We start from the raw sequence: 144179 nt of genomic DNA, 5'->3' as shown, positions 1-144179 counted from the left end.
CACATGTGAGCCCAGAAGAGCAGACACAGGTCCCACGGCTGCCTTATACCAACACACCAACACATCAGCGACAATGCACGTGAGCTACAAATGGCTGCCACTTGGCTCCCACCCTCAAAATCTCCCAGGAGATACCCTCTTATGGCCCATCCTGACTGGAACCACATAGGGAAGAGATTCTGACACATTGCAAACCACCTCACTATGGCTGTGTAATAAATTACCCTAAAACTCAGTGTTGTAAAACAACCATTTGTTATCCTCATGTATTCAGAGGGTCAGGAATTGGATGGGGCATAGCGGCCACAGCTCACCTCTGCTCCATAATGTCTGGGGTCTTGAAAGCTAGGGGTTGGAATGATCTGAAGACTGTTTACCCACAGGTCTAGTGGGTGATGCTGGCTGAAGCTGGGTTCCCAGCTCCTCTCCACGGAGGATTCTCCATGTTTGGCCTTCCTCAAAGAATGGGGACTGGGTTCCCAGGGCAAACATCTGACAGAGCGCCAAGTGGAAGCCACATCGTTTTTATGACCTAGTCTTGGCAGTAACATAGTATCACCTTCCCCACTTTGCCTTGGTTGGAGCAGTCCCAAGCCTCACTCAGGTTCACTGGGAGGAAACACAGACCCCACCCCTGAGTGGGCAGATAGACACTTGCATTTTAATAAGAGACTGTGGGGTGACATATGTGTATACATGCAAGTGTTGTTGGAAACACAAGATGCCATTCTACATGTGCCAATGTGATCATCCCACATTATAGGGAAAACCATCCCAGTGTCATTTTCTTTGATCCAGGGAGTGAGAATTCTGACTTACCCTGTATCTCCTGTCCCGGCTTGGCTCCCTAATTTTCAGTAAGGCTTCTATCCCAAAAGAGAAGTCTGCACTGACCTTAGGACTTCTAATGCCTGATAAAGAAGAGCATTTTTCCTGATCATGCTGGCAAGTTCCTGGGGAACACTCTGATTGGTCTAGCTTGGGTCATGTGCTCATCGCTGAACAAATCACAGTGACCAGGGAAATGGAGAACTCTTATTGGTGCTTCCTGGGGCAGGCTGGTGTCATAGTCAGATTCATCCCCACACACCGACAGAGCAGGGATTTTACTGAGGTTCAGGAATGTCTCCAAGATGAGGAGATGTGGAGCAGACCAAAATTATTTCACTTCACCACCGAAAGGAGAAAGATGTAATCATGCTAATATTTCAGTCATCAATAGCTAATCACTTATATTTTCTGATTAAATTTTTATGTGGATATCCAGATGATTCACTGTAAAATAAAAGAGCCAATCAGTTTAACTCCAAACGAACTCAAGGGAAAAGACTCCTTAAGTAAATGTATGGAATACTATTAAGTATCACGAGGGAAATTTTACACTAACATTAGATGTAACCTAGTCAGTGCAGAAACATCACACCTCACAACCCCAGGCATCAGCTCAAAAACTTGGCCTGGGTATTACTCTGCATCAACAGAGTACCATAGACCGGGCAGCTTAAACAACAGACTTATTGTCTCACAGTTCTGGAGGCCAGAAGTCTGAGATCAAGGTGTCAGCAGGGTTAGTTCCTTCGGAGGCTGTGAGGGAGAATCTGACCACGCCTTGCTCCTGGCTTCTGGTGGTTTACTGGGAATCTTTGGTGTCCCTTGGCTTGTAGAAGCATCACCTCGATCTCCGCCTTCATCTTCACATGGCCTTCTCCCTGTATGTGTCTCTGTTTCCTAAGTTCCTCTTATTATAAGGACACCAGTTATAATTTATTAGGGTCCATCCTAATGACCTCATTTTCACTTGATTATCTCTGTAAAGTCCCAATTTCCAAAAAAGTCCATATTCTAAAGTACTGGGGCTTAGGACTTCAGCATATCATTTTTTTTGATGCAATATTATATATTACATATAATATATATGTATATATGTATATGTATGTATATATGTATATATACATTATACATACATACATATACATTATACATACATATATACATATATATTACATATAATATATATGTATGTGTGTATATATACATATATGTATGTATATATGTATATGTATGTATATATGTGGGGGACATACTTCAACCCATATAAGCCTGGTTTCATGTCAAATATTTTAAGTACACTTAAAATCTACTTGCTACTCCCTAAAATTCCCATCTTACGGAATCATCTTAGCAAAGACCATTATTTCCTTTTGGAACACTTCTGCACTATCATTAATAGTCATCTTTCCATGAAAGCAAAAGCTAATACTTCCTCAAATATTAACACAATATGATTATTGAATATTTCTTGCTTATTTGGGTATTCTTGTATAAGATATTATATAACATTTTCCTCTATCCACAAGAACTGGGAATGGCCGAACACAGTTCCATACCTGAAACCGAAGAAGCAAACATTACCTCTGTCAGAGACAAGCTAATATTAATCATTATTGCCAAAGTAAGAAGAAATGTCCTGTCATTCAGAGCAAACTGGTCAGGCAACTTAGTCAAGTATAATCAAATATTTGGAGGAAATTCTAGAGTGTTAGAAAACTATATCAACATGAAAAGTCTTGGAGTACTCATTGGCTTGGAGGAAATAAGTATGAGGCAAAATTTATATGTCATTTTTTTATGATTGTTTAAAGTTACATTTTTCTGTAGTCAGCAAAAAATAGTGATTTATTTCATAAGTGGAAAAAGAAAGCTATAATCTGTCACTAGCTCACCTTTGTAATTGGATCCTTAGCTGGTGCATAGTCTCGAAAATGGAGGTTGAAGTCCCCTCTATTAACTGTCTGGACTTGTGTATGGTTTCTTGTTCATTAAACTGGTAAATCCCTTGGTTAGAGGCTGCATCTGTGAATTATTGATTAGCCTTAAGTTTACCTGGACTTTTTTGGGGAAAAAACAGAGTTCTAATCCATAGAGGACAAAACTATTTGTAACTTTCAGCCTTAATTTTTCCAGTCATTCCATGGGCATGCCCATATTTACCTTATTAAGAGAGTGAATTCCAATTTTCAAAGTATTAACAAATAGTCTTTCTCCCCATCAAAGTATCAAACACTTTCCAAGTAAGAAGAAAGGCTACAATATTTAGGGACAATACAGAATACTAGGTTGCTGGAATTCAAATTCAAAAGGCTTTCCTCTATTGTCCTTTTATTGGTCAAACAGGGATGGAGAGAAAAGACAAGGCATATTCAATATGATTGTTAATTTTCTGGGGTGTGATAACAGTATGGTGGTTATATAAGAGATTGCCCTTATTTTAAGGAAGTGCATGCTGTAGTACTTAGGGATGAAATGTCAAGACATTGGCAACTAACTTTCAAAAGATTCAGTAAAAACCATAATATATATTTACATATATTAAAATTTGCAATTGTTGAGCTTAGAATTTAGATCCTATTATGCTATTTTCCCACTTTCTGTATATTTGGCAATTTTTATAACAAAATGTTGTGAAGGAAAAGAGATGGTGACAATGGGAAAAGTTTTCTTCTTCTGGTAAATATGTTGATTAACACTCATCCTATATCCACACATCCAAGGTTCAACTCATCACATCCCCTCAACACCCCAAAAGAACATAGTAAGGCTTAAAGCCCTTGGAACTATTGTTGGGAAGTGAAAACATTTCCGTTTATATTTTCAAATTATTGCTTACTTGATGGAGTGTTTTGAGGTTTAAATGAACTATTTTGAGTAAGGTGCTTAGGACAATACTTGGCACAAAGTAAGTACCCAATGCAAGATGGCTGCTGTAAACTGTAATTGCCTACAAATACAATGCATGCTGGTGGCCTCGTGCTAGCAGTTAAGTGCCACAAGTGCAGTTCTACTAGGAAATTAAAGGCATTGGTAGGAAGAAAAGACCCCTACTGGCTCTGGTGAATGGAGAAGGTGAGACAGAGCTGGCAGGACGGGGGCTTCCACCAGCAGGGAGGTTAGAATTCAGAGATGCGGAAGGGATACACATGCTCTCTCACTCTCAGTAATTCGAGAAATAAAATAAATCTTCTATTAAAATGTGAATCTTTAACTGACCCTACCCTGACCCCAGCCCAAAATGGCATGAAGTGCAATTACTGTGATGAACACTTGTCAGAGTTAAGCAAGGACACTTTTTTTTTTTTTTACAGTTCACGGGCCTCTCACTGTTGTGGCCTCTCCCGCTGCGGAGCCAGGCTCCGGACACGCAGGCTCAGCGGCCATGGCTCACGGGCCCAGCCGCTCCGCGGCATGTGGGATCTTCCCGGACTGGGGCACGAACCCGTGTCCCCTGCATCGGCAGGCAGACTCTCAACCACTGAGCCACCAGGGAAGACCAAGCAAGGACACTTTGAATCAGAAAAACTACTCCTTTAAAATGTTTGTTGACTTATTTCATTAAAAAATGTCTACCTTTCTTTACATAGGAAACTTCAATTTTTCTTTGCAGAACTTGAAGAAAAGTTGTGATGTAAGCCATATCATACCGATCGGCTAAGACTCTGCTAAACAAAATAGGACTACATTTTTACAATGAATATACACGGAACATTCCAAGGGAGAAATACTCTCCATGTATTATCTCCTTTGAGCCTCCAGAACTCCTGGTGGCAGTCAGGGTGTGAGCCTAGCTTGTCTCTTGCTACACCCCACACTTTCTTGTGGAGAATTTTGAAGGGAAAGTCAGCACGTGCATTTCTGGAGCCTCACTCTTGAAACCGCCAGCTGGAACATCTGGAGCACGATTATAATCCAGCCAGGAGATTCCATCTGGGAGCTATATTAGCTGAAGAACCTTGTGTGAAACTTTCAACATTTCAGAACCTCAATTTTCTTATCCTTATTTACCACCCAGATTATTACGTTGATCAAAGAAGGTGTATGAAGGCACTTGGTGAATTTTAATACACTATATGAATGTTATTGGTATTGCTCTAAATGACCAATTCTCTAAAGAACTTACAGAGGAAAACTTAATAAAGAGCAGTGAATAGTTTCACTCTCCAACTTGACATCTAATACAGACCACCACTTACTAAGTGCTAGCTATGGGCCAAACTCTGGGCCCAGCTTCTTCATGCATTATCTTGATCTAACCTTCAGAACAATGCTACAAAGTGGGCATGATTGCTATTCCCATTTTACAGATGAAGTGTACAAATACCCCACCCAATACCACGCATCTTGGATGTGGGAGTCAGGCTTTTTTCCCTCAGGTGTGTGCGTCCAGAGCCAGCCGTCTCCCCCGCTGTGCTTCCTGCAGGGTTTGCAGTCCCTGGCTGTGCACATGGGTTTGTAAGAATATGGTTAACTTTACTAAATCACATCTCACAGAATTGTCTCTCCAACCACCTCAGACGCACAGGCAACAAACACGAGGTGCTGTGCACCACTGTGGTTGTGTGGTTACTTGGTGCACAGCATCACTGGGGCAAGAGATAACTGCTATACCAGGGCGTTCCAACATGCAGCCAATGGGGAGAATCATTACCTGGTTCATCTCAAGTGTCCTAAACACAGCTCCTTCTTCCCCCAGCACACTGGCTAATTCATACCCCACCACGTCCCTATACATACCCACCGTTCAGGTTCTTGGTCTAAAGGTCATGCCATCTGGAAACATCTTCCCTGGTGCCCTCCCCTCCCAAGTCCCCTCCAGTTCCCCCTCAGAGCAGCTTTAATGCTCCTCTCCTGTCCTCCCAGGGCCCCAGATACTTTTCCCAATAAGCACATCTCCCAATTCATGTTTAGCAGATGGAGAAAAGCTTTATTCTTAGGAGGTGGTGGGAGTATTGAGAGCTTGGCTTACTCTGAAAAGGATTCTGCTAAGTCAAGAGGATGGATAATAAAGAAAGGCAAAAACCAGAAGAGGGTTTTAGTGAGAATGGTTAGAAATGACCCAACTCCGTGTTTGTTACTCTGCAGAAGAAGCATTTAGGAAAGAAGGAGGTGGAGGGAGGGGAGAGGACCTGAATATAACCATCACTAATAACGATCTCAGGCAGAATGCTTTACAGTTTGCACCATGACTTCTAGGCACAAACTCTCAATGAATATTTAAACATGATTAGAACTACCTTATTACCTGTGTCCTTCTTGATTAATTGGGGGAACGGTTCTACATGCCGATAAGTGTTCTGCACTTATATGTGCACTAGAGCCATTCATCTAGGACAGTGCCACATCTAAATCCAATAATTTGAAATGACAGAATGTAGTATTACTTGTAAAAGAAATTGTCTGTTATATTAAAGTATCACCAACTCAGACCTACCAACAAAGCTTATTATTGCAAAATACATTTCCTGGGATACCTTGTTTTCATCTATAGATAAGATCCACTTGCAATTACCTTATGAGTTATACATGTAAATGTAGTGCCTAAAATGTTTGGTGACTGGATCTTGAATTTGAAATTGGCCCCTTGTATTGAAATATTGACATTAGCTTTAAAGAATGTGTTTGCTAAATGAAAGAAATATCACTTGAGTTCCAGTCTAAATGATTACAAATTTTAAACTGATGAAGCCTAAATGAATGAGGTATGTTTGCTATCAGAGGTCTTGACTTTCCATAAGTTATGATTTAGGTTATCAGCATAAAATATATAAATGGAAAATTATACTCTTTATATATTTTATCTTCTGCCAGTGGAAGAATATAAAAAAAATCATCCAAAAATTAGATCATATTTCCCCCCCCAAACTGTGTACCTATATGCATCATAAAAGCTGTTCTAGAATGTCCACAGAGGGCCTATTAGTAATAGTCCCAAACTGGAAACCACCCAAATGCCCGTCAACTGTAGAATAGATAAATAGAGCTATTCCAGAATATTTGCCTATTCTATTAGTTGTCTAGTCTATTACAATATATTATTTTATATATAATAACATTGTAATAAGGTATGCTCTATTAAATATAGTATTTTATATATAATCATAACAGTATTATAATAAGATAACAAATTCCACACAGTGGAATATTGTGCAGCACTGAAAATGAACACCCTACTACTGCATTCTACAACATGGATGAGCCGCCCAAACATATTTTTGAGCAAATGAACACAAGAGACTTCATGTATAAGAAGCATGAAAACAGGCAAGGCCCATGTATGCCGTTAGAAGTCAGCCCAGGAATTACCCTTGGAGGGAGTGGTGACTGAAAGGGGACATGAGGGGTTTCTGGAGTGTTGGAAACTTTGTTTCTTGCTCAGAACACTGAATATATGGATGTGTTTCATTGTTGAACATTTACCGGGTGGAATTTTTCTGTACCATGGTATACATCAAGAGAAGTGTTTTCTTTTTTAAATTGGACTGAAAAAATAATACCCAGATCAGAAGAGTACAGAGCCTGCCACAGAAGAAGGTGTTTACAGTCCACTGTCATTGAAATTGCATTAGAATTCTGTCTGATAAAGAACAAATTCAAAATAAAACACTACAAACAGATGCTAGAACTGCCAGAGGATCCAACACACTTTAAAACGTTGTGTGTGTGAGTGTGTGTGTGTGTGTGTGTGGTGGCAGGTAAATTAGGAGTTTGGGATTAACATACACACACTACTATATATAAAATAGGTAACCAACAAGGACCTACTATATAGCACAGGGAACTCTACTCAATATCTTGTAATAACCTATAATGGAAAAGATATACCTGTATAACTGAATCACTGTGCTGTACACCTTAAACTAATGCAACATTGTAAATCAACTATACTTCAGTAAAATAAAAAAAATACCAAAACAGCAACAACAACAAAAACCACTGCAGAATGAAGAGACTGCTCATCTGGCTTTGCCAGGCATTATGGAGTTAAAAATACAGACACACCTGAAGGAGCTGAGTGTGGAGGACAATAGAAATCGCTCTGGACATGGTGATGTGCTTGAGGTCCAGGGGAAAATTCTGCATTTGCAAGTTGCACGACCCCAGGCAAATCATAATTTCTCAATTCCCTCACCTGTCAAATGAGGCTAAGAATACCTACCATACAAGCTTGTTTAAAGGATCAAATGAGAGAAAGTGTGGGAAACATTTGTTGACTGCAAGGTACTATACACATGGAAGTTACCAGGTTAGAGTGGTGTTTTTTCAGCATCCTGTACAAAGCAGGCACAAAATGCTGTCACTCCTGGCCACAGTGAGGATACAGTCTGAACATAGGGGTGTGTTTTTATCCTTAAAGTCAAAATGATGCATCCAGAGCAACCCAATACCAGAAATTGGAATGCTGTTTCACTGTTCATTTATTAAACTTTTATCTAAAACACAAGATCTAATCATTCAAAACAACACCATTTTATTTAGTTTTTATTTAAAATAAATTTTTTGTTTTTGGCTGAGTCGCATGGCTTGCAGGATTGCAGTTCCCTGACCAGGGATTGAACCCGGGGCCCCGGCATTGAAAGCGCTGAGTCCTAACCACTGAACCACCAGGGAACTCCCAAAACAACACCATTTTAATTCAGAATTACCTCTCATAATCCTTCAAAGAAATAAAAGATTGCTTCATTATCCAGTGTTCTAAGACCAATATTATCACTTTGTGATCAGCTATGGCTTGCACTTTTCATCTTTATGAGCCCTTCCTTCCAGTGTATGTGCACCTAACTCTAATTTGGTCTAATTCGGGATCCACAAATATAAACTTCACATAGCATTTCACTTATCTCCGAATTAAAGTTATTGCTCTAGTTCTAAATTCCTTCCTCCAAAACATTATTGTTTGTTGAATTATTGATCTTATTTGGAAACTTAGAATATTAGCTTTCAATTCCTTTACATTAAAATGCCATTTGTTCATTTGCATTAAATAGCTGGCATTATGGGCCCACTGAGAATTAACTTTGCTTCTAGCTGTTACTAATTATTAACATATTTTTATCCTTGGCCTTCAAGTATTTGTTTTGATACCCTACTTTCCTAGCTGTTCCAAGTCATAAGTCATCAGGGAGCAAGCAATTAAACTACCAGATTGCCCTAATGGCATTCATCCTGAGAGATCATTCATATTATGAATTAGAGTTTGTGTTTTAACAACTGGTAAAGACCAATCTGTTTAAATATTGAGAATTAAAATACAGAGACTTCCTGATTTTATGTATGAATATCCAGAGTCTTCTGCTTGACGTTGGATTTCTGGCATTGGAGAGACCTGGGGACGTCCATTTCTTCCTCAAAAGCAGAGAAACCCTGGGTAAATATTACAAAATGTTTTAAAAGTACATAGTCAAGTTCAAACGTAAGGGAAATTTTCTGGTGCTGCAAGAAACTGTTAGGGCACTTACACAAAGAAATGCAGGTTTGGACAAGGGCCCTACCAGCTGAGGGCCAGAGTTTTAATGCCCATGTGGGGAGACACTGGTGGGGTCTTAGACCCTGGGGAGCTAGAAGTAGCTGAAATTGCTAGCCCTACATAAACCCAACACCTTTGTAGACCTTCTGTCTCCATCATAAAGTCATTCTGTTATTCGAAATGGAGTAAGATTAGTTATATATGGCTGTGTAACTAATTACCCCAAAGCCTCTCAGCTTAAAACAACAAACATTTATTATCTCACAGTTTCTGTAGGTCAGGAAACTGAATGTGGCTTAGCAGGGCCCTCAGACTCAGGGTCTGAAAGACCAGGCTGAAATCAGGGTGTCAACCAGGGGTGGGTTTGCTTCCAAGCTCACTCATGTGGCTGTTGGGAATATTTCATTCCTCACAAGCTGTTGGCCTGAAGGCCTCAGTTCATTGCTGAATACTGGTCAGAGGTCTCTCTCAGATCCTCGCCACTGAGTCTCCCTATAGGGCAGCTCGCAACATGGCAACAAGCTCCCATCAGACCAAGCAAACAAAACAGTGAGAGAGGGTAGGCATAATGAAAGCCAGAACCTTTTGTAACCAACCTCAGAAGAGGCATCCCATCATTTTTGCTACATTCTGTCTGTTTATTAGGTTCAGGTCATGCTCAAGGGGTGGGATTTACACAAGGCTATGAAGACCAGGAGACAGAGATGGTTGGGAACCATCTTAGAAGCTGTTTAACACATGGTTATTGATCTGGACCCATATGTTCTTGTCCAGGAGTGAGTTATTAGAATGTAGAACTTTGGAGGAGAGATCGTGCAGACCTAAGATTCAGAGCTCTAAGGTGTGCAACCCAGCTGGTATTGGTGTTTCTTGGGGTAATGCTGACACTGGTGGTGTGAGAAGAAGCTAGAAGCTAGAACCACTGCCATCACTGGGATGATGAACCATTGCCAAGGTGATGCTTCAGGAGTAGTGAGCAAACAGGAAGTCTATTCTCTCTCCTTCTGCCTCCCACTCTCACTCTGAGCCCCTTATTGGCAAAAGCTGAAAGAGAGGAAGATGGCAGAAGGGAAATATGATTTGCAGAATCCCAGCCCTGGCATCAGAAAATATAGTGTAGAAGGAGCAGGGCGAAGGCTGAGATCCCGCAGCTGAATAACCAGCACAAACAGCAAAAAGGACTATCTTCCTACTGGCCCAAGAAGGTGGAAGAGACTTCTCTCTGCCTGGGGATCTGTATGGAAAACAATATTAACGTCTCCTATGAGATATCAAAACAGTAATTTTGTACACAACATAGATGTGGAGTATGAATTTATGCTATCCACATAATACAGGGATCTCAACAAATAACAACAAAAAATCCCAGGTAAGTGAACCCCTGTGGTTCCCAGCAGAAGCAGATGCAAAAACCCTCTGTAGAGACGTTTATATAACTCAGGGCATATGGGCTTCCTACAGAAAGAAAGAAATCTCCACTAAAGATGAGCTCATTATCAAAATTAAAAAACCGAAGAGGAAATGGTTCACCATAATGGGATTCAATGATCACCAAAACAGAAGAAAGAAAAGAAAGAAAACAGAAGTAGCCCAGTCAAGGGCTTGAGAGGTTAGAAGAATCTTTAAGAGATTTTAAGTTCATCTGTTAAAAAGAATAACAAAGATCAAAAAATAATCATAATGAAAGAACAAGAAAACATGAGGAAAAAGAGGCAGATTTTTCTAACAGTTAAAATAGGACATCTAGAGGAGAAAAACATGTCAATTAAAACTTAAAACTCAGTGGTCAGGTAAAATAGCAGATTAGACAAAACTGAAGCAGATTAGACAAAACAGATTAGCCAACTGAAAGCTCTAGATCTAAACAAATTATCCAGAATGTAGCACAGAGAGAGACAAAGAGTTATTCCTTAAAGGGGGTTCCTAGTTAAACATGGCACCTTCAATATAAACATTTATCACCCTCCTTCATGAAATTTCCCCTAAAGTGGTGGTGGTAAAAAGAATGCAGAGGAACTTCCGTGGCGGTTCAGTGGTTAAGACTCAGCACTTCCACTGGAGGGGACATGGGTTTGATCCCTGATCAAGGAGTTAAGATCCCACATGCCACAAGGTGCAGCCAAAAAAAAAAAAAAAAAAGAAAGCGGAAACTCAAAGCACAGACAGAATGGGAGAGCAGTGCGGTAATAAAATGTTAGTAGTTAACATTTAGCCCAGAAAAAGCTAAAACCTAAACTGGCAAACCTAAAATGGCAAGGCTGGAAAGCAGGCTGATTCATGCTGCAAAGATCTGGTACCTCTGAGGGCAGGGGTGCATGTAGAACTCCAAACAGAACTGGCTGAAAGACTGAATGAGAAAAGGTTGGGACCAGTTCCCCTCTCATTCCGTAGCAGAAAACTCTGAGGAGAAGTTGAGCTAGACAGACTCTGGACTCAGCAAAATTCACCTCTATCATAGACAAGGACCACGCTAAAAACTGACGAGTCAGCAAAATTCTGCAAATTGCAAGATGAGCCCTGGACACTTTCTGCATTTGAGTTTGAGAACATCGGCAGCCACTGTCTACCCCTCAGACAGTCAAGTGCAGGACATCCCCTTTGGGAGACCGAACAGCTCCAAAGAAAACATCTATTTTTAATATAAAATACTTTCCTCCAATGCCTGGTAATTTTTTAGCTAGCTTCATATTAAGAGTGAGGATTAATAAGTTGATTGGGGGACTTTCCTAGTGGTCCAGTGGTCTAGTGGTCTGTCTTCCAATGCAGGGGACGTGGGTGCAATCCCTGGTTGGGGAACTAAGATCCCACATGCTACAGGGCAACTAAGCCCACTGGCCACAATTACTGAACTCGTGTACCTCAATGAGAGAGCCCGCAGGCTGCAAACTACAGAGCCCATGAGCTCTGGAACCCGTGCACCACAACTAGAGAGAGAAGCCTGAGTGCCACCACTAGAGAGAAGCCTGCGCACCACAATGAAGAGTCCGCACCACATCGATAGATCCTGAGTACCACAACTAAGACCTGACGCAGCCAAAAATAAAAAAAAAATAAAGTTCACTGGAAGCTCTATGTACTGAAAAGAAAAAGAAAAGAAAGAAGTGAAAAGAAAAGTAAGGAGGCTCTGAGGAAACATAGGCAATACTTAGAAGAAACAGAAAAAAGAAGCAAAAAAAAAGTATAATATCTTCAGAGTTATAAGAGAAGACAGCACATACATTAAACAAAAACAGGAGACAATTTAAAAAGGAACAACTGAAGAACAAAAATAATCTCTTGGAAAATAAAAATATGATGGTAAAAAGAAAATTTTCCATGATGAGGTTGAAAGATAATGGAAGAAAGGGGAGTGATGACAAAGAAGGTGTAAATGAGAGCTAATTCCTCATCTTCTGTAGTAAAAAATCAGTAGATGATATCCAAATCTGAAAAATCAATAATAACATCAGCATGTTGTAGTAATACAGAGGTGAATGTCAGAAGAAGCAAACAAAAGAGTTGAAAACAGTTGTGTCTGGGAGTTGGAATCCAGTGTGAGCCAGGGACTATTCTATCTGGTCATAAGTCTTTTAGAACCATTTGACTTTTAAGCATTACATATGTATTACTTCAACAAAAATAAAGTTAAAACTATATATGTAGAAGACGCCGGAAGAGTAAGATGCAGAGATCACCTTCCTCCCCATGGATACATCAGAAATACATCTACATGTGGAACATCTCCTACAGAACACCTACTGAATGCTGGCAGAAGACCTCAGACCTCCCAAAAAGCAAGAAACTCCTCACGTACCTTGGTAGGGCAAAAGAAGAAAAGAAAAAACAAAGACAAAAGAATAGGGATGGGACCTGCACCAGTGGGAGGGAGCTGGGAAGGAGGAAAGGTTTCCACATACTAGGAGCCCCTCCACTGGCAGAGACTGCGGGTGGCAGAGAGGGGGAGCTTCGGAGCCGTGGAGGAGAGCATAGCAACAGGGGTGCAGAGGGCAAAGCGAAGAGATTCCCGCACAGAGGATCGGTGCCAACCGGCACTCACCAGCCCGAGAGGCTTGTCTGCTCACCCGCCAGGGCAGGCGGGGCTGGGAGCTGAGGCTCGGGCTTCCGTCGGAGCGCAGGGAGAGGACTGGGGTTGGCAGCGTGAACACAGCCTTAAGGGGTTAGTGCACCACGGCTAGCCGTGAGGGAGTCCGGGAAAAGGTCTGGAGCTGCCGAAGAGGCAAGAGACTTTTTCTTCCCTCTTTGTTTCCTGGTGCACAAGGAGAGGGGATTAAGAGCGCTGCTTAAAGGAGCTCCAGAGACGGGCGTGAGCCGCGGCTAAAAGCATGGACCACAGAGACGGGCAGGAGACGCTAAGGCTGCTGCTGCCGCCACCAAGAAGCCTGTGTGTGAGCACAGGTCACCATCCACACCCCCCTTCCTGGGAGCCTGTGCAGCCCGCCACTGCCAGGTTCCCGGGATCCAGGGACAACTCCCCCGGGAGAACGCATGGCACGCCTCAGGCTGGTGCAACGTCACGCCAGCCTCTGCCACTGCAGGTTCACCCCGCACTCCGTGCCCCTCCCTCCCCCTGGCCTGAGTGAGCCAGAGCCCCCAAATCAGCGGCTCCTTTAACCCCGTCCTGTCTGAGCAAAGAACAGATGCCCTCCGGCGACCTACACACAGAGGCGGGGCCAAATCCAAAGCTGAGCCCCTGGGAGTTGTGAGAACAAAGAAGAGAAAGGGAAATCTCTCCCAGCAGCCTCAGGAGCAGCGGATTAAATCTCCACAATCAACTTGATGTACTCTGCATCTGTGGAATACATGAATAGACAACGAATCACCCCAAATTGAGGAGGTGGACTTTAAGAGCAAGATTTATTTTTTCCCCTTTTCCTCTTTTTGTGAGTGTGTATGTGTATGCTTCTGTGTGAGATTTTGTCTGTATAGCTTTGCTTTCTCCATTTGTCCTAGGATTCTATCCATCTGTTTTTTGTTTTTAATTTTTTTAAAAAGTTTTTTTCTCAATAATTATTTTTTTATTTTAATAACTTTATTTTATTTTGCCTTACTTTATTTTATTTTCTTTTATCCCCTTTCTTTCTTTCTTTCTTTCCTTCTTTCTACTTTTCCCCCCTTTGATTCTGAGCTCTGTGGATGAAAGGCTCTTGGTGCTACAGCCAGCACTCAGTGCTGTGCCTCTGAGCTGGGAGAGCCAACTTCAGGACACTGGTCCACAAGAGACCTCCCAGCTCCACGTAATATCAAATGGCAAAAACCTCCCAGAGATCTCCCTCTCAACACCAACACCCAGCTTCACTCAACAACCAGCAATCTACAGTGCTGGACACCCTATGCCAAACAACTAGCAAGACAAGAACACAACCCCACCCATTAGCAGAGAGGCTGCCTAAAATCATAATAAGGCCACAGACACCCCAAAACACACCACCAGACGTGAACCTGCCCACGAGAAACACAAGATCCAGCCTCATCCATCCGAACACAGGCACTAGTCCACTCCACCAGAAGCCTACACAACCCACTGAACCAACTTTGGCCACTAGGGACTGACACCAAAAACAATGGGAACTACGAACCTGCAGCTTGCAAAAAGGAAACCCTAAACACAGTAAGATAAGCAAAATGAGAAGACAGAAAAACACATAGCAGATGAAGGAGCAAGATAAAAACCCACCAGACCTAACAAGTGAAGAGGAAATAGGCAGTCTACCTGAAAAAGAATTCAGAATAATGATAGTAAAGATGATCCAAAATCTTGGAAATAGAATAAAGAAAATGCAAGAAACATTTAACAAGGACCTAGAAGAACTAAAGATGAAACAAGCAATGATGAACAACACAATAAATGAAATTAAAAATACTCTGGAAGGGATGAATAGCAGAATAACTGAGGCAGAAGAACGGATAAGTGACCTGGAAGATAAAATAGTGGAAATAACTACTGCAGAGCAGAATAAAGAAAAAAGAATGAAAAGAACGGAGGACAGTCTTAGAGACCTCTGGGACAACATTAAACACACCAATATTCGAATAATAGGGGTTCCAGAAGAAGAAGAAGAGAAAAAGAAAGGGACTGAGAAAATATTTGAAGAGATTATAGTTGAAAACTTCCCTAATATGGGAAAGGAAATAGTTAATCAAGTCCAGGAAGCACAGAGAATCCCATACAGGATAAATCCAAGGAGAAACATGCCAAGACACATATTAATCAAACTGTCAAATATTAAATACAAAGGAAACATGTTAAAAGAAGCAAGGGAAAAACAACAAATAACACACAAGGGAATCCCCATAAGGTTAACAGCTGATCTTTAAGCAGAAACTCTGCAAGCCAGAAGGGACTTGCAGGACATATTTAAAGTGATGAAGGAGAAAAACCTACAACCAAGATTACTCTACGCAGCAAGGATCTCATTCAGATTTGATGGAGAAATTAAAACCTTTACAGATAAGAAAAAGCTGAGAGAGTTCAGCACCACCAAACCAGCTTTACAACAAATGTTAAATGATCTTCTCTAGGCAAGAAACACAAGAGAAGGAAAAGACCTATAATAACAAACCCAAAACAATTATGAAAATGGTAATAGGAACATACATATCGATAATTACCTTAAATGTAAATGGATTAAATGCTCCCACCAAAAGACACAAACTGGCTGAATGGATACAAAAACAAGACCCATAAATATGCTGTCTACAAGAGACCCACTTCAGACCTAGAGACACATACAGACTGAAAGTGAGGGGATGGATAAAGATATTCCATGCAAATGGAAACCAAAAGAAAGCTGGAGTAGCAATTCTCATATCAGACAAAATAGACTTTAAAATAAAGATTATTAGAAGAGACAAAGAAGGACACTACATAATGATCAAGGGATCGATCCAAGAAGAAGATATAACAATTATAAATATTTATGCACCCAACATAGGAGCACCTCAATACAGAAGGCAAATACTAACAGCCATAAAAAGGGAAATCGACAGTAACACATTCATAGTAGGGGACTTTAACACCCCACTTTCACCAATGGACAGATCATCCAAAATGAAAATAAATAAGGAAACACAAGCTTTAAATGATACATTAAACAAGATGGACTTAATTGATATTTATAGGACATTCCATCCAAAAACAACAGAATACACATTTTTCTCAAGTGCTCATGGAATGTTCTCCAGGATAGATCATATCTTGGGTCACAAATCAAGCCTTGGTAAATTTAAGAAAATTGAAATTGTATCAAGTATCTTTTCCAACTACAATGCTATGAGACTAGATATCAATTACAGGAAGAGATCTGTAAAAAATACAAACAAATGGAGGCTAAACAATACACTACTTAATAACGAAGTGATCACTGAGGAAATCAAAGAGTAAATAAAAAAATACCTAGAAACAAATGACAATGGAGACACGATGAGCCAAAACCTATGGGATGCAGCAAAAACAGTCCTAAGAGGGAAGTTTACAGCAATACAATCCTACCTTAAGAAACAGGAAACATCTTGAATAAACAACCTAACCTTGCACCTAAAGCAATTAGAGAAAGAAGAACAAAAAATCCTAAAGTCAGCAGAAGGAAGAAATCATAAAGATCAGATCAGAAATAAATGAAAAAGAAATGAAGGAAATGATAGCAAAGATCAATAAAATCAAAATCTGGTTCTTTGAAAAGATAAACAAAATTGATAAACCATTAGCCAGACTCATCAAGAAAAAAAGGGAGAAGACTCAAATCAATAGAATTAGAAATGAAAAAGGAGAAGTAACAACTGACACTGAAGAAATACAAAAGATCATGAGAGATTACCACAAGCAACTCTATGCCAATAAAATGGACAACCTGGAAGAAATGGACAAATTCTTAGAAATGCACAACGTGCCAAGGCTGAATCAGGAAGAAATAGAAAATATGAACAAACCAATCACAAGCACTGAAAGTGAAACTGTGATTAAAAATCTTCCAACAAACAAAAGCCCAAGACCAGATGGCTTCACAGGCAAATTCTATCACACATTTAGAGAAGAGTTAACACCTATCCTTCTCAAACTCTTCCAAAATATAGCAGAGGGAGGAACACTCCCAAACTCATTCTATGAGGCCACCATCACCCTGATACCAAAACCAGGCAAGGATGTCACAAAGAAAGAAAACTACAGGGCAATATCACTGATGAACATAGATGCAAAAATCCTCAACATAATACTAGCAAACAGAATCCAACAGCACATTAAAAGGATTATACTCCATGATCAAGTGGGGTTGATCCCAGGAATGCAAGGATTCTTCAATATGCACAAATCAATCATTGTGATACACCATATTAAAAATTGAAGAAGAAAAACCATATGGTCATCTCAATTGATGCAGAGAAAGCTTTCGACAAAATTCAGCACCCTTTATGATAAAAACCCTCCAGAAAGTGGGCATAGAGGGAACTTTCCTCAACATAACAAAGGCCATATATGACAAACCCACAGCAAACATCGTCCTCAATGGTGAAAAACTGAAACCATTTCCACTAAGATCAGGAACAAGACAAGGTTGTCCACTCTCACCACTCTTATACAACATAGTTTTGGAAGTTTTAGCCACAGCAATCAGAGAAGAAAAGGAAATAAAAGGAATCCAAATCAGAAAAGAAGAAATAAAGCTGTCACTGTTTGCAGATGACATGATACTATACATAGAGAATCCTAAAGATGCTACCAGAAAACTACTAGAGCTAATCAATGAATTTGGTAAAGTAGCAGGATACAAAATTAATGCACAGAAATCTCTGGCATTCCTAACACTAATGATGAAAAATCTGAAAGTGAAATCAAGAAAACACTCCCATTTACCATTGCAACAAAAAGAATAAAATATATAGGAATAAACCTACCTAAGGAGACAAAAGACCTGTATGCAGAAAATTATAAGACACTGATGAAAGAAATTAAAGATGATACAAATAGATGGAGAGATATACCATGTTATTGGATTGGAAGAATCAACATTGTGAAAATGACTCTACTACCCAAAGCAATCTACAGATTCAATGCAATCCCTATCAAACTACCACTGGCATTTTTCACAGAACTAGAACAAAAAATTTCACAATTTGTATGGAAACAGAAAAGACCCCGAATAGCCAAAGCAATCTTGAGAATGAAAAATGGAGCTGGAGGAATCAGGCTCCCTGACTTGAGACTATACTACAAAGCTACAGTAATCAAGACAGTATGGTACTGGCACAAAAACAGAAAGATAGATCAATGGAACAGGGTAGAAAGCCCAGAGATAAACCCATGCACATATGGTCACCTTATCTTTGATAAAGGAGGCAGGAATGTACAGTGGAGAAAGGACAGCCTCTTCAATAAGTGGTGCTGGGAAAACTGGACAGGTACATTTATGAGTATGAGATTAGAACACTCCCTAACACCATACACAAAAATAAGCTCAAAATGGATTAATGACCTCAATGTAAGGCCAGAAACTATCAAACTCTTAGAGGAAAGCATAGACAGAACACTCTATGACATAAATCACAGCAAGATCCTTTTTGACCCACTTCCTAGAGAAATGGAAATAAAAACAAAAATAAACAAATGGAACCTAATGAAACTTCAAAGCTTTTGCACAGCAAAGAAAACTATAAACAAGACCAAAAGACAACCCTCAGAATGGGAGAAAATATTTGCAAATGAAGAAACTGACAAAGGATTAATCTCCAACATTTACAAGCAGCTCATGCAGCTCAATAACAAGAAACAAACAACCCAATCCAAAAATGGGCAGAAGACCTAAATAGACATTTGTCCAAAGAAGATATACAGACCGCCAACAGACACATGAAGAAATGCTTTTCATCATTAATCATTAGAGAAATGCAAATCAAAACTACAATGAGATATCATCTCACACCAGTCAGAATGGCCATCATCAAAAAATCTACAAACAATAAACGCTGGAGAGAGTGTGGAGAAAAGTGAACACTCTTGCATTGCTGGTGGGAATGTGAATTGGTACAGCCACTATGGAGCACAGTATGGAGGTTCCTTAAAAAACTACAAAGAGAACTACCATATGACCCAGCAATCCCACTACTGGGCATATACCCTGAGAAAACCGTAATTCAAAAAGAGTCATGTACCAAAATGTTCGTTGCAGCTCTATTTACAATAGCCAGGAGAAGGAAACAACCTAAGTGTCCATCATCAGATGAATGGATAAAGAAGGTGTGGTACATATATACAATGGAATATTACTCAACCATAAAAAGAAACGAAATTGAGTTATTTATAGTGAGGTGGATGGACCCAGAGACTGTCATACAGAGTAAAGTAAGTCAGAAAGAGAAAAACAAATACTGTATGCTAACACATATATATGGAATCTAAAAAAACAAACAAACAAAAATGGTTCTGAAGAGCCTAGGGGCAGGACAGGAATAAAGACACAGACCTACTAGAGAATGGACTTGAGGATATGGGGAGGGGGAAGTGTAAGCTATGACAAAGTGAGAGAGTGGCATGGACATATATACACTACCAAACGTAAAATAGATAGTGAGAAGCAGCCACATAGCACAGGCAGATCAGTTCGGTTCTTTGTGACCACGTAGAAGGGTGGGATAGGGAGGGTGGGAGAGGGGGAGATGCAAGAGGGAAGAGATATGGGAACATATGTATATGTATAACTGATTCACTTTGTTTTAAAGCAGAAACTAACACACCATTGTAAAGCAATTATACTCCAATTAAGATGTAAAACAAAACAAAACAAAAAAAACTATATATGTATACATATACCTGTGTGTGCATGCATAGGAATCACATAGCATAAAATGAGAAGATCCAACATATGTCTAAAATATCGTTTCAGAAGGAGAAATAGGGAAAATGGGAGGGATACAATATTTTTAAAGATATTGGCTAAGAACTTTGCATTTTTAAAGAAATACATGCTGTTCGGATTAAGGAAGCTCTTTAAGTCTCAAGCTGTGCCTGCTTGATGAAACTGTTATGTAGGTTAACTGAGCTAATACCTATGATGGGATTAGAAGAAGCCCTGTCACAGAATAAGCTCTCAGTATATGTCAGTATCACTATTTCTTAATATGCAATTGAGACAACATTCCAGGATCCTTAGGGTCCTGGAGGAAGAACTGAGGGGTCCATGTGCCCTACCAAACTGTAATGCCTTAAAGGGCACCACAAAAGCCTTACTAGATTTTACTCATATGCATGTAGTTATCTAAGTCTGACAATTTAGTTTTGCAGGTGTAATAACATCAGTAGGTACCATTTATTGAGCGCCAACTGTGTGTGACTCCCTGTATTTTACATGCAGCATCTTATTTAACCCTCGTGACAATCCTATGCAATGGGCACTATCAGGATGCCCATTTTACAGATGAGGAACCCAAGGCACAGGGAGGTTGATTAACCTCCCCCGAAAGATAGAGAATAGCAGATCCAGGGTTTGAATCCAAGTATTCCCAGCTCCAAAGTTAACTTCTCTAGAAAAGGGTTTCTCAACCTCAGCACTACTGGCACTCTGAGCTGGATAATGCTTTGTTGTGGGGCTGTCCGGTGCATTGTAGGATGTTGAGCAGCATCCCTGGCCCTGAATCACTAACTCCCCCATCCAATCATGACAAATAAAATGTCTTCAGACGTTACCAGATATCCGCTGAAGGTGAACAATCCCCTGGTTAAGAGCCACTGCTCTGGATCATCTTCCTGTATCCCCAGACTAGAGGCTACAACCATCTCCTTAAATCAGCAGAACAGAGCTCAGGAAATGGGCTCAGGTGTCAGGACAACAGGCTCTGTCGTCTACATGGGGCTCTGAGTCTCTCCACACCTCAGTCTTCCCCACTTTAAAATGAAAGTGGATTGGATGTGAGCTGAGGATTCTATCACCTCTGAAATCACATGATCCCCATACAACCTGGAAATGTTTTTGAGTGTGGTGATCCAAAAGTGGTATGTTTTTACCAGTCAGAATGGCCATCATCAAAACGTCTACAAATAATAAATGCTGGAGAGGGTGTGGAGAAAAGGGAACCCTCCTACACTATTGGTGGGAATGTAAATTGGTACAGCCACTATGGAGAACAGTGTGGAGGTTCCTTAAAAACTAAAAATAGAACTACCATATGATCCAGCAATCCCACTCCTCCTCATATATCCAGAAAAGAAAAACACTCTAATTCAAAAAGATACATGCACCACCATGTTCATAGCAGCACTATTTATAATGTCCAGGACATGGAAGCAACCTAAGTGTCCATCAACAGATGAATGGATAAAGAAGATGTGGTATATATGTACAATGAAATATTACTCAGCCATAAAAAATAATGAAATAATGCCATTTGCAGCAACATGGATGGACCTAGAGATTACCATACTAAGTGAAGTAAGTCAGGCAAAGACAAATACCATATGATATCACTTATATTTGCAATCTTAAAAAGATATATTAATGAACTTATTTACAAAACAGAATCAGACTCACAGATATAGAAAACAAATTTATGGTTACAGAAGGGGAAAGATAGGAGGGAGAGACAAATTAGGAGTTTTGGATTAACAGATATACACCACTGTATATAAATAGATAAATAACAAGGACCTACTGTATACCACAGGGGACTATATTCAAAATCTTGTAAAGAACTATAATGGAAAAGAATCTGAAAAAGAATATAAATATAACTGAATCACTTTGCTGTACACCTGAAACTAACACAATGTTGTAAATCAACTGTACTTCGATTTAAAAATAGTGGTATGTTTCTGAGGCACAAATTGCAGCTGCCTACTCTACCGTGTCCCCTGGTTTGAGCGACTCATTAAAATGGCCCCATAATGGGAGCTCCCGGAAGGAATGGCCAGTGAAGACTGAGAGCAGCTTGTTTATCCTCTCATTTGTAGTCCAGCCAATCGGCCATGTATCTATTCCATGACACTCTACCAATTTACTCGATACGCTGCGGCATCCAGAGGGACACGGAGCAATACCCAGTACTGCAACACGTGATTCTTTTCTGAGGGAGCACAGGATTACTAGAGAATTCTAAAAAAGAACCATTCTCCTCTGCCTGAAATGAGTAGATATCTCATTTTTAAAGAACATGAGTTCTTTTGAAAAAATTAACTTGTTTTCTAAAATAAAATATAAATTTACCTGTTTTTCAGCAGAACTTTGAGATTCTCAAAGAATGAAAATGCAGGGTCCAGTTACACAGTATCTAATATCTGTACAGCACTTTTAAACCTATGACCATGTTTTAGTACCTACTTTTTATTTTCACAACACTGTGAGTTCAATATCAAATTTGCAGCTATTACCATTCTTAGATGAAGAGACTTAGGCACAGACCGCTAATTGCCACAGATGACATGACAGAATACTGCTGAGGTCCTTCCATATCGGGGTTCTCACTTCAGCGGTGTCCATTACCCAACAAAGAACACATGTTGACCTGAAAGGGCAACTTCTCCACACTTTCCATGGCAGTCTGGTCCCCGTTCATTTTATGTCAAGTTTTGAGGCTCTGCAACTCAACAGAGATAGGGGAGGATAAAAGGCTTGGGAAAAGTTCAAAAACAATGGACGCCATCTGAATTTGAAAAATGGAACCTAACAGAGGAAACTTGGAAAAAAGAGGAACGGGGAAGACAAGGCAGAATACAATTGTTCATACAAAATCAGAATTTTTTTAAAATCCAACTAGAATTAATCAAGTTTAGACCTGAATTAAAGCAATGAAAACTTGAAAGTTTGCAAATAAGGTCCCATTAAGCCCCCTGCGGAGTTGCAGATGCAGGATCCTGGGTAGGATTCACAGGGCAAGGTAGAAGTAGGAGACAGCTGATGACAGATGATGATCTCCAATCCTTGTTTAAAGCTTCCCAAATCATTACCCTCCACCCTCTCATCTCTGCTAAGTTACTCTCTGTACGGAGCTTTGGCAGGGAAACTGGCCCACAGTTTTCATTGTCCTTGTGGACATTGGAAATAACCTGTTGCAATTTAAAAAAAGTCAGGATTGGAAATCAGGAGACCTAGTCCTAGACTCGCTTCCACTATGGACCAGCCTGATGACCCTTGACAAGGCGTTAAACCCCTGGGGGCAGCGATTCTCCCTTGTGGAATGACTGTATTGAACTAGCGGAACTTTAATGTCACTTTTTGCCTTGAACTTCAATAAGCCAGTCCAGATGAAGAGAAAATAGTTAAATCCCTGAAGTTTAACTGAGATCCCTAGAATCTCTAGCTTGTCTTTTCTCCCCGTTTCTGTCCAAGCAGTGTCTTCAGTTCTCATTTCCCCATTAAAATAGAGTAGAGCTGATTCCAGCATTTGTACTTTGTCAGAAAGCCTTTTATACCAACCTGTTGTCTCCCGTTATATTTATATAACAAGTCTCTGAGTCTACAGTAGCCCAGATGAATGGAGTTGCAGCCAAAGCCGAGAGGAGAGATTGAACGTGTAACAAGAATGTCCTTTCAGCTCTTGCTAAGCCTTGCCCTGTGGATAACCTGGCTAGAGTCATTTCAGAAAGTCTGGGAGGTTGGGTCAAAAGAGGGAATGTGGGGGCTTGCCTCCTCCACCGTGCACCCACCCAACCTCCGCCTTTCCCTTCTCTTCATCCCATCTCTTCCCAGAGGGAGGCCCAGGAGGATAGCACGTGTGGGCAGAGGTCTGGGGGTCTTCTTGCCATTGGACCCTGAGCCTGCAAAGTACATCTTCCCTGGGGTCCACACGTTTGGGAGACTCTGCACACCTCTCAACACACGCAGGAGCCAATCGTGTGTAGAATGTTCCATTGCAGACAAGTAAAACCTGTGACAAGGTAGATCTGACAGACTATATCTAAGAGTTATTGGGGCTTCATGATAATTAGGAATAAACAATAAGAAGTCCATTGGTCTGGTTTGTGAATGAAATCTATTGCCTGCTATATCAGTAAGCAAAGGAGGTTGCAGCCATCAAGCCATCACATGACAGCCTTCCCGATGGTGAGCCCCGAGGGAACTCAGGATGAAATCAGGCTGCCCAGCATCTAAAGCAGTCAGCCGCTGCAGCCACCCCCAGTAGTGCCCCCTGAGGAGACTTAGGATGGGAAAGCACAGGATACTGGCCCCAGATAGCTGAGGTGCATGTCACAGGAATGACTTCAGTGAGCCCAGACTCTTGCATCTTCCCATACACAGAAAAGCGCTAAATTCCTTAACTTGAGATGTCTGTTCTTCCTTAATTAGCAGTAACCTTTTGATGTTCCGACTACCTGGTCTTTGTTATAGAAACTCCTGTGTATCCTGGCTCCCTCTCTTAACTCTTTGGAGCAGTCCCTCAGAGTGATCTGAGATACTGCGTCCCAGGCTTAAGTCCTCAGTTTTGTCTGCCAAATAAAACACAATTCTCAACTTTTAGGTTCTGCTTTTTTTTTTCCAAGTCGACACAGTTGTGTCTGGGGGCTTTTCACTTTGCTGGCCCCTGGTTTCTCCGGGTGACAGTCTTCCCTGCTCTTTTGTACTATTGAATTCTAGTACCTTGCTCGCACTCACTCTCACACCCCCAAACACACTCAGGGGATTTAACTCTGTGCAACAAGGGTTTCATTCTCTTGGAAATCTGTGTCTTCTGCTCCATGAGATTTCCTGGGTTCTGTCCCAGACGCCCAGTTTCACCCTTCACATGCCCAGATTCCCAGAACTCTGCCTTCACGTCCTTCCTCTTCATCCTTTTACCTGTAGCATCCCTAATCGCCCCCTTGGGTAAGGTCTCCACCACCAGCACAGTGAGTGTGGGCTTTGACTAGTAGATAAATGAAAAGGAAATAAGGAAGCTCAAGAAAGGGAGAGAAACAAAGTCTCCAAACATCCAGAGATGCAGAGGACTTATCTTCTCTGATCTTCTCAAGGCCACTCCACTTTGACATCTCTTATTTTTCTTCTGAATACAGTGGCTAGAAGTAAACTGAGAAAATATGTAAAATAAGAACACATGAATAAGTACCAAGAACATGAAACTGGGACTCCAACTCTAGAATCTGATGATTCCTTGGAAAACTGTTTCTAACAGACGTGTGTGTCTGACCTTTGAGATCCAGGTCAGACACACCATGACATTTAAAGCACCTCTCGCTGTGTATGAAATGTTCATCCCCATAGGGAGGGGAGGAGAGGATGGAAGTTACAGCCCAGATCAAGGTGGATTGATCTGCAGGAAAACCAGGAAGCCGGAAAAAAAGAGAAGGGAGCTGAAATTTCAGGAAGGGGCTTTCTTCACTAAAAAGTCAAGTAATCGGGCTTCCCTGGTGGCGCAGTGGTTGGGAGTCCGCCTGCCGATGCAGGGGACACGGGTTCGTGACCCAGTCCGGGAAGATCCCACATGCCGCGGAGCAGCTGGGCCCGTGAGCCATGGCCACTGAGCCTGCGCGTCCGGAGCCTGTGCTCCGCAATGGGAGAGGCCACAACAGTGAGAGGCCCGCGTACTGCAAAAAAAAAAAAAAAAGTTAAAAAAAAAAAAGTCAAGTAATCAAATCCAGCTTAACAACACAGATGCTACAGGCTGTGATCAGAACATTTTAAATAACCAGCAAACAAGACTTCCTTCAAACATGGGTTTCTTCCTCCTGCTAGAAATAGAATAGTCAGTGCATCTACTCTTACAGCAGGAGAGGAGGGGGGAAAATAAAGGAAGAAAAAGTGAATATCCAGAAAAACATCCACTTGCTGTGATGCCTTAAAAAAAGCAAAAATATTGACTCTGTGTATTAATCAAGGAGGAACAGCCACACGCAGCTTCCCAAAGAAGAAGTAGGTATGGTTACTGCACTTTGGAAAGCAGGAGTGGAGGGAAGTGTCACTTTAAATAACTGCAATTTAAGCAAAACAACAGCTTAATAAAGTGTCAGCAGCTCCCTCACAGTTTAAAAACAGATGGGCTTTGCTACTCAGGAAGAAAGAATTTTTCGACGTGCTGAGATTTGGAGAGTCTGTCATCGCCCTTTACTGAACCATTAAAACTCTGAAAAGCAGAAATAATGATACAATTTCCATTTCACTTCAGAAACTTTGGTGCTGTATGTTTCATGTGGTCAACAGTACAAAACCATCATCGTTTTCACATTATTATACAGAGAACAGACAGTTATATATTTGCAAAGTTTGAATAAGATTTTAGCTGAAGTATTTTTTTACAATCTTTTCATCTTTTTTTTTTTTTTAAAAAAAAACATAATCTCAAGACTTTATTGTCTTTGGAATGAAACAGGATACGAAGCTGAGAACTGGATCACTTGGTCCTTTCTCTTCTTATCTTTTCCCAGTTCAGGATGTTTGCATCTCTTAAGAGCCAGCTTTCTCCTAGACCTGCAGTTGGGCTCAATGCATTCAAACCTCAGCACAATCTTCTTGGTAATTTTAGGCTTTTTCTGGAAAATCCGTTTAGTCTGCCCACCGTAGCCACTCTGCTTTTTGTTATAATGCTGCTTTCCCTGGGCACACAGAGTCCTTGCCCTTCCTGTTCTGAGGGATTGGTGCCTGCCATACTTCTTACAGAAAGTCTGACGGGTTTTAGGAACGTTCACCATGTTTACGTGAAAACCGTTGTCATGGAAAAAAAGCTTTTTATTTTTTCCTGATCGAATATTCAGGATGCTAACAAAATAGCTGATATTTCAACGTCAGACCTATGAATACTGTATGTGTGTGCACGCACAAACGTGCGCCCACATGTGTATGCATGAGTGTGTGTGTGTGTGTGTGTGTGTATTTCAGCTATGCAAGGTATAGCTTTCCTTCCTGCCACAGAGAGGGTGGGCATCTCCTTCCAGGATGTCCAGAATTATTCTAGTTTTAGCCATGGAAAGTTCCAGTTTCCTGGGAAATTCCTCTATCCTAAGCAAACCAGGACTGTATTTACGCTAGTCACAGGAGACTTTACCTCAGTGCTGTCAGATGCTACTATAAATTGCTGTAGAGTCTTTTGCCTTTCTTTTTCAAGTTTATTGACATATAATTGATACATAATATGGTGTAAGTTTAAAGTGTACACCATGTTGATTTGATACATTTATACACTGCAATGTGATCACCACCAGGGTTTTAGCTAATACATACCTCTATCACATCACATAATTGCTATTTCTTTTTTTTTTTTTTCCTGTGATGAGAACACTTAAGATCGACTCTCTTAGTAACTTTCAAGTATGTGGTACAGTATTGCTATCTACAATCACAAAGCTGTGCATGAGATCCCCAGAACTTATTCATATTCTAAAGGGAAGTTTGCACTTTTTGACCAACATCTCCCCGTTTCTGCCATCCCCTAGCCTCTGGTAACCACCATTCAGTTCCGTTTCTATGAGTTTGGCTTTTTTATATTCCACATACAAACAAAATCGTACAGTATTTGTCTTTCTCTGTCTGATTTATTTCACTCAGCATAATGTCCTCTAGGACCATCCGTACTGCCCTCAAAATATTAAAACTGGAGCTGCATATGATCCAGCAATCCCACTTCCGGGTACATATCCAAAGGAAATGAAAACAGGATGTCTGAGGTCCCTGCACTCCCCTGTTTACCTTTTGTGATAACCATAGCAAAGAGCCTTTTTCTTGATGCAAGGGCCTGGTGCCTTAAGGAAGCTGTGAGAACCCATTTAAACCCTGATCCTAATGTAAGAAGCTTGGCATCTGCCTTAGTTTCCATTTGGAGCTGGAAACCAAATCATTGGAGAAGGAATAGGTAGTTTGTAAAACCTGTCCTGCAAACAAACCTAGGAGTTACCAAGACTTCCAAGGGTTCTTTCATCACAAGCCCTGCAGGATATTTAAGAGGAGGGACTATAACATTCCCTCAAAAAGGTAGAAGCAGCCCTGGCCAGTTGAGGAGACCTAGGTTCTTAACCTGGTGCTGTTCTGACTAGCTGTGTAAACTTGAGTAAGTCTCTTCGCCTACATGGTTGGCTAACCAACTGCTTGACCAGTCAGCTGGCAGGTTGGGCTGGGAGTCCTCTTCCCAGATATCTGACTCTCATTGTTACCCCTTGCCAGTTACATGATATTAACCCTGCCCCTCTCTAATAATCTCCATATGCTTGTGTGTCCCAGTGATCGGGCAACTTGAGGCAAAGATATAGACCTTCAATAGGACATGTTTCTTCAGGCTACCAATAAGTTTCCGTAGGGATGATAAGGTTAGGGAACAACAGTTTTCTAGAACATTTACTCCTCTAATAATCAGGATTAACATTTCTCCCCAAATTCTGAAACCAATTAGAATTTCTACCACATGGAAGCTAGTTACTAAACGACATTACACCTTTGTGTTTAATTACTAATGAAAAGAGAACAATATGACATCATCTAACTGAAACCAAAGAAAGGACAGCTTTAAGCGATAGAAGAACTATGCTGGGGTTTTAACCTTAAAATAGAGAGATCACATATAGCTTTATCATAATGTTGTATACTTCTTCCCATTACAATTTGATTCTCATTTTGGGGTTATTAACCCCATAATGGCATTTTATTTAAAAAGTAAGCTCTTATCACACCAACATAGAAATAAGAAGACAACACTGTTTTCATTGCAGCTCAGTGTCAATGTTGCAGATCCCAAGGCAACAAAGCTTTGTCCCAGAACAAATCTGTCTCCCTCACTTTTGCTTTGTGACATTGGAAGGAACCATCAACAAGCCCAATACTTTCTATGTTCACACTTTTTGTGTTAAAGGAGGAGTAGGTCAGTAAAAATTAATTAAAAGACCTACTTAAGCAGAAAAGAGAAATTTGCTGAGCAATCGCCCACTTCTTGGTGAAAACCTCATCCCAGGCACTAGTTTCTCCTGAGCAAGTGGCTTTATTTCTGATTTAACAGTGGGGTATTTCTTAGCTTCCACATACCATCTGCATCCATTTTCACAATGACTGAACAAATGCAATTAGCTTGCAGTGAGCCAAGTAATGGTTTTCTTAAAGGATTGGGAACACTTTCTTAGACTCTGATATGCATGGACATCTGCCCCAGGTTCTTTCAGCCACGCTCCCATTCGTACCAACCACATGTCTTTTCCTAGTGCAGCAAGGCAAAAGCTTTGTTGCAAGAAAACAATACCAGGGGATTGAAGAGCCAGCTGAGGGTGTGGATGGGGAGCAGCAGGGCCTTACTGCCATTTCTAGCTGGTAAAATCTACACAGAAAGAAAGAAAACTAACACTCATGCACGCCTACTGAATGCTGGGCATTGCACTTACGCTTTTACAAGCATTATGCCAGTGGTCTAGAACGTCGGTTCCATCAGACCAGAGACCTCATCTGCCTTGCCCACTACTGTATCCCCAGTACATATGAGAGGCACTCAAAGAATATTTGAAGACCCCTAGGAGTCATCTCCACCCTCATATTGGGTAGAATCCAATGTAAATATCTTCTCACTGTCGGTGGTCCGGGAAACCAGCTGGCTTCTCAGCAGTCATCACACCTAGGAATCCTCTGAAAGCTTGAAGGTAGTAACTCCAAGACTTTCAGAGTTAAAAGAACTTGGAAACATTTTCATGGATACCTTTGATTCACTGTTCAATGCAGAGGCCATAGTGAATAGTGTCTGAATGACCACGTGTGGATAAAAATATTTGAATGAGACAATCTAATCTTGAAAGGGGCCTTCCACCTTCACTGATTAAATTAGCTAACACTGTTCTCTAAAGTTACTGGTCATCCGGTATTCTTCATCTGTATTTCTTCAATATTTGTCTTCAATAATAAATACTTGAGAGTCTGCTATGTGAATGTTACACACTCTACCAGGGACGGTGGGTTTTACAAACTGAAACAGACGTGGCCGCAGTTGACCAACTGGTCCCCATTAAGACTCCTGCATGCCAGCCCACTGGTAACTATATTTCATCAAATCTAAGATATGTTAAATGTACGAAACATCTTGATTTCAGAGATGGTATAAAGTGAAAAATGGTATTTTTACCTCTACCTGCATTTAGTTCTGCTCTGTTCTTTCTTCTATCGCTGTTGTGTTACCACTGACCCACACATAGGAATGAAGAAATCTGAAAGTGCATGATGGTTTAGGGTGGAAATGGGGCTCTTCTCATGGTAACAGTTGTTGTAGTAAATAGACTACCCATTGAACTCTATTCCAAGCCTCAATGTCCTTCTATTACCACAATCTACTATATCACTTTCATCTGAATACACATTTTGCAAACACACAGAATTTAATCTAAATGGGAATTGACAGTAAAAATACATGTTTAGTGGCAAAGTAAGGTGATATAAGAATTGAAAAAAACTAGATTCTTATGCTTGTATACTCTTTGGTTGATCCATATTTAAATTCAACTGACACTGATAAAAAAAGAATTCTAATGTTTTCATAATTAGTGTAAAATGATTTGGCAGGCTAAAATCTGCACGCTTCAAGTACTTTATTCTCGGTAGAAATTTTCAATGAGTTCATATAACAGGCATATCCTGAGTCTCATTCCAGAAACTCACACCAATATCTTATGTTTTTGTAGCCCAGAGGAACTTGCCCAAACAACTTACTTTTTAAAAAAAGAAATTAACAGTAATTTTCCTTAAAATCATTTCTCTTTCCAGTTCCTTTGGTGGAGAGGGTGAGTTTTCCATTACTAAGTAGAGTTTTCCATACAAATAAATCAAGACTTCCTAATCATCATGATTTCTAATGCTGAATCTTGAAGAATTTTTAGTATACAGAAACCTGATCAGCAAAGTAACCATAGTTCCCTGGAAATGTTCCCTTCTGTAAATTTATCACAGCAAACACACTCAAACAGAAAAGCAAGCGGCATAAATATGAAGTCTCTGAACCAACAGCCTCCCAAAGGGAAAGGATGGGTGCTGGGTTTCATAGCACCTGGCATATAATAGGCTTTTAATAAAGATTTAGTTTTTGAATGAATGGACGGATAGAAGTATGGATGAATGGATGGATGAATGGCTTGCATCACCACGTAAGAAGAAGCTATAATAAGCAAAGGATAATAGTTCCGGGACTATAGAGCATTAAAGAATAGCTACAAGAAACCAGTGAGGGGATCCACTGGCTTAACAGGATGCATTATCTGAGATCAAGTTAGCTAAGATGGAGGTTGTTCTTTATTCCCAGAGTGAGTCATGGATTTATTCTATCCCGTAAGGCTAGAGAGATTCTGCATGTTCACACAGAGCAGGGAGGCAAAGTCCAGCAGAATATGGACAGGCTTTCTAAAGTGGGATATTTTAAGAGCTTCAGAGCCCAGTTACTGCTCTGTTGGCTTCCCACTGTGGACTCTGCGAGACTCAAATAAAGTTCATACGGGTTATTTAGAAAATTAGATGGTTTCGTGTATCATTTCTTGGAGATTGCACAGTCCGTAGATGAATTGCAACAGAGGTAGATACCAAATCCTTGAGTTCTCAGTCTGCACCCAGAGCTGGCTCTTCTAAAACATAATGCTTTCCTGAGTCTCTAGCAAGAAGGCCAACGGTTTCACAGATGGACTCTTCTTGAGTCCTGAACATAACTGATATGGTGGCCAAAGGTAAACAGAACAGTCATTTGACTCCATACTTGCCATCTAGCCTTGTCACGTGTCCTAATCAAAGCCAGAGGGCAAAGTCCGATGGTGAACATTTCTGCCATCTGCTGCAGAACCCCTCTCCCGTCCCCCAGTGAGGGGTGGGAGGAGAATGCAGCCAGGAGCCACCTTGCTTTGACTAATTCTAAACCACAGCAGCTCAGTGGCAGCAGACCTGCTGAGCTGGGTTTTACTTCGCCTCAGGTGTCACTGGCAACACTGTCAGTTGAGCGGGGATCGCTGCTGAACCTTTATTTCTGGCAATGAGGCAAGAAATAGCAAAGGCACAGCTGGATCTTATGATCACAGGTCGGGTTTGCAAGGCTTAGGGTTGGGGAGGGAGAGAGTCATCTTTTAATTCACTACCTGAACAGTCAGGCTGGAAGTCAAAATCTATAAAATCGAAGAGGGAATCCCATATTTTGCCTGCTTCCTGTTCTCAGATGGGGCTGTTCTTTCAAAAGAAAGAGCGGTGTTCTTTTAGGTGAGTTAAATGAAACAAGTAACCCCGCCTGCCCTGAAAAGAAGTAAAAGTCATTGGATTTAAATAATTTAAATACAAATCCTGTCTTCTCTTAATAGCTTGTCTATAAACTTCTTGAGAGTAGGGACCTTGTCTTCCCCCTCTTTTATGTCCCACAGTACAATTTATGGTGCCACGCACAAGGCAGGGAGTGAATAAATCTTTTTGGAATGAATGAAAGAATACAGACTCAACAGAGCTTAAATCTCCATCAGGCAGAAATGTGTAGGCCTGAAAGGAGACATAAAAAACACACACACAGAATAAAAACTTCCGCAACTAGTATATTTGGAAGGAAATACTCCTAGTAGCTAAAGCAAGGACTTAAGGGTAAGAGCACCCGGGGCAAATCCTGGCTCCACCACCTTCTGTGTGACCATCAGGAAATTATCCCACTTCTTCTTCAAACTTCTTTATTGTTTGCTTTTAAAGAAGTTGAAGTATAGTTGATTTACAATAATTCGGGTGTACAGCAAAGTGATTCAACTATACGTACAGAAATTATCTTATTTCTTGAGCCTGAATTACTGACTTTGCAGGGTTGTCATGATCCTGTGAAGACATAAGTCAGATTATATCACCTCTCTGCCCCAAGACCTCCCTCCAGTGGCTTCCCATCTCATGCCAGGTAAAAGCCAAAGTCCTGACAAGGACATTCTCCCTACTCTGGCCTCAACCTCGACTTTCTGTGGGAGAAGAACTAAGACAGATCCTATATATTTTGTTGATTTCTTTCATTTATTTCCTGTTTTCCTCCTAGAATGTAAGCTCAGTGAGGGCTGAGAATTCATAGACTTTATCCACAACACTTTGAATGGTACCTGGAACTCAATAAACATGTATTGGATGAATGGATGAGTTTCTAGTATAGTATCTGGCACATAGGAGCACTAAATGGAGATTTTCACCATGAGTCGGCCCTCTTGCTGACTGTTAAATCTGCAGATGCGAAACCCGAGCATACGGAGAACCAACTGTATTCTTTGCACTGGACCATTTTACACAAGGGACTAGAGCATCTGGAGATTCTGGTATTCTCAGGGCTCCTGGAACCAACCCCCCGCACAGTTACCGAGGAACAACTGTATCCTTATTTTCTAGGATCTCAGGAGGAAATAAAGCTATGTACTGTGTGCTTTACATTAGACACAAAAATCAGTCTTCTAAGAACAAAACCATAAACATATACAGTGAAATGTTTTTATATAATATTTTTAAGATCCCCCCCCCCAAAAACCCCAATAAAACAAATAGGAGACACAGACCACAGAGTAAAGAGCAGCTGCAAGAAGAACCTTAAAAGGCAGGGCTTCTCTGGTAGCACAGTGGTTGGGAGTCCGCCTGCCGATGCAGGGGACGCGGGTTCGTGCCCCGGTCCGGGAGGATCCCACATGCCGCGGAGCGTCTGGGCCCGTGAGGCTTGGCCGCTGAGCCTGCGCGTCCAGAGCCTGTGCTCCTCAACGGGAGAGGCCACAACAGTGAGAGGCCCGCGTACCGCAAAAAAACAAAAAAAAAAACAGTAGAAAGAGGTAAGGATCTGCAGTGGGAAGAGTTAATATACAAGAAAATGGAGTAAAGAAGCCAGAGAAGGAAGAGGCTCAGAGAAAGGAGAGAGAGACAGAGACTATTAATTACACATTTTTCCAACGCTGTCTCCACCTTTATAACTTTGAGATGCCAGTTTGAGGATTTAAAAAGCTCTATTTTCTTTCCTTGAAGGGATTTTCGCCAGCACATTGCCAGCGTGGCAACTGCATTGATTCCATTCAGTGGTTCCGAAGAGGCATACTTTCTCAGGGATTCAGATTTCAAACATTTTTTCAGAGTTGCTAACATAAAAAAACTTCTCTTTATGATTACACATCTGGAAAACCCAAATGAATCACAGGAAGATCTACTATGATAATAAAAGGATTTAGTAAGGTAGCAATTTTTTAACAAAGAAAAATAAATACCTGTTATATATAATAAACAAAAAACTAGTGAGATATAAAAAGAGATCACATTTATGATAGTGAAAAAGAGAAGACATACATCTTTCAGGCGTCAATCTTACAAAGGAATGTCTGAAACCCATATGAAGAAAACTGTAAAACACTCCTGAAAAGACACAAAAGTAGACAAACAAATGGGAGGACTTTCTGGGGCTGGAAGACTTAAGATCAACAAGGTATCAGTTCTCGCTAAGCCAATGTATGAATTTAATGTGATCTAAATTTTAAAATTTATCAGTTTTTTTTTCCCTCTGGGCCAGAGAGGTTGATTATAGAGCTCATTTGGAATAACAAGCAAGAAAGCATAACACCCTGGAAAATAAAAGGAATGAGAGAGAAGGGAGGGTGGGTAGACCTATCAGATATTAAAACACACTATAAAGCTTCTATAATTTAAGAGGTTTTGTATTGGTACTTGAATAGACAAACATGATACAGGATTTTTAAAAATCCAGAAACAAACTCACATGAATATGAAAATTGCATATATAGTAAAAACTACATCTTAAGTCAGTAGGGAAAAGATGAACTTTTTCATAGGTGGTATTGGGATAACTGCATAACCATATGGAAAATTAAAACGTAAATCTTTACTCATGCTGTACACCAGGATACATTGTAAATGTGTATGTTTAAATGTTTAAAAAATATAAGATACTAGAAGAAAATATGGGTGAACACTTTTTTAACCTTAGAGTGAGTAAAACTTTCCTAATTATGACTTGAAATCTAAAAGCATAAGCAAAATGATTAATTTGATTATAAGAAAAACACTTTTTATGGGCAAAAAAAAAAGCATAAGCAAAGTAAAAAGACAAATGACACTAAGGGAAAAATTCATGCATCAGACAGTCAATAAACCTAATTTATAAAGAGGTTCTACAAATAAAGAAGAAAAAACTCCACCAAAAAGTAATCTAGAAATATGAATAGATAGTTTATGGGAAAATAAATGGACTCACTCTTAAACAAATGAAAAGATGCTCAAGATTACTTTCAGTAAGGGAAATACAAATTAAAATCATGCTGAGACAGAGAAAGACAAATATCATATGATATCACTTATATGTGGAATCTAAAAAATGATAAAAATGAACTTATTTATAAAACAGACTCACAGACATAGAGAATAGACTTATGTTTACCAAAGGGGAAAGGGCGGGGAGGGATAAATTAGGAGTTTAGGATTAACAGATACAAACTACTATATATAAAAAATAGATAAACAACAAGGTCCTACTGTATAGCACAGAGAACTATATTCAATTCAATATAAACTAAAATGGAAAAGGATCTGAAAAAGGATCTGAAAAAGATCTGAAAAGGTATCTATCTACCTATATATATAGGTAGATAGATACATCTGAATCACTTTGCTGTACACCAGAAATTAATACAACATTGTAAATCAACTTGACTTCAATTAAAAAAATTATTCTGCCATGCCATCAAATTGAAACACCTCAAATATGATGAAATCCCTATGTTCATAATGATGTATATTAAAAAAATGTTTTCATTCTTCCCTCTGGAAGATGTCTGTGAACAAATTCATTAATGTGAAAATTAGTAAACAAAGAGAAAGGATCAAGCATTTATCCTGCCTTCCTTAAGTGATTGTCCTTCAGTCTAGTCAAACAGGTGATAAAGGGAACTTTTGCTTAACAGAACCATTCCAGCTAAGGAATGAGGAATTATGGAAATTATATTTCACCATTTTGCAACCCCTAATGAATTAATGGATTGGCAAAAACCTAAAATTTGACACATGTGCTTCTCATTTACCCTATCTATCCCACTTCCGGATCTAACCCAATGATACACTGGCAAAGATTTGAAAACCCATATTCAAAAGGCTATTCTTCACAGCACTATTTTTTGTTTAATTTATTTTTGGGTGCGTTGGGTCTTCACTGTTGCGTGCGGGCTTTCTCTAGTTGCGGTGAGCAGGGGCTACTCTTTGTCGCGGTGCGCGGGCTTCTCATTGCGGTGGCTTCTCGTTATGGAGCACGGGCCCTGGGTGTGCAGGCTCAGTAGTTGTGGTGCACGGGCTTAGTTGCTCCGCGGCATGTGGGGTCCTCCAAGACCAGGGATCGAACCCAGCACCCAAGTAGCAGCCTTGCCAAATAAACCAAATCTGAATCTGATCATGCATCTACCTATCACTTCATAAGAAAGACAGCAGACAGAGGGACAGGTTAAATGTCACAAGCGGGAAAAATCAGCAAAATCTAGACTGCTGGAAACCCTACGGGATAAACACCCAGTCACGTACGCAAGCCAGTGCAGGGAAAACAAAGGATGAAGACAGACATAAGAGAGTTGTCATCCAATGCCCTGCCGGGCCCACGTTTGCATCGTGATTCAAACAAACAGATGGAGCAAAACCATAGAAATGTACAAGACAACCAGAAAAAGGGAAGCCCCACCTGGGTATTTAACAAAATGAAGGCATTCCTATTACTTTTGTTTGGATGTGATGATACATAATATATAACACACACATACACTTTATTTTAAATAAAGTTGCTCTAAAACCAGCTGTGTAGCAATCTACCCAATACACTACATTATTCTTTTTCCGTTCAACTCTAGCTTGCCTCCTGGCACCTGAGTCCACGTCCCTCCATCCTTTTCACGAAATAGGAACAGAGAAAGGTGCCTCCCACGGGTGTCTTTACCAACCAAGCCCAAGACTAAAGCGCCTTCAGTCAGAAAGAGATGCTGCTTCCTTTTATTCTTCACGAAAAGGAAAGCAGTTTCTCCCCCATCAACATCAAACAGGGAGGTTGGGAAACCCATTTGCCTCCCAAGAACCTCCCTCAGAACCTCAGAAATGCCTGCAGTTCTGGGGGGTCCCACTTTTACAAACTGTCCCCTGTGCAAAGCCTTCCAGAAAGTGTGCTGGTCCTTAAGTGGGGATGGAAAGGACCTCTGCAGTGACCTTCAGTCCTGCCCTTGGGGTCTGAGATTGCTGGACACAGGACGGTGGCCCGAGAGGAAAGGGGGAGGCCTCTGCAGTGGGGACAGCTGGAGGTGGGGAGGCCGCCCCAATCCTGTCCCCTCCCCCATGACACGGAGAAGTTGCTGTTTGTGATCCAGACTCCTGTGCAGTCATACTTCCCATTTCCACTTCTAATGCTGATCCTACATTGTCCTCCTTCACCTTTCCGTTCCCCCAAGGACACTGCTTCTCCCTAATCAGAGACTCTCCTGTCCCCATCCCATCAGAGGAGGGGCGCATCTCTGTCCAGGGCCGCTCCCCTGACCACGCTCCCTTCCTGCCGGCCCGGCCTGAGGCCCTAGGGATTCCAGAAAATCTTTTCCCCTTCCCCCCGGCTTTCGCCTTCTCCCCAGCTTTTCCACTCTTCTCAGTGGCACAGTGTTATTGTGGAGAAAAGTGCTTTTCCAAAACGAATCTGTGCTAGGATATTAGCGTTTAACAGCCTTTAGCGCTTTTTGAGAATTGTCCACCCCAGAGGCTGTTTCATCTGAGAAGGTGCCAGAAGAAACCAGTGGTGACGCCTAAGATGACCCAACATGGGCACTTGCTTTTCTGTTCTACACGGCGGGGAGGCTGGTGGTGCCCGGCTTGGGTCCTCTTTACCATCGGGTAGGTGCCTCCACCTCCGGGCTGCTGAAAAATGTTGACTGGGGTTAAGGATTGAGTTGTGCCACCCCCAAAATTCCTGTGTTGAAGTTCTAGCCCCCAGCACCTTCTGCTGTGACTTTATTCAAAATAGGGTCTGTGCTAATGAAGTCATGGGAGGGGCAGTTAAACCAATATGACTGGTGTCCTTATGCAAAAGTCCCCTTTTATTTGGACCCTTACAGGGGGAAGACAACACGAGGAGATACATGGAGAATATTCTTTTTCAAATTCTTTTCCATTATAGGTTGTTACAAGATATCGAATAGAGTTCCTGTGCTACACAGTAGGTCCTTGTTGTTTACCTATTTTACATATAGTAGCTTGTATCTGTTAATCCCAAACTCCTAATTTATCCCTGCCCTATCACCTTTCCCCTTTGGTAACCATAAGTTTGATTTCTATACCTGTGAGTCTCTTTCTGTTTTGTAAATAAGTTCATTCGAATCATTTTTATAATTTTTTATTATTTTTTAATTTTTTTCACTTTTTATTTTATATTGGAGTATAGTTGATTAACAATGTTGTGTTAGTTTCAGGTGTACAACAAAGTGATTCAGTCGTACATATACAGATATCTATTCTTTTTCAAATTCTTTTCCCAACTAGGTTATTACAGAATACTGAGCAGAGTTCCCTGTGCTATATAGTAGGTCCTTGTTAGTTATCCATTTTAAATATAGCAGTGTGAATAATTTTTTTAGATTCCACAATAAGTGACATCATATAATATTTGTCTTTCTCTTTCTGACTTATTTCACTTAGTATGATTATCTCTAGGTCCATCCGTGTTGCTGCAAATGCATTGTTTCACCCTTTTTTATGGCTGAGTAATATTCCATTGTATATATGTACCACATCTTCTTTTATTTATTTATTTATTTTTTGCAGTATGCGGGCCTCTCACTGTTGCGGCCTCTCCCATTGTGGAGCACAGGCTCCGGACGCGCAGGCTCAGCGGCCACGGCTCACGGGCCCAGCTGCTCCGCGGCATGTGGGATCTTCCTGGACCAAGGCACGAACCCATGTCCCCTGCATCGGCAGGTGGACTCTCAACCACTGCACCACCAGGGAAGCCCCTGTACCACATCTTCTTTATCCATTCGTCCATCAATGGACATTTAGTTTGCTTCCATGTCTTGGCTATTGTAAATAGTGCTGCGGTGAACATTAAGGATCTTGATTTTGGACTTCTGGCCTCCAGACTGTGAGTCAATAAATTTCTGTTGTTTAGGCTCCCCCCAACCCCATCTGTAATACTTTGTCCCTGCAGCCTGCGTGGACTAATACAGCTGGTAACGCACTACTGGCCCCAACTCCTGAGCATTCTCCTTGTCCTAGCGGAAGTTGCTGCACCTCACCCCATGGCCAGTGACCAGTGACGAAACGTGATATCAAGGGCCAGCCTTCTTGCCTCTAAAGGGACCAGCTGTGTGGTACGATTCCTGCTCCAGAGCTCCCCGTGGGATCTGGTCTCCAGTGGAGCCCACATTCTCACCTGCTTCTCCCCCAAAACACATCTCCCCTACCCGTCCTCTCCTGACCCCTCCTGCCCTTGTCCTGAGAGCACTTCCTCAATGAACCCCCTGCATAATGTCCCTGCTTCTGGGAGCTTGATGTAAGACACTCAGCATCTAAGTAAGAGAGTATCTGGGTAGGTGGTATCCACCACCCCTTCTCAGCACAGAGGCAGGTCCTACCCCATCTCCATGTCTCCAGCTTGATATCCTTCCTCCCTGAAACCTCATGGCTCTGATAGCTAGGACCCTGGGGCACCCCAGAAATCCAACTCCATCAGGGAGACTCCAGGGACACCAAGTCCCCCTCCCCTCCACTGAGCAGCATCGCAGAGCCCCAGGGAGACCAGCACATTTTATTCCTCTGTTTCCATGGCTCCTTCCCCACATACATGGCTTCTCAATGCATTTAATGTGCCACCGTGTAGGGATGCCTGTGGCTCATTACAGAGCCTATTCAAGTCCTTGTCAGCAGGCCTCCCAATGTGACAGACAGACGAGGGGAAAAGAAAAAGAAAGGGAGGGAAATCTTACTGTTTTAAGATTCACTAAGGGAAAAAAATCCACCTGTTTTCCCACTAGATTTCACGTCGCTAATGGTTTCATCTCTCAGTTTTCTCTTGCAGTAATGAAAAGAAAATATTTTTCTCCTCATTTTGCAGGCATTTTGGAGGAGAGGTAATATTTTTGGTTTTGTATTTTGTGTGTGTGTGTTTTTTTACCTCTAATTGGGTTCCTCAGTCTAATGACGGCCCAAAAAGCAAATAGGAAGGGACAGATTATGTAAATCACTTTCCCTTTGATCATGTTTCAGCGCGTCCAAGCCAACCCACACTTACACATGGTTTCCATGTGCACGCAGAGCAGATGGTGTTAAGGGTGTAGGTTTGCACTCAGAAGCCTGCTTGCTACTGAAAACTGCTGCTCCCACAGCTACAAAGCATCTCAAAGGCAAGGTAATTCCAGAGGAAAAAGAATTCAGAGTCCCCCCGCACCTTCCGGCCAGCTTTCCGATGCAAATCTTCTGTAAAGTTGTCTCCAGAGATCAAATGTTTTTCTTTAAGAAAAAATTCCACAATATTCAGGCAAAATTCTACCCTAAGTAAGTAGCCTATATTTTAAAATATAGCTGCAATAGCAGGTGAAGTAGTTAAGTCTTTCTTCTATTCAGGGTTTCTCCCACCTAGAGTTTCACATCTTCCTCTGGGTCATTCCAGAAGTGACACAATTCAAATTCGCGTTTCCTATTTCTTATTTTTTTAATGGGCATTGTTTTAAATTTTTGCTCCTAATTTAAAAACAGGATCAAAATATAGAGCAACAAAATTTAAAACAATGTTATTTTATCCCACTCATCTTTGTGAAAATATGCTATTTGCCTACTCATCCTGGATTGAAGATGGAAAGATAAGCGAGATGCAGAAGCTGTGCTCAAGAATTTTACAGTCAAATATTAAGGCAAGAGACTTTCCTGGTGGCACAGTGGTTAAGAATCCGCCTGCCAATGCCAGGGACGCGGGTTCGAGCCCTGGTCTGAGAAGATTCCACATGCCACGGAGCAACTAAGCCTGTGCACCACAACTACTGAGCCTGCGTGCCACAACTACTGAAGCCCACGTGCCTAGAGCCCGAGCTCCACAGCAAGAGAAGCCACCACAATGAAAAGCCTGCACGCTGCAATGAAGAGTAGCCCCCGCTCGCCACAACTAGAGAAAGCTCAGCCCGCGCGCAGCAACGAAGACCCAATGTGGCCAAAGATAAATAAAATAAATAAATACATTTATTAAAAAACTATATTAAGGCAATAAAAAATACTCAAGTTGATCACAGGGCAGAGTACAGTGCCTGTCATGAGGATTTTACACAGTGGTGCGGGGAAGGGAAAGCGTGATCCCACTGAGTTGTGGGTTTGGGAGAGCACACGGCTTAATAAATGTGATTTCAACAGCTAGAGATGGGAGGGGCATGGCATGGAAATGCAAAACTATTGTCCATAAAAGGGACAACCTGTGTGTGACAAGGCACAGAGGCAGGAAATGTCAGGCCCTGTTCACTGCATGGAAACCAGCCCAGTGTGAGTAGATAAGCAGTGAAGATAGTAAAGGCAGATCAGCTCCAGATTGTAAGGTCCCGCAAAGGCCTTGGGGGAGGAAGTCTGCTTAATGCTGAGAAACTAGAATCCATTATAAAGTTTTTGAACAAATGAGTGACTTGATCATAAGTGGTCTGTGTTCATTTCCTAGGGCTTCTGTAGCAAAGTACCACAGACTGGATGGATGGCTTAAACAAAAGAAATCTATCTTCTCACATTTCTGGAGGCTGGAAGTCCAAGATCAAGGTGGCAGCAGGGTTGGCTTCTCCCCTGGGCCTCTCTCTAGCCCCAGATGGTCATCTTCTCTTAGGTTTCTTCACATGATCTCCCCTGTGTGCACATCTCTGTGCCCTAATCTCCTCTTCCTACAAGGACACCATTCATACTGGATTAGGGCCCACCTTAATGACCTCATCTTAACTTAATCACCTCTTTAAAGGCCCTGCCTCCAAATACAGTCACATTCAGAGGTACTAGGGGTCAGGACTTCACCATATGAATGGGGGGTGGGGGGACACAATTCAGCCCATAATGTAGTGTATGTAAAAAATACCCTTAAAGAGGATGGAGGCAGAAAGAGCAAGTAGTCAGTGGAGTCTGGGAGGCCACTGGAGGCTGGCGCTATGGGTCCAGGGAGAAACAATGAATGGACAGGAATGAGGAGGTTTTGTGAAGATGGTTGCTTAGGACTTGGCACTGATGGATGTTGGAAATGTTGGGAGGGAAGGAATCAAAGATAGCGTCATGAAACTCCATGGGCCGGCTTGACATTGGCATGGACCTTTGCGTAAAATAGCTCATCAGTAAACAGGAAGGAAGGGACGGAATAGCGGGAGAGAAGATTTGGGCAGGGACTAGTGTGGGAGGCATATTTGTGTTTTTTTTTCTGTAATTTTTTTTTTTTTTTTTTTTTTTTTTTTTGCGGTACGCGGGCCTCTCACTCTCGTGGCCTCTCCCGTTGCGGAGCACAGGCTCCGGACATGCAGGTTCAGCAGCCATGGCTCACGGGCCCAGCCGCTCCGCGGCATGTGGGATCTTCCCGGACCGGGGCACGAACCCGCGTCCCCTGCATCGGCAGGCAGACTCTCAACCACTGCGCCACTGGGGAAGCCCTTTCTGTAATTTTTAAAATTTATTTTATTGACATATAGTTGCTTTACGATGTTGTGTTAATTTCTGCTATACAGCAAAGTGATTCAGTTATACATATATATAGACATTCTTTATCATATTCTTTTCCATTACGGTTTATCACAGGATATTGAATATAGTTCCCTGTGCTCTACAGTAGGACCTTGTTGTTTATCAAATTTGCTTTTAACAGTACTTTTGTATTGATTGGTTTTTTAAAAAAAACATACGTGCCAATTCAAAAAATCAAACACAAAAATAAATAACTGTGTAATTTCAAAGCCCTTCTGGGCTTGCTTTTTATATCACTGGACTCTCCCCCTGACTCCTGGGCATGTATGTTGAGGACATCATCCAAGAAAACAACCCAGGGAAAAAATTATAGTAGTCAAAGGTGAGGTCAGCTGCTAGAAAGAGAAGACAAAATTCACCAGAAACACAACAAAACAGTTATTTAGAGAAAGCAATTTGATGTAAGAAGGATTAACCTTGGACTCTTCCAAGGAGATTCAGTTACTCAAGTTCCACCCGTCTTCCTCCAAAAGTCTCATTACAAGGGGGCTTCAGGCTGTTGACATGATTGAAAGAGATGACACCTATGAAGTGCTGAGCACACCACCTGGTGCAGAGTAATTACCCAATATGTTAGCTATTATCAAGGCACTGATAATATCCTATCTGTTATGTATCCCATTTTGAAGAGCATAGTCTATGAGTCACGTGGACCAGATGCAGTGGTTCTTGGTTGATGCCTGACCATCTCCTTCCTTGCAGCTTCCCTCCTTGCCTGCCATCAGAATCCCAACTGTGTTCAGGGACTGGAAGGCCTTGTGCTTCTGTGGACCAGGCTCTCTATAGTTCCAGTGAGAATCTTGATTGGTCTAAGCCAGTCACTGCCATTTTATTCTCCTTGCGGGTGATGGATTTAGGTTTGGAAAAGGGATGCAGTCATGGTCAAGTGCAATGGAAGGAGGAATCTGCTGGGAAATACCTGCGAAAGTATTTCCTGCTCTTACAAAGGGGTAGAGATGGTGTCATCTGTGTGGTGTGATGGGAATTGCAGCAGCTATCTTTGGACTATGAGGGAAGCCAGCCTAAAAGGACAAACCAAGCCACTGAGGGTAACAGAGAGAGAAGGGGGAGTAAACTGAGTCCTAGATGGTTTTGTTGAGCTGCTGACTTAACCAGTCCTGGCACTGGCTCATCTCAGAACTTCTTTTAAAAGGGTAATGAATGACCTTAACCTTGTTATCTGTCTGTTACTTGCAGCCAAAAGTACCCTAATTAGTATAACTCCCTTTGGTCCACGTGGAAAAGTTCGACTCCTTTTCCTCTGGTGCATGTCTGTCTTCTTTGCCCAGACTAGGGGTGGAGTTTGGGCGTCCCTGTGTGGGGCTCTATACACCAGCATCCGCTACACCAGCAAGGCACACATCCCTGAAACAGCCACCTCTTGGAAGAACCTGGGAAAACAAGTGCAATTTCCTGGTAACCAAAGCTCACACATTTCACTCCGACTCCCCCCCAGGTTGGACCTTCTGTTCTGAAGTGACTCACATTGCTTTTCCCTGGGCTCCTTCCAATGCTTTCAGCATCCTAAACCCCAATGCAGAATTCCAACTGTGGGCTCGTCTGCTTTCTCCAGACTATTTCCTTTGTGTTTGCCAGGCTTCTTTTCTGATATGAGTCACAATGCTTTGCCTACGTTATCTGCTGATAAAGAAACAAGTCAGCCTCCCCGCCCCGCCACCCTGGGCTGTCTGCCATTTTCCCCAGATCCAATCTCCCCTGCTGGACCTGAAATAGTAACAACCACAACAATGCCTTACATTGCACTAGAGTTCTCAACAGTTTACAAAGCATTTCCAACATGCCACCTAATTTCATCCTTGCAATGATGTATGAGGTAAGTGGAGCAGACACAATTATTCCTGTTTTGCAGAAGAAGAACCACATGTAGAGACGATGACTTCTTGGACTGAGGTCAAATGGCAGATAGCTGGCACTAGTAGAAATCGGACCCAGAATTAGACAGTTTCTCTCCATCTAATTCAATTCCGTTCCATGTGTATTTACTCTGTCTTCCCTGTGTGCTCAGCATTTGGGGGCTTGCCTGGGACAACTGTGAGAAGAGGACTGGCATTCCTGCTTAGAAGAGATAGAGGGAGGTCAAACTGATACCAAAGAGCAGTGCCTAGGATCAAGTCGCCTCTCATTTTGTAACTTTTGTGTCAATTGAATGTGGTTCCAGGAATTTAATATACTCTGCTCTTTCTCCCACTAGGAAGAAGCCCTTTGGTTTGTTTTTTTCTCTTGAACGCTACATTGGGAAATGAAATGCAGGGAGTGGAGGATGTCCATTATCTACAAAGCTGACCGAAGCACGTACTTAGCACAGTGAGCAGAGGCAAACGGGGACTGGAAAGGAGAGCCCCACAGGAAGGGGGCTCACAATGGTGGAGCCAGGACTTATTTGATGAGCTGGATAATAACCTAAAAATATTAGTTATGTTTACAAACACTTATTGTGCTCCAGGTGTATCAATTCATTATTGACGAGTAACAAAAAGCCCCCCAAACCATGTGCCTTAAAACTACAGCCATGTATCATTTCTGAATTGGCTGGACTGGGCTTGGGTGTCCTTGGCTGCCATGTACGTGAGTCTGCGATTAGTGGGCAGGGTGGCTGGGGACGGGCTGGTCTACGATGGCCTTGGGCTGGGACGACTTGGCTTTACCGCACATGGTCTTTCATCCTCAAACAGGCTAGCCTGGCCACGTTCTTATAGCAAAACAGAGATGCACGAGAGAGAGAGACCAGAAGTGCACAGGGTCTCTGGAGGCCCAGGCTCAGACCTGCCCCACGGCAAGGTCACATCCACTGCATTCTTTGAGCCAATGCAAGGCACAAGGTCAGCCCACGTGCAGAGTTGGGGAAATAGATGTCACCTCTTGATAAGGAGAGATGCAAAGTCACCTGATAAGAGGTTTGGAAAGAGGGAGGGGTGCCGAATAGAGGCCCATTATATGTGTTGAATTTTGAGGGCTGAGAGAAATCTGTAAGATTGACCGTGCTTCAACGTGGAAAATAATTACAGGTCAATCCTAAGACCTGTTAATGTATGCTGTGTAGGATCACTTAGAAAAGCATAAGCTGAGGCTTCTTTGATGATTACAAGGTCAAGGGAATATATATATATATATATATATATATATATATATATATATATTTTTTTTTTTGCAGTACGCAGGCCTCTCACTGTTGTGGCCTCTCCGGTTGCGGAGCACAGGCTCTGGACGCGCAGGCCCAGCAGTCATGGCTCACGGGCCCAGCCACTCCGCCGCATGTGGGATCTTCCCGGACCGGGGCACGAACCTGTGTCCCCTGCATAGGCAGGCGGACTCTCAACCACTGCGCCACCAGGGAAGCCCTCAAGGGAATATTTTTGCATGAGAGAGAGTAGCAGTCCCTGCACCTAAAAGACGAAAGAGCAGACCAAGAACGGCATCTTTGGTCAAGGTCAGGGATATTAGCACCTCCTGGGGCAGTGCCATTGGGGGAGTTTGGAACGCTCACCACATCCAGATGTGGCTCGTGCTCGCCAGTGCGAAGAGGGCTTTACGCACATCGTTATGTGTCAGCCCCACGGCAGCTAAAAGTAAGGAATATTCTGAGAGTTGTTATTGAGTTTTATTCAGCACACTTTCGAGAACCCCGAGGCAGACAGCAGATGTTAGTTTCATCTCAGCTGTAGTGGACAAGAACACCTCTTTGACGGAAGCAAAGGAAAAAAAGAATCTGTCGTCTACAATTTGTGTTACACAAAAGCAACATCCTTATTTCCTACCAGGCCCCTCGGAGCTATAGTATACTTTAAGGCTTGAATTCTTCTATTTGAAACTAAAATCAACTGTTAGGAAAATACAACATCTGAGATACGTTTTTGTAATTATCTATATATCAGTAGTCAAATTTTTAACGGCCTGCTGGAGATCAGACTTGATCTAATACCTACCAACAGTAAACAGGTGGGACAAAAGCATATCTCTCCATGAACCCAGACATGTCAGTGCCCTTGTTCTATTATAAAGAGTGTTTGAAAAATAAGAACTGCTACCTTTAGAACAACTGTGGACATGTTCTAAAGGACATGTGGAATCAGTCTGGAGACCCTGCTAAAAATCGAAAATATATGAAATTAATAAACTTGTAAAATTCGAGCATATTCCCTTTCACAGGTAGGCAGCAAAATGACCGCTGTGCTCAGACAAACAAGTGATTCCAGTTAAGGAACGGACTATAACCGAGGCTTTGTTTGATCATGGCTGAGTTTAAACTCGTTAGAAGAAGCATGATCTGGAAAAGAAGCCAAAGAAGACAGCCAAGCAGGTGAACCGTCAACACCGCCGCTGTTTACTCCCCTTTGCTTTATTCATCAACTGCCGGACGTTTTGAGCACCTGCTTTTGGGAGGGCATCACCTCAGAGGTAAAAATCTCCGTCTAGCCCTGCAATGGTTCTGAGAGGTTTGAGGGATGGAGGGCAGGGGGACAAAAGGCCTGGCCCCAGCAGCCATGCGCTTTTGGGTCACTTCACCAACGCCCACACTTACGTGGCCTTACATGGTCCAACCAGGCACCTGGGACATTTTTGTGTCTCTTCTGAGATGGGCCCTGTCCTTCTGCAGCTCTTCCCGGTGTCCGAGGGCAGTGGTCTCCCGCCACCATCCAAGGGTTCTCAGGCACCCCACCCCCAGCCCCAGCAGAGCCCAGGGGACACCCTCAGGTGCAGGGAAGCACCCAGGACGGGCCTGAGCTGGCCTGGTTGAGCGTGAATTCCACACCCTGCCTCAGGCGAATCTCTACTCCCTGGGCTCTAACTCCCCCCCAGAGCAGAGCCAGGGGCTGGGTCCAGGCATGGACCCCCCTCCTCGGGCCTTGCCTGCTGAGTCTGAACAGGGGCTGTCTCCTGGGTGCAGCAAAGTCAGGGCGTGGCACGCAGCGAGAGTTAAAGGCCCCTATAGAAATGGATTCCTCGCCCGGCCTGGGAAGGCAGCATTGCTATGGTTACATTTGAGACAGAAAATTGGTGGAGGAGAGAGTCTCAGAAACTGGCAACTAAACTCAACAGCTGCCTTTGGCCCTTGAGAGACTGAATGGAGATGAGGGGCTGGAACTTCGGCCTCCAGTTCTGCTTCTGACACTTGCTGGCTGTGAGATCTTGGACAAGTTACTTCATGTCTTGGAATCTGTCTCCCCACCAGTGAAATGGGAAAAGGAGTTACCGGCCCCAGTGGATCCCTGTGAGGTCTAAGGCTTCTATGATGCATAAAGATTGTAGAGCAATGCAGGCAAACTGTAAGCCCATATAACGGCCAGAGCAGCCCAGCCTCAGGGCACAAGGTGGAGGCCAGGGCTCCTGCCCACATGTCTCACTCCGGGTAGTGACTCAGGCCTCCACCCCAAACAGCCTAAGCAGTAGCTACAGAGGTCAGACAAGAGCCAAGAGCTGCAAAAAGGTTCAGGTCCCTGAGATCAGACTGAGATTTTAGTGGTGAGGAAAAAGAGGCATAGCCAGAGGCCGGAGGATTCTAGGGAAGCCGGGAGGCTCTGACACGTGGCCAGTCCAGACTCCCACCTCCACCCCCTACCAGCCAAGCAAACAGGCCAAATCAGCTCTGCCTCCCTCCTCACTCCACACCAGCTTCCCAGCCAGGGCATCCTCTTCTCTGTAAAGGGCCCTGAATGTTAAGTTTAAAGGGCAGGACGGAGGAGTGGACGAGAGAAGGGGAAGGACATGATCAGCGTCGCCCCAGCCTCATATTCCCCTGGGGAGCCACTCTTCACTCTCACAAGGCCATGTTCGGCTCTGAGCAGCTCTTTGCCCAGCTAACGAGTGCCCAGCTGGGTCTGATGGGCTCAGGTAGGAGGGGAAGATGGTGAGGAGGAAACCGTGCAGGAGGGAGGGGCTGTTCGGGCCCTCGCTCACAAAGAGGCTCACACGTGTGTTCACATGCGCACACACACAGAGGCTCACACACACACACACACAGGTCCACCTTCCAGCTGAGTGATGGCGGAGGCAGTGGCAGTAGGACCCTCCAGTGTTCTCCTCTGTTGGTGAAGCCCCAGACCAAGCTCCTAGACAGCGACTCTTTGTCCAACACTTGTACCATGTCTTCTAGGGCTTGAGTCACTGAGACGTGATGGCCGCAGGCACTCGAGAGCTGTAAACATTTAACAACGGGCTCTCAGGGAGCGGCGGGGAGGCCATGATTTGTAGGCCTTGCCAATTTCTATGGTGTAACTACTCCACTGAGGCCGGTTTCAAGCTCTGACATGACGTCACCTAAAGTGTGACTGGGAAGACACAGCTATGATCAGCTGTGGTGAGCGGCACACCTCGCGGGTACCAGGGAATCACAGGTCGTGTGAATGCAAGAAAGGCTTCCCAGTTAAAAGACCATGATACTCAACCCCAGCAAGAAACAGAACTGCAACACCAGCCGAGCTGCTGGCTAAAGTTGACGTGTTCAACTGACAATACTTACTTGAGTAAGCGAAAACCATGGAGAAAAACTGGGGGGAAGAAAAGTCCTTGTGACTTTTGCCACAATGCATGGTTAACATAGCTGGAATGTTTTTCTGCCCAGAAATTGGCAGAATAAACATTACTGCGTAAGCTCAGGGAGACATCACCTCTTATGAAATGTTTGTCTATTTTGGTGTCAAATAACTTCAAACAGCTTTATATCATACGAAGTCAGAAAAGAACTCACTAGAAAGGCACTCCAATCTAACTGAGGTAACGTGGAAGGATTCTCTGCCTCAGATGCGTAGGATCCCCTTGCATGAAGGATGAAGGGTCATGTGAACCCTCTGGAGTGACTGCCTGGGGTGGGCGGAAGCAAACTCCCCCCTCCTAAGAAAAAGCGAAGTCCTTCTGCAAGTGACAGCCTTGGCCCACTGTTCTGCAAAATCCTCATCAAACAACTTCTTTTCATTCCTCTGCTTTTGCCCAGTTGTTTGCACCTCACATTTTTAGTAGCTTTTCTGAACGTAAACCTGAGATGACTCCCAATGCAGACAGAGAAATCTTCTGTTACAGTCTGTTGAAAAACTGCTCACTGGAATAGGGGAAGAGAATGGGAAGAGAAAACACATTTCTCTATTTATCTAAAGGAAATGGAGCCTCAAACAATCAGTTAAGATTATAATATTCTTGAGGGAGGCAAAACCCTCAATTCCAATATAAACTACACAATTGGTTATCTCTATACCGTTAAGAAAGTGTCCCAGCCAAATGAACTAAACATACTCTGGGTAGCCCAGATCCCTTACAGAACAGCAATCGGCGCAAAGGCAAAGAAGAGATAAAAATAGAACACCTCCCCGAGATGGTAACCCCAGGTGGAAAGCTCTAAACCTATTAGTAGTGTGGGTTTAACATCTCACCCATCAGGAGTTTATTAATGAAGCTGTTAGACTATTAGCGCCTGGATTTATGCAGCACAGACTTCAGAACTGACACCCAGACACCAGGACGCAGAAAGGTGAACGTCCAGCCACAATCCCACTGCAGGGACGTGGAAGGTGAACTAGGTCAGGAGGGCACGGGGGTGCCACCTTATCAAAGCATTCTTTCCATAACATTCCTTTAAAAAATAACTTCCCCCTCGTGAATTTGAAAGATACAAGCATTCTATTTTGCACACTTTTCCAGAAACGCATACGTTGAGTGAACAGAAGTGAATCTGCTTTTGCATGTAACAGGGCGGGTAGAACAGGGGAAGATGCAGCCTCGTGTTCCTCAAAAGGCTGAGGTATGAGGGTCCTGGGGTCCTCAAGCTGATTTCTTCTTCTACCATTTTAAAGCTGTGCAATCCTTGGCAAGTTAATTTTTCCGTGACATGTCAAGCCTGGAAAGGAGGAAACCCAAGTAGCGTACTTGATAAAATGTCCATAGTGGGGTGCCCAAGCCGTGTCCATTACAGGTCAGTGTCTCTAGCTGCTTTTAGACCATGCTACCCGAGCACCTCACCAGGAAGGTGGGACGTACATGAGCTGGATTTGGCTTTGTAATTGAAGAAAACTTGCCTCAAAGTTAAGTAGACATTTTTTTAATGTGCATAAGTGTTTATCCACCCTGTGACAAGTAGGCATGGATGATAAATAGTTCATTCAAATAATAGTTATTGAAATTATTTCTGCAATAGCTCCCTGATATTTTGTCTCAACTCACCTTGCTATGTAGCTGAAATCAGCATCCTGGTTAACAATTTTCCTGAATATTCTCTACAGGTTAGCCCCAAGGCTGGGATCTTCTGCATCCCTACCTCACTAGCCACGGCCAGGCTGGTTTCCTGGGCCCCAGAGGAAGGAATCCGGAAACAGCACAAACAATTACTTCCTGCTTCCTGCTTCCTGCTTCCCGCTTCCAGTTTTGGCCAATGCAGCGGGAATGACAGGCTCCTGCTGTCTCTGCCTCAGAATACATGGAGGAACCTAGGCAGAGGCTTGGTCCACAGATGGATGGAAGAAGGCGCTCAGGAGATGAGCTCTGCAGAGTCGGAAATCTTTGCACAGGAGGAGAGAATCCAGCCTAAAGAAAGGGGAGGGGTGACGGGAGGGGGAAGCTTCAGCCTCTGTGAAGGCTGCAAAGGGAGGGAGCCAGTGGGGAAAGCCAAGAAGCGGGGACCACTTCACAGGGCAGAACTCCGAGGAAGTGTTGGCCTCTGGCCTGGGGCTGCAGCGGGGGCAGCCCAGAAGCCCCAGCTGATGCTTGGGCCATGCGGTCAGTGGCCTGCAAGTAGCAGGGATGGCCCACAGGTTAGCCTGGCTGCTCAGGAGCAGGCTGGAAGGCCGCCCTGAGCACCGCGTCAGCCCAGAGCAGGATTTCAGAGTGACCTGGAGGCTGGGTTCACAGAGGCGCCCAGACCTCCTCCCCACTCACTGCCCAGGAGACAGGCAGGTTAGTTGGCTGACGTCTGAAATATCTTTAAAGGGGGCAGGATCTCTCACTCCAGAAGAGGAAAATGGTTGCCTAAAATGTTCTTTAAAGAGAAAAGCAACAGCCTGAGAGAATTCCCACTCAGTTATAGCTGTGAGTAGGGGCCTAGGACATTCAGTACGGCTACCAGCTTTGTTCTACTGAGCCTCAGGGGAAAAAAGACCTGGTAAGTGCTTTCTCTCTTCCCCCGGATGTGAGAGCCTTCTGCCTGCCTTGGGAGGACAGTGTTTATTCTGGTATGGATCCCATCCCTGGCTGCCTCGTCCAGGCCTCGCTGACGTAGGCAGGGCCAGGGCTAGCCTCACAGCTCCTTTTTCCTTGTGCAATGGACTTACTGGGGTCCCCAACCTACAACGCGCTCAGCCAAGCTCAGGGTCCTCAGGGATGAGAACTGCTGAGGTCACAGAAAAATGCAGCATCATTATTCCTGAATAGAGGGCCCCAGGCCTGGTACCCCTGACCGTGATTTTCCATTTAACCATGAATAAATGATAGCCACTCTTTTCTTGTTTTGATAAGTGGAGAGGACCCAAGGTGAAAAGGCCTGAGAGGTGGATGAGGGCACTGCTGAGGAGATGAAAGGGCAGAGGAACAGAAAACAAAGACCATCTTGCTGGACTCTGCAGTTTTTCCAGGGCTCTGCTTTGCTTCCCCCGACTCTCACAAAACAGAGAGGTGGTTTCAAGGAGGTCAGATCATGTCCGACATCCAGAATCATGCCTGGCTCAGTGAACACACTGGCAGGAACCACTTGTAGTTTTAAGTTGGTTGATTGCATATTTAATCATCTTAATTCCACCATTGGGGTAAATTGAAAAATCCCTTTGCAGAACCTCACCTGGCAAATAAAGGGGGCTGAAACGTGTGAGCTGGTACTGACATGAGATGTGTCAAGAGAATGTAGGTTTGCTGAGAAAGCATAAATTAGAAGCTGGAGAGTTTAGCGCTGGAGGAACTGGAGAAGGGGGCACACACACATACACACACCTTGTTATCCTGTTTTATCTCCATCATTGCTGTTCTCACAACCTGAACACACTTCATGGATTCACTTGTTTGCACCTGTCAGCCCAGCATAAGAACACCCCTGAAGGCAGGAACCTTGTGTGTCTCGTTCGACTCTAGGGTCCCCAGGGTCTAGAACGGTGCCTGGAACCAGAGCTCATCACTGTTTGGAAGAGAGGAGAGGAGGGAGGGCAGGCAGCCGGGCACTTGTCCCATAACAGATGCTGAAACCAACCGGCTGCACGGACCCACACAAGCTGGTCATGCCAATCTCCTCCACGGTCAGCAGGCCAAGTAAGAAACCACGGATTTGGGGTAATGACCATCTCTTGAATTCTACTGTTACCCAAAGAGCAGCTCTGTGAACTAAAGAGAGTAAGATGGAGAGAAAGAAAGTCTTTCCCGGTTCCAGACACACAGGAGGGGAGGGGAGGAAACAAACACGCCAACAGAAAACCTAGCTGCTGGCTTGCTTGCTGTGAGAAGCCCACGTAAGAGGAGAGTTTGGGGTTGGCCCCGTCCAGTGAGCTGGAAACCCCGGGAAGGGTCCCAACAGTAGGGGCCCTGTCCCTGGAACACTGGGGTTTCCTTGCCTCCGTTTATAACTTTGCCCTGGTGGAGATAGTGGGAATGAGTTCTTTAGGGTGACATACACACGGAGTCTACAGTCTGTGGCCTACAATCTGTGCTTAGCCCATATTCTGCTGTTCTTATGTGGAAGGAACAGAAACTGTGTGTCCGTCCTGATGGGACACCAAGCACAGGTAACTGGGAGATTTTTGTTTACTCTGAGCATGAAAAGCCAGCACATTTAGAGCAAGACTGTGTGCAAACCCAGTTCCAGTCTACACTGGGGACAACACGTTAAGATGCTCATCAGCAAACTGGAGGGTCCAAGAAGATGGGCCACTGTGGTCCGAGGACGCCAGGCATGTCACCCAAAGAAAGAACAGGGGTGTGTACCCTGGAAAAATGAGGGCTCGGAAGTTCCTAGAAACCTTCGGGAAGCATGTGACAAAGAGGAAAGAATACAGTTACTCTGGCTACAGATGGAAGACAAAAAAGGTTAGACCAATGAGATAGGAAAGCAGAGACTGACTAAACGCAAATGGACTTTGGTAACAATTAGAAGTTTACGACAATTAAATGTGCAATAGGGAGCAGCGTGGCTTCTGGAATGTTCTAACCTGGACTGGGGCCCTCCCTCACCATCTGCTAATTGTGAGGTCTTGGGCAAGTTACCCAATTTCTTTAAGCCTCAGTTTTATCATCTCTAAATTGGGAAACATGACAACAACTTCTTCAAAGTTTGCTGTGAAGGTTAAATTTTAATAATTCATGTAAAACAGTTAACACAGATAGTAAGTACCTCATAAACATTACTATGATCATTTTATTATTATAGAAGATTCAGGACGTAGCCACCTATTACATGAAGGAGTCCTGTTATAGGTTGAATTGTGTCCCCAGAAAAAGATATGTTAGGGTCCTAACCCCCAGGACCTCAGACTGTGACTTTATCTGGAGACAGGATTTTTACAGCAGTAACCCAATTAAAATGAGGTCACTAGGGTGGGTGCCAATCCAATAAGCCTAGTGTCCCCATAAAAAGGGGACATTTGGACACAGGTGGGGGGAAGACAATGTGAGGAGACACAGGAGAAGACAGACGTCTACAAGCCAAGGAGAGAGGCCTGGAACAAGATTCTCCCTCACAGCCTCAGAAGGAGCCAACCCTGAAGGCCTCTTGAGTTTGGACTTCTGGCCTTCAGAGCTATCAGACAATAAAAGTCTGTTGTTTATACCCCCGAGTCTGTGGTACCTTGTTACAGAAGCACGAGCAAACTAGAATGGGTCCCCACTCACCAAAATCGTGTGGCCTCTTGCTGGGGGCGGAGATGGTCATGACCAATTTACCATCTGTCATAAATAGAGACTCCTGGGCAGCACCACCAGAGACCAATTCAACTAGGTCTGGACTGGACCCCAAATCTGCATTTAAAAATCATGCCTAAAGTACAGCATGTGATGGTTGGCTTAAAGCCACTGGATGGACAAACTTCAAAGTATTCTTCAGCTCTGTTTGCTGTCCATGTGAAGCAAATATGAGAAGGAAGGTGTGTGTGCACATGTATGTGTCTGCGTGTATGTCCACGTGTCCACGTCTGGGTCATTCAAAGCATATGCCCGTGTTCAGAAAGGATCTCCATTTCAAGATTCTACAGATGAAAATGAGAGAAGAAAGGTAAAGAACGCAAGTTGAATTGATCTGCCTTTTCAACACGCAGCTCCCATCTCGGTCCAAGCAGCGCTGGCAGCAGAGTTATGCCTCCTGCTGCCTCCACAGTTCTGGCTGACAGCCACCCCAGCAGCTGTTGGGGGTTCGAGGGGCAGTGGGGTGAGCAGATCTGGCTGGGGCAGCTGCAGCTGCTCACGGCGCCTCTGCAGACTGCGGGGGCTCGGAGCTGCCTGAGCACGAAGGCTGATCCACCGAGTGCACAGGGCAATTTTTGCAAAGTCCAAACTTGTCTTTGTGATATGCGATAGTTTCATTTTCAAAGAAAGAAATAGCAGGTCAATACAAAGTGGGCATCTTCTGGTATTTTCTTTTATATAAATATTTATATAAATATTAGCCAATTCAGATATAAAAGACCATTTTCCCACATAAGCTAAGATATTAGGTCTGTGCATAAAGATAGGTGAAGAACCAGCCCCCGAGCAGTATGCTAACCTAGGAGAAGACAGACAGGCCCGGCATGTGTTTGAAAATAGGTGGGGACATCTGAACTTGTGTCAAATAACAGTCTACTTCCAAAGAGGGATACTTCAGCTGTGTAGTATTTTCCAATTTCATTTAACTTACATAAAGCAGACTGAACAAGTTCTATCAGCCTGAAAGCTGTATTATTCCCTCATTCAGGTCTGGGTTTTTTCTCCTGTGTAATGGTTATCTATAGCTGCATAACAAATTACCCCCAAAATGTAGCAGCTTATCGACAGATAAATGGATAAAGAAGATGTGGTACATATATATAATGGAATATTATTCAGCCATAAAAAAGAATGAAATAATGCTATTTGCAGCAACGTGGATGGACCTAGAAATTATCATACTAAGTGAAGTAAGTCAGACAGAGAAAGACAAATATAATATGCTATCACTCACATGTGGAATCTAATTTTAAAAAATGATATAAATGAATCTATTTACAAAACAGAAATAGACTTACAGATTTCGAAAACAAATTTATGATTACCAAAGGGGAAACACGAGAGGGAGGGATAAATTAGGAGCTTGGGATTAACATACACACTACTATACATAAAATAGATAACTAATAAGGACCTACTGTATAACACAGGGAACTCTACTCAATCCTCTGTAATAACCTATATGGGAAAAGAATCAGAAAAAGGATGAACATATGTATATGTATAACTGAATCACTATGCTATACACCTGAAACGAATGCAACATGGTAAATCAACTGTACTTCAATAAAATAAAATAAAGAATGGCACACATGTTGGGCTTCCCTGGTGGCGCAGTGGTTGAGAGTCCGCCTGCCGATGCAGGGGACACAGGTTCGTGCCCTGGTCCGGGAAGATCCCACATGCCGCGGAGCGGCTAGGCCCGTGAGCCATGGCCGCTGAGCCTGCGTGTCCGGAGCCTGTGCTCCGCAACGGGAGAGGCCACAACAGTGAGAGGCCCGCATACCGCAAAAAAAAAAAAAAAAAAAAATTAGCAATAAAGGTACAGTAGCACTAGTATGTTACTATTTCTAACAAAGGCCTTCAGGTCACATATATAAAATGTTTCATCACAAACACATGCAAATTATATTGAGTCCATATTGGTAATCACCAGCCAAGTAGCGGACATATGACCTGTGGATTCTTGTTGCCTGCAATCACGTTAGAAGTTGTGTGACAATTGAATCAATAGGGTGAGCGTAGGAAGGCCTGAAATTACATGATATTTTCCCTTTGCCACCCTAATAATGAATTTCTACCTAATCAACTAGAACAGGAGTACCATTCATTCCTTCTAGTTGATGATACAACAAAAGAAACATTTTGCTGACTGTGAAAATCCCACCTGATTGGAGGATACAGGACATGTAAATGAAAGAAAAAGTTCATGATAATAATTACAGTACTAAGCCTAAAGTGAAGATAGAGGGAGATTTTTAAAGTCTGAGCACCTGGAAACAGGAGTCAGGCCCATCATCACAATATCAAGGAAGTGTGATGGAATCTTTTTGTTAGGGGAAACTCTGGCCGAAACCGCCCGCCCTGGCCAGCCACCATAGTAACCACTTGCATGAGTTATCTTACAACAGGAGGTCCTGGTAAGGAATACGGAACTAACAAGCTACCACCAACTGCAAGAATTCGAGAAAGGTCAAAAGGAGAGAGGAGGTGCCAGTCCACATATCCCACCAACCAGAATCCTTCTCGCTGGAATCCATCTTGGCTGACTGATGCGCATGCCACCAGGAAGGACACTGAGTCGGAATAATTGGCCAGAGACAACCTGGAAACTAACCCCATCACCATAAAACCCGAGACTGTGAGCTACGTGGAGAGCGGTTCTCCTGGGTTCCCTTACCCTGCTGCTCTCCGCCCGGCCGCCCCTTCCCAATATAGTCTCTTGCTTTGTCAGCACGTGTGTCTCCTCGGACATTTCATTTCTTAGTGTTAGACAAGAGCCCACTCTCGGGCCCTGGAAGAGGTCCCCCTTCCTGCAACTTTCACTCATCTTTTTTTTTTTTTTGCGGTACGCGGGCCTCTCACAGCTGTGGCCTCTCCCGTTGCGGAGCACAGGCTCTGGACACGCAGGCCCAGCGGCCATGGCTCACGGGCCCAGCCGCTCCGCGGCATGTGGGATCGTCCCAGACCGGGGCATGAACCCGTGTCCCCTGCCTCAGCAGGCGGACTCCCAACCACTGCGCCACCAGGAAGCCCTTCACTCATCATTCATCCACGTAACCAGGGAAACATATTCCAAACAATGGACTGAAGTCTCCCAGTGCTTACCCTTCAATTTCATCATGTAGACTGCATTTTGGAAATCCCAAACATTGAAACTCAGTGTTCCCAAATACAGATTTTTTTCCTGTTTAGAAGATGGCAATAGTGAGCAAGAGTCAGCAACCTCGGAGGCAGTATCACACATACCCCGAGCAAGAAGGGCACAGCCATCTCCCTCCCTTTCTCATACCTTACACGGGAATCTGTAAATCAGACTCGTTCACAGCCTCCTGGGACAGCAAGGAAGTTGTTTGTAATCACAGAGCACTAATACACCATAATCAGTCAATGTCTTCTCAACTGTGATCAAAAATTAATTTAAAGAGTTTTAACTTTTAAAAGGGACATTGATGTGATGGTCATAAATCAACGAGCTAAATATTAGCCCTCATAAGTGTTATAAAATCAGTTAACGATCCCTTCTGCGGTGAATACCGTTCTTAATCATTAATGCCACTGCTATATGTAATGCCTCTCTTAAGATGTCTCAGCCAATGCATCTCAACATGCAACATTCACTTTCTTAGCAATCATGTGAAAAAATAAGGCTATATCAGGAATTCAAAAACTGCTTCGGGGTTTTGACTTCTTGGTAGGTCCCTAAATATTATAGGAAAAAAATCATATATTCGGTGGTTCTCAAACTGTAGCATGAAACAGCATCACCTGGAAGGCTTACTAAACTACAGGTTGCCGGGCCCCACCCCAGAGTTCCTGATGGAGCAGGTCTAGGGTAGGGAGAGAACTTCCATTTCTTCACAAGGTCTCAGTTGATGCAGGTGCTACTGGTCTAGGTTTAACAGGGAAGAGCCAAATCTGACTACGTGTTGGATCTGTTTCTTTTACTTTAACCTTTCCGTTTTGCCGCTTTTGTTCACTGAAAGGATACTGTCTATACAGAATGGCCTGCCTCGGGGAACCCTGCCCCTCTGCCTGAATGTTAAACAAAAGTGCCTTTGTTCAGGGAAGCACCCTGACCCTGTCCACCTGTGGACGGCTACAAGAAAGAAGAAAGTAACACATCCCCTCCCCAAGGCTGGCCATTCCAGGGGACATTTGCAAAACTTATGGCCTTCTTACTTTACTTCCTCATCTCCTCCCCCTCTCTGTGCTATAAAAGAAACTGGCATCCAAATCCCAATAAGATGGTTATTTTGAGACTTTAGTCTGCCATCTTCTCAGCCTGCTGGCTTTCCGAATAAAGATGGCGTACTAGGAGGACGCGGAATTTGTGTTTCCTCACAACGAGGGCACCTACCAGGCACCGGTGGGGGACCACGGACACCTAAAGATATGGGAGGAACCCCCAGTGACTGGGTAGGACATGGGGCGTGGGGGGGAGTGAGGCGGGAGGAGAAGTGGAGGCAGGACGGGACTGGCGCTCCTGAGGGGCGGCTTGGGGAGGGGAAGGGATCCCTTGCCCAAAGCGGGAAATTGGGGAGCCATTGGGAGGGCAGAGGATCAGAAGGGAGTGTGGCCAGGTTTGCCCCGCCCACTTGGGACCCCAGGAACCTGCTGAGATCCCAGGCCTGATCCTCTGCCCTCCCGAGGCCCCCTTCAGCCACACGGATCCTGAGGGAGAGGGAGGGAGGGAAGGGGGAGCAAAAGTAAAGGCCGGACCTCCGGGACCAGCACCCCTGAGGGGCGGCTAGGGGAGGGGTTCCTACACCCAGTGGGACCCACCCACGGTTAGGGGTCCAGCCGCGATGGGGGAGACCCTGGGGGAGATGGTGGGGGAGGGGTGCGAAGGAACGGAAGGGAGCGGGGCCAGCGCTTTCCCTGTCCACTTAGGCACCGGGGAGCCTGTTGGGCTCTGGAGCCTAATCCTCTGCCCTTGGGGCCTCCCTCCTGCCGTGCAGAGCCCAATCCCCACCCCTACCTCCCCACTCAGGCCCCCACCTCTACACTCCAAGACCCCTCTGATACCCCCTCCAAGGAGCTGGGCCTAAACCCCACCCACACACCCCAACCCAGGGCCTTTCCTCCAAGTTCTAGAACTCCACACTCCAGAGGCCCTCCTTTCCACGTGCTGCCTCTCCCCCTCCGCGCAGGTCCTAAATAGAGGCCCCGCCCCACACTTGAACGTGGCCCCGCCTAGACCTCACCCCCAGGGCCTTTTCCGACTACGTGGGTCCTGAGCCTAGGCCCCGCCCCACACTCAAACGTCACTCCCCTACCCTCCTAGGTCCTGCCCCACCCAAAACCCCGCCCCTGTCTAAGTTCTACCCCCGCCTAAACTCTGCCCCTCAGCCAAGGCTTTTTTTTTTTTTTTTTTGAATTTTATTCTATTTACTTTTTTATGCAGCAGGTTCTTATTAGTCATCAGTTTTATACACATCAGTGTATACATGTCAATTCCATTCGCCCAATTCATCACCCCCCCACACACCCCCACATATTTCCCCCCTTGGTATCCATACGTTTATTCTCTACATCTGTGTCTGAACTTCTGCCCTGCAAACCGGTTCATCTGTACCATTTTTCTACGGTCCACAAACATGCGTTAATAGACAATATTTGTTTTTCTCTTTCTGACTTACTTCACTCTGTATGACAGTCTCTAGATCCATCCATGTCTCAACAAATGACCCAATTTCGTTCCTTTTTATGGCTGAGTAATATTCCATTATATATATGTACCACAACTTCTTTATCCATTCGTCTGTCGATGGGCATTTAGGTTGCTTCCATGTCCTGGCTATTGTAAATAGTGCTACAATGAATATTGGGGTGCATGTTTCTTTTTGCATTACGGTTTTCTCTGGGTATATGCCCAGTAGTGGGATTGCTGGATCATATGGTAATTCTAGTTTTAGTTTTTTAAGGAACCTCCATACTGTTCTCCATAGTGGCTGTAACAGATTGGGGTTCTGTTTTACCTTGTTGATTCATTGTTGTTGATTTTTTATATATTTATTTTTCCTGATAAATCTTTTATTTTTCTAATTTTATTTTATTTTATTCTTTATACTTTATTAGTGCTCTCTCCTTTTGGTTTGTTTGCCCCCCCCCCCCCGTTTTTTTTTTTCATTTTTCTGTTGTGGTTTTATTTTACCCTGTTGCTGTTGTTTCAATTATAGTTTTACTTTTCCTAATATATTTTTTATCTTTCTAATTTTATTTTGTTTTTTATTCTTTGATATTGTACTGCTCCTTTTTTCTTTCTTTCTTCCTTTTTAAAAATATTTTTATTTTTTAACCACACCACAAAGCTGGCAGTATCTTCGTTCCCAGGCTGGAGGTCAGGCCTGAGCTCCAGTGATGGGAGCTCTGAGTCCAAACAGCTGGACTAACAGAGAACCTCAGACCCCAGTGAATATCAGTCAGAGTGAGGCCTCCCAGAGGTCCTCATCTCAGCACCAAGACCCAGCTCTATCCAACAGCCTGCAAACTCCACTGCTGGACATCTCAGGCCAAACAACCAGTAAGACAGGAATATGGCAATACCCATCCAAAAAAACCAAAAATGAAATGGCAAAACAATTTAACAAACAACGGAGCAAGGTAAAAACCTACAAGAACAAATAAATGAAGACAAAATAGGCAACTACCTGAAAAAGAATTCAGAGTAATGATAGTAACCATGATCCAAAATCTCAGAAACAGAATGCAGAAAATACGAGAAACATTTAACAAGGATCTAGAAGAACTAAAGCACAAACAAACAGTGATGAACAACACAATTACGGCAATTAAAAATACTCTAGAAAGAATCAATAACAGAATAACTGAGGCAGAAGAAAGGATAAGTGGACTGGAAGATAAAATGGTGGAAATAACTGCCAGGGAGCAGAATAAAGAAAAAGGAATGAAAAGAATTGAGGACAGTCTCAGATACCTCTGGGACAACATGAAACGCACCAACATTCAAATTACAGGGGTCTCAGAAGAAGAAGAGAAAAAGAAAGGATCTGAGAAAATATTTGAAGAGATTATAGTCGAAAACTAACCTAACATGGGAAAGGAAATAGTCAATCAAGTCCAGGAAGCACAGAGAGTACCATGCAGGATAAACCCAAAGAGAAACATGCCAAGACACATATTAATCAAATTATCAAAAATTAAATGCAAAGAAAAAATATTGAAAGCAGCAAGGGAAAAGCAACAAATAACATACAAGGGAATCCCCATAAGGGAATTTCAGCAGAAACTCTGAAACTCTGAAACTCTGCTGAGCTTTCAGCAGAAACTCTGCAAACCAGAAGGGAGTGGCAGGACATACTTAAAGTGATGAAAGGGAAGAACGTACAACCAAGATTACTCTACCCGGCAAAGATCTCATTCAGATTCGAAGGAGAAGAATAAAGAATGTTACAAGAGACAAGGAAGGACACTGCATAATGATCAAGGGATCAATCCAAGAAGAAGATATAACAATTGTAAATGTTTATGCACCCAACATAGGAGCACCTCAATACATAAGGCAAATACTAACAGCCATAAAAGGGGAAATCGACAGTAACACAATCATAGTAGGGGACTTTAACACCCCACTTTCACCAATGGACAGATCATCCAAAATGAAAATAAATAAGGAAACACAAGCTTTAAATGATACATTAAATAAGATGGACTTAATTGATATTTATAGGACATTCTATCCAAAAACAACAGAATACACATTCTTCTCAAGTGCTCATGGAACATTCTCCAGGATAGATCGTATCTTGGGTCACAAATCAAGCCTTGGTAAATTTAAGAAAATTGAAATCGTATCAAGTATCTTTTCCGACTACAATGCTATGAGCCTAGATCTCAATTACAGGAAAAAATCTGTAAAAAATACAAACACATGGAGGCTAAACAATACACTACTTAATAACCAAGAGATCACTGAAGAAATCAAAGAGGAAATCAGTAACTACCTAGAAACAAATGACAATGAAAACACGATGACCCAAAACCTATGGGATGCAGCAAAAGCAGTTCTAAGAGGGAAGTTTATAGCAATACAATCCTACCTTAAGAAACAAGAAACAACTCAAATAAACAACCTAACCTTACACCTAAAGCAATTAGAGAAAGAAGAACAAAAAAAAACACCCAAATTTAGCAGAAGGAAAGAAATCATAAAGATCAGATCAGAAATAAATGAAAAAGAAATGAAGGAAATGATAGCACAGATCAATAAAGCTAAAAGCTGGTTCTTTGGGAAGATAAACAAAATTGATAAACCATTAGCCAGACTCATCAAGAAAAAAATGGAGAAGTCTCAAATCAAAAGAATTAGAAATGAAAAAGGAAAAGTAACAAATGATACTGTAGAAATACAAAGGATCATGAGAGATTACCACAAGCAACTATATGCCAATGAAATGGACAACCTGGAAGAAATGGACACATGCTTAGAAATGCACAACCTTCCGAGACTGAACCAGGAAGAAATAGAAAATATGAACAGACAATTCACAAGCACTGAAATTGAAACTGTGATTAAAAATCTTCCAACAAACAAAAGCCCAGGACCAGATGGCTTCACAGGCGAATTCCATCAAACATTTAGAGAAGAGTTAACATCTATCCTTCTCAAACTCTTCCAAAATATAGCAGAGGGAGAAACACTCCCAAACTCATTCTACGAGGCCACCATCACCCTGATACCAAAACCAGACAAAGATGTCACAAAGAAAGAAGACTACAGCCCAATATCACTGATGAACATAGATGCAAAAATCCTCAACATAATACTAGCAAACAGAATCCAACAGCACATTAAAAGGATCATACACCATGATCAAGTGGGGTTTATCCCAGGAATGCAAGGATTCTCCAATATGCAGAAATCAATCAATGTGATACACCGTATTAACAAATTGAAGGAGAAAAACCATACGATCAACTCAATAGATGAAGAGAAAGCTTTCAACAAAACTCAACACCCATTTATGATAAAAACCCTCCAGAAAGTAGGCACAGAGGGAACTTTCCTCAACATAATAAAGGCCATATATGACAAACCCACAGCAAACATTGTCCTCAATGGTGAAAAACTGAAACCACTAAGATTCCACTAAGATCAGGAACAAGACAAGGTTGCTCGCTCTCACTATTATTCAACGTAGTTTTGGAAGTTTTAGCCACAGCAATCAGAGAAGAAAAAGAAATAAAGCAAATCCAAATTGGAAAAGAAGTAAAACTGTCACTCTTTGCAGATAGCATAATACTATACATATAGAATCCTAAATATGCTACCAGAAAACTACTAGAGTTAATCAATGAATTTGGTAGAGTAGCAGAATACAGAATTAATGCACGGAAATCTCTTGCATTCCTATACACCAACGATGGAAAATCTGAAAGAGAAATTGAGGAAACACTCCCATTTACCATTGCAACAACAAGAATAAAATGCCTAGGAATAAACCTACCTAAGGAGACAAAAGACCTGTATGCAGAAAACTATGACACTGATGAAAGTAATTAAAGATGATGCAAACAGATGGAGAGATATACCATGTTCTTGGATTGGAAGAATCAACATTGTGAAAATGACTATACTACCCAAAGCAATCTGCAGATTTAATGCAATCCCTATCAAAATACCAATGGCAGTTTTCACAGAACTAGAACAAAAAAATTGCACAATTTGTATGGAAACACAAAAGACCCTGAATAGCCAAAAAAAGCTTGAGAAGGAAAAACGGAGCTGGAGGCATCAGGCTTCCAGACTTCAGACCATACTACAAAGCTACAGTAATCAAGACAGTATCGTAGTGACACAAAAAAAGAAATATAGATCAATGAACAGGATAGAAAGGTCAGAGATAAACCCACACACATATGGTCACCTTATCTTTGATAAAGGAGGCAAGAGTATACAATGAAGAAAAGACAGCCTCTTCAATCAGTGGTGCTGGGAAAAGTGGACAGCTACATGGAAAAGAATGAAATTAGAACCCTCCTTAATACCATACACAAAAATAAACTCAAAATGGATTAAAGACCTAAATGTAAGGCCAGACATTATAAAACTCTTAGAGGAAAACATAGGCAGAACACTCTATAACATAAATCACAGCATGATCCTTTGTGACCCACCTCCTAGAGAAATGGAAATAAAGACAAAAATAAACAGGACCTAATGAAACTTAAAAGCTTTTGCACAGCAAAGGAAAACATAAACAAGACGAAAAGACAAACCTCAGAATGGGAGAAAATATTTGCAAACAAAGCAACTGATAAAGGATTAATCTCCAAAATTTACAAGCAGCTCATGCAGCTCAATATCAAAAAAAAAACAACCCAATCCAAAGATGGGCAGAAGACCTAAATAGCCATTTCTCCGAAGAAGATATACAGATTGCCAACAAACACGTGAAAGGATGCTCAACATCTCTAATCATTAGAGAAATGCAAATTAAAACTACAATGAGGCATAACCTCACACCGGTCAGAATGGTCCTCATCAAAAAATCTAGAAACAATAAATGCTGGAGAGGGTGTGGAGAAAAGGGAACCCTCTTGCACTGTTGGTGGGAATGTAAATTGATACAGACACTATGGAGTATAGTATGTAGGTTCCTTAAAAAACTAAAAATAGAACTACCATACAACCCAGCAATCTCACTTCTGGGCATATACACAGAGAAAACCATAATTCAAAAGAGTCATGTACCACAATGTTCATTGCAGCACTATTTACAATAGCCAGGACATGGAAGCAACCTAAGTGTCCATCAACAGATGAATAGATAAAGAAGATGTGGCACATATATACAATGGAATATTACTCAGCCATAAAAAGAAACGAAATTGAGTTATTTGTAGTGAGGTGGATGGACACAGAGACTGTCATACAGAGTGAAGTAAGTCAGAAAGAGAAAAACAAATACTGTATGCTAACACATATATATGGAATCTAAAAAAACAAACAAACAAAAATGGTTCTGAAGAGCCTAGGGGCAGGACAGGAATAAAGACACAGACGTAGAGAATGGACTTGAGGATACGGGGAGGGGGAAGGGTAAGCTGGGACGAAATGAGAGAGTGGTATTGACATATGAACACTACCAAATGTAAAATAGATAGCTAGTGGGAAGCAGCTGCATAGCACAGGGAGATCAGCTGGGTGCTCTGTGACGACCTAGAGGAGTGGGATAGGGAAGGAGGGAGGAAGACACAAGAAGAGGGAGATATGGGGATATATGTGTACATACAGCTGATTCACTTTGTTATACAGCAGAAACTAACACAACATTGTAAAGCAATTATACTCCAATAAAGCTGTTAAAAAAAAAAAAAACTACAATGTGGTATCACCTCACACCAGTCAGAATGGCTGTCATCAAAAAATCTACAAACAATAAATGCTGGAGAGGGTGTGGAGAAATGGGAATCCTCTTGCACTGTTGGTGGGAATGTAAATTGGTACAGTCTCTATGGAGAACAATATGGAGTTCCTTAAAATACTAAAAACAGCACTGTAAAGCAGTTATACTCCAGTAAAGATGTTAAAAAAAAAAACAAGAAGAAGAAGAAACTGGCCTCCAAACCCTGACAAGATGGTCCTTTTGAGGCTTTAGTGCGCCATCTTCTCGGTCTGCAGGCTTTGTGCATAAAGGCGTACTCCCTGCCTCAACACCTCATCTCTGACTTATTGGCCTGTCGTGTAGCGAACAGAGCGAGCTTGTACTCGGTAACACGAGGACCACACTTTGAGAACTGTCCACTGAAAAAAAAATCCACAGCCTAAAAGTTGAGGATTATGTTTATCTGGTGGCCAAAACTGAGGACTTAAGCCCAGGAAGCAGCCTCTCAGATGGCTCTGAGGGATTCCTCTGAAGTGATAAGGGTGGAGCCAGGATTTATAGGGGGTTTTGTAACGAAGTCCAGGTGGTAGGAACATCAAAAGGTTACTGTTAAATAAAGAAAACCAGACATCTCAAGTTAATGAATTTAGTGCTTTTCCGTGTATGGGGAGATGCCAAGAGTTGGGCTCATTGAAATGGTCCCTTTGATATGCACCTCAGCTCTCTAGGGCCAGTATCCTGTGCTTTCCCATCCTGAGTGTCCTCAGGGGCACCGTTGGGGGTGGTCACAGTGGCTGAGGGCTTGGCAAAGAGGCAGCCTGCTGGTCTCCATCCTGAGTTCCCTCAGGGCTCACTGTTGGGGGCTGCTGTAGGGGCCTGATGGCGGCCACATCCTTTGTTTACTGATACACAGGCAGCATTTTCCATCCACAGCACCATTACTCTAAAGGAGTGGGCAAACTTTCTGTGAAGGGTCCAATAATAAATATTAGGCTCTGCAGCCCACACCGTATCTGTTGTAGCTCCTCAGCTGTGCTGTTGCAGCATGAAAAGCAGCCATAGACAGTACAGAGATGAATGCACATAGCTATGTGTCTGTAAAATTTTATTAGAAACCAGTGGCGGGTTGGACTTGGTTCACGGGCTGCAGTTTGCCCACAACGGGTCCAGAGGAGGAAGGTCTGTCCCCACCAGACCTACCCTGGATCCCAGGGCCTGAGCCACACCTGAAAGTGATGAATGGAATATTTATAAATGGAATATTTCCTGCCATATCAGTAAACAAAGGATGTCACAATCATCAATGATTGCAGCCCTCCAATGTGAGCTGGTGAGCCCTGAGGAAACTCAGGGCTGAAAAGAATACCTGCCATCTAGCAGCCAACAGGCTGCAGCCACTCCCTGCGGTGCCCCCTGAGGAGACTTAGGATGGGAAAGCACAGGATACTGGCTCCAGATGGCCGAGGTGCACATCAAAGGAATGATTTCAGTGAGCCCAGACTCTTGCATCTTCCCATGCATAGAAAAGCGCTAAATTCCTTAACTTGAGTTATCTGGTTTTCTTTAATTAACAATAATCCTTTGACGTTCTCAACTACCTGCCCTTTGTTGCAAAACTCCTCTATATCCTGGCCCCTCCCCTTGCCCCCTCAGAGAAGTTTCTCAGAGCTCTCTGAAATGCTGTCTCCCGGGCTGCAGTCCTCATTTTGCCCCAAATAAAACTTAACTCGCAACTCTCATGTGGTGTATTTTTTAAGGCAACAAAAAGAATAAAGGGTATGCAAGAGAATCCCTCCACACCCACAGTTTCTTCCCGAAGGGTCTTGCCTGACATGAACAGAGAACCAGAAATACCATGACACCAGAATTTTATCTTTTAAAACATGTCCCAAGGAACCCTTTGTTCAGTATTTGTGCAGAAACAACACAGCATATTAACATCACGAAGCTTCAGAACCTGGGGAGTTAGCCAGCGTTTCAGTTGGTTTGGAGGAGAATATCAGAAGTCTACCTCTGTCTGTCTCTTGTCATCATGCATAGTTTCAGCCTCCAGTCGTCCAGAATAAAAGCGCTAAAAAAGCTGAGAATTATCTTCAATTTGTAGAAAAGTGCCTGGCACTTTTGAGGGTAGGTCCTCAAAAGTGTCTGTTGAATCAAATAAAGTCTATGACGTCCATAAACCTGTTTCTAGTCTTGAGATTTCTAGATTTATCCTCAGAGCCTGGTAGCCAGCTGTGCCTCCCTCCTCCTTTCATTATAACCCTGGGATGGTAGTGAAACTGCACAACTCAGATGAGATGCAAACTCAGTCGAAACCCGGATTGGGACCTGAACCCATGAGCTGGGACTCGAACCCACTGTCTTTTAATTAAAATTGCACACCTGGTCTCCAGACTTAATGAAGCTCAGGTTCTTTATGTCTCAGCACAGAAGGAATTCAGCCAGAGGCAAAGTGATAGGTAAGAAGTGGATTTATTTAGAGAGACACACATTCCATAGATAGAATGCAGTCCATCTCAAAAGGGCAAGAGTGGCCCTGGGAGAAACACAGTCCACAGGCAGAGTGTGGGCCATCTCAGAAGGCGAGAGCCTCCAGAATATGGGGTGGTTAGTATTTATGGGCTGGATAATTTCACAGGCTAATGAGTGGGAGGATTATTCCAACTGTTTTGGAGAAGGGGCGGAGATTTTCAGGAAGTGGGCCACCACCCACTTTTTGGCCTTTTAGGGTTGGCCTCAGAACAGCATGCTAATGTACTAGAATGAGTGCATAACGAAACTCACCATCTACTGGAAGTCAAATCTTCCACTATCTTGGACCTAGTTGGCTCTAACCAGTTAATGTCTCGCCGGTAATATCATTCTTTTAAATGTTGTGTCCTGCCCCCTTCCCTTCAGTTTCACTAGGAAGGACAGGGCCTCCAGGAGGGAGGCTTGGGACAAGCATATGTCTATCAAGACCACCTCCTGTGAGTAGGTGGTGAGGACAGTGCTCCTTTCTATCTCTCAGCTACTGTAGCAGGTGCTGGAATCTCAAGGACCACTCAGTTCTCCAACCATGTAAGTGAAAGTTGGAAATGTTGGGATAGAACACCAGGGAGGAGCCTGGGATAAAAGCAGAGAACCTAGGGCAGCTGATGGAGAGCCTGGAACGAATGCTGTGTCTCATGCGACAGGGAAGATTTTAGTATCAGAAAGGCCAGCAAGGTAGTATCAGAAGGGGGGTGACTGGGGGGAGGAGTGGTAGAGAGCAAAATTTCTGCATGTGTCATGAAACCATTAGAGGAAATGCTTTTTATTTATGTGCAATTTGAAAGTGTGAAAGGAGAAAAACTAGACCTCGGGGTCTGAGAATCTTCCAACAAACAAGAGATTTTACATAAGATATATAATCTATGGTGGTGCGTTAAACTGATACAAAGCCAGGGAGGTCATTGTGCAGCTTGAGTTATTAACATTAGGCATGATTTGTGAAGTAACACTATCCCTCACTAGGTGTAGGTTTAGGACCTGATGCAATTCTCTTAAATGTAGTTTACAACTTGGTGTTACACAAGGAATGGGGTTAAAGGATTACATTCCCCAATGAGTAAACAGTGGATAACAGGAGTGTCCTTATCCCTTGACATCAAATGCCAGAAAAACCTGACAGAGATGATCAGTAGCATTTTATGATGGATAACGGAGCCTCGTCAAATTTATGTTACTTGAAATCTTCTAAGCCTGATCAGTCAGTTAACAGAGCTCCTTGTTTATTTAGTTCACTGGGTTGTAAATGTTCTGTCCACTCCAGCTTATTTAGCAGCTCCCAGAAAAGTCATTTAGAGGGTAAAACAAAGAATGCTGCCCACCACCCAGTTCTACAAGGATCAAGTCGTTAGCCACTGCAGTCACGGAGTGACAGAGCACCCTGAGAGGAATTCAGATACACATGTTCCAGCAGGGCTCTCAGGAAACTTATTTTCTAGACCATCCCCAGTTCCTGAGACTGAGGAACAGAGAGAAAAGAAGTCTTTTTAAACCCAAATGAATAGATAATTCATTCCAACGGTTATTTATAAACTAGTGAGTTTTATACTGTAATACCTGATTCATGATTAAGTTTTTAAATGAAAACTATCCAGGATAGATAAGAAGATGTACCCTACGATTCCCTTGGGCTCAAGGCCACTCGTGTGCCAATTTAGATAGGACTCCAGAAAATTTACCATTGGTATGAGCCTGATCGATCACTGGTATCTCGTGGGTATAACCATTTAGCAGCTATCTTTGCACCTTCAGTAGGATTGGAAAATGTAATCAGCCACGTCGAATCCTTAACGAAATTCATTCAACAAGCCTTAAATGATAGTTATCGGGCCATTATGCTACTGAATTCTGAAGTCTCTATGTTGAGAAGAGCGGTATTACAAAATCACATGGCCCTAGTACCTCAAGGAGGCACCTGCACCCAGCTTCAAACTGAATGTTATGTCTTTATACCAGATTAATCCTTTAATGTGACATATATCCTTTCAATATAAAATCCTTTAATATTTAGTGACCCACATGAAAAATCAGATTTCTCCTTGAACAATCACTCCTTAGTCTCGGTGGTCTCTTAAAGAACTGGGCTGGTAATGGAAATTCTTGGCTTAATTTCCTTTTTTTTTTTAAACATTCAAATAATCTTTTCTGCTTGTTTGTTTGTTTATTTATTTATTTATCTATGTAACTTTTTTTTGGCTGCGTTGGGCCTTCATTGCTGCCAGTGGTCTTTCTCTAGTTGCCGCGACGGGGGCTACTCTTTGCTGCAGTGTGCGGGCTTCTCATTGCAGTAGCTTCTCTTTGTTGCGACCGTGGGCTCTAGGTGTGCGGACTTCAGTAGCTGTGGCACACTGGCCTAAGTTGCTCCGCGGCATGTGGCATCTTCCCTGACCAGGGATTGCACCCATGTCCTCTGCATTGGTAGGTGGATTCTTAACCACTGAGCCACCAGGGAAGTCCCTTAAATTCTTACTTATGACTTTATTAATGCTACTAGCTCTATTACCTATATTTTACCTATTTTACAAGATTGTTGTTGTTTGTACTACCCAATGTGTAACAGAGTCTCTGACAAAAATAATGATGACTAAGCAACTTGAAATGGTTGACCAAATATATAGTTTTACATAAGACTGAAATGACTGTAATAGTGTAACTCTGGATATGGGAAGAAACAACAAGGGAGAATCACTTCATGGACCATAACAGAGTAGTCAGTCATGTGATCCAGAGACTTTTATTGCTACCATTAACAGGGTCTAGAAAATGAACTGGCTTATCAATGGAATCCTCACCTGACCTAGGTATGAGCCTTCCTAGCCCTGTGAGACACACTGGTCATGAAATGCCTCCCAAACCTTGGTAGAATGTATAACCCAAAGGGGGGACTATAAAACAAAGAATGTTGCCCACCATCCAGTTCTACAAGGATCTAGTTATTAGCCACTATCGTTACTGACCGACGGTGCACCCTGAAAGGAATTCAGGACAAAAAACAGGATGAGGCATCCTGTGCGTTAGAAAAACAGACCCCCTCAAATAGTTAGATGTATATTTTAGGAAGAATTTTAATGAACCCGCATTCTTTCATCCTCTCATACATAGAAAAACACTAAAATCCTTAACTGAGGTATCTGTTCCTTATGCCTATATCCGTTATCTTTCGCTGAGATGTGTGCTTGACTACACGAACTCCCTAGTCAAAAATCACGTATATACTGGCTTCTCCTCCTACTTCTTTGGAGCAGTCCCCTCAGAGCTTCTCAGAGGCTGCTTCCCATACTCTAGTCCTCAGTAAGGTCCCTGAAGAAAACTGAAACTCACAGCTTTTACATTGTGCATTTTTCTTTCAGTCAACAAGAGCACAGCACCTGAATTAAAGTAGTTTGAGGCCCAAGGACATTTCATGTTCTCTGAATCTGACCTTGAATGGAGAGCCAGGTGAGTGAAAACAGTTGTAGCTAGTGTATGAGTCAGGGTTCTCCAGAGAAACAGAACCAAGAGGAAATATATCTATATCTATATCCACATCTATACGTGTATCCGTATCTATCTAGATAGATTGAGAGAGAGACAGAGAGATTTATTTTAAGGAAGTGGCTCATGAAATTACGGAGGTTGACTAGTTGTAAGTCTGCAGGGTAAGCCCGCAGGCTGGAGACCCAGGGAAAAATTGCAGTTTGAGTTTGAAGGCAGTCTGCTGGCAGAATTCCCTCTTCCTCTGGGAGGTCAGTCTTTTTCCTGTTAAGACCTTCAGCTGGTTGGATGAGGCCCACTCACATTATGGAGGGTAACCTGCTTTACTCAAAGTCCACTGATTTAAGTGGTAATCTCACTTTAAAAATGCCTTCACAAAATCATCTAGAATAATGTTTGACCAAATACCTGGGGACTGTGGCCTAGCCAAGTAAACACATAAAATGAACCATTGCCTGGAGTCATCCTCTGACAGCATTTTAGACATAGAAGCTCAGTTATTGGTATTCCTAGGGCTTCCATGTTTGTTCCTGAAGCTGCAGGAATCCTCTCCTTAATTTCATGCATTCTTCCAGTATTCTACAATACTCCAAAAAATACTCAGAGTTGGTTTCTCCTTCTGAAAAGAAAAAAGAAGAGAAGAGAAGAGGAGAGGGGAAAGGAGAGGGAAGGGGAGGAGAGGAGAGGAGATGAAAGAAGAATAAGATCCTTAAATGACAGGGGAGAAGTGAATAAGCCAAATGCAAGCTAGCCCAGCAGTTACTCTCCCATACTGTGGGAGTGATATCACATCACGTTTTACCTCTTCTGTGGGCCCTACAAGGAATAGCTTAAGTGTAGCTTTTCTTTACCCGAACACTCCATGGTTCTTTGTTAAGGAGATGAACCATTATGTTGGAAGTTTCCAGCAAGCTACTGAAGCTTGTATATTTTCTCTTATCTTTTCCATGGTCAGTGGCAGTTTATTAATTTATGTCAGTGGAAAGCTATGAACAGTGTCCCAGAGGGTCCCTGCAAAGCTGAAGGATGGGCTCGGGATTTGTTCTTATCTGGATTAACAGCAATCACATTTCTCAAGCTCGGACGTTTTTCTAAAAATTGAGCAAGGAAGGAGGTGGCTTTTCTGCAAACATGGTAAGAACTAGGATGCTGACTGAAGTCATTATTTACAGCCTTCTCTAGTCTGCAAAGTCACACACAGATACTTCAGCCTGAATGGAATAATTAATCAATTATATGAAATCACTTGGCTGAGAAAAAAAGATAGCTTTAAAAAGAAACCCAGGGCTTCCCTGGTGGCACAGTGGTTAAGAATCCATCTGCCAATGCAGGGGACACGGGTTCGAGCCCTGGTCCGGGAAGATCCCACATGCTGTGGAGCAACTAAGCCCGTGCACCACAACTACTGAGCCTGCGCTCTAGAGCCCATGGTCACAACTACTGAGCCCACGTGCCACAGCTACTGAAGCCCGTGTGCCTAAAGCCCGTGCTCCACGACAAGAGAAGCCACCGCAATGAGAAGCCCGCACACTGCAACGAAGAGTAGCCCCTGCTCACTGCAACTAGAGAAAGCCCGCGTGCAGCAACGAAGACCAAACGCAGCCAAAATAAATAAATAAATAAAATTAATTTATTTAAAAAAAAGAAACCCAGGTAATTTCAGCAGGGAAAATAGGTTTTAAATTTGTAAGAGAAAGTATTTGCCATCTCTAACTCCAGAATTGTGAGAGAGAAGAAAACTGAGGTGGGAAGAGCCCAAAGGTTATCTTCCAGAATCGTGGTCAGGTGTATGCTTATTAATATAGACTCTTATCAATTATTAGGCAACTTCAAGGTTATGATATAAAAAATGTAGCCTGTGTTCACACTGATTCCTAGTAGACAGCTTAATTCACGAATACATTAATCTAAATCTATAAAACAACCATATTTAACACACTTTCTATCAGAGAGGCGATCTAGGTGAAAATTATCAATGGTAAGTCATAGTGATAACATGTGCCCTGGATACCATGTGATGAAAATGACACTTCACTCATATGGCCTTCCTTTCCAAAACCCATAACCCCTGTTTAACAATGAGATGGGAACTCTCTGGTGGTCCAGTGGTTAGGACTTGGCGCTTTCACTGCCATGGGCAGGGGTTCAGTCCCTGGTCAGGGAACTAAGGTCTTGCGAGCCACATGGTGCAGCCAAAGAAATGAGAGAAACATCCGACAGACATAAATTGAGGGACAATCTACAAGATGAGATCATTAAAAAGAATCTTATCTATTTTTCTTCTGGAAACCTAGAGGGACATACAAAGTATAAGTGGTAGACTCTGATGCTGGTAGGATTATTGAGAAGCAGTGACTTGCTTTCTCCTTTGGACATAAAGAATACCGTTATTTAGGTTTTCCAAAGTATACTGCTTTTGTATTTTTTCAGAATGTATTCATAGAAAGTATTTCTTGAAAGTAGTCAGAACGTTCATATGGCCTATGGAGGGAAGGCACAACGTGCAGCTTTGGAGGGAAAAATATGGCCAAGAGCTTCATGTTGGAGACGTCTGCCATTCCTCACTTAAAAGCCTGTGAACTGTTTTTTCTAGTTCATTAGAATTTTGATATGGATTGCACTGAATCCAAAGACGGCTTTGGGCCGTATGGACATTTTAACAATATTGTTAAATTGTTCCAATTCATGGGATATCTTTCCATTTGTTTGTTTCTTCTTCAATTTCTTTCATCAAAGTCTTGTAGTTTTCACAGTACAGCTCTTTCACTTCCTTGGTTACACTCATTCCTGACTATTTTATTGTTTTTGATGGTATTGTGAATGGGATGGACCTTAAGGTTATTATACTAAGTGAGGTAAGTCAAACAGAGAAAGATAAATATTGTATGAAATTGCTTACACGTGGAATCTAAAAGAGCTGAACTCATAAAAACAATCATAAAAACAAAGAGTAGAATGGTGAGGGTCGGGGGTGTGGGGAATGGGAGAGATGTTGTTTAATGTACAAATTTGGAACTAATAGATAAATAAGTCCTGGAGATATAATGCACAAGATAGCGATTATAGTCAACAATACCGTATTATAAATTTCAGAGCTGCTAAGAGACTACATTTTAATTGTTCTCACCATAAAAAGGAAATTATAACTATGTGACATGATAGAGGTGTTAGCTAGCACTAAGGTGGTAATCATATTGCAATATATAAGTGTATGAAATCAATACATTGTACATAGTAAACTTACACAGTGTGATATGTCAATCATCTCTCAATTTCTTAAGCCTGTGAAAGCAGAGCTTTTGAAAAATGATGTCAACAACGTTATCAAAACTCTAAGATTGCTCAGACCGCCTTTTCAAAGGCAAACAGCACAGCAGGTGGATTTTGTGGATCCGGAAACAGCTGTGGTGAGTGGGGAAGCCCAGACAGTGGGGACCGGTGCTGTCATTCTGGAGGCCAGCCTCACACCTCCATCCCAGCTGACCCAGCTGGCCCAGCGCCAGAGAGTCAGCCTAGAACAGGGGAGCCCCTGAGAGTCCCCCTGCTGCCTCGGCCACTGCTGGGGTGATGCCACCTGGCATTGTAGTCCTAGCCAGTTGTAGGGCTGACATCACCACTGACTACAGTGTGGTGGTTGTATTTTAATCCAAACATATATTTTTCTTATTCTTAGATCAATAAGTGTCTAAAGAATGATCAAGAACAGCAATTCTCAGAGTGTGGTCCAGTGACCCCTGGAGGTTTTCTAGACCCATCCAGGTGGTCTGTGAGGTCGAAACTAATTTTTTTTCTTTTTTAATAATACTGAAATATTACTTGCTTTTTTCCAGTCTTATTCCCTCTCGAGCGTACAAGGAAGTTTTCCAGAGGCTACATGACATGATATTGCAAGAGACTGAATGCAGAGACAGAGATAAGAATCCAGCTGTCTTTCTTCAACCAGACCTTAAACCAGAACCTTCTGGTCCGCTGTTACCTTTCCACGCTCATCCCACCCTCAGGTCAGACTGGACCAATCACCGTCTTGGGCACGTGGACTGCTGCCCCAGCTCCTCGCTTCTCCTCCGGCCTTTCCCCGGTGGACCGCCCTCCTCCTGCCTCCTGTCAGCCGGAAGGGCTCAGTTCCACACCCCGTCCCTTGAAACCTGTTCATTATCACTATGCCTACCCACCCACAAACCAGCGGGAATCTCCTTTGTGTCCTATAACATTCATCGTCTGTTTTGTATTTTAAAATAAATGTTTACTTTGCTTTTGCTCTAAAATCTCTAAGAAATAATGTGCTTTGGGTAGACTTGTGTTTAGTCATTTAATGTTTACCAAGCATTTTCAATACGCTATCACATATACTTCCTGTGAACATTGTAGAGGGGCGTGTTATGTTCCCCACTTTTAGGTGAGGGCGCTGAGACTCAGAGCTCTCTGATGGAGAGCTTCTGATGCTGTGGAGTTTCTCTGATGTTGCACATTTAATGTGTGATCAGGCTGAGTCTCAAACCTCAGTCTAGAGACCCCAGGACCCGTGCTCAGTCATTTATAGATTCTCCTGCTCAGACTGATTCCACATGGAAAGCTGAGTAGAGGCTCGTGGGCCTGAAAAGACAGGAGTAAAGCCTCAATGTACTATGTCTATTCATCTGTCACTTAAGCTCTCCGAAAAGGATATACTCATAGCCTTTCACACCCACAAAAAAGAAATTTAAGGAGAAAAGGGTCAAATAATGTCCTAATGTCCTAGTACCACTGAATCCTGGATAGATGGTTTAAAAAAAAAAAAAAACGAACAAAAGTACATGTTCTTCAATTTCAGATTTCAGACTCCCTTGAGATGATTTTATCTTGCCTTCGAAAGCCTCTTTATTCTTGATGTCTTTGTCATGTTTATTTTTTGTACTTATAGCAATTCGTATACCCCTGTAAGAAATTTTATACCGGGAGATAAATGCTAAGACATAATATGGAATAACTATTTGAATCCTTGTGTAAGATGGGTATTACTGCCTCTACTATGGAACTATGATCACAGAATGTGGAAGTAACTTGCGCAAGGTCAAACAATGACTCAGTGAAAGAGCCAGAAATAAAACGATCCCTACCCTCCACCCCCATTTCTCTGCTAAAACACATTTTCCATAAATAACTTACATAGCATTTGCAATTCTGTGGGAAATCAGTATTCATGGTTGTACCACTCCCATCATTTTTGCAGTTTCTGTTTTCTAACTTCCAAATAAAGATAAGAGGAATATTTTGCTGAGATCCAGGCTGGTTATTTTTTCCTTCAAATATCCTTAGCTAAAGGATGACCTCAGATGTGATGAAAAGTGACCTCCACGTCCTTCACCAGCTGTTGGATCACTTTTGCAAAATGCCTCAAAATGTTTCTCAATTACCCTGTGACTGACTGACAAGTTGGAGCCCAGTGAAACCCTGGAGGATTCCCCATGTGTGTGTGTATGTGTACGTGAGAGAGAGACAAAGACAGAAACAGAGACAGAGACAGAGAGGGGTAGTCCATCATTTTTATTTTGGGACATGCCTATCTTCTTCAAGTATTGTATGTGTACTTGTGGGTGTCAAAGAAATTATATTTAAATAACCGTTATTTAAAACCCCCATAACATAATACAGTGAGAAACATCCTGGATGTTACAAAGCAAAGTTGAGAATGGCTGCTGCCCTCCCCTTCCCAGCAATATCAACAATGGAAGAGAAATCCTGTGAAGTGAATAAGAATTCTCATCCATCAGACAACAGCACAAGGAGACAGAACATATGGGCCAGCTGGGAATAAGAAAGCAATGTTCATCAAACTGATTGATAGGCGGGGTTATTTTAATACACCGTGGAACAATTCTTGTATTTCATGAATGCTAACGAAAACTCTGTCTGCAATAATAGCAGTATATTCTGTAGTATATTCTGGTTTACGAAGCACTTCCAAACGTGCAACCAGGATGGTGGTGAGAGCGGGCTCTCCCGGGTTTCCCCACATTAGCTATCGACTCCTGTGCTTGGCCTTTCGCAAGCTCGGTTCCTCCGAAAAGGAGGGCAGAGAAGCCCTCATGTCTCAGGATCTTATGGAGAGCAGACGGGACAATGCTGAGCTATAGGGGCTTGCAGGCGGCACTGAGACGGCCCTGGATTCTCACACCAGTCCTGCGGGAGGTCAGTGTTCACATCTCCAACTTGCAGATGAGAAACCGAGACTCAGAATGTTTCAGTGACATAGTCAAGGTTCCAAAATATACACATGGAGAAAAGAATCTGCATTTTCTGTTTCTTCTTTGAATACTTTTTCCAGTGTTTACAGCATTCGCATTAAGTAGTGTCTTAGACTCAGTGCCATTTTTTCCAGCACCACTTGGGATTACAAAAGAGCCTGCTTAGAGAAGAAGGGGAAACGGCTCCCAAAACTCAACTCTAGAAGGCAGCCAACGGTGGGGAGAAATGGGATTGGGGCTTAAAGACCTGGCTTCTGGTTCCAGTATGCGCTCAACAGGGTTGTGTCCCACATAAGTTCAACCATCCTTTCTTCCCCTTTTTGTCTGTTTGCTTTTGTCTTTCTTGGTAAAAATGGGTCAACCTGCCTTACTCCCAGAGTTATAGTGAGCTTATAAGATTATTCACTCAGAATTCTAATAATATCTATGGAATGTGCATGTCCACATAAAAAGCTTCCAAAGGGTGGTGTCTGACATATATCCTCAGCAACTAGGACTTGTGGGGCTGGACACACACACACACACGCACGAATATACTTGTGAGTGAAAGTAAGTATCAGGAAACATTAGTGGTCATCTGTATTAATGTATTAGTGGCCAATCTGTATTAATTATCTATAATACATACTGTGTATATTTTTCATTCTCTGTGTAGACCTCATTTGCTGTTCTTCATTTACATAACAGTTGTGAGAAACTAAATGTATCTATGCTCCAGAATTATACGGGATAATATCTATCAAATGCTTCTTCTGTACCCACCGTGGTTCTGGGTGGTAGAAATACAGTGAGCAAAGATGGACAAGCTCTCTCTCCTCAGTGGGCTGCCAGTCGACCGTGCAAGTCAGAGGAGAAAGACAGTAATGCCCAGGGAGATACTGATGGATGACGATGAAGACTAAGTTATGAGAGTCGAGTGCCTGGACTGCCTTCTTCAGATCTGGTGGTCAGGAATAGGTCCTTTCAAAAGCTGATTCCAGAATGCCAAGGAGTTAGCCATGCACGAATCTGGGGGAGACGGTCCCAGGTGGACGGAACAGCTGATGCCAAGGCCCAAAGGGAAGGGTTGGTTTGTCACATCTGAGGAGCATCAGAAAGGCCAGTGTGGCCAGAGGAGCTGTGAGAGATGAGCTCCTAGAAGCAGGCAGGGCCCCCATCACCCAGGGCCTGGTAGGGGTTGCATTTGGCTGCATGTAAAGACACCAACCACAGGGACTGCATCTACTAGGGGTTTGTTTTCCACACAACAAAACAGTCTGGAGGCGGGGTCCACTGCCCTGCAGAGACACCACAGAACCTCAAAGTCCAGCTTCCCTTCGTCTTCCTGTTGCGCCACCTTTAGCATACGGCTTTCATGCCTTTGGTTGCCTTGTAGTTGCGACACAATTGCTCTGCCTTCCACCTTCTGTCTGAATTCAAGGCGGTGTGAACAATGAAGTCACCAGGAGGAAGGGTGGTCCTCATATCAAGAATGCAGAAACTTCCCCAGAAAACCCCAGTCAACTTCCACTTACATTTCAATGGCCAGAACTGCCTCTTGGCCACCCCTAGCTGTAAGGGAGGCTGGGAAATATGGGTGTTTTTTTTCAAGCTAAATTCCTTAAACAACCGTATTTTCTTCAGTAGGAACACTATGGATTAGGCAGGTACTCTAGTTTGGATTCTACTCTAGATGGGAAGGTATCTATGGGTAGATGGGTGAGTCAGGAGTTCTGCTTCCACATGTAAAACTAGGCAAGGCTGTTAACACTAGAGGGTCTTGATCAGTGTGGTCCCAGAACAGGCCTCGGGCAAAGATATGGATCCTCTCAGGCCTTGGTGCAGCCCAGTGGTGACCGGAGCCTCCAGAGCCCTTGGGTAGCTTAATTCCTTCCTCAGCATGCTCCTTCTTTTACCCCCAGGGTTCCCTAGCAATACCATGGGTCATGGAATTGAAGATGCCGTCGCTCTTAACATATGACTTTAGGTACCACTAAGAGGAAACAACGCTGCAAACTAAACTATAACACAATGTTTTCTAACCTAGAATTTTTATTTCCTACTTCTTAGAAATGGTGCTTTTAGACTTAAGGCATGAGTTTTTAACCATATAGCACTCTTGAACACACATAAAGAAGAAAATATTCATACAATTAGTTGGGTTAGGTATCCTCAAAGCTTCCTTCTATTTAGAATCAAACCATCAGTGTCTGTGGATTTCCTCACTCTGTTCTATGAATAGTGTTAGTGATGGAGCATCTCCTAAGAGTGTTCCACTACTGATTTCATATTTTCTTCTAAGCTGCTGACACCTGTCTGCAAGTTTTGATATGAATGCAAGACAAAGACAACTGTATCACGACTGCTGCCTGGCCAACAGCTGTCCCGCTGGTAGTGTTACTGAAACGTCGGGGGAAAGTCCCAGATCAACGTAGAGTATGTGCATTTCTCTGTGTGCCCTGATGCAAAGAGCTGGGCAGCGCTGAGTTAGACATCTGGGTAAGGGAGGTCAAGGGCGCAGTGGAATGTGAGTCTGGAGCTTAATGGAGAGGCAGGCATAGAGAGATGGGTTTGCAGATTTGGGGTCCATACGCATGTGGATGATAGTGGGCCTCATGTGACCACTGAAGCCAAGTCTATACACGGAAGAGGGCTGATGTTGAGCCTTAAGAGACTCAAGTGTTCAGAAACCTAGAAGAGGAGCCAACCAACCCAACTGAGAGTTAGCAGCCAAGCCTCCAGCCCAAGCACTGGATGTCAGCGCCACGATGTGGCAACCCTGAAGCTAAGGAGGAAGGGGACGGTCAGCTAGGTCAAGCGCTGCTGACAGGTCAAGGAGGATGAGAGCGGAAGAGTGAACACTGGATTGGGCAGCATGGAGGTCACGAGTGACCATGATAAAAGGACTTTCCTGGCTGGCGGCAGCCTTTGGGGCGCTGATGGCAACCAGATGGACTGGACTGGGTTGAGGAGACGGGGGTGGGGGTGGGGGTGTTGAGATGCTCTTCGAGCAGCTGTGCTGTCAAAGGGAGACATACAGCCAAGAGAGCCGATGGTGTTTCCTCTTCTAAAGAAACTGGACATGTCTGAACGCTAATTTATCAAGGCGGGACTGATGGTCCGTAGAGGATACCTGCAGTTACAAAGCGCTTGAGAAGGCGAGAAGGTTGCAATCCGAGGCACAAGGCCAACGGGTCAGCTTTGGACAGAATCAAGACCCAACGCAACATGAAGACGGCAGAGACAGGGGACACAGACGCAACCTTGCAAGACCTCTGTCCAGGTTTCCAGGCTTCACAGCTCTGCCTTTCTCCCCCGGAGTGGGGTGGGGGGGGAGACTCTCCCATTTGCAGCATCTTTTAACAAATCCCTGCTATTCTTGGGCCCCCGGTCGGTCCCACCTGGGGTCTCATTTCCGCACTTCACCGGTCGCTCCGAGCGTGAGCCGGGTGAGGCCATCTGGCAGACGGTCCGGTTCCCCGACGGCACACAGCACCCCTGGGTGCCCCACTGTTGAAGCTGTTTCCCCACCACCGTCACCGTCTATCTGGAGGGTTGGTGGAGCACCGTGCACGGGGGTGCCACCCTCCTGCTGGGCGCTCTTCAACCTCGGGCGACTGTCCCCGCCGGCACCAACGCCCGCCTCTTCTAACCGTCAACACCCCGCCCCCGCTCCCCTTCTACCTCCTCCGCCCTCGGCCGAGGCTTCCAACGTGGCGCCGCCGACTGCGCATGCTCAGTACCCGGGGCGCGCGGGAGCCGGCGGGAGCCGGCGGCAGTCGGCGGGCGGGGCGGGGCGGGGCGGGGAGGGTGCAGTGACGCCACCGCGCAGCCGCGGGCTGGCGGGGCCGCGCCACGTAGGCGCGCAGCGGCCGCGCCCCCTCGAGGCGGCCGCGGTCGGTCCGCTCGCGCGCGGCCCCGCCGCCCCACGCACGCGCCTCCCTCGCTCCCGGTGCTAAAGCTCGCGCGCACTTCTCTCCAGGCCCGCGAGCCTTCGACGACCGCCGTCCAGGTCCCTCTGAAACCCGGTCGCACCATGTCTTCGCCTCCCGAGGGGAAGCTAGAGACGAAAGCTGGACACCCGCCCGCCGGTACTGACTCGTTCCCACTTTCTCTCCTCTCGCGGGCCCGGAGGGCGGGCTCGAACCCGCGGGCACGGGGCGCGGAGCGCGGAGCGGGGCGCCGGGCGGGGGAGGCAGCCGGCCAGCCTGGGACGTGTCCACTCGTGGGGTCTAAGTTAAACTCAGCTCCGCGCTGGTGAGACGTGTTTCTTTATGCGAAACATCGCAAGCCTGTGCGAGTTGCATGCAAATTAGAGTGACTTGAACAAGCCCAGATGCACAACTTGCTCCCAGAAGTTTGGGCGGTGAATACTTACTTAGAATGTACAGATGTTTTAGAAAAACGAGTAGCCGAAACAACGACAAATCAGTGTTTTTAACGTCATGATGATAAATCGTAGGCTGACAGCATTACAAAAGAACCAAAGGAGCGGAAATCATTTTTATCATTAATCACTCAATATGACTTTTTTCCCCTCCAGTTTCTGTCGCATTCTGCTTTTCCTCAGAAGTGGTTTTGTTTTTTGCTTTTGCACATCCTAAACTTCCGAGCCAAGGAGGTTAAATGCAGGAAAGAGTCATCTTTCTTAGAAAATGAGTCTCTAACCAACCTTCATGTTCAAACCGTCTCTTCCCCTTTCTGAGCCCAGTTCCTGTTTGCTCTTTCGAATCTGCCCAAACTGGTGGATTGCTTTTTCTCCTCTCCTTTGGAATGACGATCGATCCGTATGGAAGGACACTGGGAGGGAATCAAAGGTGATTGGGTCCCAGGATACGAGTCATTTCAGTGTGTGGGGTTTTAGGGTCTTAGTTGCACACGTTAGTTAAAGTATCAACTCAGTTTGCTAATAACAGAAGCCTTAGCCAAACATGGCTGCTTTTTATGGAACATTTGTGCCATCTTCTTGTTAGAGGAAAGATTCCCCTAATTTCTGTCTGCCGCCCCCCACTATAGGGCACTAATTCTCTGCCTCAACACGGTGAATAGAGAAGTTCTTTACATATGTTGCATTCCAGAGTAGGGAATGCTTTTCACTAGTGAAGCAAGCTCTGAACAACAAGAAGACTGACTGGCACTAGGAAAGAAAAATGGCTAACCGATGCGTGGGGATGTAAGAGCATGGGATTTTAGAAAATAGTTCCACTGTAATGGAAAATAGACTTTGGGGGTCTCTGTGTTGAATTAGTTTAAAATTAGAAAAGAACTTCAAAGGCATTTCCTTTAATCATAATTCTGACGTTTAATTCCTGCCGCTGCGGGTTCATGTCCATCATTCCTGCCTGATGACCTGGGCAGCACGGCAGGAGGGAACACCTTCATTTACACTCGTGGCCATGGACCACACAGCAGCAGTCTGCACAGGGCTCCCCTGTCCCCGGGCGATGAGTGGCATTAGATGTATGTGTTGGAACGATACCAAAGCAAAGTAGCGGTAATGAAATTACATATAGAGAGAGCCATATGGAGAGTTTTAAGATCAGAGGTATAAACTGTCTATATTAACTCCCTGGGAGAAACTTCATGAAGGACTCTGATTTTCTTTGAATTGTAAACAGCTAGGCTGTGTGAGTTACAAGTTAAACATCTTATTTATGCCCAAGAAGAGGGGAGCCAGTGTATTTGTGCTGCTGTAGCAGTGCACTTGGGTTTTAAGTTTTGAGGCCTGTCATTTCTCTAGGGTTCAGTTTTCCTAATCCATGAAATGGGAGGTTCGGGCCAGATGGTCCCTGAGAAAGTAGCAGGGCAGGGTTGCCTTTGTGCTGTTCCTGTCGCCATCCATCAGGATTGGAGCCCAGGGGCAGTTAGTCCCACAGGTAAACTCCTCAAGTGACTTCAGGGCGGGTCCCTTAAGCCTTTGAGACCCTCTTCCAGCAGGAGCTGCTAAGGAAGCTGTCACTGTCATCCTGCATTTCCCAAGGCCGGTCACACTTGGCCAGGGGTGCAGGTTAGAAAGAGACCTTTCGTCCCTTGTGGTATATTGCCTGCCAGGTAGTACCGCTCAGGTGCTTTTTCTCCCTGTGGTACAGAGGCCCCTGGTTGGAAGGCTGTTTTGGCAGAAAGTTCTGGGTGGCCTTGTTTACTCCGGTATGATCAGAGGTTAGACAGTTCTGCAGATTAGATGTTAAAAAAAAAAAAAAAGGAAGGCAACCACTATAATAAAGGATAATCATCGAGTACAGCCGAGAGCCCAGTTCATAAATCAAAATAACAGCCTTAAAAACACTGGGAAAACTTGCATTAAGGGCTTAAGTTGGACAACAAGAGCTTGTGCTTAACTCTGCAGTTGAAAACAATAAAACTCTCCTCCATGACTCTCTTCTTTTTCTTTTGTGTTTTCTCGTTATTGCTGTCTGAACCAGACACGCTCCTGTGCATCCCCATAGCCTCCACCTGTCCGCCTGTTCTTCTTGCTTCCAGGGCTACCCATTGATGCGCAGTGCCTGGTTCAGAATACTCAATAAATAGCTCCCGAGTTTCTCCAGAGCCTCTTACTGCCTCTCCCTTCCTCCGTAGCATGTGCAGCCCACAACTTCCCTCCGCCGCTGAGCTGTCTCCAGCGGGTACTGGGGGTGCAGGTTGGACTGTCAGCCAGCTTCGGCAGCAGCATCACAGCGGAAACTGTAACTAACATTTGCTGAGCGTCACAATGCGTGGGGGTATAGGGGAAGAAGAAGAATTTTCCCTTTACCCTTCTAGGTTCTTAGCTGAGATCCCCCTTAAGATAAAGGACAGATTAACAAGAGAAAAACAGAAGCTTAATAACATGTATATCTCCTGTATACATGGGAGATACTAAAGAAAAATGAGTCACTCCCAACCACCACCTTAAATAGTAAAGATGAAAAATGCCAGGGAGAAGGGGAGGCCCCCGTTATGGGAGGGAACCAGGAAATGCACCAGTGGAAGGAAGACGGTTATGCAGATGTTAAGATTCTCCTATAATTTAGTCATCCTTTTCTTCCTGGTACAGAGAGAGAGACACTTACAAGTGGAGATTTCCCTTATAAATGTAAATGTTCCTAACAAGGGTGACTTCTCGGTATACGGCTTTTCCTTGTGTGCCGTTTCTTTTTTTTTTTTTTTTTTTGCGGTACGCGGGCCTCTCACTGTTGTGGCCTCTCCCGTTGCGGAGCACAGGCTCCGGACGCGCAGGCTCAGCGGCCATGGCTCACTGGGCCCAGCCGCTCCGCGGCACGTGGGATCTTCCCGAACCGGGGCACGAACCCGCGTCCCCCGCATCGGCAGGCGGACTCTCAACCACTGCGCCACCAGGGAAGCCCTGTGCTATTTCTTAATCTGCTCAAAATCATACTCATGCCGAAGAGCCATGTTTTGGGGTGGCATGCTCTGCTCCCCTTCACCAGCCCAATTCTAATTGCTTGGTACTCATGAGCTCATTTAACTAGCAGTCACCTTACAGTTGGGATACGGAGGACAACACCCTCTGCAGTATTGCCGACACCCCCAAGCCTTGAACCGGCAGCCCTTCTCGACAGGGGGCTCCATCACTTGCCAGGGGCCTCCTCCCAAGGTGTGAGATTAATGAGGCTTCTGGAGAGCCTGGGAGAAAGGTGCTAGGCGAATAAATACAAAGTCCACCCACTGAGTGCTGGCTGGCACTGCAGTGTGTCCTGCAGTGCGCTGGGGGCCGGGTCCTCTGGAAAAGTAACCAAGTCTTCACGATTTGAGACCTTGCCACCGCCCTCGGCCACAGATAACCTGCGGAGACACGGGTGAGACTGCTTGTTTTATGGGAGTTCTTGCAAATGCAGATTAGCAAAGCGAGTGAGGTTCTGTTTCATCGAGCGGCAGCGCTCTGATTGCCCGCAGAAGGGGGGACGTGATGCCAAGCCCCACTATTACTCCAGCCGGTTTCCATGAGTTTGTGGTGGCGACGAGGATAACGTCTCTTTGTTAAATACGTTTTGCTGGCCCTGTTCCCCCCCATTTCCAAGGGGAGCCAAAACCGTATGTCAGGAAAGTTCTCATAAATCTAATACAGGATAGCTTGGAGCGTTACTAATTTTACGTATGGTTTTCTTTCAAGAGTAGAATTTATGTCCCTTCTAGAACTGAGTCAAATGGATTTATTAAAGTAAAATGGGAAAAGAGACCACTTTGCTTTTCTTTAGTAACTTCAAAATAATTCAGTTCTCTGTTCTCTTAATCAGTCAGGATGCATTTAAAGGGTTGTGGGTGATACTTCTCCTTGAATTATCTCCGTCGGGGGTTTTCATATTATCGCGGCCACTCTGTTGCTAGAAAGGCAAGACTGATTTGGTTTTTAGTGTATTAACCGTGCAATCACAGGTGTGCTAAGCACGCCCCCAGCACCCTCAACCCAGTCACTGATCAACGCTTGAAGATACAGGAGAGGGGTCTGCCTTTGCTCCTGACATGCCAAAAAAAAAAAAGAGAGACCCTTTTAGTCACTGCATTTTTCTTTGATAATAATATTTTAATTATAATCTGAGCCTTTTTAAAAAAAATTTATGTTGTTGAAAGTCACTGACTTTTTTTAAAAAAGCTTCCTGTCAGGGTGGACCGAGCACCTCTAAGACGTGTTTTCAGTTTCCCCTCTGTGCTCTAGGACTTCGGGGGACAGACGCGTCCTCCTTTTTCTGTTTATTCCAGACGATGCCTGTGCACTCTTGCTTGGTTTTGTGAGTAGTTTCCCCTTCCCAGCTTCAGAAATTCTTTTGTTTGGATAGGGACTATTCACTGTTGTATAAAGTACTGTGGTAGTTACAGTTTTATGTTGTACTCACTAATTGTAGCAAATGGCCCCAAATCTCAGTGGCTGGGCAGGTCAAGGTGTATCTCTCTCCCGGTGGCCCTCCTACCAGGAGAAATGCAGAGGCCCAGGTCCCTCCTGCCCAGCGACTCCGCCTCTGGAGGGGACTGAGTGCAGGCCGTGGTGCCGGGGCCTTGTGGTGCTTCGGCCTGGGAGCGGCACGTGTCACTGCGTTAGTTTCCTGTGGCCACTGTAGCAAAGCGCCGTACATTTAATGGCTTAAAACAGCACAACTGTATTATCTTCCAGTTCTGGAGGCAAGACGTGCAAAATGGGTCTCAGTGGGCAGAAATCACGGTGTTTGCAGCTTCCTTCTGCAAGCTCTAGGGGAGAATCCATTTTCTTGCCTCTTCCAGCTTCCAGAGGCCATCCACAACCTCAGTTCCATCTGCGACATTCCTTCCCCTTTGCCATGCGGCCCAACACGTAAACGGGCTCCAGGGACTAGGGCGTGGCCATCTGGGGAGGGCTCATTACTCTGCCTCTTTTTGCTGTATTAGGGCCACGACCCAGGTAAATGGCCCCAGCCCAGCTGCAAGGGAGGCTGGGGTTAGGGTTGATGAACGCTGCCTCCCTGCCTGTCGCCAAGTACCTCCAGGCAGGGAGGCTACTTCTCCGTGGACTTTCTGAAATCCGCGCCCTGAATGCAAGGTTTTCCCCTGCGGCTGCCCACACCCTCCTCGGGTTTGGCCCGGTCTCCGTCCGGCTGGTCCTTGTCTTGGCCTGCTCACCACGCACTCTGCCCTCTGGGGCGGCCTGTCAGGGGATGGAGCAGGCCCTGCGTGGAAGACGGGTTGGCCTGTCCAGTCCCGGTCCACAGCCCCATGGCCCTGCCCCACGCTCCACGCCTCTGAATGCCACGTCTCCTCTCCTGCGGGGTGAGCAGGGTTGCTGCCGTGCTGTTGAAGGGCCTTCCCACCTTATTCCGACTCTGAGCGCAGAATAGCAGTTTCCCTTGTTTGGTCTTCAGTTTTCTTAGAGAGGAAACCGTCAGGGCTGCAGGTTCAGCAATTTATCTGGGACACGCTTTCTAGCGCAAGCATCACGTTCGCCCGCTGCCTCAGGCCGGAAAGCTCCCGTGGGGGGAACTGCACTTGGCCTCGGGGGTGAGGGGTGCCGGGGCTCCTGGGGTCCCCGTGACTCACTGCCTTTCACCCTTCATCCTCCACCCTCCCTTCACAGGGCTCCCCACCTCAGGGCCACCAGCCTCCCCAGACGGGCGTGGCTCTTCTGCTGGCCAAGGAGCCTCCTCTCCTGGTGGAGCCCTTCCTCTTAACCAAGAGGGACCATATTCCTTTGCCCTGATCCCACCACTGTCCCCCATCCCGGGGGCTGTCTGGTCCCGTGTCCACTTTGCTTTCCAGCCACAGTGCTGCTTTACCTGAGATGATCGCGTTCTCGGGTAACCTGCAGCTCTGGGTGTTCCTGGTTTGCTTCCTTTTGTTCTCACCGGAGCAGTTCTCGGAGGCTTTCATCTCTTTTTTTTTGGCGTGGATTCGGTTTCCTTTGAATCACATTTCAGTAGCTCTTCTTGGGCAAGAACAAAGAAAGCATCCGCTCACAAGTCCTGCTCAGCACGGCAGCCAGGGCTGGGGCTGCTCCCTGGTGCAGGGTGCTTTGACTGTCCATCTAGGGACACCCTTCTCATCCCCCTGCCCGGCGTGCAGCTGGGGGGTCTTCCTAGCCTGCTGTTGAGTGTGGGCCCAGAGCCAGCTGTCGGGGACCATCTCACAGTCAGGCACCCAGATGCCTGAGGGGATGCCCGGCCCTGGGGGGCTATGTCATCAGCTACTTCCTCGATATTTACCCACCTGACAAAGTCTGACCTGGAGGATGCTTCCTCTTCCCCCTTTGCTCCTTGGGAAGGAAGCTGCTCTGCAGAGAGCTTTCAACATCAAACATACTTTCTTTCCTGTCCTAGACCCTCTCCATAGGCCATCACTCTTGTCTCTCTGAGGAGGAGTGTCGCTCTGTTTCCTGGAATGTTCACGCAGGGCAAGGCCTGCGGGTTGTGATTAAGGGTGCAGGCTGCCGGGGTCAGAAGCTTGCCACCTGTGCGACCGGGGCCACTGGCTTCCCCTCCTCGTGGGGGGGGGGGTCTACACCATAGGGTGATTGGAAAGTCAGGGGGTAAGGGGGCGCCTGGCCAGTGGTTACAACAGGGCCTGGCATGTGGCGGCATGAAGAGTGGAAGGATTCTCCGGGATCTGCAGGTCACCAGAACTTAAGTGTGGTGAGGTACTGACGACAGTCCTGGAGGTGGTCAGCTGACCAGGGCAGTGGAGCGCCCCATGGTGGGCGAGCACTTTGCAGGGTGTGTCACTCACTCCCCAACAACCCAGTGCATCGGTCCTGCCATCCCCACCTTACACGTGAGGAAGCTGTGGGGAGGAGGTGGTAAACCACCAAGGACTCGCACACTGGAGGGTTCTCTAAGTGCTAGATGCTAGTTGTGAAAACCCGTCTCCTGAGAGGAGCTGAGAGCTGAGCATTCATGGGGACCAGGCCCTGGCGGAGGTGTTTCACATGGGCTCACTCCTTCAGTCCTCAGAGAACCCTTGGGGGGAGAGCACTGCCACCCTTTCTTCACAGGCAGGACCCTGAGACAGTGCCAGCAACTTGCCAACACACACACGCACACACACACACACACACACACACACTCTCTCTCTCTCTCTCTCTCTCTCTCTCTCTCTCTCACACACACACACACACACACACACACACACAGAGGCAGAACTGGGATTTGAACCCAGGGATCTAGCTCCAGTATCCATGCCCTTAACTTCAGCTTGGCACTCCTGTTAAGAGGAAGCTTGTTATTCTTTTCTCCCCCCTCCTTAAATTTATTTACTTATGGCTGCTTTGGGTCTTCGTTGCTGCACACCGGCTTTCTCTAGTTGCAGCAAGCGAGGGCTACTCTTCGTTGAGGAGCACGGGCTCTAGGCACCCGGGCTTCAGTAGTTGCAGCACATGGGCTCAGTAGTTGTGGCTCGCGGGCTCTAGAGCGCAGGCTCAGTAGTGTGGTGCACGGGCTTAGTTGCTCCGCGGCATGTCAGATCTTCCTGGACTGGGGAGTGAACCCACGTCCCCTGCATTGGCAGGTGGATTCTTAACCACTGCGCAGCTTGTTATTCTTGAAATTTGAAGCTCACATTTGAATAACAAGCACCACAGAAAAAATCTGAGTTGTTTTTGTTTTTACTAATGTCTCAGGAAAATGCTTACATTCACAAGGAATTCTGCAAAGATTTCTGCAGAACAAGCTCTGCCTTTACATTTTTTACCAACGAAGAGTCCTAGAGACAGTCATAAAACATTTGATAAATATGTGCTGTTGTATTTTCTGGCAGTCGTGCAAGTTAGAATGAATCTGTCGCAGCCTTGAGTTATTATTATTATTGCCACTTTTTATTGCTGCATTAATCACCACACATACTGTGGGAGATTGATGAAGTTAATTGTTTTTATAAACTAGATTAAATGAAGTGCTAATGTGGGGTGACTGGTTTTGGACGTGTGTACTTACGTCAACAGAGAAGTGGACAGGCTCCCTGCGAGCTTTCCGAGACGTGATTATTTCGAACGTCACCTTGATGTTCATCCTCCATTCCTTTTGTAGTGAGTTGTACACTCTTTTTACTGTTAGCCAGTTTATAGAACACACCTGGGATTTATAGTTTTAAGGCTTTTGTGTCTACCGGGTCGAAATGATTCAGAGATCATTTTTAAATGGGCGTCTGTATTAGTTTGCTAAGGCTGCTATAAAAAAATACCACAGACTGGGTGGTTTCAACAACAGAAATTTATTTTCTCACCGTTCTGGAGGCCAGAAGTCCAAGATCAAGGTGCTGGCAGGTGTCGTTTCTCCTGAGGCCTCTCTCCTTGGCTTGCAGATGGCCGCCTTCTCACTGCGTCCTGACGTGGCCTTTCCTCTGAACACGCGCCTCCCTGGTGTCTCTTCCTCTTCTGATAAGAGCATCAGTCCTATCAGATTAGGGCCCCCCCATAACAGCCTAATTTTAACTTAATTGCCTCTCTAGAGGCCCTGTCTCCAAATCCAGTCAGGTCTGAAATTCTGGAGACTAGGGCTCCAACCTGTGAATTTAGGGAGATCACAGTTCAGCTCATAACAGCACCTTTAATCAGTTTCTCATGGGCATGGGATAAGGGTGGGATAAATGGGAGAGGAAAAGGAATTTTTAAAAAATTTAGTGGGACAGTTCTTCTAGCCTCCTCTTTTGGCCAGAAACATTCATAATCTTATATTTCAAGAGAGTGAGTAGATAATTATCTTAAGTATATTACAGAATTTTATTTTCAGTCTCCATTTCTTAAGGTTTGGCAGGCTGCATAACCTGGGCAATCTTGATAAGCCACCTGCAAATGGTATTTTTGTTTTCTTATTTATTTATTTTTTTAATTTGAACCCAAAGTGAGGGAAATCTGTAGGAATCACACCCAGAAAAGTAGCTAAATTCAGAACAGTTAGCCTGAACCTTGGGCCCACGTGAGGCAGGAAGTGACCTGGTGTCTCTTCCTCTTTTTATAAGAGCACCAGTCATACTGGATTAGGGCCCCATCCCTATGGCCTCATTTAACCCAAGACCCCAGCTGAAAGCTGGTGCTCAGAGGCCAAACTCATGGAGAAAGGGTACAGGAAAAAAACTGTGTCCAGCAACACAGTGGGGTGGTGGGGAAGCTGGTATGTTTCAGCCTGGCCTCTGGATGGCAAACAGGCTCCTGGAGAATTTGAAACTGCAGGCCTGCCTTTACATGGGCAATGAGTTCAAATTTACAGTTTGGCCATTCCTGTTCTCAGTTAATGTAAAAAGGATTTCCAGGTTTGACAGAAGCGTGTACAGCAACTCTCCAAAGGGATGCTGCCTGCACCCCACACCCCAGAGGATCCCCACAGATAAAGGCTTACTGAAGACAAGCCCATGGCCCACACTCACCCCAAACAAGAGCCAGAATCAGAGAAAAACGAACAGTGAATGCGCCTCCCGAGGACCTCAGATAATAAAATCATTAGATATACAACCATAAGACAAGTATGCCTAAAATGATTAAATACATAAAAGAATTAAAAACACGAGATATGAGTAATGCACTATCAAATAAAGAACAGACAGATTTGAGGGGGGAAAGGCTCTAGAAATGAAAAATAAAAATGATTGGAATAAACGTTGGTCAGGATAAAAGCAGATTTTTGAGAGAATTACTGGACAGGGTTATATTTCCTTTTTAACAAAGTAAATGTCCCCTCCCCACTGAAAAGAAGTGATGGGAGATTCTCATTCCAAAACCAGACCAGCAGACGCATCGTTAAACACGGTCCTTTATTTCACATGCCCTCTGCTTTGCCTTCCTCCGATGGACTGCAGCTGGGTACTGCTGGCCGTGCAACAGGCATTGTTAGCTTCCTGAATCCTCCCAGGGAAATTGAAGACTAATAAACCCGAAGTGTATAAGCCTCAGGGTGTTTCACATTCTCCTTCCTGTCCGCAGCATCATAAAGAAACCAGTCCTGGGCTTTCATAATTCAGCAGGGTCCAACGTAATTTGAAACACCGGAGGATGTGGCCTGGCAAGCTGGTTGTACTGTGTGGTCAGAGCAGGGCTGTGGCGGAACATAGAGTGGCTATCCTGAGGAGGGAGGGTGAATACCCTGAGCCCCACACCCGAACGTGGGGCCAATGAGCTCCGTTAATACACTCTACTTTCTGTCAAGTGCCAGGAAGCTGCTGAGCACCTCTATCTTCGTCCCTTTGGGCTGCTATAACTGAATACCACAGACTGGGTGGCTTATAAACAACAGACATTCTCACTGTTCTGAAGGCCAGAAGTCCAAGGTCAGGGCACCAGCAGATTCGGTGTCTGGTGATGTCCTGCTTCTTAGTTCACAGACGGCTGTATGCTCTGTCCTCACCTGGCAGAAAGGGTGAGGGAGCTCTCTGGGGTCTCTGTAAGGGCACTAATCCCATTCATGAGGGCTCCACCCTCATGACCTAAGCACCTTCCAAAGTCCCCACCTCCAAACAGCATCACTTTGGGAGTTAGGATTCAACAGCCTCTCTTCTCATCTAAACTTCTCCATCTTAGGACGTGGCTCTTACCCCTTTCTGGAGATGAAGCATTGAGGTTTTGAGTGGCTGACTAATCTAAGACCACATAGCTGAGTACATGGAGGGACTTGCTGACCCTAAAACACGCACAGGCGACTGCCATGTGGGGCTGGCTTTTTGGATATAAGGCCAGCATTTCCATACTTTATCCCATGGAACACTAGAGTCCTGAAGAATGATAACCAGCATTACCTGGGGGAGGAGTTCTGTGGTGAAATACACTTGGGAAAGATGGCACATTATATGCCCCATATAAAGCTTACAGTGCACACTAAAGGCAGAAAATCTGTCTTGAGGAAACACATTTCATTTGTTCAACCTCGCATTTCCCACACTTAATACATCCTAGAATCCCCACTTCTGTTGTCATGTTTTTCTCTTGCAAAACATCATTAACATATTAGCCATTACGGGAATACAAATCAAACTACAATAAGACACCACTTCACACCCACTAGAATAACTATAAAACGATAGACAATAACAAGAGTTGGCGAGCATGTGCAGAAATTGGAACCCCTACTGGCTGGAATGTAAACAGTTCCATGGCTTTGGAAAGCATCTGGGGTTCCTTCAAAAGGGTAAATATGGGGTTACCATGTGACCCAGCTATTCCATTCCTACATATGTACCAAGGAAATGAAGGTACATGTCCATGTGTCCACACAAAAACTTGTACATACACAGTTGTTTATATCTGCATTATTCACAGTAGCCAAAAAGCGGAAACAATGCAAATGACCACCACAGATGAATGGATGACAAAATGTGGTCCACCATGGTGTGCCGTGGAGTATGATTTAGCCATGAAAACGAGTGAGGTACTGACATGGGCTGTGACATGGATGGACCTTGGAAGCATTATGCTAAGTGAAAAAGCCTGTCACCAAAGACTATGTATTTTATGATTCTGTTTATGTCAAATGTCTAGAAGAGGCAGATGCAGGTGACTGGTTGCTAGGAGCTGGGGGAGAGGAGGGATTGGAGAGTGACCGGTGATGGGTTTCTGTTTAGGGTGATGAACATGTTTGAAAAGGATCATGTGCAACTCTGAATACACTCCAAACCAGAGAACTGTACACTCTAAATGGGTGGATTATATTGTATGTGAATTATATGTCACTGAGGCTGTTTTTAGAAACCAAATAAACTTCTGCCAACTCTAGGGTTTCACAGCACAGTTTGGGAAAGGTTGCCACCGGAGTGGACTCTGGCTGTGTGCACAGCAGCTGTCCTGTGTCACCTGTGGCTGTATCGCCCCTTTGAAAGCACCCTCGGTATTTGAGAAAATACTACAGGCAGGGATTAAGTGGGTTTTTTTTTTGCATCGAGAAGCTGAGTGTAACCGAAAGCAAGCAGCCACTGTGTCCACACGGTTTATACTCTGGTTGCACTACTGCTCTTACCAAGTACTTGAAAGGGGACCAGACAAACAAAGGAGGCTTGGAAACTTTCTAAGTGGATCTGAAGTAAGAGACAGTGTTGAGGGTCACATCATATTGCATCTCCCTCTGACAGCCTTAACCTCTGCGGTTAATCCCTGTCGCCGCCAGCTGATCTGGACTAACCTGGGGCCATGGGACAAACACACACCCTTGAGCTCGTTCCCCTGCCGTCCGGTGGTTCCGTGTCCACACTGATCATTCCCTCTTTGTCTTCACCGCAGTGAAAGCTGGTGGGATGCGAATTGTGCAGAAACACCCGCATGCTGGAGACACCAGAGAAGAGAAGGACAAAGACGACCAGGAGTGGGAAAGCCCCAGGTAGGAGCGTTCTGGCGAACCTTGAGATGTCTCACGAATCCCCGTTACTCAGTTAAACGTTAATGTTTGTTCTCTGCTCCGTGCTTCTGATAACCCCTGGGCTTCGTGGGCCCTGTGCTGTGTGCTTTTCCTCTCCTGAGCAGTGAGGCGGGGCTTGTGTTCCCAGATGGGAGAAACAGGGCATCGAGAGCACGCCCTCTGCCTGCATGAATCCGAGCGGGTGCATCTGTCTGTGGGCAGAAGCCCTGAACCTCCACTACCATACTACTAGTCGAATCTCTGGGCTGGGCCTGGCATTCTGTGCAGTGAGGGCAGAGAACTACTGATTGGAATAATGTTTACAAACGTTAGGGCTTTGCCAGTTTCAGCCAAGCAGAATCACTGAGGCCACACCCTTATGAGTGACCGAGTGCCCTTAAACGACATTTCAGCCCCCAGCTTCCCGCATCCCCGACAGCTCATCTTCCTACCACACAACCATCTCTGTTTACACCTGTCTTCCTTGGTGATTCTGATGTCAAGTTTGGTCCAACAACCTTGATACAAGTCCATTTCCTTCCGCCTTGTAACATACAAACATGCACCACCAATGCCCACCTGTCTGTGAGCTTGTCCATGTCAAGGAAAGTGGACACTAAGCTTTCTGCCTTATAACTCGCCCCCAGACAAGTCTCAGTCAGAGGAAAAGGAAGAGTGGAGGACAGCCAACCTGTGTTTCTGTACTTCATTCCAGCAGTCCTGAATAGCAGGTGGAACGCTCCCTGGGTTACACACGGGAGACTGAAGTCCACAGAGGCCATACACTTGCCATGCCGAGCAGGAACTAAACCCAAGTCTGGGGTCCAGAGCAGGGCAGGCTTCCATAAGAGTAGCTGCTGACAGCACGCACCCCCTAAGAAGGACGTGCATGTGCTTGGTGATCCCACATGTCTGCTTACATATGTGCTGCCCCGTTGGGTATTTTCTATAAAACCTCATGTGATATGACTTACAGGGCAGTCACTGGAGGGGAGGACAAAATTTGAGGTGAAGTTTCTGAGTGATTATTGCCCATTTTAAATCATGAGATCAGCAACGGGAAGGTTCTGCCTAAGTTCTGGTTTTATAAAAGAAGAAGGTGGTTTAAAGAAAATTCTAGAATTTTCTTTCCACTGGCTATCTTCACAAAGCTGTGTTTCGCATGTAACATCAGGAATTCTCCTGCAGGTCCGTGGTCCTGTATCTGAAAACCTTGGAGCCTAATTTATTTCAGAATTGAGAAATTCTGATGTTTTAGGAGATGAAGCAGGTTTTAGGAGTATAGGACCATATATATTTCATACAGCACCCGTAGTGGGGTCTCGGGCAGCCTGATCTGTGTATGATGTTCGCACCAGCAGAGATGCATTTTAAAAATTTACAGACTTGGATCAGTCCAGGTTAAGTTTTGCCTGCATAAGAGTTGTAACAAAACTTTAGTTCAGTGTGTGAGAATATTCTTGGATTTGGAACTGAACGTAAGAGCATGTGGCCTGTAGTCATTTCCTCCTCTAGGAAACCCAGGATGTCACTTCCCTTCATACCCACTGGTTCCCTAAGAAGGAAGAGAGGATGAGACAGAGAGCCATGCCTGGAAAAAAATCCTGGAAAGTTAATGAAATGTGCATGAGTTTAAGTGGAATAAGGGACAAATAGCTATTTCTCTGCATAACACAGTGTCAATACAGTGACAGATGATAATTTATTAGCATGTTTAGAAATAAGGACAGAATAGCCCATTAGTTTTCTTTCTATTGATTTTTTTCTCATGAGGTGAAATACAGCATTTATGGAAGATGTACAATTTAAATATATGTGCTAGAGGATGAACGATTGCACGAGAAAAGAGAGAGCACCCAGCTCTCTAGATTTTATCATCTTATCCACTTTGAAGGGTGGTTGGCATGAAGTGTTTTGAAGCAGGCGGACTGCAGGGCAGGGTTTGCATATGACCAAGAGTATGTTTGTTCCCTGCAGTCAAATTGTTGTACTGTGTTCCTCATGGTGTGTTAGCTCTTGTCCTCTGGACTTTGGCTTCTCTCTTTACTGCTGTGGGTTAAACCACCGGACACGCCATTGACAGAAGGGGTAAGCCCCTGCAGACTCTGAAGCTATTGGCATATGTTGCCAATACAATTTCTTCCAAACCCCTACAGCAGACCTGGTACTCTGTATAATAGGTCATTTCCATCACCATGCACTCCCCGTTTTTCTGGTGGGCTAATTGACTAGTCATAGTTAGTAATGGTCATTGATAATGTTACAGGATGCAGCGGACCTGGCCCTGATCTAAGTGCTCTGCCCGTGTTTATTCATTTGAACTACTTGCAACTGCTCTGTTCTCATCCCTCTGTGAGAGCTGCTTCTTGATTATTATCCTCATTCCAGGTTACTACTCCCACTTCAATGGCTCAGAGCGGTTAAGTGACTTTTCCAAGGGCACATGGCGAGTGAGTGGCAGAGCCAGCCTTCCAGAGTGGCAGCTGGGTCCGTAGTCCCCTACTCTTAGCCCCTGGGGTGTGTGTACCAACTGAGCACCCGTTTTGTGCTAGGCACTTACTAAGTGCTTCCCATTGGGTTTAGTGCGCACACCACCCAAAAGTTGGTATTACTATGCCCATTACACAGACGAAGAAACCAAGGCCCAGTGAGGTTATCTGACCCAATGATATGTAGCCAGTCAGTGGTCTGGCCAGGATTCAGTCCTGACCCTGTCTTGACTTGGAAGCCTATGTCCTTAATAGGCTACAGAAGCTCCCTGAACTGACAAAATACTTTTAGGATCAACAGACTGTAAATCCAAATCCCTCTATAAAATAAACTTACTGATTCTGGGGTTGCCCGTAACCTATTCCATATTCCTCAAGCCCATAATCCCACCTGTGCAGCCCTACCATCAGTAGATGGCCTAATTCCAGCTTACAACAGGCTTTCAGGGCACTGGGCTGGTTTTACTTTACATGTGGAAAGACCTCTTCATCTCCAGAATTTGTCAGACATTTAATGTTTTACATTAATTTCCCTTGGAAATGTCATGGCATGTGACTTCAACATTCATATTACCCTAATCCTAAAGTTCTGTATTTCTTCATGTTTTGATCCAAGTGTTCTCCAGATATGAAAATAAGTGCACAGTCTCAGATGCCAATTTCCTCCTTAGATCTGCATTTGCAAAACTCTTTGCTTTCCTTCCCAGATATTTAAAACTGGCTTTGTATTTACTGACTCATCTCTGGCGGCTTCCTTCCACAATCAGTAAATCAAGTACTGATTACAGAGAAAATGAACAACTGGAGCGTTAAAGAGGTTATTATGTGACCCCAAAAAACCCCCAAACACTTTTACTTGGAATCTTCTTTTGCAAGTCTTTATGTTACTCTTACTCCCCATAATCTGGTAATTTTTCAGATATAATAATAATTTCTTCTGCCACCAAATTGTTCTGAAATGCTCCATTTAAAAAAAGAAAAAATAATAGTGTAGCACAAATTTGAAAATGTTTCCCAAGGATTCCATCAAGCTGTGTTCTAGTTACCTGTGGCTCTTCATATCCAGACAGAGTAAGAGACTTCATTGTTATGAGCTAATACTTTCCTGAGTGGCTGCTAGATATAGTCTCAGAACTGACCCACTCAAGGAAAGCTCTGATCTTCCTCAAAGCCTTCTGTTGAGCATATTAAGATGAAGTGCCCAGTTTCATTATGTAAAAGAGAAATTGCAGCATAGAATGGACTTCAATAGTCAGTAGGATTCACTAAAAAACAGTGTAGTGGTGAACATGTACTGAGGTCCTACCATGAATCGAGCTTGGTAAAAAAAATATTTTAAAAGGTAGGTGACAGGAAGAGTAAAGTAGAAATGGAAGGGTTTGTGTGTGGACTGGGGGTGGGTAGGAAAGGGGTGGAAGGAAGAGGGAAGTGGGGATGGGGCAATAAGGGTAGGAAGGGAGCAGCCCTTCTCTGAGCTCGGCAGTTTGTACAGCTCTGACTCAGGGCTGTGGTGCTGTTTTGTGTTCACATACCCCCAAAATAAGCAAACAATTCCAATCATCCAGAATGTGGGAGAGATCCAAGATGGAACACACACAGTAACAGATGGACCTAATTGTAATACAAAGGCTACTATTACCAACTGAAAGGCGTGGGTGGGAGAGCGACCTAACCTAAGTACAATAATAGTATTTTGGGAAACAGTATTTTGACTGGGTACTATAAGGCTAAAGACAAGAAATGCAAAAAACTGTGCATAAATGCTACACTCCAGTTAGTAAATACGTCTTCAGGGGTTTGGGTTAGCAATTCTGAAATTGCTTTATGGGTATATCACAATTGAACAAGTAAGTAAATATCTTGTGGCTAATGAAGAGTCAGACTTCTCACTGTTAGAGAAAGAAGCTTACAAATAGGAAAGGGGGAAGACTAAAATGGCTTTGTGGTGTTTAATTGGAGTTGGAGGTATTAGTATGAACTCATAGTTTTAAATGGATGGATGGTTGGATGGATTGCAGATACATACAGACATGTACATACATATATAAATAAATATACGTGGGGGAGGATTTGTGTACACACCTGTACTTCCCAGCTGTGTTCACTGACAGGGCATAAAAGAACTGGCACCATGTAGCCATGAGCATCCCTAGGGCCAGGATCTTGGTTTCTAAACACCATTCCCCAATCAAGTGAACTAGGGTGTTTTGGAGAAGTAGTTAATTCCAGGGCCAGGGCTGGAAAAATACCAGATGAGCCTGTAACAACTTGTAGTGCCAGAACATAAGGAAAATTCCAAAAAGGATGGGACATGTCAAAACAACACAGAAGCCAACCTGAAGACACACCTAATGTCAAAGACGGAACAGTTTGTGATAAAATAAATAATGATCGTATTGGAATATAACCCATAGAGTGAAATAGATATCCATGAGTCCATACTGATATAAATAAGTTGAATACATAAATGAGAAGGGACAGCTCTTCTTTATAGAAGAATTCCAATTAATATTGTTATAAGGAAGGCGAGAACTAGACTATCACCAATAGGCAAACAGCACGGTGGTTGTCAGCAGGATCCACGGACGGATACTACGACTAGTGGGCAAAAATTTAAGGAGAGACAGGATAATTTTACAGTGTCAGTTTCCTCCAATATATTTGTTAATTGCAAAACAAGGGATGTCTTTACATGGAGACCATGAAAAGGACGCTCTTTCACAGCATAAGCGCTGAAATAAGAAGGCAGAGAGTCACGGATATGCAGGCAGCCGGGCACCTGCATATCCGTGCCGATCATTTTTGTTGCCCTGTGCACGTCTGTGAATGACCGTGAAAGTGCCGCGAGTATTTGTTTCTCATCAAACTCTCACCTGCTTTTAGCCGTCACTGATAACGCCTGCCTGAAACAGTTATTACCAGATGCAGGCTCTGTTGCCATGGGGCTGCCGTCACAAATACCGCACACTGGGTGGCTTAAAATAACTGAACTGTATGGTCTCACAGATCTGGAGACTGGAACTCCAAGATCCAGGATTGGTTCCTTCACCGGCCATCTTTGGCATGCCTTGCCTTGTAGATGTGTCACCTTGATCTCTGTCTTCACATGGTCTTCTCCCTGTGTCACTTCACCTTCCCTCTGTATATGTCTGTCTCTGTGTCCAAATTTCCCCTTTTTGTAAGGACATCAGTCATATTTGATTAGGACCCACCCTAAAAGCTTCATTTTAACTCAGTTACTTCTGTAAGACCCTATTTCCATAAAACGTTAAATTCTGAGGTACTGGGGGTAAGGATTTCATATATTTGGGGGCGGGGAACAAGTCAGTGCCTAACGGATGTCAAATAGTAATCTATGGCCATTTTTAATGGTTCTCTCAGTTAAAGTTAATTCTGAAGATAAGAAACAGAAAATTGAAAATGCTGAAGTTAAAAGCCCGTATGCCTGGGAATTTTTATCTAAGCCATTATCTGCGTGTTTGAACTTGAACTAAACCATGTGGCTTGCGAGCCAATTTCAACATCATCCTTACTTTGCAACAATATCATCTTTTATATCCAAGCTAGTTGTCAGCTGCCTTTTAAAAGGGATGTATCTTTCTCCCTATGATGTGTGGAGATACCGTTGGACTAGGAGTGCTGAGTACCAGCCAGCTCCCAACTCCTGTGCTGTTTGGATGGCCTGTGTCGGCAGGCAGGACCCATGACGTGGCAGCAACAGTTGGCCCGGGGGCTGGAGTGCCGTGGGCCACAGGCCCCTGCCCTCGGCCGAAGGCAGAGTCTCGATGTGGTGACATGAGTGACGTGGGATGTCCTTGTGAGGGGGGTAGCTGGTGTCACCTGCTTGTGGTACAGCAAGATACTCAGAATAGAAAGTACAGGAGGAGGGATGTCATAGCAGCGTGAAATAGTGATGGACGGCCCTGTCTGCCTTGGTGAGGAAAACGGGGAGAGTCTAGTTGCTGTTCGGCAGCTCTCACTGTCAGGTTTGCCCACGTAGGGGCTGGATGTTTGAGATGAAGGTTTCAGCAGGACCTGCCCTCTCTGAAAGCAGTAGGGAAGGATCTGTTCCAGACCCGTCCCCTGGTTCCTTGGCTGGTGGTAACGTAACTCCAGTGTTCACATGGCATTCTTGCTGTGTGCGTGTCTGTGTCCAATGTCCCCTTTTCATAAGGATGCCAGTCATATGGGATCAGGGCCCACCCTAATGACCTCACCTTAACTAATTATGCAACAACTCTATTTCCAAATAAGGTCACATTCTGAGGTACTGGAAGTTAGGGCTTTAACATAAGAAACTTGGGTGAAGGGTAGGGACACAATTCAAGCCATAACAAGCAGGCAGCGCCTCAATGCCACGAGGCATCGGTGGGTGGTGCCCAGCTCCAGTGACATCCCAACAGCAATGGTGGCTCAATAACTTGTGAACCGTGAGACCTACGTGGCAAGTGACTCTTGCTTCTGTGCGATCCATTATGGTTGCCCAGGCTGAGCACTGCAGCAGCCTGCCTTCCCATCCAGGTGGATGCCTTGTACCAGGGGTGTGGCCCCAAACTTTGATCATGCACTCCATCAATTTAAAAAAAACGCTTTTTGCCTGCACCCTCCATATGTATATATTCATTTTAAAATTATACATGCATATTTTGCTCCCATTATATAGATTGTAAAAGGTATACAAAATGGATATTAATGTATTAGATCAAGGTGAAATAAGCAATATTTTACATGTCTTGCTAACCATTGACTTTTTATTATCATTAGCTAACATCTGAAGGTCCAAATACCCTCGAGGTAGTGCTTCTTATTAATGATTCCAATGTAAATCTAAATCTCTAATGTCTTTCCTGGTGATTTCAGGTTTTATGGAGAAGGGTGGCTTCCTGTCACGTCTGATTAGATCTTCGGTGTTTGTAATGTGGTTCATGAAATACCTGTGCCAGGGCAAGAAGCGAGAGCTCTTCTCTTTTATTATTGTTCACTTGTGCTTGTATTGGTGTTAACTTCAGCCTCTGGAGGATTTTTTTTGCAGGAATCTTTTGAAGCCACATGTTCATTTTGTCACAGTTTGTTTAAATTCATTCACTACACATTTGAGCACAGATCTAGGTGCTTGGGATATATCAGAGATAGAACTAGAGAATTTAATGCATTAGCCCATTAACCAGACAGTGTCCTATATATGTGGCAAAGGAAGGGGCGCAGGGACCTGTGGGTGGTGACCCCCCTCCTTCCTCCAAAGCCTTAAGGGCCATAAGGCTGGGTGATGGACAGTCAGCCTGCAGACTGTAGTAAATAGTGGTAAAGCTTAGTTCGTTGGGTTTTGGTTCTTTACGTAAAAGATAAATGCAAATAGAAAAATTTGCACGTTTATCTCACTTTCCCAGTGACGCCCTGGCCTTCTGAAGCGCAAGGACTGCCTTCCTCGCTGATCGATTGGCGGTGGCTCCAATACCAGTTCTGTGGTTGTACGTAGTATAAATTAAACGTGTCTTCCAAAACCTGTGGCTATCTGTATTTTAGTATGATCAACAGCAGTGCAACTGTGTACATGAAGAAGTTTTGCCCAGAATTGTCCAGTGAACACAGAGCAGCTGGTGTGGGACGCAGATAATTTGTGTCCCAGGAGTCGTGGGCAACGGCGTTGACAGGAACTCGGTGTCTGAGCTCCCCTTTCACGTAGATGGGCCCCAAGGAAGACTGGGGTCTGGCAGGTAGCGAATCAAAACCTCACCGTGCCACAGAGGGAGGAAGAACATGGGCATCCCTGTGTCACGGGAGCCTGGCTGGACTCCACCAGGGTGAGGATGAGAAGGAAAGTACGGAAGGCTCGGCTGCCCTCCAGCGCCGGGTGCTGTTGGTCACGGGCTCAGAGGCAGTATTCGCTCAACCTCAGGTTCTGTAACGGATGCGGAAATGGGGTGTGATTGATGAGCTTCAGAGCATCCCGTTCCCGGTTCCTCCCCCTCCACAGACGTCCAGCCTCCTTATGAGACTGCCACGCTCCCCGCCACCTTTTATCAGATAGAAAGAGGGAAGAAAGGAAATGGAGCAATCAGTTTTCCTCTCCAGGCACAGCCCTGTTCATCTGTACTGGAGTCAGCCTCTTGGAACAGACCACTCTTTCGTGTTCACGGTGTTCCTCAAAGGTTGTGCTGTTTATCAGGAAGTTGTTTCCTTATTACATAAACGTAGAAACTGAATTTAAATCAACTCTCCAGCAGTTGGATTTTACAGGATGCAATATGTAAGGAGAACTACCTAGAATAATGCTGCGTAGAAGAATTACTGCATAGAAACAAGAGCCCTTTATTGAGTTTATTACATTACAATTACTATTCCTGAAATTTTCAAACCCTCTACTTAAATAAACTCCCTTGACTTAAACTGGGTCAGAATGCATAGCGCTCAGAAAATACTTAGTGAATCAGTAATAATTAGCTTAGAATTTGATTCTTTAGAGGTATGTTGTTAATTAACTTATTAACTTGATTACTTCTTATTTTCCGGCTGGTGAAAGAGGTGAGCTAGGTAAGGCCAGTGTTGAGGATGAAAATTCTTCATCCTCGTGGGCATATTCTGTTGAGCCCTCAGCTCGCTCTAGGGAAGATATTGACTTTGATTTCTGGTTGTGCACATCCTCAGGGGCAGAGATATACTCATTAACGTGGACTAGAGTCATGAGGATGGCATTATACTCAAGAAATCCTCACAGAACCGTTGGATTTAGAGCTGGACGTACCTGAGAGGTCACCTAATCCAGGTGTTCCCAGGTGGAGCTCTTGAGAAGTAAGATGGCAGATTTCACTCAAGACCTCGAAGGGTCTAGATACCATGAGCAAAACACCTATTAGGTAGAGATCAACAGAGATTTTTACGTTAAAAAGAAGCCCTTGCCCACTTATGGGTATATATCCAAAAGAATTGAAAGCAGTGTCTCCAAGAGTTATTTGCACCCCCATGTTTATGGCCATTATCTACAACAGCCAAGAGGTGGAAGCAACCCAAGCGTCCATTGATGGATGAATGGATAAACACAGTGCTTGCGGTATATACATACAATGGAATACTGTGCAGCCTTAGAAAGGAAGGAAATCCTGTCACTGCTACAACGTGGATGAACCTTATGCTAATTGAAACAAGCGAGTCACAAAAGGACAAATATTATATGATTCTACTTATACACATAAATATACCTAACACTACTGAACTGTACACTTTAAAATGGTTATGATGCTAAATTTTATGATATGCATTTTTTACCACAATAAAAAAAATTTTTTTTTAAGAAACAAAAGAAGCCCTGCTGCTGAGGAAAGTAGTTTCTGGCTCCTCAAAAGGTAAACACGGCATTACCGTGAGCCCCAGCAGTTCTGTTCCCAGGTGTGTATCTAAGAGAATTGAATACAGAAGTTCATACAAAAACTTGTACGTGAATTTATCACGTCGTTATTCACAAGAGCCAAAAAGTGGAAACAACCAAACACTGCCATATACACCATATGGTATACCCATATAGTGCAATGTTATTCAGTCATAAAAAAAGGAAGTGCGGATGCATGGTATGACATTGGATGAACCTTGAAAACATGATGCTAAGTGTAAGAAGCCAGACACAAAAGACCACACATGATATGATGTCATGTATATGACATGTCCAGAATAAGTGAATCCAAAGAGAAGATTCCATGCAGATTACGTACAGCAGATTCCTGGTTGCCAAGGAGCTGGGCAGAATAGGGAGTGACTGCTTACTGCGTCTGGGCTTTTGTTTTGGGAGGGAAGTATTCTGAAATTAGATAGAGGTGATGGTTGTGTAACAAAGTCAATGTTAAAAGAGCCACCAAATTATATTTTTAAGTGGTTAAAATGGTGAATTTTATGATGTGTGAATGTTACCTCAGGTTAAAGAAAAAAAAAAAGAAGTCCTCAGGCACTAAAGGTTGGCAACCATGGCTGTAATCCAGCCCCCACATTTTCATAGCTGGGGAAGCAGATGCACACTGAAATGACTTTCTGGAGGGCCATGGCTGCAGTACTCGAGGACAGCAGGACCACTCGGGGAGGTGAGGAGAGAGACATTAGTTGGATGCCATCCACTGCCAACAGCAGATGACCCCGGCGCAGATGGGCCCAGGCATCAGGGACATGCGCTGTCTCCCATGCAGAAGGCCCAGAGTAGGTCTGGCTGCAGGGGAGGGAGGTGGGTCTTCCTTCCAGGACGGCCCTGCCCCACTGGTGTCTCTGGCTGGTCCTGCAGCAGCTTTCTCCGGTGGTGGGTTAACCACAGCAGGTCCCGTCTTCACATACCGATGTATGGTACCCAGAGGAGGAAACGGGCATCTCTTCTTGCCTCCTTTTTAGGAGAAAGAAAAGCTTTGCCAGAAGCCCCCTAGCAAACTCATTGGCCAGAACTGGGTCCCGGGACTCTTCCTAACTCGTACCCTGTGGTTTGCAGTAACGTGCATGTGTGCACGTCGAAAAGTCAGGCGCAAAGACCAGTACCCTGGGTCATGCGCGTCGTCCATGGAGGGTTCCTGGAGCTGGGGAAGGGGTGTGGGAGGCCCCAGGTCTACACAGGAGAGGAGGGAAGTCCAGGGAGGACAGTGGAAGCAGAGGTCGGAACCTCAGCCTACAGCCTAGGGAACAAGGTTTGGGAACCGTAGGGTCTCAATTCAGAGCAGGGACAGAATTAAGAGCTGGCACCTAGCCAACGCTACAGAAAGGTTCCCCTCCCAAGGGCACTCACAGACTCCCCACAGAGTGCATGTTTGAACCCATACCCATTTAGGATGAAAAACTGAGGGATTTGTAAGTTAGGCCAAATCCTCTTAAAGGTTATTCCCTGTTGACACCATCAAAACTGACCAAAGACCACTGGTTCAGTTTCTAGAATTGCACCGTGCCCAGTTCTTCTCCATCTTTATGGGACAAAGCGTTTTTGCGCCTCAGTGTTTTTCCACATGGCAGCCTTTAGTGATTTCCCAGGGTGAACACCTCCATGTCCCCCCTGCTCGAGGCTTTTCATTTACTTCCCCCGCCTCTGTAAGCACCTACTGTGTGCTGGCCCCATGCTCTACAGCTGGGACATGTTAGTGAACAAAACGAAACCCCTCTTCTCACAGAGCTTACGATCAGGTGTGGGCACCAGATTCACAGGTAGGCAATTGGATATATGTGTGGCAAGTAGTGGGAAGGTTCTTCATCTCCTAGGAGAACTACACAGGGAGGAAGCCAGCCGAATGTTCTTCACCTCTGTTAACACAGCCAAGGTCCCTGGGAATGAGGTGACCTCAGGCAGTCACGGGAGGGGGTGGGGTAGAGAGGAAATGAGGACGGCTGCTGGTGCCACTGTCCTAGGACACAGCTGTCAGTGTCCTCTGGAGCCCATGAGTGTCACACATGAGCTGATCACCCGGATCACTGACCACTTTTGCTCCACCATTGACATCTCTTTTCTGCAAAGGTGAGTTTTCTGCTAAGGGGAAGCGAGAATAGGATCTTGGTGGAAATGGCTTCAAGAATAGTGGTCAAGTCTGAGGCTAAGCATTTTGCAAATAGAGTACAATCATTGTGGGCTGTTTGGTCTGCTGGTGGGAGATGGTTGGCAGCTGCCTCCCGGGCGCTCGAGGTGGTGAGCAGAGCCTGGTGAGGGCACCCCGGAGCACTAGAGAAGGCTGTAACCATGGGCCCCCATGAATTTGTCCAGAAGTTGGACTGCTTCCACGAACTTTTTATTCTGGCTAACTTTGAACTTATGTAAGTCAAGACTTAAAAGATGAAAACTGGGTGTGGGGAGGTGAAGGTTCTAAATGACATCTGTTACGAGTTCCTTTGTAGCCGGGTCCCTCAGTGTGATGATAATGAGATTTAGAGCATCTTCGGCCAGGCTAACTAAATTTAGAGAAGTAATTGCTGTTTACCCTTCTGGGTGGCGTCATGGGAAGCATGAAAATGAAGGGACCGAAAGCCAAGATGACAGAGTAGAAACAGCCAAGTTGTGGTTTGGGTGCCCATTTTCAAAGATAGCAGTCGAGGATAATGTTTAAGTTCGATTATAGGAGCGCTAATTCGTTCCCTTTCTTTAACAACATTCCTTCCTACGGAAGAGCTTGACCTTTGCAGCTAAAGTTAACTTTGCCACATGTGGATTTAGTAGAAAGCTGACCAGATGGAGTAGTTTTGACAGTTTTTTTTTTTTAACTTAAATGTAGTTGATTTACAGCGTTGTGTTAATTTCTGCTGTGCAGCAAAGTGAAAAGTGTCATTGGACTTTTGATAGTGATTGCGTTGAATCTGTGGATGACTTAGGGTAGTAGGAACATCTTAACAATATTAATTCATCCAATCCGTGAACACAGGGTATCTTTCTATTATTTATGTCTTCTTCCATTTCTTTCATCAATATTTTATAGTTTTCAGTGCACAGATCTTCTACCTACTTGGTTCAAGTTATGCCTAAGTATTTTATTATTTTCAATTCTATTGCAAATGGGATTGTTTCTTTTATTTCTTTTTCCGATAGTTCACTGTTATTGTATAAAAATGTAGCTGATTTCTGGGTGTGCTGGTTTTGTATCCTGCATCTTTACTGAATTACTTTATAAGTTCTAATCGTTTCTTGGTGGAGCCTTTAGGATTCACTAAGATCATATCTCTAAGCTGTTTCACTTCTTCCTTTCTGATTTAGATGCCTGTTATTTCTTTCTCTGGCCTAATTGTTCAGGCTAGGACTTCCAGCCTCTGTTGAACAGAGGTTTTGAGAATGGGTGTCCTTGCCTTGTTCCTGATCTTTGTGGGAAAGTTTTCATCATTGAGTATAATATTAGTTGTGGGTTTGTCCCAAAGATCTGTGTCTTCTGTCCGTACAGACATGCAAGCACACACACACACACACACACACACACACACACACACACACACACAGTGGCTGAATGACTGGTTAGCTGACAAGTAAGGTAAAACTCACTTGCACCTCACCTGGGAATCTTGCCAAAATGCCCTGGTCTGGTGTGGGGCCTGAGACAGCATTTCTCCTCGGTTCTGGGGGTGAGGCTTGGGGCTTGGGGGGGTGCAGTGAGGGGAGGTGGCCTTGGTGCTGCACATTCCCACCACACTTTGAGCAGTGAGACTCCATCCCATTCTCTCTAATGCTAACAAAGTCCGTGTGCTTTTCAGAAATGTATCGACACTATTTAAAAGGTAGAAAATGTTATATAAATAATTTACCTTTTAGCTGTTCGTTAGTAATTATAACTTCCTAATTAACCAACATATTTATAAGTACTCCAGAGAGAAGGAGGCAGATGCTGTGAGAACTGTCCATCGAGCAGAATTGAACCTTTTTTCTATGGGACTTGCATCTTTTGAGAAAGTATCTATCATTCAGCTGGTTGAGTTTATGACTGTGTCTCATCTTAATCGGGCCTCGGGGAATGAGAAGTTTAGATTGTCCCAGCTATCAAACAAGCAATTCAGCATCATTCAGAAGTCTAATAGCCAAAAAATGACAAATCCAAGCCACTGATAGACTAGGTGCTTTATGTACTTAGTCTTATTATGTCCTCCCATTCTGCAAGGAAGGTGGTGGATGCTTATTTTATGAGTGAGGAAATTCGCTCAGAAAGGCTAATGACATGCCCAAGGTCATTCTGATAGGAACTGACGGAAGTCGGATTTGAACCCAAATCTAGGATTCCAAACACACGCAGCTATATTTACGATGGATAACCAACAAGGACCTACTGGATAGCACAGGGAATTCTGCTCAGTATTATGTAACCATCTAAATGGGAAAAGAATTTGAAAAAGACTAGATACATGTATATGTATAACTGAATCATTTTGCTGTACATCTGAAACTATCACAACATTGTTAATCAACTATACTCCAATGTAAAATAAAAAAGTTTTTTAAAAGTGTCCTTTTTAAAAAAAAAAAGTCCTTTACTATTATTAAAAGCAACAACAGAGACTTGCTGCTCTGCTGCCCGGCCCTTGTATTCTGGTCACCAGCCCTCTTTTCACAAGGAGTTGGAGAGAAATTATTGAAAAGAGAGCCTAAAACTCTACTTAGAGTTTTAAAGTCCGGAGATCTATTTTCAGCACTAGGATTGTATTAATAGATACCGGTTTCCAGCTAAGCTCATTTAAGATGGAAGAGATTCTGTGATTTTCCTTCCACCCCAGTTGTCAACAGGCTTTGCTGTTCCACAGGGTTCTGCTGAAGGAGCCCTACAGTGACCCGGGCCCCTCCCACAAGGGCACGTTCCCCCACCCCACCCTACCCCAGACACGCCTCCTCGGCCTGAGTGACGTCAGCTGCTGCTCCAGCCGGAGCCCCAGAGCCCGAAAACGACCATCCCCTTAGGAAGGGGGGACACGGGGCCCAAGACTCAATTTAAGAAGCTCTGAGGTCCCCAAAGTCTGCTGCAAGGAAAGGAGATCAGAGCAGGAAAGTGCAAGTAAGAGGAAGTTGGCAGCAAGGTAAAACCGATGCCTCACGGCTACTAAATTGTTACGACTTTAAGTGGAAAAAAAAGAAAGAAGGGCTTAAATTGGAAGGGTGGTGTCACATGGACCCAAGACAAATACTGCTAAAGAATGGAAGTGTCTGTTTTCATTTTGCCAGAGATTCCAAATGTGATTATATGTTAACGAATGCAAACCCTTCCCACCTTCAGCAAGGGTGAAGGGTGGATTTCTACGAGAAATGCCTTTGTTGGGTCAGAGAGGAGCCTGAAGGGGAGAGAGCCTGAAGGGGAGAGAGGCTCAGGTCAGCAGGGTCGATGTGTTGCAGGAAAGAGAGCGGAGCGGAGCGCAAAAGGATGGTCACATCCCAGGTCTCAGGTGAGTGAGTCCCTGGGACAGCTGCCGAGTGTGGGTTCTTGGCTTCACGCAGGGAAGAATTCAGAGCGAGCCATAGTAAAGTGAGAGGAGGTTTATGCAGGGAGATACACACTCCATAGACAGAGTGTGGGCCATCTCAGAAGGCAAGAGGCCCGGGGATAGCAGGGTTGTCAGTTTTTATAGGGGTGGGTAATTTCATAGGCTAATGAGCGGGCGAATTATTCCAGCTATTTGGGGGAAGGGGTGGGGATTTCCAGGAATTGGGCCAACACCCACTTTTTGACCTTTATGGTCAGCCTTGGAACTGTCATGGCACCCGTGCTGTGTCATTTAGCATGTTGATGTGCTACAATGACGCGTACACTGAGGCTCAAGGTCTAGTGGAAGTCAGCTCGTCCGCCATCTTGGACCTAGTTGGTTCTAACTAGTTTATGTCATGTCCTCAACGGCTGTCTTTCTTTTAAAGTTCGTGCCCTTCCCCCTCCTGTCTCATATTGACCCCCTCCTCTCCTCCAGGGAAGATGAGGACATTCTACTCCGAGCATCTCTGGGCATTCAGAGCTCATGGCTTCGTGCCCAGATGGCTATCGTCCTGGATGAGAGGCACTGAAAACCCAGGCCTGGGGGTGAACACAAGGGCTCCTTAGGGGGACACAGAACCAGAAAAGAGAAATGTTTCTCCTTGAAGCGTGAGCTTGGCCCACTCAGGCCTTTCATCTGTTAGTTTATCTGTTGGTCTTCTCAGCTTCCTTTTTAATCCTAGACCACTCTTATGACCATGAAATCAAGCAACTTAGGTACACGTCATCCTCAAGAACCAGCTTTCCGTGTCTGCCTGAAGGGTGCGTAAAGCAGCTTGGCCTGGGAAAGGCCCAGGCTGGGGGACGGAGCCGGCTCCATGAGTCCTGGCCCGTGGCCCCTGGGTGGTCCCAGGTAGAGTGCTAACCTTTGGGGCCTGTCCCCTCATCTGTAGCACTAGATTTGTAGACCAGTCTATTTCCCTTACAGAACTTTTATAGTGAAAACAGAATGAGGGCGATGAATATCTGCACGCTTTGAAGAGAGCTAACAGCACAGCATGAACTGACAACAGTCTCACCTGGTTATGGCGATTCTGCTGCGTGGCGGGCACGCCCCTAGACTCAGGAGGAGATGAGAAAACATAAGTTTGTCCTCCAGAAACCTGGGGAGACGGCTCAGTCCTCACTGAGCTCCTCTGCATTTCTTCGGTGGTAGAGTAGTTCCTGGTAGGTGTTTATAAACCATGTCAGGCTTAAGCAGGATGAAACGTGCTGTGTTCTTAAGTCTTTTTAAAGGTTTTACTAAAAATTATTGTATGACATTTTTAGGGTAGCACAGGTGAAATGGACTCTGTGCTCAATGGCTCATTAAGCAGATCTCTCAGGTTTACTTTTGTGCTCTATGTGCCTTTCTGCAGCCGAACGATGCACCATTTGTATTTTAGCATTTCTTCAGTAATCTTCCACATGGACGCCTGGCAGATGCACGCGATGGCACGCAGGCCCCTTAAGATGCGGGGCAAGATGGACGAGCCTCCTTTTCTTACATCCTCAGGAGTCCTGTCAACACTGCAGGTGTCATGACTCAGCGTAATGAGGATGAAGATCATGACATATAATAAAATGTAGAGCCAACTCAGACCAAGATTTTTAATAAGGCAGGAGCTTGGTTTCACACATTTCTTCTTTTGCTTTAGTATCTGGCCCAGAACCTGCAAAATCATCTCTCCTCGCAAAGTGCCATGTGGTAATTAGTGACTGTAGCATGCTGTCTTTTCCTTTGCTAAAAATGCCCCAAACTGTTTTGTTTTCTCTCTTGCCTGGGTATTCTTAATGATCGTTCCTATATGTGCCTCTGTTTCTCATCTGTTATTTCTCCCCAAGTGTCCCAAGGAAGTGGGCTTAACAATAGGCATGTTAGGATGAGCCCGAGGAGGTTAGTATTGTTTCCACAGCTCTGCAGCCACTGCATTGTTCTTACAAAGCATCAAGGTGGAATAGAACGACTCACTTGGAAGACCTCAGTTGGGCCAGCTGTACCACTACCTCATGCAACTCAAATTATATTTATAGGATAGATACACACACACACACACACACACACACACACACACACACACACACACATATGGGGAATTGAATTAATTTCCATGGTTTTTTACATTCATCTATTTTTTATCTAATGGGTTATGTTTTGTAAGTCTTTATTGGATTTGTTACAATGTTGCTTCTGTTTTGGGTTTTTTTGGGGGTTTTTTTTTTTTTTTTTGGTTTTTTGGGCATGAGGCATGTGAGATCTTAGCTCCCTGACCAGAAATTGAACCCATACCCTTTGCATTGGAAGGCAAAGTCTCAACCACTGGACCACCAGGGAAGTCCCTCTAATGCACTATTAATATGGTATCTTCCCTCTTCTATCAGCTTCAAAGTTTGTTTTCGTAAGTACTGTTTTGGAAGGAGGAAACGGTTCCCTTTTTTTCTTTCGTAAACTGCTTACTCTTTAGAGGAGAGCATGATAGCAAGAAGAAGGTGAGGCCGCAGATATGTAAGGCATGTCTGTCTGTATTTCTTTGGCGTTGACATTTCACCAAGGGACGTGGCTCTGAAGGATGGCTGTCCCTTCTCATGGCCAGGACTTTGCGGCTGCAGCGGCCGGGAGCATAAAGACGTGTGAAGAGGATTTTTCGGTACCTCGAGCACTGAATGTCTTGCTGTGCAGCTTCTTTGATTGATATTCTGTGGGCTCCTTCCTAACTGCGTCCCTTAAAGGGTGGTCGGGAAGAGCAATTTCCAGAAAGACTCTGTGTGAGGGTCCGTTGCTGGGTGGTGGGTGTGAGCTGGGAGGACCTCACTGTCAGTGGCTAAGCATCTTCATTTAGATGCCAACGTTTTCCCCCAGATGGTTTTCCTTAGGATGACCGGGACATTCCGGGGCATCTGGACCTGGCGGGGGTCGGGAGGGGTGGGTGGCAGCCAGCAGCTGCCTCCCATGCCACAGGGACAAGGTTTAGTTAGCAGCTGCTTGTAGGAGGGGTGGAGGGGTAGAGATGAGAAGATTTCTTCTGGCTGCTCACAATGTCTAGTCCAATGGGAGTTTGCTTGGCACCGTTAATGTGTTCCTGAGAAATTCATCATAAATCAGTTTCCCCAATCAAATGTTCATTTCTTCCTGACATAAACGCGTCCCCATTGATCCTTGCATCTCTGCCGGCGAAATTAAAAAACGGTGTTCATCTTTGCCAAATCCAGGCGTGCCGTATCATCAAGAGGCTTCTTGCCAGGTCCAATTTGGGATCATCAAATTAATTGTTACATGTGACAAGCTGACACATGAAGAAAGTGATAAATGCCTTGGTACAGCCTCCCTGTGAAAATTCCACGGTGAGGTTTCACGGCCCCGGGGCCCGGATGATGGATGAGGCAGGAGAGCTCCCCTTGCTCCCGTGGCTACTCATCTGTCTCCACGGCATCAGGAAAATGCCCCCGTTGGCCTAAAAACCCTCATTAACCCGCGCCTTTCCCAAACTGTGTTAATTCTTCGCCTTCGTCTTTTGCTTCCTCCCCAGGTAAACTATTGTGAATCGCTTTTCAGGGGGGCTCTTCACTCCCTAGAAGTGACCCAGCAACTATTTCATGAGACCCCTGGCGGGGTCCTCAGGATCTGCCTGTTAAGTGGCCCAAAGGACAGGCAGATGACGGCCACTCGCCTGGGTTTCTCCAGGTTGGAGGATGCTGCCGTGAGAACCCGCAGGGGCGGGCTGCTACTGATGTCCCTTGGGGAGGGGGCGGGGCACGGCCCTTAGACTCAGCTACCTGAGTGACACCTGCAGGTGGGCGGACGCATCAGCAGCCTGTGGCCTGGGAAGTTACTCCCCGAGTTCTTTAGCGCCTTTCCCATCATGTCACGAATACTCTGTAGTACCAGATGCAGCAACATCCCTCCAAGGAGCAAACCCAGGGCATCAGGCTACAATATCTAAAGCTCTGCAGCATTCCACCTGTGGGTGGGTCCTCCCTTCTCTCGCCTCTAAGAGTAGCAGCTCAGCAACTGTATTTCCCTCCACGGTGGGTGCTGGGAAGTTTACAGCCACATTTGAGGCTCAAACCATAGGAAGGACCTACATAGGAAATCCCTACTTTCCTAAGAGGAGCGCCTACACTCTGCCCATCTATGTTTCCTCGTTTTTCAAATGCTTTTGAATTTTTTCCTGTATATTTTTCCCGATTTTGTTTTTGTTTACTCCTTGTAATACAGGTTTTCTCACCATAAGAGGTATGAAATGCAGTTATCAAAATAGTACTTTATGCTATACTTATTTAGAGATTTAATCACAAGATTTCATGATCACTGCTCTCACTTTGTAGTGGTGGTGAATGTAAACTGTAGTTTGAGGTATCTGCAACAGCAGGAGCGTGACTAAGAGTTACAGGTTCGGCTGATACTACCGTAGCTTGTTGCCTGAGTTCGTAACAAAAGAGAATGAAGGGCTTCCCTGGTGGCGCAGTGGTTGAGTCTGCCTGCCGATGCGGGGGACACGGGTTCGTGCCCCGGTCCGGGAGGATCCCACATGCCGCGGAGCAGCTGGGCCCGTGAGCCATGGCCGCTGAGCCTGCGCATCCGGAGTCTGTGCTCCGCAACGGGAGAGGCCACAACAGTGAGAGGCCCGCGTACCACAAAAAAAAAAAAAAAAAAGATAGAGAATGAAAATAAAGATACAGGGTTTGGGTTTTGTTTGTTTTCCCCTAGCCCTAGTTCATGGGGGCCCTGATTTTTAGTTCTGGGACCCTTGGGTTAAGAGCCCTTGTCCTCTTCGAGCCATATTGTATCAAAACATATATGTCTAAACTTGTATAACAGGTTTCCTCTAATTTTCCATCACATCAGACAACTTTTCAAAGGTCTAGATTCCGGCATGATTTTCAGGGTCCTACACCCAACATGTACCTTCATTCAGTGTGGGAAGGGCCCTCAGCTTAGTGTAAGTGATTGGACAGCAAGTCTGCATCCCTGCCGGCCCTAAGCACCTTCTCCATTTTCAAATATAACAAAAACACCCCCAGGCAGACTGACGAGACTTCCTCTCACACCGTGCATGTTCCCTCAGCTCAGCCCTCGGACGCCTCTGTGCTGTTTGCCCTTCAGCGTCCAATCCAGAACCTGCGTGTCTTCCTGCCCTTGGTCCTCACCTCGGGTGTGGGGTGGGTGCCGACTGCTTGCCCAGCTCTGTGGTTCCTCAGGGCGCACCAAGCCTGCCCGCGGTTGCAGGGATAGCATCCCAGGGAGGTCTAGCCTCCTCTCGACCTCTACAGTGGAAAGGAGTTAGGGGCAGAAAACTTGGATGTCAGTCTCAGCTTTGTGACCTGCTGCCTGTGTGGTGGTAGGAATATATCGTAATTCTTAGAACCTGGGCTTTTGGGGGTATAAAATGGGGATAAAATAATAACCCCTCGCAGGGTGAAAAGACACCAGCTTTGTACAAGATACTGCTCATCGGGAAGCCAAGGGCTTCCTCAACCAGGGCTTCAGGGCTTCTTTACAGACCGCACGCTCGCCCGGCGCTGGTCCACAACTTTCCACTGCGCTACGTCGGTCTCTGGAGCCCCTGCTCTTTGTAACCTGTCATTGAAGGCCCTACCCAGAGTCACTCCATCCAACCTTCGCTGCAGACCCCAGGTCCCACACTTTTCCATGAATCCAGGCCTGAGCAGAGAGCACACAGCGCCCAGCCCTCCTCCACACTTGTGCACTGCCGCACCGCCCATCTGGAAGATTCTCTCAGCTCACCTCAAGGCCCCCCATAAGCTGCTCCCGCATTCCTGCAGCCCCCGGGGACTTCTCCCCTCTGCATTCCTTCTACACGTGCAGCTGCATGTGCCCCTGTATCACTTTGCTGGGGCTGCCGAACAAAGTGCCACGGACTGGGCGGCGTAGACCATGGAAATGTGTTTTCTCACAATTCTGGGAGCCGGAAGTCCAAGGTCAAGGTGTCGTCAGGGTGGATTTCTGAGGCCTCTTTCCTGGCCTTGTAGACAGCCATCTTCTCCTAGGTCTTCACGTGATCTTCCCTCTGTGTTCGAATCTCTCTCCTCGTGGACACACCAGTCATACTGGATTAGGGCACACCCACCCTAATCACCGCATTTTAATTTAATGACCTCTTTAGGACCCTGTCTCCAAATAAGGTCACATTCTGAGGTGCTGGGGGTTAGGACTTCAACATAGGAATTTGGGGGACACAATTCAGCCCGTAACAGCCCCTCACTTAGCACAGGGTCACCACCTGCCGGAGTCCTTCCCGGGCTGCCCGTGAGCTGTGTTTGCACCGAGATTGTCTCCGTTTGGGGGGAAGCACCATCTACTGTCCCTCTGAACCCCTGCGGTGCTTGAGGACTCACTCGGAGGGCAGTGTGATTTAGGGACCTCTGCCTGAATCAGCTGGTCTCGGTCTAGTCAGGGACACAGGGTGTATACACTTGTGGACAGGACGGTGAGAAACACCAGCTGAGTGAAACAGGAACAAAGCACTGTAGGAGCTCAGAGGATTTTAAAGCCACAAGAGTGACACTCAAGGGGCCTGTGTGTCCTCAGAGCACCAGTCGGGAGGATCCCATTAGGATGCTCTTCTCAAACCATGGTAATCATGTCCCCAGCCGCACCCCGTCCGGGGCTGGCCCTCGCTAGAGGACGGACACAGACGCGGCGCTTTGGCTTGGCAGGTGAAACTCTAATGGTTTCTAATGAAGGGAAAGGGTCAGGCCCACACCGGCTGGAGGCCGGCCATGCAGCCAGCTGGGAGCTGCCAGTCACTGTTGGCCACGTGGATTCCCCGGTCCTGCTCGTCCCTTGCGGTGTGCAGAAGGGCAGAATCCTCTGCTCTCCCCTCGTGCCAAAACCGGGAAGCAGGTACCCCCGGGCAGGATTTGTGTCATGTTTGACAATTTCAAATATTTCAAGAGCTCAAGTTTTACATTCACTCGGGTTTCAGATAAAGCCCTCAGTTGTCATTGTTTTAGCTACATTACGGGTTTTCTCCATCCCTTCTTCTCCCACTCGGTGCCCTCCCGGGGTAATCTCATTTCCACTCACAGTTTTCACACGATGCACGTGCAGATAGGCCCTTAGCCATGGTCTGCGGGTGTAGATAACCCCAGGGCCATATCTCCAGCCCTCACCACTTCTCCAGTTCAGGCTGGAACGGCTGGCTGCCTGCCAGGCCTCTCCATCTGCGTGTCCAAGCGAGCTAAATCCCATTTGCCCTGCCCTTCATGCCCGCTTCTCTTTCACCCCACCCCCTCGTACCTTACAGCCCTAACAGGGGAACATCTATAGCCCCACCATCACCACAGACACACACACACACACACACCACGGTCCAGGCCCGGGCCCCAGGACTCTGCCTCTCAGGGCGGGACTCTGGGCCATTTGCGCTTCGCTTCCGGAGATGACTGCCCACCTCAGCTCCTCTCTGCCCTGCGCTCTCTCTCTCTCGGAGGCCCAGGGGGGTGAGGGCTCCCTGAGGACGTCCAGGCCTTGCTTGCCTGTGCATTCTCCCATCCTGGGCCCTGCGGCTCTGTGGACTAGATGATAGAGGCCAGGAGCCGCCCCTTCACCTGGCTGATTCCTGCTCGCCCTCAGGCTCCACCTGGGCCTCGGCTGCCCCACCTGGGCTCCGTGGAACTCTGTGCTTAAATGCTTTAAGGGCACCATAGGTTAAAGTTGTGTTTTAAAAAACTTTCTCCTGCCTCCTTGGAACTCTCACTGCATGCCGGGCTCTGGAGTAGGCATGGTGCGACACCTTGGGCACAGGCCAGCCCGAGAGCACTGGAGCCGCCTTGCAGGCAGCCCGTCGGCAGCCCCGAGTGCCAGCCCCCGGGAGGGACAGGTTGAGCGGGTGTACAGAGGCGGCCGAGCCTGGTTCTAAGCCGGGAGCCTGGGCATTTTCCCAAGGGAGGCCCGTGGGAGGGCACAGTCCGCCCGGCTCTCACCAGCCAGGCGCAGAGCTCTCAGCTGACGGGGCTGAAGGACATTCCCAGGGAGGTTTCTCCCCATCACCTACAGGAGGCACCTAGTGTAAGGAACGGCACCAAAAAACGGAGGAGAGCTTAAACAAGCTTTGTTTGGGAACGCTCCCGGGCGAGGTTCACTGGCCCGAGAGAAAGGGGCCAGAGAAGTCGCGCCCGGGTGTGGGCGCGAACAAAATTTATAGGGGTGGACGCACGGGAGGCGCTTGCTGTGTGAAGCAGCCCTTTTTTGTTAATCTCTCGGGTGTTGTGGCAATGTCAGGTGTCGGTTGCATCAGCCTCAGAGCCGTTGGTTCCGCCCCTCGGGGAGCGGGAAGACGGGGGCCGAGTGGTGTGGCAATGTCAGGTGTCGGTTGCATCAGCCACTTTGGCGGGGGTTCCGTCTGGCTCCCTGGGCCCTTCCCCGGACCTGCTGGCCTTACACCTAGCAGCGCACCTTCCTCAGCCCAGGTGTGCCGCCTCCGCCCACATCCCCACGTGATGCCCTTTCCACTGCGCCCACCGCTGGGTCTGGTCCTTGCTTGCCTTTCCCCTTCCGAGCGTCCCCGCCCCTCCTAGGCTTCAAGACCCGATGCACCTGACTTCCCCTCTGACCGCTTTGCGGACCTCCGTGACTCTCGTGCTCTGTCTGTGCTGTGGTGACGTTTCCTGCAGGCATCTTGGCGCCATGGGCACAGGATGGGAGGGTGCTAGTTAAAGGCGGTTCTGCCGCAGCTGCTGTGTGCTTTGGCCACGTGCCTGCCTGCAGTGCCCTGAGCCTCAGTTTACCGTCTTGGCGATGGGGTGGTTATATCTTGTTCGGAGGATTGTCCGTGATAAAGCTGGTTGAGGCTTCTGCGTGCTGCCTGGCCAACAGCATCACGCAGAAAAGAGCCTGAGGATGGGATTACTCTGGATGGGCATGGGGGGGGGGGGCGGGATAGTTTTTACATTTTGTTTGTGTGTTTGTTGTGTGCGTGTGCGTGTGTGTTAATACAGATTAAAAGCTGTTCCCTGGTCTGTATCATTGCCGGGACACGCGGTAGCGAATTTTCCCCTAGTTGTTTGTGAAGGTGAAGGTGACTGGACCTCCCCTCTCCCCGCAAGCACGGTGACCTTGGGGACAGCTTGGTTCTCAGCCTGAGTCATGGCAGCATCTCCTGGGAGTGGATGAAGCACAGATCGCCAGCCCAGCCCCCAAGTTTCTTGTTGAGCATGTTTGGGGGGGCCGGGGCCAAGGATGTGCCTTTCCAACCGGTTCCCGATGAATTGATGCTGCCGTGCGGGGACCACATTTTGAGTCACTGCCCTGAAGAACATGAGAGAAATGTGATAAATCTGGTTGAGTACTAACAACCATCCTTCCCTTTTGAGGACCTGCCCTGGGACATGTTACAAGGAGCTAAATGTCAGCTTATTTTACAATAGCCACATTTTTCGATGACATTGTGAGATATGGGTGCCTTCCTTCTGTAGCGTTTTTCAAAGCCTGCTTCCTAGCAGTTCAGCCCTGTAAAATACCCTGATAAAAAAGAGTCCTGTGGCCCCAATTCCACCCCCCCCCCGCCTTTGTCTTGCTGTAGCCTCGGGGTTCCTGTGAGGCCCCTCCCAAGAGGCCGCCGGCTGGGAACCAGGTGGCCGCTGTGCGGCCTTAGGTTCCACATCCATGGATCGCCCACCAGCCAGTGGGCACCGCACAGGGCAAGGCAGGCCCAGGAAATGACCTTCAGGCAGCACAACTCAGGGACTACAATCAGGACAGCATTTTTTAAAGTATTTTAAAAATATTAAAAAAAAATGTTTGTTAAAGCTCCGAGTATTCTTTAACTGCTTCAAACAAACCAAGGGAAAAAGGATTTAATTTTCAGTCAACGAGGAAAATTGAACACATTATTAATTATGTGATATTTTATAAAATGACTGTTCAGTTGTATTGGGTGTGCTAAAATGGTATCATTTTGTTCTGTCAGAGTCCTTATCTGTTAGAGATACCTGCTCAGATGTTTATGGATGGAATGATGTGACATCAGGAATTCGCTGTAAAAGCCACCAACACAACAAAGTAGAGGTGGGAGGAGCAGATGAAAGAGGAAAGTCAGCATGTTAGTTGCTGGAGCCAGGTGCCAGCATGTACTACGCTTTCCGCCCTTGCTTGTGTTCGCAACTTTTAAATAAAAAGTTAAAATTTAAAAGAAAAATTCTAAGAGTCCCGTAGTCAGAGAAGTCTCGCCAACATCTCTGGTGGTCCCCTCTTGGGAATTCCTAGCACACCTGAGCCTATGACCCAGCTGGGGAGGCCCAGCCGCAGAGAAAACCACAAACCCCGTGCAACCCAGCATTAGCCAAACCTGTCTGCAGCCCTCCGCAAAGCGCAGCGGGGAGTTTACAGTGAGGCGGGATAGGAAACCTTCTCCGACGGTGGAATGTCTTTAGCATTTGACCTGTTGAGCTCATTCCTCTCTGGGGCCCGTTCTGTTTGGCTCTCGTACCCTGGGCAACAGCTACGCTGCCTCAAGTAGACTGATGTGGGATCGCGTGGAATTAATTGGACTTCATTTGTTATCCGCCATCCCAAGTCATTTGCCTGACTCTTTATAGGAATGTGTGTATATATTCTGAATAGCGAACTTAACAGCTCTTGTAAAGTATAACCTCATGCAGTAGAACTTTACTAATTCGTGTTAATTCTCCTCAATAACAGTGTGATATACTTTCTGGAATTCCAAGTTAGAAAATATAAAGAAATGTGGTATTGTCGCTTTTGTGACCCTACCGTAACTCAGACTTGTCTAATTAGAGTGTTGCCAGTAAAATCCCTCACAGAGGAGATGCGATTTCATGCATAAGTAAGAATTCTTTGTAATAAACATATCAACTATCTGTGTCTACAGATAATACACAAATAATATTTTCACTGTAGGGTTTTGGGGTTTCTTCCCCAAACCTTATTTTCTTAAGGGGTTTTAATATTCTTCCTGTTCTTCTGTTTATGTTGCCTACTTGTCCAACCTTTCTCCTAAGGGATATAAACTTCAAATTAGTGACATCTGATAAATAAGGTTTTACTCTAATGGAAAAATCATTCACCTGATAACAGCACTCAAGCCGCCCGCCAGTGCCTTGCCATCTGGTCCAAGGACGCTGTGTCTCGATCAGAGCCTTAGCTGTTAGTCTCCACATCCGTTCCTGTAATCGCCCTATGGTGCAGGAGTTTACCTGCGAAACCCTACAGTAACTTTCATGCATTATTATAATTACGGAGAAAAATGGAGGCTCAGGAAAGTTTATCATTGCATGCGTTTCCTCAGAGTAGACTGTAGGCTGTGGTCCATTGGTAGATCCTGAGGTCCGTTCAGCTGGAGACAGACCAGCATTTTTTTTTTCTTAAATAGAATAAGATCAAGCAGAAAATACGAGAGTGCATCCCAGGCTGTAAGAGTCAGAATTGCTTGTTTCAGGTGTGTCTGTGTGTGCACACTGGGTCACAAGTGTTACTGACCCAGGTTTTTATTGTGGGTCATGATCAAAGCCATCTGATAGAGAATAGTTAAAGCAGTTCCAGACTAGAGAAGAATTAATAACTGAAGATTAAACTTTTTCTCCTTAAAGTTAATAATCTGGTCACATGTGCCCCCAAGTCGTTTCCGTGCTCTGGCAGCCTACGCCCTCTAGGAGCTGCCTGCTAAATGGAGTTGCAGCGAAGCGCAAGTTTGTATCACTGGTGTTGCGTTGTTAAAGGGTGATTCAGCTCCTTGGGGTACCGTCCAGCTCTTAGCACTGACTAAGAGTTGGAGCCCCTCGGAAGAAGTGATGACATCACGGTAAGGCACCAAACTGGTGGGATCATGGAGAGTTAAAGGGAGAACAGGACTGTTAGCAGCCCTGGTGCCACCAGTGTCCCCCACCCCTTGATCAGTGCCGGGTGCTACGTTGTGAAGTACTGTGAATATGAAACTTTATTCAGGGATAACCAGCGTCCTGCAGTTGAGAAAATATGAGAACCGCCCCTGGTCCTTTCTCTGCGGTCCCCTGCCCCACCGGGGCGGGGGCAGGCGCTTGTCTGTTTCAGAGCCTCCGCTGGACAGGTGCCATCCGTGCTCAGCACCGCTCACCTTCAGAGCGCAGCTGAAACCTCACGGGTCCTGCAAACCAAATCCCCTGCTGTATGCGCTCCCATCACGCCTTGGCTTCTCCGTAACCGCTCTTTGCCTAAATATACGCCCTCGATTAATTTCTCATTACTCATTTTACCGGCCTCAGACTCGTGCAGCCTGGCCGACTGCCTCGGAGGCAGATCACCGGCTTCCCTTTAAAGCCGCTCCCCTCTGACTTCTCCGTGAGGGTTTTGGAACTAGCTGTCCACCTTGTGTCTCACAGTCGTGGGAATCCAGATCCAGAAAGGAGAACTCACTTGCCCGAGGTTAGGGAGAGACAGGGGTGGTTTGCATTGTTCCTGAAGCAGGAACAGACTAGTCCATGTGCACCGGGCATGCTGTCAGAGCCTTACCTGCTTTCTCCACGGCCATTCTCTGACCTACAGTGTAGGTTTACATAAACCCGTCGGACGACCTAAGTGTAATTTAATGTATTAAATTTGGATAAGCTTTTTCTGACCTCAGGTCCTGTTTTGAAGTTAGGAAAAAGTGCGTCCTTGATCAAATCCCATGACAACTTTTCTCCCAGAAACTGTTGCAAGAAATTCCTCCTATTAAAATGTTTCTCAGCTGCCCGGTCATTGATTAGTAAAGTGAGTTAGTCTTAACTAGTCAGTCTGTCACTGTCTGATTTTCTTATAAAATAAGGGACATTTGGGTAAATTCAGAAAATTGTGCCGCAGCTACAGAAGACCTTAAAGTATTTTGAGGTTTGGACTTTGAAAAGCACTGGCTACCGTTAGGGACCCAGGCTTGTGGGTTTGGATCCTGGCTTCTCCTCTTACTAGCTGTGTAGCCTTGGGCCGCTTACTAAGCCTCTCTGTGCCTCAGTGTCGTCATCTGTAAATAAGTTGTGGCTGATGGCAGCTCTTACCTGATCAGGCCCTTGTGAAGGTTACATGAGTTACTGCTTCTCCAGCACCTGGGTTAGCTCCTGGCGCAGAGCAAGAGAAATATTAGCTCTTATGAGCAGTATGTCCGTAACGGACTCTTCGCCTCCATCGCTTTACAGTCAGAATCCTCACGAGCTGAAAGCAACCCTCGCCCTCTAAGTGGATCACTCTGGTTGTTCTTGAACACTGAAGCCACAGGGTTCTCAGGAGGCCACCTGCCTCTCAGGTTTGGGGGCATCGTTTCAGTGTCCCACTGCTTGATACAAGTGCCGATGCTGAGCGAAGCTCAGATTTCCCCGTCCAGAGTTTGGAGGTTACTGTGGCTTTCTCATCCCACCTAATGACACATGTTTGAAAAATGCTTTGTTTCTAGGGATCTCACATGATTTCGAGGGCAATTGTACTCTTACCCAAAGGAAGGCAAAACTCTTATTGCCCAAATGAACGTCACTTTGTTATGGCCCCAGGAACAGATGTTCCACCAACGATACTTGGTCCAGCTTTCCCACCTGACTGCATACTTTCTAGAATTTCCCAACATGTGGATATATCGAATAAATTCCAAGGGAGAAATCAAAGCTCAAAGGTATGACTTCACTTTACTTCTAAGTCTGCTGCTGTCCCCTCGTCACCTGGCTCAGGAAAGGGTATACTGCCGTGGAAAGGAAGGCCGGAGGAGGGCAGAGTCTTAAACCGAAGATGGTTTCCCCTTTCTCCATTAAAGATGCCCACTGTCGACCGGGTTTTGCACGGACGGCGTGTGCCGGTGAGGGCATTCAGCCCTCGTTGGGGGCGCTTTGTTTCACCACAAGTGACAAGGTGCCCCTGTGTCTGTGAGCCACGTCCACAGCCTTGCTGACCGTCAGCAGTGGAGCGGGCCAGGCTTGTCCATCCAGCGACCCCAGCAGCACATGACTGGAGGTAACTGGCCATGGGGAGGAAAAGGAATGGAAAAATGGATGCCCTAGACTTGGGCCTCGAGGTGAATCGCTGTAGTTTCCCTTCCAGCCTTGGAGGTAAAAGTCTTTCCAAGTGGAACAGCCACTTTCAACTCTATGCACAGTCAGAAACACAACTGAAACTGCCTTTAATCAGAGTCTGGGTGTGTCAGTGCTGACAGGAGTTCTGCCCCAAAGGGTTCCACGTTCAAATGCATTTAGGAAACATGGGTTAAATGAAGTTTACCTGGTTTCCTTATGACGTTTCAGGGCCCTCATGTACCAGGGGCATTTAAATCTCTGAGAGGAGGAGACAGTCAGCAGTGTTTCCAAAAATTAGTCGAGCAAGGTTACTCAAATCACGCCGCAGGACTGGAGTTGGTTGGAACGTATTTGGGGCCACAGTCCTGAGGGCTGTGCATGTGACCGGTATAAGGGGGACAGTTTGCCAGAGAATCTGAGGACCCAGGTTCTTGTCAGGGCTCCACTCCCTCCCAGATCAGTGACCACAAGCAACATGGCCTCCTCTGTCACAAGTGGCTTCCTCATCTGTTCAAAAGGAGGCCGAGCTCCCCATGTGCCAGCCGCCCTGCGCACCTCGTAGTGAGGTGGCTGGAACGTGGGAAAGCGGGCTCTGAGCTCAGCTGCACATGTGAGACAGGGTTATGAGTACAAGTTCTCTGAACCCAGAAAAGGCTGAGGCAGGCTGCCAATTTGGGAGGAATTCCCTGGTTGCAGTCGTTTTATCCTGCCTTGCCAAAGGTTTTGCTTAAATGCATGAATCAAATTTTACTCTCTATAGATAAACGTACAGAACTGACCACAGCTTCTCTGTGTAATCCCAGACTAATGCCGATGATTCTCTTTACCCCTTGACAGCTGTACTGTCTTCTTTATTCCAAATCCACTTCTCTTGCTTGGTGGGGGAGGGAGTGATAGCCAGGGCCTCATAGGAGGTACTGAGCAGAAAGTGCCGCAGTGTCCCCGGAGCAAGCAAAGTGCACAGTCCGGAGGGTTCGGAAAACTGCAAAGGTTTTCGTATTTTCACGCTAAAGCTCATATGGTGGCAGAAACGGAACCGATGTGCAGCTATTTACACTCTTTACTTATCCTACTTAGTGTAATCTCTATACGTTTTGCTGTAGAAAATAGTAATGGTTTTGACTGTGGGCTGCTGCCTGGGACCCTTTCAGGAATAGTCATTGTATGTGATTTAGGCAACATGGTGCCTTTATAATATTTGCAAAAAATATGAATTCTGAAACCCATCTGGCCCCAAGAATTTGGGGTACGAGATCAGGGACCATAATGGAAACTGAGGCACAAAGGCACATGTCGCCTGTGGGGTTGGCGGAGCAGGCTGCCCTGTTACCGGGTTCAGGAGAGAGGTTGCCGCCCCCTTGTGGCCGCTCTTCACCATCACGCACCTGGGCACCTGGCGAGGAGAAGCCTCTTCAGTGCTTTGGAAGCCCCTCCCTCTCTCCTTCCTCCCTTCCCTCCTCTGAAAGCCACAGAAAGGGGAGGCACATCACACCGAAGGCCCCTGCTCTCTGCTCCACCGGGGCGCCTTGGGAGACCAGCCAAGGAGAAGGCTCCCGGGTACCCTGGCACCCGGGCGGCCAGGTAAAGAAGCAGTTAACGTGCACCCCAGGTGCTAGCTACCGCCAAAAGCCAGCAGTACTTTATGAGCCTTGGAAGTCTTGTTGTACCAGTCCGTTCTGAATTATCAAATTAACACTGCCTGTTTATAGCAACTTCTTAATAGTTTAATGATTGACTCATCCCTATGGGTCCTTTGGTATATTTGTTGTCGTTGTTAGAGGAAATAGAGGAAAGAGTCCTTTAGAGCTTCTTTACTGGGTGACTCCCTTGACGATGCTTCCAAAATTCTAAAATAGAATCCCGCTCAACTCTTCCTGACACACATATTGCGAATCCAGCTGAAGAGGCAAAGGGAGCTTAAAAACTGTCCATGTCGAGGGTCGGAATAGCAGCTGCCCGTCTTTATCGTCTCCAAGCTCCGGAGACAATGCCTTGGATATTCTGGTCCCTCTTGCATTAAGCGAAGTCACACTTTATAAAAAGACTCCGGTTTCTTTATAAGGTTGGCTGCCTTTAAGCCTGGGCCTTAGTCTGGTCACCTGTATTTTTTGAGACTTTTAGGGAAATATGGCAAGAGTCCTGCAAAGAAACCCAGCCCTTGTGGGCATCTGCCAGGAACTGCCATATAGAAAGTTGATGGATTTTTCTCCTGTTAAATTTAATTCAGACTCTTGAAAGTGGTCTCGGTAAGGCACTCCCCCTTCTCTGTCTTCCATCTGCCCCTGTTCTTACCATCCGAGACTCGACGCATGGTTCCATCAGCACTCTCTCGGTTTGACTTGAGATGATTCGAAAACGTACCTCTTAGCCTGAGCCCTCTCTTAATAGGGAGAGAGACTCTTTACTATTCTTCAAGATCATTCTGGCAAAAGCTGGAGGAAGAGCCCATTTGCTTGGGAACACACTCCAGGTTATGCCCCCATCACGGGCGGATCTGGCCCAGCCAGACTGGTAGGTAACAAAAACAAATCTACATTTTGAATCGCTCCTTTGCAAGCCTTTGAGGCTCTGGTGCAAGAGGAGTTTCATGCATTCCTAAGACGTGAGCCACAAACAGCGCCCAGGGAGTCACCCTGGTTAATTCACCCCCTGCAGCTGCTACAGGACATGCCGCTCATTTGGTGCTGACGGCATACGTTGAGCCTCTGTGTGCGCCAAGCACTATGTCAGGTGCTGGGGACACAATAAAGTGAACCGTTGACCTTGACCTTGAAGCAGTGTTAGGCGTGCAAGAGCCTCCACTACATCGTGATACGTGGGAAGTCCTCGTGGGAACACAGCTGGGCAAGGGTCAGCTCAGGGAAAGCAATGGAAAGAGAACATGTGAGCCGCCTTTGAAGCTGGCTCAGGTTTTCAGGTCATACAGTCAGGAGTTCCAGCATTTCTTTTTTTTTTTTTTGTGGTACGCGGGCCTCTCACTGTTGTGGCCTCTCCCGTTGCGGAGCACAGGCTCTGGACACGCAGGCTCAGCGGCCATGGCTCACGGGCCCAGCCTCTCTGCAGCATGTGGGATCTTCCCAGACCGGGGCACGGTGTCCCCTGCACCGGCAGGCGGACTCTCAACCACTGCGCCACCAGGGAAGCCCAGGAGTTCCAGCATTTCTAACACGCATGATGAAACTCCTAAGAGCCCCGGTAATGTTGAGGATCTTTTTAGAATTCTGTGTCTCGGCTTGGAGCAGCTTTGCAACATGTTTAGACTGGTGTGTTTGGGGAGTGAAAAGAGGCGCGATGAGTAATGACACCGTGACCGAGGCCTAAAGCCGGACTGTCCCAGAGAGTCAGGGACACCGGGGCCAATTCCGTCTTACCTCTATCAGTCAGGGAAGAGGCAGGAGGGGGTTGGCTGCTTTTTTTTTTCTTCCAGAAAAGGATAGGAAGACAAATACAATGCCATCTGCCCTTACGATCGTTTTTGAAGACTGCGATGCAGAAGATGTTTGTACTTATGTCACCAATAATTGTTTTAGGATCTCACAGCCCTGTTACTGAGCCATAAAGATGTTGCTTTTTTCTCTATATTCAAAGCAGCACCTTTTTGAAGCAAATGCTGAGGAAAAGCAACACCTGGCATCTCGAGCTTCAGAATTCCTCTTGACTGGGGTTCTCTGAAGGGGATAGAAATTACTTCTTTTAAAAACAGTGTTTCAAGTTAGTACTCCCATTCCATCCTCACCTGCCTGCGTGAAAGAAGCAGCACAGACAGATGCGGGTGATTTTCATCCGGGTGCTTGGTCACGTGTCTCACGTGGAACACTGCCCGCCGATTCCCCGGGCAAGCCTCCGGGCCAGTCTCAGGCAGGCACCCACTGCCCAGCAGACTCTGCGCTCCACGCCTTTCCAGGTTGTCTCTTGGTGTCACCGTTCCTTAAGGTCCTCCCCTCTGGTTTCCAAGGTGACAGCTCCGTCATCGGCTGTATTAACCGAGGCTGTGCAAACCCTCTACTCCAGAGACCATGTGGCCCAGATTCCCTGGAAGAGCTCGTTTCAAATACCATCTTCCATTGTCCACATAAGGGCTTCTACTTGTCAGGCAGTGTGTTCTAGTTTGCAATAACAGAACGCAAAACAATGGGGTTCTATCACCTGTGGCATGTGACCCAGAGAAACCCAGAGGAAGCAGGGCCCTGGGTCCACTTGCACGTAGTCTGTCTTGAGCCCCAGTCCATCCTGAGGAGCTCAGAGCCTGGCACAGTTAGGCTGTCTGGTGCCGCTGGGTCTCCAGTACCCAGCCCTGTGGCTGCACCGGCAGTTGCTCAGTGTTTATTTAATGCATGGGCCCAGGCACAGGTGGTGGTGAACAGACTCACATTCATGGACCCGCCGTGCCTTGGGCATCCGTGCTGCCCTGGATCCCAACAGTGCCAGGTTGAGCCCCCAGCCAGAACCTGCTCTTCGACTGAAACATCCTCCTCTCCCGACCGTAATAAAACTCCCCTTCTTGCAGGGCCCATGGGTGTTAAAAAGGAGAAAAGTGGAAAAGGCTCCCAGCTCTTCCTCTCCCCCAGCCTTAGTTTGCATCTCAAATCCTTTACCTTCCTGGCAGTGATCCATCACTGTCCTTGACTGAGGGTGTCCTTGGCCGCCTCTGAAATGGGGCCCTGCTGTTATCACACTTTCCCTCACTCCCCCTTCGGTGTGGATTTACTTGTCCAACGATGATGGAAGGCGGGCTGTGGGGTAGGCTATGTTCATGCCTGCCATCTCAATGTAACATATAGGTTCTCCTTTGATCTCTTAAACACTGAGTTTACATTTAGCCCTAATCCCCCTAGGAGCTCATCATGACCGACCTCCTAAGAGGTCGGCCCAGGGTGCCTCATCCCAGCTGCCCTCGTTGTGGCCGTGGGACCGACTCTCCAGCTGTGACTGGGCTCGCTAGGAAACTCCAGATTACGGCCTGTTCAGTTCTTCCCCCGAAGCCCTGGCACGATCCACGCTGCGGTCCCCGAGTGTTGCCTCGGGTTTCGGATCGGCACCGTCCTGCAGACACAAGGATGTGCTTCTCTGCTCTAATTTTCCCCAAGTACGACGACCATCCTCCAGTCCTCCCTCCCCACTATAACATGGGGATGCATCTGCTTTTGTTTACACGCTCAGCTCACGACAGCTCTCTCCTGGAGTCACGCCTCGCGTGCAGCGTGCCTAACGCGTGATGCTCCCCTGAGCTTCCCCAAACCCCCGTGAGATCCAGGGGTAATTAGCCCCTCACCTCAGATGAGGAAGCTGAGGCTCAGGGGCCCCTGGCCACCTGGCCATCAGTGAGAATGTTTTCTGTCTGCCGGCCCATCTCTCCCGGCCCCACGCATCCGCCTTGATTCTTAATGCTTCATTGGTGGCAAAGGCAAATTATCCGGCTGCCCCCAAGGAAAGCAAAGGGCCCTAAGGGAGGAGACCCCCGAAGGGAACATCCGGCAGGGAGGGTGCTGATGAGAGACTCAGGGTGGGGCGCAGGGCAGCACGCCTGCTTCTGCTCTTCATCTCCACTTGGAACCCTTACTTGCCAAGTTCGGAGAGAGTCTCTGCTTCCCCACACGTGCAGGAGCGGCCCTGGAGAATGCGCATCCACCACCATCTGAGGGAGGATCATAGCCTGTGCTGGTTCTTCCTGTCGATAAGGACAAGCTTGGTTTTCTTGTGGTTGTCATGGAGACTGGCCACACTGAGATAAGGAAAACCCATTTCTGGAAAATCACAACGACCTGTTTTCCGGTTTAGCGTCTGGTAAACCTCACAGGTGTGCTGCGTCGGCCTCCTGATGACATTCGGGGGGCCTGTACGACCAGCTCTCTGAGGACTTTCGTCTTCACCTGGCCCCTAACTCAGAGCCCTGCCACGCAGCAGGAAGAGGAGGGCCGCCACGAGAGGGGGGCAGGTCCTCCAGCTACTACACAGGCAGGAGGCGGGAGGCAGGCCTGACGCGGCGTCGGCGCTTCCTAATTCTGAGGCACGTTGGGTACTCAGGGTGTATACGTATGTATGTTTCTGTTGAGTGGATAAATAAATGACACTGATGAATCCACAAATAACCCAACAAATGAAACTGATGGATCAAAAACAAACCTTAGGGCCCCGAGCAGTGATTTCCCAGGCGGGAACCTGGGCAGGGGAGGGGATCAGAGCTTCCCAGACTATACACTATCAGGCAGAGAAGGAAGACCGATCAGCGCCCCGCGTGCGCGCCCCACAAATTTAGTGACCTTGACAAGGTCTGTCCGGCTGCGCTCTGGGCTTGCGCTAAACACGGGGGCGAGGGTGGGAGCTACTGGATTGAATGGAAGTTGTCCTAACTCACTAGCTGGCTTTTTTTTTAAGTAAGCAGAATTGGCAGTGGGTTTACTTTCCTGCGTACCTGCTCTTTTTCTGTTAGTTGTGGATAAAGGCTTGAGGGCGTGGTATGATCCACAGAGGCAGTGTTTTAATCAGGCCGCAGCTGAATGTGCGAAGCCAGAGACCACTGAGGACCGCAGCTTATCACTTATCAGGTGTACCTGGATGCCCAGGGAGGGAGTGACGGCCGCTAGCAGCTCACCAAATCCCTCTGCGCCGTGAGTTTGGAGGGTGGATTAAGGATGTAATTACCGGTGAATCCAGCAGCCGAGAAGTCCAAATGCTCTTGTCCATCATTCCAGGTACTTGCCTTTAACCTGAGCTGTGTTTGGTGCTCCCAGGCCATGTCCTGACTTCTGCAAGAGGCAAAGCTCCCATGGCCAAGAGAGACCTGCCTGGCAGTCTCCTGAGAGCAACTTAATCTGGGTCTCCTCTTTCCTTGCTAGGGTCTCCCAGAACCAGCCTAGTGAGAGCTGGTCCCACGTAAAGCCAGCCCCCTGCACCTCCCAAGATGGGAGTAGACCCAGACCAGACGAGTGTTTTGGTGTCTGTATTTTATTTAATATCAGCATGTACTTCTTTCTAACAGGAATTCTATTAACAGTCGTTTTACTTTTACACATCTTGCTTACACGATCATTTCCCTTTTGTTAAAGCCATAATAGCTGTCCTCTAGAAAGTACATACTTTGTACTGTGAACCATGGATACTGTCCTCCCCCAAATCGTACCATTATAAAACATGACCTTGACCCTGAAGACAGCCGACAAGATCTGATTTTAAGCTATAGACAATAAATACCCTGGTTTTTAGCACCTGTCTAGTCAGCATTAACTATTCACTGGTACTTCCCTATATTGGAATTCAGAAGAATGACACTGAAACAGATGTATTCAGAATCAAAGATGGGATGGTTTAAAGTGTAAGTGCTACTTACTGAAATGACATAGCATTAGAACGTTTAATACATATGTGTGATAGTTACCCAGATTATCTGATAGTTACACAAAGTATTCTCCGGTTATGCCCAGAGCATGTCCCTGTTGTAAGGAGCTGATTTTGCCAGTGGAGGCAGTATGCTGTTCTAAGCACAGTTTATCTGCATTATTTCATTTGAACTCACAACTGTTCCATAAAATAGGGATTGTTCCCATTTCACAGATGGACATTGAGGCCCAAGGAGCCTACTCATCTGAAGTAAGATTTGAACCGGGAGCCATCTGTCTCCAAAGCCCAGTCCTCAAACGCTGCATTTCACAGCTTTCCTCTGTGGTGCTGAGTCCCCCCTGAGCTCTGTAGAGACAGGGGCAGAATGCGGTGAATTTCCAAACAGATGCTCAGCTCACCCCCGCACTGTCGGGAGGCCTGGCCGGGTTTCTCTCATCAGATACGGTGACCACTCTGTATTGTAATGAATGCAGACACACATACTGGTCCAGAAAGGCCCCCCTGTATGAAATCCATAAGATGCAAGCTAACGATTAGAATCATGACTGTATTTATCTTATCTTCTTTGCATCCAGCACAGGAGAGAGAATAAGGTAAGAGCAGAGGGAAGACAGAGGAGGGAAAGCCATAGGTCACACGATGAGACGGTCTTGTGTGTAAAGGGCATTGGTATGAAACTTAGAGTGCCTTTCTGGAAATACGTGTCTAGAGGGAAGATGGGGCTTCCCGGGCCCTGGTAAGGTAGCTGTCACTGTACCTTGTGTGTCTGTGGGACACGTCGTTTACACATAGGCCATCCTCGCCCTACACACTCAGTACTTGGGGTGGCCGCCTTCTCGAAACAAGCAGGTGGTGAAGTGTTGGCATCTGGATCGACAGTCAGCCAAGCATCTGTGGGTGGAGTGTCATCTGGAGAGCAGGCTTTTTAGAATCCCAAAGAAGAGCATCCTCCCACCTGGAGACCGGACCGCACACATCTCTAGGACAGAGTCAGAGGCACAGGCTGGGTTTGGGCTTTGTCCCAGAGTCATGGCATCCTGGGATCAGCAGGCCTGAGTCAGGGAACTAGAGGCACCACAGCCGATGCCGAACCTTGGCCTTCTCGTTGAAACAAAGATGGAAACACGAGCTCAGACATTGTCCCCCAGAAGAGCACCTTTGCTCGTGCCCTTTAAAAAGATATTACAAACTCCGCATGCCCAATCCTACAAGGAATTGGGTCCCTGATTATTTTCTCTAGATTTAGCATTTCGCCTAAAGCCCTTGAGTCGTGTTTCATTTCCCTTTAGTGAGGCTCCCTGCACAATGACCTAACCCTTAGGGAGAAGGGAACACACTTGTCCTAAGGTGCCAGTAGCCCCTGCCCACCGCGGACCCCCAGCTCCCTGTTACCCTGGTCCTGGCTGAGCCAGCCAAGGCCCTGCTGGCCCAAGAGCCACCAGCTAAGAGGACCGGCAGTGCCATCTTGTGGGAGTTCTCGAAGCTCCTAAAATCAGGTGGAAGGCGGGAGACAACCTTGACTGTCACGCTTTGAAGAACGACACACGAAGAAATGTATGGATGCAGTCAAGTGAGAGGGTCCCCTCTGGTCACCAGCCATGCTAATTATTATTTTGGTGTCCAGAAAATTAATAACCCAGATAAATGAACACCAAGGCAGAAAGATATTTCAAGAACTACAGTGGCTAGGAAGGATTTCGTTTTCCTTCTATTTACTAGGAAATGTATTTAAAATCACCCCTGGTGGGAATATATTTTTCCGTAAACTCTATGAAAACACAAAGCCATAGGTATTAAAGTCCAAATATAGCTGCGGAATCTGCTTCTAGATCACCTCGAGGCTCTGTCCTTTCATGAGGAGGGTCACCAAAGAGGTGCCTTTTCCCAGGAATCTGTCATGGGAGCAGGACCCAGACCAGCCCACCTCCATCACTAAGAGAAGAGGGGCCTTAGACCCCATTCGCTCTGCTGACAGCAGCAGATTAAACTGTGCCCCTTCCTTCAGCTCACTGTGCTGTGGCATCATGTCCTTCCCATTACACATGCGTGTGCACACTCACACACACGGATCTCCGCCTTCTCAGGCTCCGCCCAGACTCCCCTCTACGAAGTACCTCCCCCGCCCCGCCCCCAGTGTGTTAGCTGCTTGTCAGAAAATGAAATTGAAATCCTGACGCAGCTTTCTGGGCTTGAGTGTTCATGAGAACAGTGTGCTTCCTGACTCACCAGGTGGCTTTGACTTTTAGGGAGATTCTCGGGGGAAAATCCCTTTCTGAGCGCTCGTGTGCTTTCTCACCGGGAAGGGAGGGAGCGTCACGTGATGACCGCTCCCAGGTCCTGATGTAGCCTGGATGGCGCCGTGCTCCCACCACCACTGCCAGTGTCCCCACCAGCTTCCTTCCGTGCTTGCTTCCTGTGCTGAGACCGGGAGCTGTGGGTGGGGGAGGACTAGTGGTCTGGACGGAGCCTCTCACCGCAGGGCAGCAGCCTCGCTGTGAGCTCGAGTGGCCTCATCACTTTCAGGCTTTCTGCCTGTCTTCAGTGGGCTGGGAAACTAACCACCAAGCCCAGGCCATTCCCATCAGGTCAAAATAGGGCTCAAATAGATCGAGGGCCCGGAGAGTTTTTCTTCAAGTCCATGGTTTGGTGACATCTGTTTTGTGTATCCCAGACCCTCCTTTTGCTTCCTTGGGAGCTTTTCTGTCCCAGATAAGCAGGGCTATTCTGCACGGCTAGGGGATCTGAAGGTGAGGCAGAACTGATCCAGTTGTGAATTAGCAGTGGAGACATAAGGAGGGGCTAGAGATGTGTCATCCTCATCCCGACACCTACCATTTGCTGAGTGCTTGCGATGTGCCTGGGAGCACGTGTACGTAGAGTCACCTGGCGAGGGAGGGTCCACTGCCTCCCGTTTTACAGATGAAGAAACTGAGCCTCAGAAGGTCAAATGCCAGCCTACCAGCCAGTCACTGGCAGAGCCAGGATGGTCTGACATCAGAACCCACACTCAGCTGGCGTCCACCTGCCATCTTTCCTCTGGGCCTCCTTCTTAGACTGTGTCGACTGCATCTTGACTTGACAGATAGTTTGAAACCTTCACTGGGCTTTGTTCCTGAAGCTCGCGAGCTGAGATGTGGGTGATGGTGGGACCCGTGACCCAACAAAGAACACGAAGCTGAGAGCTCCAGACCCGCATCCTCCAGGCTCTGCCTCTGGGACCACGAACAAGGTTCAGCCTCCTCCAGCCACCCATAAAATTGGGATAACACCTGCTGAAGAGAACCAGTTGCATTAATAATTTATGTGGAAGCACTCTGTACCCTAGTTGAGTGCTACAGACATAAATGATAGTTTTCAAGGAAAAAAAATCCATTATCAAGTCAGAAAGTAAATGCTTAGGCAGATTTGAATACCTTGTACTGCCTGCTTGAGTAAGGGATCCTCTGATTGCATTTAGATTACTTACTGTAAAAATCTGCATCTCTAAATCGTGTATAGAAGGCAGAACCTGAAAATAGAGGCTGCTCCGTGACCCACTTCTCAGCCCTAAAATGAGGGCATCAGGCTAATGCCCTGGGCTGCCCTCGTTCCAAGTCTGGCTTGGAGCACTTCTCTACTGTGCAACTGTCCGGCGAGTTACTGAATCTCTCTGATTTACTGTTCCCTCATCTGTAAAATGCAGATAACAGTTTCTACTTTGTAGGGTTGAAAGGTTAGATATCACAATTCTGTGTAAAGCCCTTAACTCAGTGCCTGGCCCACGATAAGTAATCAATAAGTAGTAGCTGTTACCGTCTAAGATCATTCCCATCCTGTAGAGAAAATAGAGAACAAACAACTCATTAAAAGCTATGATTCTTTCAGAGCGTATTTACATGAAGAGGAGAAAGCATTTGCAGAGGATGACTTGGTGGACTGCCTTGAACCCAGATCAAAACTGCTAACATGAAAAGGATTCTGTGAAATAGAACTCTTGGCAATGCCTTTGCTGCCCTTTTGACTACTTGCAATGGGATTAGTGACTTGCCTGGTTTCTCGGTCTTACTGATTACTCTGTGTGTGTGTGTGTGTGTGTGTGTGTGTGTGTGCACGCCCCGATCCCAAAACACTCCTGCATGGCAACTCAGCGACCCCAGTCCTTGTCAGCATGCTTGGGAAGGCATAGGCTGACCAGCCAAGCAGAAATCCTACCCACACCCGACCGTCCCACTTCATGGAAGCCTGTTATTAGATGAAGAAGGAGCCCTGCACTTTTCTGAGGGTGGAATCCCCCCTTAAAAAGGATTTCTAAGGGCTTAACGCCCTGGAGTTCCAGGAAAGAAGGGAAATGACTCCATATCACTAGCTGGGAAAGTGGGCCAGCGTAGGGAGCGGGCACTAGTCACTCTGACCACGTTGCTTATCAACAGCAATCCAGGGAAGACGGTCAGCATTTTGATTCTCTTCAGGGCGCCCAGAATCGCTTCCCCAGGCTGAACTTCTCTCTGTAGTCCCCGAGAAGGGTAGCCTCTATGTGCCTGGGCCAGGCACAGGGGTGTCCTGCAGAAGGCTGGGCTGCCAGAGGAGCTTATCTTCAGTGTGTCCACTGCAGTCTCGGGCAAAACCCTAGAAGCCTCAGCAGAATGGAGGCGGGGAGGGGCCTGAGGTCGTGAAGGAATTTGCAGTCAAGCCCGTGAGTCTGGGAAAGAGCCCTGCTAACCTTCCTCAAACATGCGGGGCCTGTCCCACGGAGGAGGTCGTGGACTTGGGTTGGGGCCACTGGGCGAAGGGCAGGGAGCCAGAGACCGTGTCACCATGAGGACACCCAGAGGGCCACGAGCTCCTCGTCTGCAGAGGCACAAAGGCACAAAGGCTGTGGCCGTGCTCCACATGGGCGGGAAGCTGGACGAGGTCACCACTAGGCCCCTTCCAGCCCCAACTCACGAGCCAGTGGATTCACACCTCTCAGGGCTGGACAGAAAACGTCCGCATCGCCCAGGGCCTGCACTGACAGCCCAGGTTGTGAAGCCTTAGGACAGAAAAAAGAATGGGATCTCAATTATTTTTCTACGTGGTGTTTTGGATATGAGTGAAATAAAATATATTGAAATTTATTTCCGTATTCACTGTTTTAGAGTTCAGCAGAGTTTTTAAGATATGAACTCAGTTTTCTTAGCCCTGGGGACTTTCATTTAAAGATGAGACCGTGAAAACTCAGTCCTAAAGGCGTCTGCTTTCCACAGGGTCATGCATTCACTAAGCATTTCTGGCATTTTGTCCTGCCTTCTGCCTTTTCTGAGAATGTCAATAAGGCATAAACCTTATTCATCAAGGAAATTTATAAAATAAAGAATAGGAAACTTTTGTTAAGGACAAACGACCCCGTTAAGAATTTGATGTGGTCCTTGACAGGTGAATACCGGAAACCTACGTGCATCAAACATTTGGCGTGTGCACAGGCCAGGTGTGGTGAAGTTGCAGTTTCTGTTGATGTGTAGGAGGGTTCCCGGTGCTCTAATCCCCACTAATTGCATCAGGTTCTCAGTTTCTTTAAATTTAAATAAATATGGTTTTCAAAAACTGGAAAGGCCTGAGGATGTGGGGAGGACAGGAATGATATTTTTCTCTGTCTCTGTTTCCTGCGAGAAAGTACTGTTGCTTCTTCAAAACAACATCTGTCAGAATGATTTTCATCAGATTAAATAAATCCTCAAAGCCGCTATCACAGTTTATAGAATCTTGGAAACGTAGGATATGCTTCGCGTGGAACCCTAATGGAATTTAAAATATGTGTGTTTTTGCAAACACAGCTTCGAGAGCAGACTCTTTACTGGGGTTTGTGAATTTAAGCTACCATGTCTCAAAGAGTTTAGAAAGTGTTTTTACTACATAAATGTAATGGACAATTGTTTACCAATTTGAGATGCTATTAATTGTAGATGGAAAAGGCATTGAGCCTGGGGCTCTTTGGCCAAGCCTGATGAAAGCCAGCATCGCACACTCTGACAAAGAGCTGTGTGAAAACAGATACCGCGCGTAAGTATGGCACGAGAGGCCAGGCTTCTGTCATCTTTTCACAGGCAGCTGCCATATGTCCTTATGGTCAATTATGGCCTTTTCAGTTTTTTAGAGGAGAGAGAACTTTGTTGCCGCGGGGCGGGGGGTGGGGGGGGGGGCGGGGGGGGGGCGGGGCGGGGGGGGCGGGGGGGGGATTATGTCCTAAAGACCTTGAAGGATCAATACAGATTGATATTTATTATTCCTTGCTGCAAAAAGCTTACTCTTAAAATTAGTTGCTAAATTTAATCCCAGTGAGATACCACTTCACACCCATTAGAATGGCTACTACCCAAAAAAACCCCAGAAAATAATAAGCTGTGAGCGTGTGGAGAAACTGAACCCTGTGCATTGCTGGCGGGAATCTAAATGGGTGGAAATGCTGTGGAATGCCGTTTCTTGGTTCCTTTACAATATTAGAATCTAGAGCATGGTTCTCAAGCTTCAGATGCGAAACCCTTGGCCGTGAAATCCCTGGAGACAGCCTGTGGGTGATTTGGACGAGTCAAAGCAAGATTCCTTGGATTCCAAACAAATCCAAACGTACTACATCAGGGACTTAACACTTGAGCCAAACTTGTTCATCCCTGGCTGACTATTGATTCCACAGCCAAATCATATCTGTAATAAAAGGAAAAAAAAAAACCCAACCCAGTTCACCACACCACAAAAGCTAAATAAAACAAAACCAGCGTCATATAGGGAACATTTCTGTGCTGCTTAGTAAGACTTGAAGTTTCTTAGTCTCATGGAGTAACAGAAATTACTTGGGGGAATTTGGGGTGTTTTTGTTAAACTCTTTGGGATGTAAACAGTGAACTTTCTGAATCCTGAGACTTTTGCCTGCAGCAAAAGAAAGCTAAAACAAGGACCCCTGCGGCAGGGTGGAACAGCAGAGCTGGTGGAAGGCGGGCTGGGCAAATCAGGGATGGATTCCGCTCTGCCTGCCCACAAGACCAGCCTTAAGCAAAACTGGCCACTTCTGGAAGCATCTCACTTTCCCCACTGGCCGGCCTTGCATTCATCTACAGCTCCCGCGTCCCCCTACCTCTGACTGAGGCATTTCAGAGGTGTGCACACCTATGTACTACCTGGAACTGTGTTCTGATGCTTTTAAGCTACGACACATGCAGTTATTTTTTTAAAGGCATAGAAGAGTCTATAATACCATAGAAGTAAGCTCGGCAGATACTAAGTGCAGAAAGCAGACTACAGAACAAGGTGATTCTTTTGGTAAGAAAAATGGAAATTTAAGAAGAAAACAAGTGCATCTGTCTATCCATAGAAAGAAAGGCTGGAAGCACATCCCACGTGTTAACAGTGGTTATCTCCAGGTGGTAGAACTACAAGTGGTTTTAACGTGCTTGGCTTGTTGCTTTTCAACGATGAACATGTATTGCTTTGGTCCTATATTCCGTCCCCTCGGTATTGGTGACAGGGTGGGCCAGCTTAGTACCATGAAAGAGGTTAAGAAATGGCAAGAGCTTCACAAGGACCTTACTTTTTTAAAAAATTTATATTGGATTATAGTTGATTTACAATGTTGTGTTTGTTTCAGGTGTACAGCAAAGTGAATCAATTTTACATATACATATACCCGCTCTTTTTTAGATTCTTTTCCCATGTAGGTCATTACAGAGTATTGAGTAGAGTTCCCTGTGCTATATAGTAGGTCCTTATTAGTTATCTATTTTATATATAGTAGTGTGTATATGTCAATCCCAATCTCCCAATTTATCCCTAGCTCCCCTTACCTGCTTCTAACCATAAGTTTATTTTCTACATCTGTGACTCTATTTCTATTTTGTAGATAAGTTCATTTGTACCCTTTTTTTAGATTCCACATATAAGTGAAATCATGTGATATTTGTCTTTCTCTGACTTCACTCAGTATGACAATCTCCAAGTCCCTCCATGCTGCTGCAAACGGCATTATTTCATTCTTTTTTATGGCTGAGTAATATTCCATTGTGTGTGTGTGTGTATATATATATATATATATATATATATATATGGAGAAAACCATAATTCAAAAAGACACATGCACCCCAATGTTCACTGCAGTACTATTTACAATAGCCAGGATGTAGAGGCAACCTAAATGTCCATCAGTGGAGGATTGGATAAAGAAGATGTGGTACATATATACAAAGGACCAAATGTTTTTAATACTTGGGGTCCTGTAGGGGCCAGGAGCTTTGCATCGGCTCTGGGATCTCACCCGTTAGAAGCTTCCGGAAGCCGTGGACTCTGCGAGGACTCTGAAAGGGTAGCCCCTCAGTCCATAGGACAGGAAGCTCCCTGGTTGGAGTCTCCCATTTATCCAGCATGACCCTGCTCCTGCCCTGCTCCGGGGAGTGCCCAGGTCCATATCTCTTGAGACCAAAACTACTGCGCTTGCCCACAGTTACAGTTTAAGGATTAACCAAAAACCGAAAGAGGGCTCTTTGGTGACGCGCCCACTGTCTGCTATGATCGTTCTCCGCTCTGCCTGAGGTCAGCCTCCGCAGGAGGAGGACCCGCAAGTGTCCCAAGTGCAGCAGCCAGCGGGTCCATGTGATGAAATAACGGGAAGAGGTGTGCCTCCCGCTTCCCGCGCCCTCCCGAGGGTCCTTGTTTGTCACACGGCCCTGAAACCAGTCTCCACATTCGCGTCACCTGCGTGTGCCTCTGTTGCGAGTCGTGATGGTCAATGTGTTTTCCTTCTTGTCTTCCAGTCCACCCAGACCGACCGTGTTCATCTCTGGTGTCATCGCCCGGGTAAGAGCCCTTTCATCCCATCGGGGCTTTGGCCTGCGATGTCCTGACTCCTCCTGTCCTTATTCAACCTCACTTGTCCACCCCGGTCCGGAGGTCACTTAATCAATCGCCCCCTGTCCATAGAGCATGCTTCTGCGCATGCGCCCGTCAGGGGCAGATGGGACGGTGGTGACGCGGAGCCTGAGCTGGTGCAGCTGCCTCCCCTCTGTCCTCGCCCGTCTCCGTTCTCTTTAGGCTCAACCAGGGTCGGCAAAGGGTTTCAGGGTGATCTGTGAGCTGAGACTGTTTTTACTTTTAAATGGTTGAAAATTTGAAATAAGAACTGTATGGCGTGACGTGAAAGGTACACGGACTTTAAATTCCTGTGTCCATGGATAAAGTTTTAGTGGCGCACAGCCTTGCTGTTCATGGATGTGTATCATCTATGGTCCTCTCGTGCTGCACTGGCAGAGTGCAGAGACTATGACCTGAAAAGCCTAAGATATTTACTATCTGGCCCATTACAGAAGATAGTTGCCACCCTCTGAACCAAACTGATGGGTTTGGGTCACTCTCTTTGCCTTTCAAGAGCCCCCTCTTCTTGTGAGACCTAACGGTTTTGTAACCGCAGACCTCCCCCCAGCAAGCCCCCATTTGGGGGACGGTGCACTAATTCCATCCATTGATCTGCGGCTCACAGCCCATTCGAGCCCTTAGCATATGATGTGTAAAGAAAATGCCACTGTTGGGGACGGCTCAGCACAGCCATCCAGGGACCTGGGACAGACGGAGGGCACATCTACTACATGCGAGGAAATTAAATGCCCGCACAAATCTGAGGTCACCCCACAGCTCAGCCACCATGGCTCTGTCCTGCCCGGGGTGGGCTGGACCCCAGCCCCTGTCACAAACGCACATGAAGGCAATTCCTGCCTGAAAAACAGCCGTGTACCTTCTCTGAGACTCGGCTGGTTGAACCTGGCTTATCTCACAGCTTCCAGCCCTGCCCTGTGTGTTTCCTTCCCAACGAGCACTCCAGGCCCAGCTCGCAGCTGTGGCAGCAAATCTGAATTTAAGACCCCGGATTTGGTTCTGTCTTGCCCCTCAATTCAAAAAAAATCACAAGAACTGTTCTAGCAGAAGAAAGCCATCCAACACCCAGCTTAGTTCTGAGTGAGTCACACATACGGTACCTGATTCCATGGCGTGGCGGCAGAGACAGCGAGCTTTCTCACCTTCTGGAAGGGACACGGGCCTGGGTGCCTGCTTGGGCTCTCCAGAGAGCTTCAGGAGCCCCAGCAGTCCCAGGAGACAGGCTGCTACCTGCCGGCAGGTTCCCCACTCCATCACCCACCCGCCCCGTCCCCAGAGGGAAGCCAGGAGATGCTGGCTTTGCGTCTCGCTTCACGTACTCGCTCAGCTGTTCACGGTTGATGAGCCAGTGCTTTCTGTGTCTCCCGCCAGGGCGACAAGGACTTCCCCCCGGCGGCAGCCCAGGTGGCCCACCAGAAGCCCCACGCCTCCATGGACAAGCACTCTTCCCCGAGGACACAGCACATCCAGCAGCCTCGCAAGTGATGGCGAGGACCCAGCGCCCTCACCAGCCGGGCCTCAGTTCCCCGACACTTGGTATTTCCCCAGCAAAGAGAACTGGTATTTTCTTCAAGACACTGCTCCATTGGGAAATTTAAGACAGAGCCAAGCGCCCCTTCCTTTGCCTTGAATTTCCATATCTAAAGCTAGAATCAGACCCCAAGGCTTGTTTCCAGGGAGTCCTGGCAGGTGTTGTCTGCGAATCACTGTGGCGCTGCAAGTGCCATTAGCAGAACTTGCTAAGACTTGAGTGAAATGGAATCGTTCAGAGTTTAGCTTCAGTTCCGGTTTATCAATTGCCCTGGACTTAAAAACAAGTGGGCACAAATTTGGGAGGGTTAGATCGGGTCAGGGGAAAACTCAGTCATTTCATGCTTTTCGGTAAGAGGACAATAAAGTCTTAATACCTAGTGGGGAGAGAAAGAGATGAGAGCGTTAATTACAGAAAAACTGAGCAGGGGAGACTTTTGCAACAGGCAACAGCCTCACTGCATTTCTCTCCTTTGTGTGACGAGGGATCCCAGCACAGGGCGTCACCAAGCACTCCCAGGGAAACCAGGGAAAAGCTTACAGCTTTGAAAGGGCTCTTTCATTCCAGGGGTCATCTTGCTGAAAAATTTGCCCAGAGGGAATACTTCCAGAATGAGGTCTCTCAGTGTGGGTCCCAAGTCCTGCATTGCCCCACCATCCAGACAGGCTTGCCGCGAAATCAAGGCAAACCTTCATTTTTTCAGTGATCACCTCTCGAGCTGCTCTTGAGCTCTGGGAGTGATCACTGACCAGGTGGAGGAGTAGATGCCTAGCTAATTCTGGAACACTAGAGCAAAAGCACTGACCACGTGGGAAGACGAGACGAGAACCTGCCCTTTGTCTCCCTAGGGCAGAGTAGAACTACCACGTGCCATTTGAGCTAGAAAAGCCTGTTTGTCCATCAGTCGAAGTATCAGGAACTCCCTCTGCCCAAGGGCACAGGTACCTGGGCCCGTGTTCACTTGGGCCTCTCAAGTTATCCTACGCTTTCTGCCCGGGTTTCCTACCCAGAGCTGCCTTAGACTGCTCGCTGGCTGATGGCTATTGGGTGCTCTGCTTTTCTGAAAAGCCAATGGGCTCGTTTACTCAGATGTTCAAATCTCCCGGAGCAGATGCTTTGGGAGAGGGTGCAGCCCAGCTGGCGCGCTTGCCAGCGTGGTGTTTGCCGCGGGGTCAGCAGTGGGCACACCACAGCCTTTCTGATGCCCTTTCCAGCTCCACATCCGTGACTGGGAAAGGTGACACAGACCTAGCAGACCCAGCTCTCACCTGTCCCTAAGGAAAAAGCTGGCCCGCAACATTTGGTTTCCCATCTCACTGACTTGCGGCAGCCGGGGTCTCACCCTCAAGGCACCGTGTAGTCACCTCTCATACTTCTTAATCGCTGAGATGTTGCTAAAAACTGAGGCTGGCTTTTAGAGATGCAGACAGGGCGGGCAGCCTCCTCCCAGCCGTCTCCTGGAGCCGGCATCTCAGAAGGATGCTGAGAGCAGGCAGCACTAGGTCAGTCTGTGGACCACTGCACCCCCTGCTGCAGAAATGAAGACGCACCCCTGATACTTTTTAGTGTGGCAGCCAGGACTGCCATGCTGTTTCCCAAGGTGCATTCTTCTTGTCCTTTTAGCTACATCTGGCATGTATCTGTAGATCACTGAAAGCAAAATGTTCTTCTGAATGAGTTTATCAATGGTTAACCTCAAGAAGAATAACGATTATAATAAAGCGCCTGCATTTCTTCTCATGGTTTGTTTTCTCTTACATCTCAGAGACTTTTCCTTCTCATTTTACTGGGGTTGCCAGATGGTTTCAATAGAAATACGAACGTGCAAAAATGAGCGGTATTTTCACAAACTGTTTCCCAGACACAAAGCCAAACTATTGGACAGCAGGCACCTTGAGTCTAATCGTCTACTTTAAAATGTCATAAAATGGAAAAGCTTCATGCAGTGGATTAAAACGCATTCCT

General features: G+C 45.6%; 2 protein-coding genes across 2 annotated transcripts; one reads left to right on the top strand and one right to left on the bottom strand.

Annotated features, from left to right (window-relative positions):
* Positions 1 to 26558: 26558 nt before the first annotated feature.
* LOC101334420 (large ribosomal subunit protein eL42-like) lies at positions 26559 to 26900 on the bottom strand. The gene has a single exon (XM_019951025.2). The coding sequence runs from the start codon at positions 26898 to 26900 to the stop codon at positions 26559 to 26561; it is 342 nt and encodes a 113-aa protein (XP_019806584.1).
* Positions 26901 to 82201: 55301 nt separating this feature from the next.
* On the top strand, positions 82202 to 143954 carry DAP (death associated protein). The gene is made up of 4 exons (XM_004320581.4): positions 82202 to 82416; positions 94977 to 95073; positions 140569 to 140611; positions 142055 to 143954. The coding sequence occupies exons 1-4, from the start codon at positions 82362 to 82364 to the stop codon at positions 142166 to 142168; spliced, it is 309 nt and encodes a 102-aa protein (XP_004320629.1). The 5' UTR covers positions 82202 to 82361; the 3' UTR covers positions 142169 to 143954.
* The last annotated feature ends 225 nt before the right edge of the window (positions 143955 to 144179 follow it).

This window comes from Tursiops truncatus, chromosome 3, assembly GCF_011762595.2.
Source record: "Tursiops truncatus isolate mTurTru1 chromosome 3, mTurTru1.mat.Y, whole genome shotgun sequence".
NCBI classification, from domain to species: Eukaryota; Metazoa; Chordata; class Mammalia; order Artiodactyla; family Delphinidae; genus Tursiops; species Tursiops truncatus.
The sequence above is the reverse complement of the archived record's forward strand: the minus strand, read 5'-3'. Positions and strand labels throughout refer to the sequence as shown.

Bases quoted from the DNA above. Each gene is read 5' to 3' on its own strand.
- LOC101334420 (XM_019951025.2), bottom strand. From the start codon at position 26,900: ATGGTGAACGTTCCTAAAACCCGTCAGACTTTCTGTAAGAAGTATGGC.
- DAP (XM_004320581.4), top strand. From the start codon at position 82,362: ATGTCTTCGCCTCCCGAGGGGAAGCTAGAGACGAAAGCTGGACACCCG. The intron at 82,417-94,976 runs GTACTGACTCGT...TCTTCACCGCAG, and splicing joins AGCTGGACACCCGCCCGCCG to TGAAAGCTGGTGGGATGCGA. The intron at 140,612-142,054 runs GTAAGAGCCCTT...GTCTCCCGCCAG, and splicing joins TCTCTGGTGTCATCGCCCGG to GGCGACAAGGACTTCCCCCC.